At 34.5% G+C, this 119788-nt stretch overlaps 9 protein-coding genes and 1 pseudogene across 16 annotated transcripts in view; 5 read left to right on the forward strand and 5 right to left on the reverse strand.

Annotated features, from left to right (window-relative positions):
* LOC109185907 (inactive leucine-rich repeat receptor-like serine/threonine-protein kinase At1g60630) overlaps positions 1–1483 on the forward strand; it is a 3905-nt gene extending 2422 nt beyond the window's left edge. The window contains exon 2 of the mRNA XM_019335886.1: positions 623–1483. Coding sequence (XP_019191431.1) covers positions 623–1281 — 659 coding nt within the window. The 3' untranslated portion in view covers positions 1282–1483. The remainder of the gene's footprint in view (positions 1–622) is intronic.
* Positions 1484–15750: 14267 nt separating this feature from the next.
* On the reverse strand, positions 15751–21048 carry LOC109185784. The gene is made up of 5 exons (XM_019335732.1): positions 21041–21048; positions 20868–20936; positions 18921–19102; positions 17156–18068; positions 15751–15754 (listed from the first exon to the last, which is right to left on the reverse strand). The coding sequence occupies exons 1-5, from the start codon at positions 21046–21048 to the stop codon at positions 15751–15753; spliced, it is 1176 nt and encodes a 391-aa protein (XP_019191277.1).
* A 6976-nt stretch (positions 21049–28024) lies between these two features.
* Positions 28025–31116, forward strand: LOC109185757 (annotated as a pseudogene).
* Positions 31117–34698: 3582 nt separating this feature from the next.
* LOC109185838 (cell division cycle and apoptosis regulator protein 1) lies at positions 34699–46343 on the forward strand. Of its 4 annotated transcripts, none has more exons than XM_019335785.1 (23): positions 34699–34935; positions 35067–35165; positions 35726–35926; positions 36716–37006; positions 37078–37178; positions 37434–38198; positions 38298–38343; positions 38929–39021; positions 39108–39163; positions 39754–39871; positions 40356–40567; positions 40647–40710; positions 41404–41577; positions 42742–42769; positions 42873–44047; positions 44096–44413; positions 44529–44603; positions 44756–44830; positions 44908–45276; positions 45471–45662; positions 45752–45793; positions 45874–45936; positions 46017–46343. In XM_019335785.1, the coding sequence occupies exons 2-23, from the start codon at positions 35088–35090 to the stop codon at positions 46101–46103; spliced, it is 4623 nt and encodes a 1540-aa protein (XP_019191330.1). In that variant the 5' UTR covers positions 34699–34935; positions 35067–35087; the 3' UTR covers positions 46104–46343. The 4 variants fall into 4 exon arrangements, with proteins under 4 accessions (XP_019191330.1, XP_019191331.1, XP_019191329.1 ...); XM_019335786.1 differs by having other exon boundaries at positions 44240–44413; XM_019335784.1 differs by having other exon boundaries at positions 34700–34935; positions 42873–43483; positions 43532–44413.
* Positions 46344–46954: 611 nt separating this feature from the next.
* Positions 46955–53491, reverse strand: LOC109185840. Its single transcript, XM_019335788.1, has 8 exons — positions 52731–53491; positions 52007–52106; positions 51771–51830; positions 50070–50187; positions 49316–49395; positions 48285–48346; positions 48100–48196; positions 46955–47527 (listed from the first exon to the last, which is right to left on the reverse strand). Exons 1-8 carry the CDS (start codon positions 53075–53077, stop codon positions 47471–47473), a joined length of 921 nt encoding a protein of 306 aa, XP_019191333.1. The 5' UTR covers positions 53078–53491; the 3' UTR covers positions 46955–47470.
* Positions 53492–56997: 3506 nt separating this feature from the next.
* Positions 56998–64442, reverse strand: LOC109185839 (extended synaptotagmin-1-like). The gene is made up of 9 exons (XM_019335787.1): positions 63203–64442; positions 62619–62860; positions 61833–61851; positions 61157–61380; positions 59902–60011; positions 59690–59788; positions 58473–58923; positions 58134–58369; positions 56998–57483 (listed from the first exon to the last, which is right to left on the reverse strand). The coding sequence occupies exons 1-8, from the start codon at positions 63979–63981 to the stop codon at positions 58281–58283; spliced, it is 2013 nt and encodes a 670-aa protein (XP_019191332.1). The 5' UTR covers positions 63982–64442; the 3' UTR covers positions 56998–57483; positions 58134–58280.
* Positions 64443–67877: 3435 nt separating this feature from the next.
* On the reverse strand, positions 67878–82043 carry LOC109185869 (pre-mRNA-processing protein 40C). Of its 2 annotated transcripts, none has more exons than XM_019335830.1 (16): positions 81886–82043; positions 80957–81212; positions 80732–80863; positions 78827–79451; positions 78543–78706; positions 77509–77546; positions 76183–76261; positions 75208–75666; positions 74126–74209; positions 73537–73677; positions 73255–73361; positions 72296–72419; positions 69862–70005; positions 69411–69557; positions 68857–68979; positions 67878–68424 (listed from the first exon to the last, which is right to left on the reverse strand). In XM_019335830.1, exons 2-16 carry the CDS (start codon positions 81203–81205, stop codon positions 68119–68121), a joined length of 2922 nt encoding a protein of 973 aa, XP_019191375.1. In that variant the 5' UTR covers positions 81206–81212; positions 81886–82043; the 3' UTR covers positions 67878–68118. The 2 variants fall into 2 exon arrangements, with proteins under 2 accessions (XP_019191375.1, XP_019191376.1); XM_019335831.1 differs by having other exon boundaries at positions 80963–81212; positions 81886–82042.
* Positions 82044–83128: 1085 nt separating this feature from the next.
* LOC109185868 (AP-5 complex subunit beta-1) lies at positions 83129–88093 on the reverse strand. Of its 2 annotated transcripts, none has more exons than XM_019335829.1 (3): positions 86453–88093; positions 85064–85500; positions 83129–84814 (listed from the first exon to the last, which is right to left on the reverse strand). In XM_019335829.1, exons 1-3 carry the CDS (start codon positions 87956–87958, stop codon positions 83311–83313), a joined length of 3447 nt encoding a protein of 1148 aa, XP_019191374.1. In that variant the 5' UTR covers positions 87959–88093; the 3' UTR covers positions 83129–83310. The 2 variants fall into 2 exon arrangements, with proteins under 2 accessions (XP_019191374.1, XP_019191373.1); XM_019335828.1 differs by having other exon boundaries at positions 85064–85503.
* A 6124-nt stretch (positions 88094–94217) lies between these two features.
* On the forward strand, positions 94218–101913 carry LOC109185901 (transcription initiation factor TFIID subunit 15). 3 transcript variants are annotated; one of them, XM_019335875.1, is made up of 8 exons: positions 94218–94508; positions 95310–95478; positions 95701–96065; positions 96182–96376; positions 98585–98668; positions 99918–99999; positions 100131–100257; positions 101477–101913. In XM_019335875.1, exons 2-8 carry the CDS (start codon positions 95359–95361, stop codon positions 101671–101673), a joined length of 1170 nt encoding a protein of 389 aa, XP_019191420.1. In that variant the 5' UTR covers positions 94218–94508; positions 95310–95358; the 3' UTR covers positions 101674–101913. The 3 variants fall into 3 exon arrangements, with proteins under 3 accessions (XP_019191420.1, XP_019191421.1, XP_019191422.1); XM_019335876.1 differs by having other exon boundaries at positions 94238–94508; positions 95347–95478; XM_019335877.1 differs by lacking the exon at positions 94218–94508 and having other exon boundaries at positions 95371–95495.
* An 8443-nt stretch (positions 101914–110356) lies between these two features.
* On the forward strand, positions 110357–115570 carry LOC109185937 (BTB/POZ domain-containing protein At3g19850-like). Its single transcript, XM_019335932.1, has 3 exons — positions 110357–110627; positions 110796–111947; positions 114883–115570. The coding sequence occupies exons 1-3, from the start codon at positions 110559–110561 to the stop codon at positions 115303–115305; spliced, it is 1644 nt and encodes a 547-aa protein (XP_019191477.1). The 5' UTR covers positions 110357–110558; the 3' UTR covers positions 115306–115570.
* Positions 115571–119788: the final 4218 nt, after the last annotated feature.

The following is a 119788-nucleotide window of genomic DNA, read 5'->3' on the forward strand; positions in this document are numbered from 1 at the left end:
AGTTTGCGTAATTGTGCTTTCTAGCACATTCACTTTAGATGTTCTCTTGGATTTGGTTTCTCGTTTTGCCAAAGATCATAGAATTATGAACTCCCATTCGATATTTCTTCAGCTGAACTTCATAATCTTCTTGACGTGAAATGAGAATTATACACTCCTTTCCTTCATTATTTCTGGGACCAAAAAGTCAAAAACTAATCTTAGAAATTCATTATTTCTGGGCTGATACTAACCTTATTATTTCTGGGCTTCTCTTTCTGAACTTTCATTATTTCTGGGAACTTCAAAAACTAACCTATTGCTCTCTCTACATTTATGCTTCTGCATGATAGAACATTAGAATCTAGCTAAGGTCTTTGGAAGCCACTTAAGTGAAATAAGCAATTATTTTGTGCAATAAATACAAACGCGAATCTAAATGTTGGCTATTAGTCTATTACAGATTAATCATGTATAAGTATCAATTTGGGAAAAGCGAATATGTTTCTTGCTCGTTTATCTGCATATCTTATTTTTCCTGCTCTTCTTGGGGGATGAAACTCGTAAGATAATAATAAACGTTATGTTATAAAACGCAATTCATGGTTGTTCTGAGAAACGAGTATTTTTTATAACTCTGCAGGATCAAGAGCTTCCAGTGGTTCAAAGCCTCTTCACTGGACATCCTGCTTGAAGATTGCCGAAGATGTGGCTACAGGACTGCTTTATATCCACCAAAATCCCGGCCTCACTCACGGGAACCTAAAATCGTCGAATGTGCTCTTGGGCTCCGACTTCGAGTCCTGCCTCACAGACTATGGCCTCACGCCGTTCAGGAACCCAGACGCCCTCGAGGAATCCAGCGCCTCTTCCCTCTTCTACCGAGCTCCAGAATGTCGCGACATCCGCAGGCCTCTAACGCAGCAGGCGGACGTCTACAGCTTCGGCGTCCTCCTCCTGGAACTCCTCACCGGGAAAACCCCGTTCCAAGACCTCGTCCAAGAACACGGATCGGATATCCCGAGATGGGTTCGGTCCGTCAGGGAAGAAGAAACCGAGTCCGGCGACGAACCCGCATCTAGCAACGAGGCGTCCGAGGAGAAGCTCGGCGCCCTCCTTAACATCGCGATGGCGTGCGTGTCGCTCACGCCCGAGAACCGGCCGACGATGAGGGACGTGTTGAAGATGGTGAGAGATGCGAGAGCGGAAGCTCAGGGGTCTTCTAATAGCAGTGATCATTCTCCAGGAAGATGGTCAGACACTGTTCAGAGCTTGCCCAGGGATGAGAATTTGAGCATATGATGAGTGTATGTAAGTTCCCAGAAGCTCAAAATTCATGCATTTTTATTCTTTTTTCTTTCTTTCTTTTCCCCTTAAGGTTATGAAATTGTTATTCTATTAGGCATTATTGTAGAGTTTGCTTCTTGAGGAGTTGTAGATCCAATTGTTGTAAAGACTTAATGAACTTTTTTCCTTTCTCATTTACCTACCTACTTTCTTGTCAGTAGGGAAGTTTACTGTCATAGTTTAAATAATTTTTGTGAAAAATGTAAACTGAATGTGGATTAATTCAAAAACTGCATAATACAATCCGGGGGATTAGCCTCTCAAGTGAGCCGTATAGACTGAGAGACAGCGGCCTTAGGACCTGTTTGGTAAAATAATTAGTTTATAAGTCAATTTAGACTTATTTGATCACTATTAGTTGTTTGACTTGGTTTAAAAATTAATATAAGTGTTTGATTAATTAGCTTTTTGTATTCTAAAATGTTAAAATTTATAAAGCTACTTAAAGTAATTTTTTTAATTAGCTTTTTGAGAAAAAAATTATACCAAACAACTATCAGCTAACAGCTAATTTATCAAATACCTTTCTACAATCAGTTAATATTATCAACTAGTTATATCCTTTCAGAGCGTGGATTTACTGGGTTCGCTAAATGTGGGATAAAATGATGGAAAGAATTTTGAAAAGATTTAAATAGAGAAAGACACTAATCTAAAATGGGGGGAGTATAAAAGAGGTATTGTCTTCGTTTCGGTATGACATCTATGATGTTGTGGCAATTAGACTCTAAGCAAATTCAGTCGTAGTTCAGATTCTTTAATAGTTAAATAATTAATACAAAATTTTAAAGTCAATAATAAACTTAAATAAATCAAAACAATATTGATACAGTTTTAAAATTCAATTCAAAATGATAAATTTTAATTAATTTATATTAATATTAGTGGGTCAATTTGTCACTTGACATGCTTTTAAGTCCTAGCCCTGCCCATCCTCATTAGGTGATCGAGCAGACTGACTTGACGAGTTAAAATCATATTGACAGCATTCTGTAATGGCAATTATATCATGAATTTGGGGTTGAGCCTTTGGAAAAATTATATCATGAATTTGGGTTTATTTTGTATCTTTGAACTTAATTCAAAATAACTTTCAAATTATGTGTCGTTGATGTATTCTGTATATACAATTAACATTTCATGTATTTGTAAACAAATTGAAGACTCATATATAACATGGTAACTACAGATACATAATATGTTGTTTAACATATTATGTGTCTCCAGTTAACCATTTATGTGTTTGTAGTTATTATGTTATGTGTCTTCAATTTATTGATTTTATTCAAAAACACATAAACAGTTAACTACATATACAAAATATATGAATTGTAAATAGTTAATTTTTGGACCAAAGTGCACGATGCAATATGAATTCTAATCTATGGTATAACAATTATTAGGTTTAGTAATGGGACGGACCGACTTGACAGGCTAAAACAATGTTGACAACTTAGTTAGTCACAGAGTAATATCCATCCTCCAGGTTGCATTCACTAAAACCTTGTTTGAGCATCCATAATAGTCAAGATATTTTGTGATTTTGAGAAGTTTTTGTAAGTGTTATTAGGAAAGAGAATATGGAAGGAGAGAGAGAAAAGAAAAAATAAATAAAGCAAAACTGATTAAAAATAATAATATAATAATAACTGTCTGGTGCGACTGTCGGCGTGTGCAGTGCACGCGCCCACTGGGCGCAATGGTGACAGCCACACAATTGAAATAATTTTGTTGTGGGTCCCGCATATATGAAATAACTCCACACCTTGTAGATGAGCTCCGACCTTCTCTCTTACACTTCTCTCCTTTATGTTGACACTCACTTTCTTAAAAAGTATGTATAAACTTTACATTATCCTCTTATGTAGATGCTCTTATTACTTGTTACTGATCTTAGTGAGCCAAAGGGACCGGTAGAAATGATTAAGTAATCTTAAAGAGTTAATTCCAGCAATGGTTCTCCGACTATATTGATTTTCCAAAATTAGTCCTTGACTTTTAATTTGGACACTTTAGGTCCCTTGACTTTCAATTTCTTTCCAATTGAGGTCCTTTTGTCAGAATACGGTTAATTGAATTTTAAATGAAGGGGTAAACTCATCATTTCACCTGCCTATGTATTATTCTTAGTATTTCTCCATTGTATACGCAATATATATGAAGATAATCTTAGTCGAAACCCTAAAATGTTCCTCGTCGTTCCCCATTTGCTGACTACTCGTGTGTGCGTTCCTCTATTATTGAGATGTTTACAAGGCATAACAGCGAAATACGAAGGGAGAAATACGAAGAATAATACATAGGCAGGTGAAAGGACGAGTTTACCCCTTCATTTAAAGTCTAATGAACCGTATTTTAACGAAAGGACCTCAATTGGAAAGAAATTGAAAGTCAAGGGACCTAAAATGTCCAAATTAAAAGTCAATGACTAATTTTGAAAAATCACTATAGTCGGAGGACCATTGCTGGAATTAACTCTAATCTTAAATATAGTGGCGACAATTATTGGGTGTTCTTGGAAGTGATTAAGTAATTCTTGTATCAAATATCTTCCTTTAATTGATTCACTTTCATTCAAATCACTCGTTTTCATACAAGTTAAACTTTATAGAATGAACAAATAATATACAATTAATAATTGTTGAAATATGCTATAAGATTACAATTTTAAAATGTACAAATTATAATTTATAATCTTATTTTTTTTTTATTAATTTAATAAGTTAAGAAGGGGACAAAGTACCTGCTAGGTCCCTGTACTGTAGCGTTTTGTTCAATTTAGTTCATGTACCTTTATTTTGTTTAATTTAAAGACAATACTTAACACTGTTAATTTTTTCTGTTAAGTTTGTCCATGTGACATTCAAATTGCCATGTCAGATTGTGTGATGTGGCATAAAATACTATAATTCCGACAAAAATAATGTAAGGATTTGAACTTGGAACCTCTTATTTAAAAGAATGGCTCACCAGTCACCACTGCCAAACTACACACTACATTTGCTTTATGTTAGTTAAAATTATAGGGATAAAGTGCAAATAAGCCACTGAACTATTTTGGAAACATCAATTAAGCCATCGAACTCAAATAACCCCCAAATAAGTCATTGAACCCTGAAAAAAAGAACAATCAACATTTTTAACAGGTTAACTCTAGGTTTTTGCTGACTGGATTGTCAAATGTTTATTTTATTTATGTTTTTTTTTCATTATAATCCACCACATACTAATATATTTTAAAGTAATTATAATCAAAATAGTTTTGTCTTTTCTAGATCTAATTTATTTATTTATTAATTATTTTTTAAGCAAAAGATCCAGTGAAAAAATAATAATAAATAAATCAATCAAATCTCGACAAGACAAAACTATTTTGATTATAATTACTTTAAAATATAATACTATCCAAGTGGATGATATATTAATATTAATAATAATAAGAAGAAACGTAAATAAAAACAATCCAGTCAGCAAAAATCTGGAGATAACCTGTTAAAAATGTTAATTGTTCTTTTCTCCTGGTCCAATGGCTTATTTGCTCTTTTTTCCCAGGTTCAATGGCTTATTTGAGGGTTATTTGAGTTCGATGGCTTAATTGATGTTTCCCAAATAGTTCAGTGGCTTATTTGTACTTTACCCCAAAATTATATAATAATAGTTATTCTTCTTAAGTACTAAAGTATAAAAAAGGAAAAAATTGATGCGTATTGCTTGACAGCTTAGTGGTGGAGAACTTGGTGCCTACGTGCAGACGATTTACTATTATTACAAATTTTAATGTAATAAGATTAATGTGTAGCTTGGTGGTGTGGTCCTCATCTTTTAAACAAGAGGTTGTAGGTTTGAGTCTTACTCCATTTTTGTGCGAAAATCATATTCTTTTATGCCACATCAAAAAATATGACATGGCAATGCCACATCACACAATCTGACATGGCAATTTAGATGCCACGTGGACAAAATTAACGGTGTTAAGTATTGTCCTTAATTGTTCTAAATCTTAAAGTACAAGGACTAAATGTAACAAAATAAAAGTACATGGGCTAAATTGAACAAAACGCTACAGTACAAGGACTTAACATGTACTTTGTCCGTAAGAAGGTTATTCTTGCTCATACTCTGACAAGGGCTATTGATTCACATGCTAGTGCGTATTGTTGGATTTCTTCTGTTCCTTTGTGTATTCAACACTTATTTCCTATAATATGATTTGGTGTTTTTCTTTAAAAAAAAAAAAAAAAAAAAAAAAAAAAAAAACTGTGCACATTCTCTCGTGTGCTAGTCCAAAACGACTTACTATCGAACTAGGCTCATGTGAGTAGACCTGGCAATTCGTGTATACGGGTCGTTAACGGGTCAACACGATAATGACACGAACACGATAAGGCTAAACACGAATACGACACGATAAGGTTGACGGGTTCAAATTTGTAACACGTACACGAACACGATTTGTTAGCGGGTTAAACGGGTTAACACGATAGATACGTTTTGTTAATAGATTTCGGATCGTGTCGACACGATATGACACGAAACACGTTTAAACTCACTAAACCTATTAATATATTAAAAAAACTAAAATTTAAAGTTAAGTTATATATAAAAGAAATAAAACCTACAATTCAATCCATCAAACTACAAACTAAAAACAATATTCAATTTATAACATTCATAAAATAATAAAATAACATCCAAAAATCATAATTAAAGAAGTCCATGCTAGTTTTAGAATAAAATTGAACACAATAAAAACTCAAACTTCATATTGTTGAACATCAATAATTGGTGTATGTTCATGATATCTTTTTTAATCTCATTCATGACAATGGTTCTTAGCGGGTTCTGAACAGGTTTGTGTAAACGGGTTCGTGTTTACGGGTTAACACGATAATATTAACGGGTTAAACGAGTTCTTAATAGGTTTAACAGGTTGACCCGTTAAGACATGAAACATAACGGGTCCTTAACAGGTCAACCCGTTAACGACCCGGGACATGTTAAGGCTAAACACTAACCCGTTATTTTCGTGTCCGGTTTCGTGTCGTGTTAACGGGTCGTGTCCATAATTGCCAGGTCTACATGTGAGCCTATGTAACTAACATACCTTGATTTACAGAAAAACTACTACTCGAGGTATTCTGTGAATAAAGCTTACCTTGTGATCTTAAATGTCAAATGATTATAAGAATGTAAATCAGGACTAGGTTATCCATAGTTGATCCGTTCAAATAAAAAAAAAAATCAATAGACATTTTTTATAAATAGTCAAATTTAAAATATTGTATGAAGTAATTATCAAATTAACTACTTGGTTTTAGTTGCGCAGGCGACTGGCAAACTTAACATCACGTCATTTCTGAGTGAATCAGAATGAATAACATTATTGGTGTTTTGTAGGTGTGTATGAACCTCCAATAAGGCAATAATTTTGGTCATCCCCTTTGCAACCCATTTTTAAGATAAGCTAAATTTATATGAGCATACTAATATTAATTGAAAAGATGTGATATTTGCCACTATCATTTAATTTGTTTAAATATATGGAAATAATTAATAATAATACTCATATATAGTAAAAAATTAATTAAAATTTTTTTTTTCATTAATCTGATTGTGTATATATTCAAACAATAATTCGATTTCACTTTATTACTAAACTACAAATTAATGTTATTGAAATTTATTGTGATTATTACTAAATATTTGATTAAAATTTTAATTTTGATTATGATTTTTGAAAGAACCATTGCTAAATTACTAAATCTATATGAGCATACTAATATTAATTGAAAAGATGTGATATTTGCCACTCTTATTTTTTTGGTGTAAACCACACATTGTGGTCCGGGTCTTTCTCTCCACTCAGTTCGTTCGGAGAGACACAAAAGCTGGCCCAAAGGAAATCGGGTTATCCCAAAATTCTCCCCCATAAAGAGAACTCATTTACCACTTGAGCTACCCTGTTGGGTTATGATATTTGCCACTCTCATTTAATTTGTTTAAATCTATGGAAAATAAATACTAACAATACTCATATTTTAAAAAAATTATTTTTACAATTTTGTTTCTTATTGTGTATAATCAAACAATAATTCGATTTCACTTTAGTACTAAACTACAAATTATTGTTATTAAAAGTTATTGTGATTACTAAATATTTGAATCAATTTTTAATTTTGATTATGATTTTTTTAAAGAAAAATTAAATTGCTAAATCAAGTTTAACCTAACAAACAATAACTATCATTGCTGATAGGAAAAATAACATTATGGCCTATTTGGTAAAATAGTTAGCCTATCAGTCCATTTTGACTTAGTTATGAGTGTTTGATTAATTAGTGTTTTGTAACAATTTATTGTTCCAAAATGCTAAAATTCAAAAAGTTGTTCAAAGTAACTTTTTTGGATTAGCTTTTTGAGAAAGTCATTTTGCATGTAATCAGCTGACAGCTTTGCCAAATACTTTTCTACAATCAACTAATGTTACCAACTAGTCAAACTTACTAATACAATTTCAATCAGCAAACAACTATTTACCAAACACCCTTATATATATTTTCACTTTTTACTCTATATATATATATATATATATATATATATATATATATATATATATATATATTATATTTCAAACATGAACCAAGTTGCACTCGCCTCTCTATCTATGGTCTTTTCAAACATGAAGGCTTTAACTTTTAATAATAATGATGAAGAAGAATCAAAATCCAGTATTTAATTTAATTTCTTGATTTTTCTTCATTTAGGTTGTTAGTTGTGATAGAAACATCTTGCTGATATGACTGCATTTGCTTAAATTGCTTTTTCTATATACTGACTTTAAAGAAATAATATATTATCCGTTCCAGCATCTTTTGTCTTCTTTTTGAATTAGTGCTCTTTTATTAATCCTTTAATTTAAAACTTATTCTTAAATTTCCATAATTAAAGAATCCAAGTTTCACCCGTTACAAATGTGTTACTTTTTTGCTAAATGAGATTTTTTGGGGTCATCTATACATATTTTAGGGATCAAAATATGCAATTTTCAAGTAACTATTTTTCCTTTTTAAAATTTTTCTTTTAAAGAAACATATTTATTTCAACATGTAAAAAGAGCCACCTTTAGAAAATTTGAGGGTGGGGGAGTACAGTGTGCATTTCCCATTGTGGAAGTACAGAAGGTAGAAAAATAGTAGTGTTATTGCTCGGGACACTAGTCTCAAAAGAGTACGTACAAAATTTATGACCCATGATATTGGTCCAAATAATAAATAAGCAATACAACATATAGCTCAAATACTGGACTAGAAATATTAATGCGCGCTATTTCTATGAATCAAACCCTGGTATATGGGTTAAAGGTTATGACTACAAATTATCAAGCTAGGGAGGTTATTATGATCCAAGGGATGATCCCTTAAAAGGAATTAGGAGTGTCTTATATAGTGTAAAGTGTATTTTGAATCGTTGACAAATATACGACATGTCTTCATTCTTGGTAACACATGTGTCACCTTCACCACTTTGCTTCCAGTACACTTCCCATGTATAACTAGATTTTCCTGCTCTCCAGTACACAAGATAAGTAGTTACTTGGTGGGTTAGGCGTGTGTTGTGCACATCCTTTAATATTTTGCTCCATGCTTCATTCTTCACCCCATAGCAATAGACGCCATTCCACTTGGGTCAAGACTTTTCCAATAAAATGAGATTATGGATAAAGTTATGGGTTTCACATTCCTAAAGGGATTTCTATTCCTAAAAGGAGGTCACATTCCTAAAGGGATTTCTATTCCTAAAGGAGGTTCCCCATTCCTCTTCAAAGAGGGTTTCTCATCACATCTATAAATACCCAGAAAAACTCTAGGGATCTTAACGGTTTCAAATCTCTAAGTTTTCTAGTCTCCGTATCATCGGGAGGTGATTAAGGAATATGGATCAGAGAGGTGAAGCATTATATTCTTGATTCATTCAATTTAGAGATTACATCTTCAATGGAACCAAGTAAGTTCTATCTTTTCTATTTAATTAAAAATCCATGATCATGAACATTATTTAGTTGATTGATTTGATTTACATGCGATCATTGTTAATTGTGCTTCCGCATTCAAGTTATAGCACATAAAGAATTATTTAACATTTGGTGAAATCGTACTCTAAGGGAAATGGTTAAGACTTTCTCAATAAATTAAAATGGACCCCGGGAGTCCCAAGACCCCATCAATAGTCCAATCCCAAAAGGCTAGTTTAATGTGGAAGATCGATCATACCACTATTTGACCTCATTAGAAGTTGGCGTCCACAAATGCCACTCTATATTATTCTCCTAACTCTTTTCATCTCCATCTGAAATTAACTAACACTTTTTTCATTCTACATTGCCGCCCCTTCCATTATAACAATACCAGAAAAGCGATGACTTTCACTCTAGATAGTTTTCACTCTGATTGAACACTCACTTGGTATTCTGTAACCCTTTATTATATTTGCCACCACCAATAATATGTATTCAAACTTAAAGGGAGAAATCATCTCAAAATACTAATTTAATAGGTAAGAAAAATCACCACATTTAAATATAATTCCAAATTTCTTATCACCATGCATTCATCTTTTTTCTTTCAGTTTCCTTTTATGGTGATGAGCCTTGGAGGTAGAACCACAACGATATGATGGACAAGCAAAAGAATAATTGCAAAAAAGGAGACGATATGATAATTAAAGGCAATACCCTCTTACGTGGAATACAATAGGGTAGGGTATATATGTAGGGTTGTTAGTTGTAGAGAAAATTCTCTTACTATTTGTCACATGTCTGATCTCAATCCTTTGGATCGATGAACTTATAATGGAGAAATGATGGATACCACAATCCCAACACTTTTTCCCTACTACCTTGTCTTCTAGGGTTTTTGCAGTGATATATATATATATATATATATATATATATATATATATATATATATATATATATATATATAAGCATTGCTACTATTGGGTACCTGCAATATTTTGTAGCTTTTATTTTTCAAGGAAGGAATCCACAAATTTTTCCTTCTTTGTGATAAGGAAGACCCACAGTTATTATTAAAAAATGTAGACTAGATGAATATACATCATTCTTATGTAATATTTGTAAACTAAGAGGTATAAATTAGACTAATTAAAAAAACTCTTATAAGACAACTCAGTCAAGATAGTGTTAATCGTGATATGAAATAAAGCACATTGTTGATAATAAATAATCAGCGATTGATATTGGATTATTGGGTACGGTTTATAGTTAAGTGCTGCTTAAAAGCTCTTGATGATAAATAAGTAATTATATATGCTCTAGAGAGACCTCTTGTACCCATGAGCATGGTTGCAGTAGGCGCTAGGCGCTAGTCGGGCGGCCGGGCAGCGCCTAGCGCCTAGACGGTCTAGGCGGGCGCCTAGGCGGATTCTAGGCGGGCACCAAAAAAATTAAAAAAAATAGTAACAGACTTGTAGTTCGACAATTTTAATGAGGTTGTTTTCAACGTTCACTCAAATAACACATCTAAATAAATGAAATAATGATAAATTATAAGTCATAATGTCATAATAATATTAAAATCAATAATTAATGAAAGACGACATCGGTCAAAATCGAACAAAATCGGTCAAAAACGATCAAAATCGGACAAAATCGGTCGACTCGGCCGAGTTGGCCGAGTTTGGCCGCCCAGGCCGCCTAGGCGGCCGGCCGAGTTTTGGCCAAAACTCCAAGGCTCGGGGCCGCCTAGCGCCTAGGCGGCCGAGTTTTGCAACCTTGCCCATGAGTACATGGGACTGATCATAGCCTTATAATTTTGAAGATCTAGGGTTGTAATTAAATCCCACATAATATCTGAATCTCAAGACTCCGGCGTGTTATTATTGGCTTAATGTCACTGGCCAGTCACACAACACATACTTAATATATACACACACATCATAATACGTAATATGCAGACACGCGTTTTTAATCACCCAACTAATCTCATCCATAGATATATTTTTTAATGGATGAGATTAGTTCTCGTGAATTCATGGGATCTAATCCATAGATATATTTTTTAATGGATGAAATTAGTTCTCGTGAATTCAGGGGGAGGTTGGTTCTCATAAAAACTCATTAATATATATATATATATATATATATATATATGTATATATATATGTATGTATTTATGTATGTATAGGGTTGCATTCACATGCAAACACTCTTAAAATACAAACATGTGGACATATACTGTGCACACACCTAAATGCGGGTGTGCACACATCCGTGGACGACAATGCACACATCCAATATAGTATGCATGTGTGAATCCACAATATTTGGGCAGGCGTGCACACGTCCATGAACGACAAAATTATAAAAACTAATCACAACCTTAGATACCCAAAATCTAGCGATCCAGAATTGTCCACACGTTTGTATTTTAAACACTGTTTTTACATGAATGTAATTATATATATATATATATATATATATATATATATATATATATATATATATACTAGTATTTTTATGCGCGATGCGCAAAAAATAAGTGACCAATATTAATACATTATATTAAATTTTTTAATTTATTTAGATTTTAGATATTTAAACTATTCTAAATAATAATAATAATAATAATAATAATAATAATAATAATAATAATAATGTAAATCATTTTTATAAATTTGATATTTATATTTATGTAATAATTAACATATAACTCAAATATTTAATGTGTATATATTATAATTAATGAAGAAGAGATATATATATATATATATATATATATATATATATATATATATATATTCTTTAATTAAAATGATAATGACCTCTTCATGACAAAATGTTATATGTAGTACATGCATTCTATATTACTATTATACATATTCCTGGTCAATGATTGATGGAAAAACAGCAATTACTGTGCATGACCTCCCTAGTCCTACCTTCTATTTTCTACTGAATTCAGATATGGATTATATTAAGGATCGACCGACAATATAGTTGTAGAAAATTAAATCTATATAAAAAGAATTGGAGAGTGAGATAGTATCTAAATATATTGGCCCTGTTTGGTAAATGCTGTTAGCTGATAGTTGTTAGATATTAGCTGATTGGTATAATTTTTTATTCTCAAAAAGCTAATTGAAAAAATTGTTTTAAGTATCTTTTTAAATTTTAGCATTTTTGTGTTACAAAAAGCTAATTAACCAAACATATATATTAATTTTTTAACTAAGTCATTTAGTTAATAGTGATCAAATAAGTCAAAATTGATCTATAAACAAACTATGTTATCAAATATGGCCATTAATTGTATGTACGCCAATTGATAAATATGTGTTACAATGTTAATACAATGTTTTACTTCTCTAAAATTATAAACGTAATTATTTGAATTATTCTGATCTTCATGTTCACTTGTGAAATTAATAATAATAATAATAATAATAATAATAATAATAATAATAATAATAATCATTCATAAAAGACTAAGTAAACACTAATACATTTATATGTTCAATTATACCTTGGAATTTAAAAAAAGAAAAAGTTTTATATAAACAGTTGATAAGTATTTGGGAATGTCATTTGGCCTCGTGATCTCATGTTAGTTAGGGCAATTCAATAGGTTGTTGGAGGATAATGAGGATACCTTAACATCAAAGTTCATTACTTCATTGTTGTTGAAGCACTATTTTGGGATCAGAAGTTCCATAATCGTATCAGAGTTGATATTGTATTTGCGATGAAATTGCTAGCAATATTTAGTGCTCCTTCTACGATGAAAATAGTGCTTAACATATCCTTCGGTATCTTCGAGACACAAAGGCTTACATTTATGTGAGAAATCAAGATTTGGTTTTTGATTGGCTACTTAGGTACTTGCTATTTTGTTTGATCCTCGTGATGACAAGTCCCAAACTTGTTTTACTATGAATTACCACTAATGTCCTAAATGAGGACAATAATACTTGTCTTCGTGGTTGCAGTAGGCGCTAGGCGTTAGTCGGGCGCCCGGACAGCGCCTAGCCCCTAGGCGGTCTAGGCGGCGCGCCTAGGCGGAATCTAGGCGGGCGCCAAAAAAACAGTAGTAGACTTGCAGTTTGACAATTTTAATGAGGTTGTTTTCAACATTTAATCAAATAACACATCCAAATAAATGAATTAATGATAATTCATAAGTCATAACATCAAAACAATGGTTTTCAAAAAAAAAAAACATTAAAACAATATTAAAAATTAAAAATACTCAAATATGAAATACTCAAATACTTCAATCATCCAAAGATTCAAAGTATCAAACTAGTCTACGAGTGTATATATGTCATATTATATATATGTATGCGCGCGCGCACACACACACACATATATATAATAAAAAAAAATAGGCCAAGCCGATCGGGTTGACTCGACCGGAATGGACGAGTTAACTCGACTAACTTAGACGCTATGCGGCCAAATCGGCCAAGTTAGGCGCTAGGCGAACGCCTAGGGGGGAAATCGCCACAGTCTAGAGGCGCCTAGCGCCTAGGCGGGCGCCTAGACCAATTTTTACAACCCTGCTTGTCTTGCACAAATGATAAATGAGTACGTTTATGAATATTTGACAAAGTATATGTAGTGTTAAAACTCACAAGATTATTATACAAAATATTTACTCTAGTGACAATCCAGCAGATTTGTTCACAAAGTCCCTTACTACACTTATTTTTGGAAATATGTCTTTATGTGTAGGATTTGAAGATCATTATTTTCAAGGGGAGTGTCATTTACTTGAATTAATCCTAGAGATTTGGTCTTGAAAACCAACAACTGTCCTCTTTTTCTTTTGATTAAGTTTTAATATAATGTTGTTTTCTTGATTAAAGGTTTTTTTTTTTTCTTTTTTTTTAACGAGACAGCTAGTGCAACACATCAATGAATACATGTTTATGTACTATTTTCCTCAACTAGGTTTTTCCATTGAATTTTTCTTGGGAGGTTTTTAATGAGGCATGAGTATAATATAGTAATGTCCCGGGGGGAGTGCTGTGAATAAATATATGTGGGCATTACTATAGGGGTATTATACTATGATAATACCTCTATATCATTAATTTGTAGTATTGTAGTTATACTAAAACTCTGTATATCTTGTATATATTATACTAAATGATGATTAATAAAAGATCAATGATTCTCTCTGTCTCTAGTCTCTCTTTATTTTGCTTTATTCATATTACTTTTCTGCAATTGAGATGATACAACAGTTCACGCGAGGATACATCCAATTTCACAACAATTTAATTGATTTTATATATATATATATATATATATATATATATATATATATATATATATATATATGTTCTAACCTTAATTTTGAGAGCCCTTTACCCCATTTTCTGACATGAGGATTGTAAGAGGAGGTAAATCACAAAAAATGTATCAATAAGGCATGATTTGAGTGCTTGCAACTTGCAAGGGAGGATTTGAAATCAAATATTTACTAAATTATTACACTCACAATTAACCTTTTGATCATTAAATTATGTACAAGACATTAAATTATTATATATATGTATACACATTGATGTGTGCATGATTTTGGTGGCCCCTATTATTGATTGGGTTGACAAGGACATTCCTCTTGCTTCATGTCTCAGCTGGGCGGCATGCCATGTTACGTTCTTCATCTTCTCATTAAAGCCACACAAAATTAAATAAAGTCGGCAGCACATGTATGTAGTTCATCGCGCATAATCTTTCAAGTGTGTATTTTTTTGTATATTTTTCATATTATTACATTCAAAGAAAATATATTTAGTACATATATTTGAGTAATGAGTACGAGTTTTAATTTTATTGTTATCTAAAAAAATTAATGTCCCAACACAGTGCATGTACAATTAGCAAAGCTTGAGATTATGTTGTAATTCACCTCGGCTTGTAGCCTTGTACTAATGTACTGTACTGTGAATCTCTGATTATTATATATAATATTTTATTATAAATATAATAATAATAATTAGATAATTGAAATAATCATATCATTAAATACGCTTTTTCTGTTTTGTATTATTATTATTATTATTTTAGAAGACCACCAGGCATATTACATCATTACATGTGCGGACTGCATTGTGCAGTCAGGTCGGCAGAAACACGCAAATATAACGGAATACAATTCTCCTTATGATTATGTGTATCTAAAGGTGATGTGAGAATAATGAGAATAAATTTAGGCCATTCATGAAATTTATATTTATATAAAAAATGAAGTCACATATTTTTGCAAATATGTAAAAGAGTTAATTTAAAGATTGGTTTTTGACTATTGACTTTATTTCAAATTTAATTCTTTGATTAAATATTCGTCTAATACGCTTTAAATTTATGGGTAAGAAGGTAAAAGTTAGTTAGCAGAATCACCTATTCCCATTTGCATATTTAAGGATTTTGAAACAAATGATATAATTACATAGAGTTATTAGTAACTTGGTTCAAATTGACTTATGCATCAGCTTGTTCTTTATATTCTCACTAATAATACTAATAATGAATATAATGTATGATGTTTATGAACCCAATTTGTCATCTCAGTAACGTGTCAATTTTTACATTCATACCCTTAATGCGGTGTTTGGTGCACATGAATTGCAACTCAATTTCTTTGCAATTCCAAGACTCAATTAATTTTCTCATTCCTCCACCCCACCCCCCTGAATTGGAATTCCAATGCATTTCCGCTACTCATGGAAAAGGAAAAAAGTGTGTATTGACAAATTTACCCATTATTATTATTATTATTACTTGTATTTTCACCCGTGCGTTGCACGGAATAAATTTGTTATAATATTTTAAATATATTTAAATCGATATACAATTGTATAAATTATAACATCGAATCTATATATAATACAATTGAAGGATTGAGTTGGAACAATTATTTTTTCTGATGTTATCATTGATTGAATTCGAACAAATAACTGCCGAATTAATAGCTAATGTCTAGATGTACGCAATTATGTTTTCCAATGTTTTCATTTTGGGGGAAAAAATAATACATAATATCATCGATTGTATTTACACATTACTGAAAATCTCTCTGTAAACAACATTAGTAGTCGCAACACAATCATGTCCATCATTGTCTAAAGCTAACACCTTCAGGCCATCAAGATGGGTGACTCGGGAGAAAGCCACGTACAATTGTCCGTGATTAAAGACCGATTTTTTAAGCAATAACCCAACATGAGTTAGTGTTTGGCCTTGGCTTTTGTTGATAGTCATGGCATATGCAAGCATCAACGGGAATTGTTTACGCTGGAACTTGAAAGGCAATCTTGTATCAGAAGGAGTGAGGTACATTCGAGCGATAAGAACTTTGGTTCATTGATGTGTCCCATTAACTATTCTTGCTTCAACAATGTGATCTGCCAATCTTGTGATGATGAGCCGTGTCCCGTTATAAAGACCAAGAGAGTGGTCTATGTTCCGCAATAACATAACAGGTGCACCGACCTTTAATGTTAATGAATGATTAGGAACACCGACAATCTCAAACTATTTAAGAATTCAGGAGTGTGTACTTCTGATAGATTTTCACCGTATGATTCTGCCTTACACAAAGAGTCACAACTTAAATATGTTCGACCTTCTGCAGTGTTCATGTCGCACATGTACTGATTAATTTGATCAACGACATCTAAAGTCGGTGAGAGGATCGCTCGGCCTTCTAGGTGCGACTCATCAAGTATGTCATATCTCGCGCTTGGGAAGGTGCTTTCCACTGTAGTTGCTATGGGATCGGGTCCACACTTCAATAGAAACCGTGCTGGAATATCGATCTCTGATAAACCGTCGTTTTCAACTCCTGTAATCCCATCCCCGATGTCTGCAATCCATTTTGAAAACCAATCAACCGTCTGTCTATCTTCATCTGAAGCTAAGCTCCGTAATCTCAAGTTCTTCGTGAGCCTCAATATCTTGCAATTTGTCCAGCGGTATGAAGAATTAATTGTTGCTCCGACAACTACTGGTCTTGTTTCTTTCGGAATAACTGGAAGAATTTGTCTAAAATCACCGCCCAAAACTACTGTCTTTCCATCAAATATCTTTTCAGCACTACCTGGTATGGCAAACCTCAATAGATCCCTCATGGTTTTGTCCAAAGCCTCAAAACAGTGTTTGTGCGTCATCGGTGCTTCATCCCATATTATCAATTTGCTCCTTATTATAAGTTCAGCAAGGTCACTGCCTTGCGATATATTGCATGTGGAATCTTCATTCAATGAAAGTGGTATAGCAAATCTGGAATGCGATGTCCTGCCTCCCGGCAAAAGCAAAGATGCTATTCCACTTGAAGCAACGTTGAGAACAATATCTCCACGGCTCCTTATCTTTGAGGATAACGTTCTCCACAAAAATGTCTTGCATGTTCCTCCGTAACCATACACAAAGAACAATCCACCTCCATTAGAATAAATATCATTCATCACAGAGTCATAAACATTCTTTTGCTCGTCCGTCAATTTTGTTACCAACGTTTCATGCTCTGTTTTCAACAATTCATTGTCATACGCCAACTCTTCGGCTATCAACATATTTTCTATCAAACCCATGTTACTTTCATCTGGAATTGGCATTTCTGGAAAGTCTCTAAGGCTCTTCCCCCACGAAGATAACAAATTCTCCAACTCCACCAGAGCGAACTGTTTCTTATCCGAATCCGATAACACCAACTCTTCATAGTCCAAAAAAGAAACAAAATAAAAATCAACAAATGCATTTATTTATAAATAATGATGAGCAAATAACAAAGTTGAATAAATAGATTGGAGGCCAACAATATATATTAGTTACCACACACTAATCTATACTAATATGAATACGAATATTAATTAATTGGTAAAAAAAATGTAATAAAGCTTAATTGTTAACAAAATTTTATATGAAAATTAACTAATTAGAGAATTGGAAAAAGAATTATTTAATTAATGATATGGAAAAAGAATTTTGTTGGGATTTTAATGAATTGGAAAAAAAATTAGTTAATTAATGATATGGAAAATTACAACAAAATTCTAATATATTAGTTAATTTTCATATAAAATTGTAGTCAATATATACTGTAAATAAATTTTGTAATTCAAATGTGATTCTAATATATTATTACTTACCGTACACTAATATATACTAATATGAATATTAATTAATTGGTAAAAAATTAATAAAACTTAATTGGTAACAAATTTTTTTTATGAAAATTAAATAATATCTAATGAATTGGAAAAAGAATTTCGTTGAATTATCATTTTCCCTTTTTAAGTACATATTGACTTAAATTTGTGGTATTAATTCATTAGATATTCATATTAGTATATATTGACTAATATATTACAAAATTTAACCAAAAAAAGAAAAAGGAATAAAAAAGAACAACTTAGTTATTTATAAATAATGAAAAACAAATAACAAAGTCGAATAAATAGATTGGAGCTCGATATACCTGGATTCTGCATGACACGACGTCGCTGAACCTGTGCATCCTCGGCAAGAAATTCTCAAACGGCATTCTAAACTACTTCTGGCTTACTGAGTGAATTTGAAGTGAGAAGTGTAGCAAATAACCTTCGCAAAGCATACGTGGATGCCCAGTAACTCGAATCAGTAATGCCGTCAATGTACTCCTTGTCATCATCTAATAATCCATATTCATAACACGCATCCCTAAACGAATTATGAATGACCCCTGCAACAGTGTGAAAATCCTTATGGCTAAAAGGTCCACGTACCAAATTTAAAAGACATCTAAGATAATATAATTCTCCACACTACGGTCAAATAGATGGAGGACCAAATCGTGTCAAAATTGTAAAGTTAAGGACTTAATTGGTTGAAATTGAAAGTCGAGGACCAATTTGTGAATTTAGCTATAGTCGAGGGACCATTTTAGGTATTTACTCATGAAAAAGATATGGTGGTTTATATATAACGATTCATGGAGAGAATTTGACCCAAAAAATTATGAAATGATTAATATGTCCTTCAACAATTTGGAAATTCAAAATAAATTGTTAATGATAACAAAATTTGAGTAATGGATTAAATTAACTATCACTTTCAACATAATTAAAGGAAAAATTTGTATATGATAATAATTTATGGATTGTGTCTACAATTTATGTATAATTAATAGACTAAAATCGCGATTTTCTCTAAAAAATAACATTGTTTTAGTAAAAACTAATATCATCTTTTTAATTCGGCGAAAATTAAATAAAAGATGCTATGACATTTTTATAAATATGTTGAACTTTTTCTCGTATAGTGAAAAAGAATACTCTTAATTATGAAGTTAATATATATAAAGCACGGATAAGGTTTTTAAAAATCTGTTTCAATTAATGTCCAAGGTGGGCAAAAAAATTAGAAATCCTAAAAAGATCGAAGCTAATTTCCAACCACAGGGAAAAGATAGCTAAACTAGTAGGAAAATTTAGGTATACAATTCAAATTTTGAATTTTTAATCTTTTTTCATATTCATATTTCGTAACTTTGTCAAACTGCTAGATCTCAGTGTTGCATTATGTTTACTTCTCAATGATCTCTCATCCTATGACTGGGCTATCAGCAGGTTGTCATTGGACTTGGCCCTCGACTTTCGCCGAACCATCGATTTGAACTCGTGACTTTGGCTCTGATATCAATTGTTGGATCTCAACGCTGCACAATGTTTGTCAAGCACACTTAATCACAGAGTATTTTGGTTATCTGATTGTCATATCCTATTCAAAATCAATTGGTGATAAGTAAGTGGACATTAACCAAATTACTCGCATCCCTCCATGATAAGCCACAACACGTCAACACCACGTCTCTAATCGAGCAAGAGCTGAACTCGGCCAATCCGTTGACGCCCAACACAAACTAGACCCCATGAATCACTATTAAGCTATGAGGAGGTAAATTAAATCAATATAACTTAACGACTCAATATCAAACTGTATACTTTTACGCACAAGTAATTCAACCCAAACGTAAACTTTGATATTCGTGACAAGAGATAAAGTGACTAAATTTTTTGACCACAAAAAAATGATTTGGCAATACTAACCACTTTGGTAGTTGATAATAATGAGAAATGATTGTGAGAATGGCAAAAGCAACTAGAAACACAACTTTCAAGCAAAAAAGTCTTGATTTATAACCACTTCAAAACAGTCAACAATTTAAAACTGTTTAATGATAAGAAATAACTTTTCAAAAAAACGTTATTAGTTACATATATAAAACTTCAAATTAAACACTCCAAATTAAATCATATTCAAGTTCCATATTTTATATCCAACCAGATGCAATGAACACAATAATATCAAATAATAGAATGCGTCCATATATATATACACAACAACAAGAATTAATCACAAGTGTCGGTTCAAAAAAAAAATGATGATATGATATTATGGAGTTTGGCAAAATTGCAAGTCGGCAAACCCCCAAAAATGGGGTCCCGAAAATGATGAACATATAACGACTTGCCAAATTTGCAAGTCGGCCAACCCGAGTGGTACCCCAACTTTCCAAAACCTTCCTGAGAGAAACACCTTTCTGTCATTTCGACAAAAAGGGAAACTATTCTCTTCAGACACAATTATTACTAGGTTCGATCGTACCTGCGGCCTCTTCTGCTCTGCCTTTTCTTCTTTATCTACCTGTCCATGGTCGTTAGAGTATCCACATTAGTTGATTCTCGTTGTGAATTTTAAGGAGTTTTTATAAATGTGATTGAGAAAGGGAATCTGGGAGGAAGAAAAAAAAAAAAATAGTGTCAGGAACGCAGTCAGCGCGCCTGACACGCCCAGCTGGTGCGTGCGTTGGGCACCATTGTGACAGCCACGCAAGACTGTCACAATGCTTATTTCTTTGGTGGGTTTCACTTCTCTCCTATTCTTCCCAACCCTTGCAGATGAACCCCTTCCCTCTCTCTCCTACATTATCTATCATATTTGGCATCCACTTTTCTGACATTATCCTTCAAATCTCCTTTGATAATGTTACTCTTAGAATATATTCATTAGACATAGTTTTTAAAGAATTTTTATAGAGGTGACTAGGATAAAGAATATTGAAAAGAGAAGGAAAAGAAGAAGAAAAAACTAACAAAGGAAATAACGGGCCCAGTGAGCGCATGGTGTGCACATGCTCAACATGTCGGACTGAACGTTTTAGTTGTGCCTCATGCGAATCAGCACGATCTTTCTCATATTTGATGGATCCACTTTCAAATGAAAACCAGGGTTCTTGTAGGAAAACTTCAAACATTCTCTCTCATATTTCTCTCTCTTCCACTTATGCTTTGTCCCCACAAAAAACTACCTAAAAATTATTTATTGTGGATATCCCTAATTGATAGATAGATAAACATTCATTTACCTAATAAGCAGCATGCATGTGTTAGTTTATATGGTAATTTGTAATTAGCTGCGCCCACTCTCATTATTCATATATGCATCTACCTAGCTTATATTTTTTTTCATAATTTGTTGCGAGCATAATTTTTGGTACCTTAATAATTGATGATCAACTTAATGCATGTAAGCAATTAATCAACGTATATATTATTCCCAAAAAGGTTAAATCTCCAACCCTAAGGGCTCCTCAGGTTTTGGTCGACAGAATATTTGGGAGAATGTAAATAATGATAACTTAGCTTAACACAAAAGCTAAGCTAGATATTTGCTTATTGCGGGCGTACAAGGTACCTCTATCACTTCGAGAGGTTGCTCTCACATTGTCATTGGTGAGACTCTTAATCAATGTATATATGCATATAGATGTGGTAGACGTTAACTCACTACACTTTAGGCGTAATCTCCTTTTGAGGACGTTTAAGTAGCTTAGTTGTTTGTCATTATTCAATCAGAACTCCCTTCGAGTTACGACGTTGTTGTAGAATCAATTGGAGCAGATTGAGAATTGAAATAAAATTCTTGAGTTCAAATCAATAAAATAAAATCGCTACACATTTTTGTAAATAAATATTAATTCTCAGTTATCAACTAAACATATTCATTTTTCAGTCCTTAAAAAAAATTATAGTTCTGCCCATGTTTGTATGAGAACTTTTATGATACTTGTGTAGGCACAGTATTTTATGTTTACATGCAATGTCTCTTACATTATTAGTTGGTAATGATATTTCGGCGTTTATTCTGAACTGCCTTAATAATCGGATCTTCCCCTCTAACCTGAACAATACGGATGTGGTGCTCATCCCGAAGAAGAAAACCCCTGAAGTGGTAGCAGATTTTCGCCCAATAGCTTTGAGTAATGTGATCTACAGGATAATGGCGAAGATGATTACACAGAGAATGAAGCCTTTGATGGAGAGTATAATATCGGGCTCACAGAGTGCTTTTATTCCGGACAGGCTGATTACTGATAATATTCTTGTAGCTGCTGAGGTGGGGCATTTCTTGAATAGAAAGCAGTGTGGGACTGTAGGATGGGGTGCACTCAAACTTGATATGGCCAAAGTCTATGACCGTATGGAATGGCCCTTCCTCCGTGGGATGCTGTTAGCCCTGGGCTTTGATAGTAGGTGGATTGAGTTGATTATGTTATGTGTCACTACTGTGTCATATAACTTTATGATAAATGGCTCCCGTAGCTCCTCCATTACGCCCACGCGTGGTCTCCGCCAGGGGGATCCGTTATCCCCTTACTTGTTTATTATATGTGCAGAAGGGTTGTCAGTTTTATTGCAACGAGCGCAGGAGAGAGGATTAATACATGGTTGCAGGGTTGCTAGAGGGGCACCTCCGATCTCTCACTTATTTTTTGCAGATGATAGCCTACTATTTTTCAGAGCAAATATACAGGAAGCATCTGAGATAAAAAATTGTTTGTTATTATATGAGAGTTTATCTGGCCAGAAAGTAAATTATCATAAATCCAGTATATGTTACAGCAGAAATACAGGACAGAATGATAGGGATGTGGTAGCACAAATACTAGGTGTTACTCAAGCTCCAAATTTTGGGAAATACCTAGGACTACCCTCCTTTGTGGGCAGGAACAAGAAGGCTACATTTGCATATATAGAGGATAAAATCAAGCAAAGGAGGGCCCGAAACGGAGCGGTATGGGATGCCTGTCTACCAAGGCCAACGAAATTATTGTCAATTGCAGCGGCCACAATGAAAGCATGGAAGGATATTCACCATCGTGCCCCGTCACAGCCCTGAACGGCCGGCCGCCTCCTTACTGCCGAACAGCAACAACTGACGCCGCTTGGACCGAACGCCGAAACTGCCGAGAATGGACTGCCCCCGCAGCATGCCACCGCTCCGAAATCCGCAATTGGCGAGATGATGACACCCGTCAAATGCTACATGGACGTGAGTTATCATCGAGGAACCAATGCTGCAGCTGTTGGTGCAGTACTCCTCGATGCCAATGGCCGCTACATATCTGCTTTCAGCGCCCCGTTAACAGGTTGCCACTCACCGCTCATGGCCGAGACATTGGCATGCAAAGAGGTATTATCATGGCTTAAAAGGAGGAATGAACTATCTATACAGATTCATACGGATTGTCAACAGCTACAGTGCTACTTATCTGGGCCACCAGCCACATCACGCTCGTATTTAGGTTATGCTATCGATAGTTGCAGAACCTATATATCTACCTTTACTTATTGTTCAGTAATTTATATTCCTAGATTACAGAATTTATTAGCTCATACATTAGCTACTTCAGCACTTAGTTTCGCTACTGCTATGTACTGGGACAATGTTCCACCAGACTCTATTTTAACTCTTCTATAAATACAACCGCCAGGTTGACTTTCAAAAAAAACAAGGGTTCGTTATTTGGGCATCAAATTCTTTAGAACATTCACATTAGGCATAGATTTTGAGAGATTTTTGTCAAATTACAAGGAAAGATGAGATAACGAACAAAAAAAAAAAAAAAAAAAAACAATCAGAGGAGGAAAAAAAAAATATAAGCTTTTACGCATCATTTGAGCACGCAAATTGTGCTGAACGCGCGAACATTGATCTCTCATTTTCTCCACACAGGCCCCACATATTCAATCCAAAACTGTACCACACCTCTTGCAAGGATCTCTCCCCTACTTCTCTTACTTCCACATAATATACAATGCATCAAAAATTCTAACGGGAATGCTCTTAGTAATTATATATAAAACTCATCATTAGCCTTAGCTTTTCATTCTCTAATTTTGAACAAATGGCTTAATGACCAATCAAAAATGAGAAAGAAAAAAAATGAAAAGGTCATTCATTACCCATGCATTAAACATGGAACATTAATATTAATACTCAGTTTAATCATCGATTATAGTAATTTTTTCGATTTAACTAGTTATAAATAATTTTTTGTGCTTAATTAGGTCATCGACTTTGATGGTTTATACAATTGAGTCCCCTATTAAGATAACTTGGTAATTTCACCTATATTAATACTTAATTTAGTCATTTACTATAACCCAAATTAGTCTTCGACTATAGACGTTTTACCCAATTTAATCCCTAACTCTAGTAATTTTTCTTGATTTAGTCATTAATTCTAACAACTGAGGATTCAATTACAAAATCGTTGAAGTCGAGGACATAATTAAGTACAAAAAGTAATTTAAGACTAAATAAAAAAAAATTACTATAGTCAATAACTAAATTGTATATTAATTCTATATACACATATACGCATATGTGTATATATATGTATTATATATATACTCCGTATTTTTATATCTGTATTTATTTTTATGTTAATTATTTATTTTTCTTGATTTCAATTCTTATTTATAATTACCAAATAAAGAGAAAATATACTTAAATTCATTATCATTATTAAATATTTGATTCTAATTATCATTTTGATTCTAAATTTTTAATGTTTAAACCAAACTCTCCAAGGTGAAGTGTGCAGTGGTACGTGGTGCATGTGCAAGCGTACGTTGGACACGGTGCAATGTAAAAATTTCTAATGTTTAAACCAAACTCTCCAAGGTGAAGTGTGCAGTGGTACGTGGTTCATGTGCAAGCATACGTTGGACACGGTGCAATGTAAATATGTAATTAAGCAGCATGCATGCAGTCTCCTGCAAATACCAACAAGCCACTACCATCCAACGCTGCAACCAACCACCATATTAATTATATTTGCCTCTCTCTCTCTCTCTCTCTCTCTCTCTCTCTATATATATATATATATATATATATATATATGTAGTGGATGGTTCACATGCGAAACTTCTCTCAGGTAAAAAATAAGGTGAGATAACGAGGAAATTTTTTTAAAAAAATACGTTTCATGGCAATTACATGGATGCAAATGATCAAGTGTTTCGAATTGATGCATCTTAAGCTTCAAACTTATATGCACCTTAAGCTGTAACATAATGCACTTTAAGCTTTAAACATATGCACCTTAAGAGTTAAATTATTGCACCTTAAACTAGAAAGTGACACACATTAAACATTAAACATACGCACCTTAAGCTTTAAGGTACACACCTTAAGCTATAAACTTATGCACCTTAAACTTTAAACTTAAGCACCTTAAGCTTTAAACATAGACACCTAAAGTTATTATAAACTTAGGCACTTTAAACTTTAAACTTAAGCACCTTAAACTTTAACCATAGACACCTAATGCACCTTAACCTGAAAAATAATATACCTAATTAAGCTTTAAATATACGCACCTTAAGAGTTAAACCGATGCACCTTAAATTAAAAAGTGACGCACCTTAAACTTTAAACATACGCACCTTAAGCTATAAACTTAAGCACCTTATGCTATAAACTTACGCACCTTAATTAAGTTTTAGACTTAAGCACCTTAAACTTTAAACATACGCACCTTAAGCTATAAATGTATGCACCTTATGCTATAAACTTACACACCAAGTTTTAGACTTAAGCATCTTAAACTTTAAACTTAAGCACCTAACGCACCTAAATTTAAAATTATACACTTTAAACTTTAAACTTACACACCTTAAACTGTGTAATTACCCAAAATAACCATAATGTCATTGCATTTTTTTTTTTATTGTTCTTCATTCTGAATGGTTGATTTTGCTAAGATCAAAGTGATTAATTCAATATATATATATATATATATATATATATATATAAGTCACCGTACGTGTGTTACCTGGCCTTTGACTTGTTCATCCCCAATTCCTCATTTTCCTTCCCTTCACGTACTGCACTGCACTGTCCGCCCACTTTTTTTTTCTCCGCATTCACACATACACTTTGACGGTTTCACTTTATTAATTTTCTGTCTGGACCGACTGACATGTTTGCCGCTACTTAAGCTGCAATTGGGGCAAAAAAATTTGTGATCAAACAATATAACTGTGTCTCTTTCAAATAGGAAATCATAAGTTTAAATTTTAGCGGGACATTGACTCTTTGTGTTTTAATAGGTTAAGAAAGTATGTATGAACAAATACTAACAGAGTCAATAATAATACTCAAAAAAAAAAGTTACACTTTGTGTGAGCCAAATTATATCGTGGACCAAGGTCTGCATTGTAGTGTAAATTATATGCATAAATATTCATTTTATTTGTACACTGAAAGTTTATTATTTGATGATAATATACCAAAATATAATCCTTCAGTATACAAAATATAAACATTCAATATATTAAAAATGAAGTTTATATCCGTAGTTTACCTTGTAAGATGAACTATGGTCCATGGTATAATAATTGTTTGTGTGAAGTCCGCTTTCTGACCTTAGTCAGCACAAAATCAAAAGAAAGTGAATTAGTCTAAACTATATATAATTAACTAGGTCAAATTAAGAAGGTCAATAGATAAATCTTAAATAGACTACCAAACCAATTGTTTATCCAACTCAGTTAGGGACTTAGGGTTGCTTCTAAGTAGCTGGTTTATATTTTATATATATATATATATATATATATATATTCAACATAGCTTTTAATGGCTTTTAACTAAGCGCACCATAATATTAAAAGAAAAAAAAAATTCTTTTTAAAAAATTGCAAAATACGTTTACTTATATATTTAGACAAGATCAATTCTTACAAAATATTATACCGAAATGGGGAGGTATAAAATCACTTTGGTGTATGCACTAGTGTAGAAATATTAGGGTGGAGGGGGGGAAATTATTTTGTGCAACCGTGTGCACTATGCATGGTGCACACTGTTGCAAATGATGTCGTTCCAAATTAAAAAAAAAATATATATATATATATATATATATTTATTTATTTATTGCATCGATCTCATAACTTTTCATATAGGAGATGTCATTACATATCATCTGAGCACAAGGTGCTTGACTTATTATTATAATTTGATTGCATTTATATTGTGCTGGTATATATAGGATAAAACTAATTCAATCGAATCTTAATTAGACCCCATTCAGTAACAACCATTTTAAAAGAGTTGCCAAAATATTATATATGTTAAAATTGGTCCAAAATAATTTTTTGTGACAACAAATTAAAGTCAAATGTTTATTATAAATTTTAATCCTAGATCATACTTAGTTGTCGTGATGCATTCCTTCCTTGTATATACATGTAGAAATTCCTACAACAAAAAATATATAATAATTTGGAATTTGGTCAAAAGGACGATTATATTCCTAGACGACACACTCTCTGTGTGACAATTGTCGCTTGTTAGCTAGATATAGCCTTATTTTACCCCTTGGTTTTCCCCTTCTTGAATTTGTACTTATAAATACATACATTGTACATTCTCTCCTCGCCATCGATCACAACAACGTTAATGCCGTGTTCTATCATGGTTAAGTCATCAAACCCGCCGCTCTCCCACGGCTACGCGGAGCTCCTGCGCGCTGCCTCTCCGTTCAGCGCTCACACGGCGGAGGTGGAGGCGGCGGAGGAGGAGCGGCGGCGGCAGGAGCTTCCATTGATAGACCTCGGGGGTTACGAGGCGGCGGGGAGAGGGAGAGGGCGGAATGCGCGGCGGCGATAGCGAGGGCTTCGTCGGAGTGGGGTTTCTTCCAGGTGGTGAACCACGGCGTGAGGGCGGAGGTGCTGGAGAGGATGAGGGGCGAGCAAGTGAAGGTGTTCGGAGCGGCGTTTGAGAAGAAAGCCGCTTCCGGGTTGCTCAATAACTCGTACAGGTGGGGGAACCCCACCGCCACTTCCCCTACGCATTTCAATTGGAGTGAGGCTTTCCACATCCCTCTCACCAAGATTTCTGAGGAGAATTGTTATGGAGACTTCAAATCTTTAAGGTATTATATATATTGCTTTCCATTCAACTTGGTAGAGGTAAAATTGGGCAAATTATACCATGCATCATTGATAAATGGTCATTTATAGTGTACTGAATATTCATTTGTAGTCTACTGAATGTTCATTTTTACTATATTGAAAGTTCATTCTTAAGTAGTATACTAAAATGAACCTTCAGCCGGTGCAGCTAAAAATGAACCTAAAAAAATGAACATTCAATATACTAAAAATGAATATCTGCTATACTAAAAATGAACTTTATTCAATTATATTTGTCCACCTGGCTTGGCCCATGGTATATAATGGTTGGATAAATTATGAGATATGCTTCAAAATAGCCCAAAAGCTTCAAGATGATTTTATATTAGTGCCCACAACAAAGTTATGGAGTATTTCATATCTCATTTTTTTTGTCATTGATAGGAATCGAATGCAACATTATGTATTTATTAGTAAAGCAAAGTTATCAACATATTTTATTATTTCATTCTTCTAAAAGGTTGAACCCAACCCTAAGGGATATTTTATTATTTCATAAATATTATGGTATATATATTATTATTTGAATATAAGGTAATTCAACAAATAGAGTGCAATATTTTTTTTGTTAAAAAAAAAATATTATTCAACCTTGGTACGTACAAACTAAGTAGTAAGAATTTTGAGATCAAAATTTTTGAACAAATTGCTATTTTGAGATTTTTTTTTTTTTTAATTCACTGTTCATAAGGATATAAAAATTTTCACTTTGAACTGACAAGGGGCAAGCATCATTCAAGTGAATGAATTGGAACATTCAAATTAGTGTAGACTAAAGTGATATATATAGGATATAATAACATGCATTCTGACTATTGATATATTTTACCATTGATACATTTTCTCCCAAATATATATAGGCAGATGGAGTTGGTACTTGGTACCACCCACAAAAATAGCAAATTGTGCCATGTGATAGATCATGACTCATGCCTGATATGATGGCTGAGTTTGGCTATATATGATTCAAAATATATAATTATTTCTTAAGTCAAATATTTATCATTTAATAATTAAATTATTAATTCATGCACAAAATAAAATGTTGCCAAATGTGACATATTCAAAACACATATTATCGTTGACACTAAATCACTGCTGGAAATTATGGAATTTACGATCATCTAAAAATGATTTTAAATCAAGTCAAAAGCAAAAAGTGGTCCCAAATAGCAACAAAGGTTTTTCCGGATACCAAAAGTGGTCGGAACAAGACTTTCGACTTGATTTAAGATCACTTTCATGTGATCGAAAATTCTATCAGCCGTGAATGTGTGGTCATGTTTTGTTTTAAAAAATTGTCAATACCGCTCTGGGATCAAACTCATGACCTTCCAAATAACCACTTCGTCGTGTTACTAAATGGTTTTCTAATTGTTGTTATAGGGAAGTGATGATTGAATATGCGAGTGCAATGCAAGAGCTATCCAAGCTGCTTGGTGGAGTTTTGGTGGAGCATTTGGGGCACCAGAAAAATTTGATCGATCAAATGTGCGATGAAAACACATGTTTTCTACGCCTAAATCACTACCCGCCATGTCAGATATCGAAGGAAGTGTTTGGCTTGATGCCTCACACCGACAGTGATTTCCTCACAATCCTTCACCAAGATGAAGTCGGTGGGCTTCAACTCATGAAGGACTCCCGTTGGGTGCCTGTCAAACCCATCAAGAATGCACTCATTGTCAACATTGGAGATCTCTTTCAGGTAATTTATCTCATTACTTAGATAATAACCAAATTGCCAAGCACCTTGTGCTCAAATGGCACCCGAGTTCGACTCTCATATGGTAAGTTGTGAGTTCGAGCCTCAGTGGAGGAGGTGTTATTGGCTCTTTGTGCTTCAGTAGGTTGAGAAAGTAGCTATGAACAGATACTAGATTCACTACTGGAAATTATGAAATTTCCGACCACCTGAAAGTGACCCACTTTTGGTATCCGGAAAAACCTTTTGTAGCATTATCCTATTTCATAAAAAATTTCGAGTTGTTTTGTAATTTTTTTAAAATGAAAATATTATTTTGAAAAAAAAAAAAAAAAAGCTTAGTAAATAATTAATATTTATACATATTTATTTCTAACTAGCAAAAAAAAAGACAAAAATTTATGAAATTTTTATATTGAAGTGTTAAAGAATGTTTCTTTTGATTGTGGAATTGTTAATGTAATCTATACTTGCAGGCTTGGAGCAACAACATATACAAAAGTGTGGAACACAAAGTGATGCCTAATGGGAAGGTTGACAGATTCTCCATAGCTTACTTTCTTTGCCCTTCATATGATTCTGTGATAGGGAGCTGCCAACAACCTTCCATTTATAGAAGTTTCACATTCAGAGAGTATAGAAATCAGATACAAGAAGATGTCAAATTGATTGGCCATAAAATTGGCCTCTCAAAATTTCTGTATTAGATCTGGTGTTATTTTTCTTAATCCAACCATCTTTAACCTAATTAATTAGCAATGCCATATACAACTGCATCTATAATGTTATAGTACCCACCAACGTTATATATTTCATATAGTTATATTGTCTTCCGTCAATACTATAAATTAAAAGAGATATTAAATATATTAAGTATTTATGAGACTACGTAAAAAAATTTCAATAATTATACATATATATATTTTTTTTTTAAGAATTGACCATACATAAGCAACATATGTATATTTAATGTATAATACTCATCATCCCAACAAAAAAAAAAAAAAAAAAAAAAAAGATCCATATGAAATAAGTATATATTATACAAGAGACTTAATATATACTAGCAATCATCATATATGAGTATTGTGGTTACACCATATTTTGTCCTTAACTTTTAAATTAACCACGATTGATTCATGAGTTAGAGAATTCTAACGAAAAACTAGAAAATGCTACGAATCAAAATTCGAATGATCAAAAGTGATCAATTGAAAAGTAGTGATCAAACGTGATGTGACCACCATATTCAGAGTACCACATTTAGTATTAACTCTATACAAGAGATCGGTCCATATATAAAAATGCATACTAATACCTATGATATAATTACCAAAAGGCAATAGCTCATGTTAGAGGGGCTTGAGCCACTTAAATATGACTTTGAGATCAATCCAATCTCATGAAATGCAGATACTATTACAATATTGGGTAAACAAACATAATTTGTGTATGTATAAGCATAGACTACTATATAGAGCCATTTTGTAATAATTTTTTAAATTAATTTGTTTTATTCATGGTCATTTGATTATAGTGACATTTTCACTTTTAGTTATCGACGTTAATATATTTCACATTTTAAAATGTTGCACTTTTTGTCCATATGTCCATTATACTCTTAAGGAGATGTTTGGTTCATGGAAAATGTTTTCCAAAGGAAAATATATTTCCTTAAAGTGGAGGAAAATGTTGTTTTCTGGTGTTGGTTCATGAATTTCTCAAATTTGAGGAAAACAAAATCTTTGGATGGACCAAGGATTTTGTTTTCCATGGAAGATGGGAAGAAAAAGTGATATGAATTGTCTATTTTACCCTTGTTTTCTTTTTTAATTATATTACTCTTATTAATTTGTAGGGAAATATAAGTCTTTATTCTCGTTATTCCTTACAATTCCAAATCTAACCAAACAACAGAATTAGTATTCCCAGTAATTCTTTTTCCACCAACCAAACAATGAAATTATCTTTCCTAGTAATTGTTTTTCCATGGAATTTCAATTCCACATCCCTTAAAATATTTTTCGCGAACCAAACGAGCCCTAAATGCATTAGGGCTAAGATTTGGCGAAATTTTTCACAAACTAGGAGGTATTTTAGGTATTTTTCACAAACTAGGAGGTAAGATTTATTTGGTGAATTTTTTTCACAAATTAGGAGGTATTTTAGACTAAAAGAAACAAGTGTTTAAAAAGTGAAAATTAAGAGTAGAATAAATCAAAATTGAAGGTTATCTATGGTGGAACTAGGATTCCGATCCCAAGCTATAGGAAACCAAAAAAATTAGTTCCAAAATTAAGGGCTAGAAAGAAATAAAGCAATAATAAGATGTAAATAATAATGCATAATTGCATTTGTAATATGAGATGCAATTTAGGGAGACAATGCGCTGCGTTTGTTCATAGACTTATATACCAAGCATTCCTTATCTTAGTTTTTTTTTTTTTTTTTGAAAATCCTTATCTTAGTTTAATTATGACAAATTTTCTAAAATTTATTGCTTACACTATAACTAGTTACCACACGCGCATTGCGCGAGTTTAATGCCCAATGTGTATTATTAAATTAGTGTTTCATAATTAGTATCATTCGGTATCCTGTCACACATTCACATTGACTGTTATATTGTATTTTTTTAATACACTCTAACATATTCATAATATATGTTTAACAATTATATCAATTTTGATTGGGATGAGGTTCGAATCTAAGACCTTTCTTATGAAAATCAATGAGTAAATTAAGAATATATAATAAATAGTTAACATAATGTTCAGTTACTAAAGTTTACACTGACGAAATGCAAGGGGTATTTAAGAAAAGTAAATAATATATAAAATAGAGGGTAAAGTAGGAAAAATAAAAAAAATACTAAAATCAAAATAATATGAATAATTCATTTCAACAAACAATTATACAAACAATTTTTTAATTCCCGTTATGGACCTAACTTTATTGGTTCTTATTAAGTTTGTAAATGTAGATTAGACATATAAATTATTAACTAGAAATATTTCTGTATTCTCATAGATACACCCTTTCTTGCCATTCTAGGCCTTTTGCCCTACTTAGGTTGCACTTAGCACCGTCAAAATAGGTTTTGCTCGCGGGGCTAGCCCGCCCTGCTCCTATATAGGTAAGAGGTCAGATTTGATTCTAGCGGCCCGCATGTAGGGAAAAACTGAAATGGGAAAGAAATACAATTTGATGACAAAAATGATGAGAAGCTTTTGAAAAGTGGACTGCAATAGGAAAAGAGCATTTGGGACATACACTTTTTGTCAGAAACGAATGTCCCACATGCGTTTGAGTTTTATTTTTTGTTCTCCGAAATTAACCACAAACGCAAGTGGTACTTGCGTTTGTGTATTATACCAGAGATACAAATTCAACTTGTGTCTCTGACCGTGAACCCTAATCAATGGTATACAGATTGATCAAATACTGTCAAAGTATCAAGTGTTAATATATGTTTTTTTTTAAGGGAAAATGGTAAAGTAAGCTCTCAAACATTTGCTAAAGAGTCAATTAGCCCCTTCAACTTTTTAAAGGTGCAATTACACCCATAAACAATGCATTTTGATGCAATGACGCCCAAATACAGGTAAATGACCTGTTATCATAGGTCAATGAAGATCCGGCCATTTTCCAACGTATTTCCGACATATTTTCAGGGAAAAAACTGACCGGCGACCGTTCCGGTGACCACTGTGATCACCTTCTCGCTGGAGAAGGCAACCCAAAACTGGGTTGCCTTCTCCGGCGAGAAGGTGACCACAGTGGTCACTTTTTTGTCTGAAAATACGTCACAGGACCAAAAATGCAATTTATTCTTATTGAACTTTATATTCACAATTACAAAACTCTATGTTCATAATTTTCAATGTTCATATTCCCAATTGTTGAACTCTGTATTCACAAATCACAGAACTATATGTTCATGATAACTATACAGTTTAGAATTTATGAATCTACAGTACAGATTTGCAGTATAGATATTATGAATCTACTGCATAGAAATTATGAATTTACTGTATTTAAATTATGAATATACGATTTAGAAATTCTGAAATTATGAATCTACAGTATATATTTTATGAATCTACATCATAAAAATTATGAATCTATCATATAGAAATTATGAATATAATTCCGTGTGCACCTTGCATAGTGCACACGGTTGCACAACATAACGATCCATAAAAAAACATGTGGACCTATAGTTTTATATTCACTTCACTGATAAGCTGGTGATCCAGTCCAGTTTACATTCAGCCCAATACTAGGCCCAATAGTATGTAAAGATAGAGAGAGAGAGAGAGAGGAGAGAGAGATGAGAAGATTGCAGCAAGTGTGTATATTGAAAAGGGTTTCAGGGCTTCCATACTCACATCTGCCGTTTTGTGCTTAAGAAAAAACATACAAGCTATAGACCAATATACAACCTCAATCTATATCCCCTCGACCATATTATTCTCCTCAATTTTCCTCCTTCACTTCTCTGTGCCGCCGTACGCTGCCATTGACACCGTCGCCGCCGCCGCATCGCCGTCTTCCGCATGAGTAGATAGGTTTGCCCTGCTCAGCCTTGATTTAATGAAAATCCAATATTCTTTAAAAAAAAGAAGGAAATTAATCCATTATTTGTGTTCCCCTTTATCAAATTCAAGATGAATTAATTTACCGATGTCTTTGGATTCAGGGCTTTTCGTCAAATTCGGATATGTATCCTTCTCGTGGGACTAATGCGTATGGCCAACAACAGCAGGGCTACTCCTCCCAATCCGCCTATGCGCAAAACGTATGCTTTTGTTATATTTATTTACTCGGATTGTTTTCTTTCTTCTCATTTCCCTCAGGTTAATAAGAAATTAAAGGTCTTTTAATTAATATCAATGGCTGCTGCTAGAATTTTTGTCGGTAGATGATATTCAATTCAATTGCTAATGATAACAAGATGGTGGGATGAATGCTTTGATGGTTAAAATGCCAATGAAGAGAGCATGCCACATATGCATGTATGAATAGTAAAGGAAATTCTAGGGCTGTAACTGCTATTTTGTCCATATGAATATGAAACTGCATTTTTAGTGGGTAATGATGTATGTGGAACTCTATTAGAAAGAAAAGAAATGTGATAATCTCTGTCACTGATTTAAATAACATGCTTGCAGATATTAAAGGTGTTGCATTTATTCATTTGATTGTGCACAAAATATTTTTGTTCTGTTTTTGACAAAAATGTCTTACTGGCCATTCTGTTTTGCTGTATCTATGTCTAACAATTAGGCTTTGTAGTACTGGAATTTATGCAATTTATATTAAGGAGTCATATTTTTCATTTTATTTATGCTTGTGTAGTTGGTATCTGGCCACTCTGGGAGCTCTGCTGCAGGACCTGATGGTTCCTCTCAACTACTAATTGCTTCGCGCCATTCATCAATTTTAGGGGGTTCTCAAGAAGCAAATACAAGTGCATACAGAACTCATGGTCATCACCCCTCTTCTGGGCCTAGTTATGGTGGACAATACAGTGCTGTGTATGGTTCTACTGCTCAACAGGTCTGCTATATGTTGCAAACTATTTAAGTTTCTTCCATTTTAGGTCTGTGGAGAGAATATATTAGCCTGAAAAATTATACAGGGTAGAGAATTTTGAAGCCCAGAACACCAAAACTCATGGTTCAGCATTACTGCATTTGTTTTCACAGGATTCATCTTGCTTTTTATCATGTTTTTTTTTTTTTTTTTTGGCACTTGAAGCCAATTATGATTATGCCAATAAAATGAAGCAGCTGATATTACCTGTATCGCTGTATAATTTAATTCTTAAGTAGCTGTTTAAACTCTTTAAATAATGGGCCTGCTTTATCACTTCTCTATTAAATTATACCGAAAGGTTTTTTTCTTCTAACACATGCTAATGGTTGGTTGACACCAAAACTGAGATTGGTAATTGTCACAAAATAAAACAGTAAATAATAATAATAATAATAATAATAACAACAACAACGTGCTTGAGTTCTGTCCTTTTGATGTAACTGGTGTTCTAGTGGTGAAAATTTTAATATTTATGGTCAATTGGTGACAACTGATCTGATGACACAAAAGCCTATTTAGAATTTAGAGTTCTTAACTGATCTGATTATTAAACTTACAGGGAAATATCCTGCCTGGTTAAGTTTATTTAGTTCATGAACTCAAAGTATGGCATTGGATGCAGTGAGGCAATTAGTTCTTTGTGGTTTTGTGCTTTCTATGTCTTAATTGGCTATTACATTATTCACCACGCATGCATGCTGCTGTTTGGAAATGTAAATTCATATCTCTCTCTCTTTCTCCCTGTTGTAGACTGCTTCAATCACTGGAAAAGCATCTGTTCCATCCACTATTGAAGGTCGCACTGGTTTCAGTTCATCTATTACAGACTCAGCCAAGTTCGCATTGGGTGACTATGTTTCATCAACCAGCCATATATATGGCCATAAAACTGAACTTTATTCTGATAGGGTTCCTGATTACCCAACATTGGAAAGACGCCAATATGGTGAACGACATAGTGGTGGTTATGTGGGCGGGAGAGATTTGCCCATTGAACCTGCCACTCGTTATCCTGACAGTATTTCTTTTAACAAACATCAGGTATTCTATTACACTACTTATTTAAGTAGATTACAATCAATAGTTCCCACATGGTTCTTTCTTTGGAACAGGCTGAAATATATGATCGCATGGATCAAGCTTCAGTTATCAGAAAAGAACAACTGCTAAAGGCTCAGGGACTGCAATCTGGATCTCATGAAGGGGGGCCAAGGTATCTTTCCTTCACTTTTTGTCTAGGTGCATACTTTATGAATACACAGAAGGATATAGCAATAATAATTTTATGGTTGTCTGTGTAAAAATTTAGTTAGACTTCACAATCTTGAAAATTTGTGGTTGCTATTGCATACAAAGGAATAGTCTTTGTGGGGAAAGCATAGGATTTGAATGCAGCATCCCTGTTTGCAGCTTTCATAGCTGCGCGCTCTATATCGTACTGAACTGAATAGCAACTAATTTCTGGCAGACAGAGTGAGTATCTTGCAGCAAGAAGTGCTGCTGTTCGTCATGCAGCCCAAAATCGCCTTTCAGCTCAAGATCTCATCGCATATAGCACCAGAGCTGACCCCGATCCTCATGCATTATCAACATTAGGCAGTTCGTCATTCGATGCACAGCATGCTCCTTCTATATTAGGGGCAGCACCACAAAGAACATTAGATGACCTCATTTACTCACAAAACTCTTCAAATCCTGGTTATGGTGTGAGCCTACCTCCTGGTAGAGACTACGGAGTAGGTAAAGGACTTCATGCAAATTCCCTCGATTCAGATTTTCCAAGTAATATGATGGCACGCCATTCAAGGATGGACGAATATAAGGATGACAGAATTCCTTATGCTCGTGAATTTGACCGGATGGAAAAGGAGCGTCTATATTTGCGCGAGCATGAGAAAGACAGAGACAGGGAAAAGGAACGAGAGCGAGAACGGGAGCGGGAGCGAGAAAGAGAGCGGGAACGTGATCGTGAAAGGGAAAGAGAAAGAGAAAGAGAAAGGGAGAGAGAAAGGGAGCGGGAACGTGAACGACTAAGGAAACGAGAAAGAGAACGTGAACGAGAGCGCATTCTGGAGCGGAGGGAGAAGGAACGTGATAATGAGCGCAAACGTGGAGCTGAAGCTAGGCATGAACGAACACCTCCCAGAATATCTAGGGAGCCCCGAGGCACATCAGTGACAAAGGACAGTAGATCCTTAAGGCACGATTCTCCACGACATGAAGTTTTGCATAGGTGGAATTTTAAATTTTCGTCCTACCCTGCTTCTGTATGTTTAGCTGCTAGCAAATCTTGCAGCCTTAACGACTAACTTAGTCTTCTATTATGCTGAAGGCGCCATTCACCTGTTAAAGAAAAGAGGAGAGAATATTTGTGCAAGGTAAAACAAGAGTTAGCTGTTGAATCATTACTGGCACTCTTTAAAAGCTTCTCAGTGTTGAGGGTCCGCCGTTGTGCTCAATTTTCTCTAATTATCCACTTCTAAACAAGCTATCTTGATTCACTTGTCTTCTTGAAAATTCTCCATCACATTTGATTTCTTCCACATTGCATTCCATGTATTGTAACAGTGTAACCTGCTCCTCCTTAGTCATAGATCTGGACTCTTTTTCTCTTTCATTCTGCTCTGCTTTGCTCTTCCTGATTATCTTCCCATATATTTCTTTTTATCATCTATTAACTTCTCATTGTTCGGCTCTATTTTACTCCGGGGTTGGTGTATCCTCACTGTAGTCTATTCCATAACTCCAATGATCCTCTATTTGTCCTGTGTTACAATTTCTGTCCTATTGGAGCTTTGCTTGGAGTTCTCTCAGTAGCAGAGGTGTTCTGATATCTGAAACAAGACCGAGTTACCTTAATTCTGTGCTTTACTTTTTGTAAAATCAAAATAACTCAATATGAAGAAGATAAGATGTCGAACATATTTACCCCCTTTGACTTCTAATGTGTTTTTGTTTTCTAGGTTTACTCATCTAGCTTGTTGGAAACTGAGAGAGATTACTTATCATTGGATAAGATATATCCCCGACTTTTCATATCTCCTGAATGCTCAAAGGTCTCTCTCTCTCTCTCTCTCACTTCGTTTGAAGGGAAAACAAATCTCATATTATATTTTTCATATGGTACCATTTTTATGTACAGGTAGTTATAAATTGGCCAAAGGGGAATCTTAAGCTTTCTTTGTACACTCCAGTCAGGTAATTTGTTATTTATCACTGTCTTTCAAGTGAATACACTTCTTAATTCTGATGAAGGAGAGGTGCAGATAAGGATTTATCTGGTGAATGTTTTTCCATATTTTGCCCTTCTCTTTGATTATGCATTGGATATTTAGATGAATGCAAAAATATTTTTCAGACTGCCAAGGAAACATATGATATGATCTGTGTGAAACAAGTAGCATCAAAATCACAATAAGTTACTAATAACATTGGAATAGGATGAGTTTTTTTTTTTTTTTTTTTTTTTTTTTTTAAATTCCTAAATAACATGACTCTTGTGATCTGATAAGTTTTTGTTAATGGGACAACATCAAGTATTTTGCAACAGGCTAAAAGGGACAGTAGCTCAACTAAACTGAGATATAGAGCATCACCTTCTATTGTATCTGTACTGAAGTTGAAAAATCATATCTAAAGATTAGTGCTCTGCTCATGGTTCCCTGCATGGTTCTCTTTATGATGTTTTTTTAGAACTTAAGCTTCCTAGAAGATTGTTTATATTTTCTGTACACTTTAAGTTTTGCAAATGTAGTAGTGGTGTTTATGTGATTCTTCTGATGAAGCAGTTTTGAGCATGACTTTGTTGAAGGGGAGACTGCAAATGAGCAGAAAATGTTATCACCTAGCAAATCTGCTAGTGCATCTGAAAGATTAGATCATGGGGTTACTGTATGGAATGCCAAGGTATTTCTTCTGTTAATCTGCCAAAATTGTGGAGTTTTGTATAATTGTATATCTATGCCAAAGATTTAATGTGACTGCTTCTTTTCAAAATAAATTTTATGGTTATCATTCCTGCACTTCAATTCCCATAGAAATCTCCATTTGGCAAGTGAATGTGGTCAAATGGCTTATCTATAGGTAGTGACTACTTGTAGTTCATGGTAGGAGGATCCTAAGAATTCAAATTAGTATAATTTATGCATGGGTTAAAACCTTTGTTCCTGTTTATAAAGTTTGTGCTAAGTATTAACACACTTTTTTTTTTTTAATATCCGAATCATTTGGGCTTTTATTATTGCTCAAAATTACACTCCTTAAGTTTTGTGGAGTGTGGAGTACAAAATCTTATGAATTGTTGCAATTCTTTTCTACCAACTTGCCCCAATTTTGTTATGTTCATATTGTATGATAATGCATAAGCAAATTTGTCCTTTCTTTCATACAGGTCATTTTGATGAGTGGACTCAGTAAAAATGCTTTGGATGAGCTATCTTCTGAAAGAAGCTACGATGATCGCATACCTCACTTCTGCAATATGCTTAGATTTGCTGTTCTTAAAAAAGATAATTCTTTGATGGCAATTGGAGGTCCATGGAACAGTGTTGATGGGGGAGATCCATCAGTTGATGACTCTGCTTTGATTCAGACAGTGCTTAGGTTTGTTCATGAGATTGTTTCTTTAGCTGTTAGATCTTTTATATGCCTTCCCAACTGTGACCAAATGATTCATTTTTAGATATGCAAAGGAGATAACACATCTTGAGTTGAAGGGCTGCCAACACTGGAATCGTTTCCTTGAGGTAATAATGTCTATTCTGCACTATAATTAAACCAACTTGATGAGAGATACCATGATACATTTTCTTTCTATGGCCTAACATTTTTTGTACATGTGCAACTATATGCATGCTTAACTGTAATTCTGTGAATCAAATGCAATGTCAGATGAGTCAGCTAAAGTATTATGTAAGGCAAAAGCATAATGGATGTATGTAGGGTGAGATCACATTGTATGATTTAATCTTCGGTTAATAATGAAATCCTATTTGCTGATCACATTGTATTATTTTTTATCTTTACTCTTTATTTGCTGATAATGAAATCCTATTTTGATGCAACCATACTTGATTTTGGGGGAGCTCAGCCTCCAAAGTGATTTTTAATTGCCTTTGTAAACAGACCATCCACTTCTTTCATTGGTCTAATTATTTTGTTGAAGGGAGTTTTGAAACAATCCTCGAGACAGGATCACAGCTGTATTTTTATTGTTTTTCATGTATTCCCATGTGCTAGGGGTTGTGATTGCCTTTACCATGTGACTGTAATACTGCTGGCTATTTAAATACTGTGGAACATGATACAATAAGCAATTTGTTTGAATGGCTGACTAAATTTGTTTAACTTAATTTTCAGTCAAGTAATTTGATCATCTGATCTGTGTATTTAAGCTTAGTGTTTTGGTATGGAAGCTAATTCCATGTTGATTTTTACAGATACATTATGATAGATTTGGGAAGGATGGAATGTTCAGTCACAAAGAGGTGACTGTTTATTTTGTTCCAGATTTGTCTGAATGTACACCTTCACTGGAGTTGTGGCGTGAACAATGGTTTACTTACAAGAAGGCAATTGCTGAACGAGAGCGCCAGGATGCTCTGAGGAAAGAGGTCTGGCTCCTTTGTTGTTATATGTGACTCCACTTCTATCTATGGTTAATAATTGCAGCTACTATTAGTGTTGCAATAATCTGCCTAGGTGGCCTCCTAGGCGCCCCTAGTCTGATACGAATTTCGCTTTAGTTGGCTATTTATTTGGGCGACTTTTCTTGGCGTTTTTTTTTTAATTGTTTGTTTCACTCAAAACGACGTAGTTTTGAGTGAAACAAAGCTAAAATGCTAAAATTGCTAGACGACGCTAGGGCAAAGAAACGTGAGCGTCAATGTCAGCTGTGTCGCACACTCACACCGTTAGAGAAGACATTGCCTGTTGTCTGCAATGCCGCCTTTGCCTTTCACGACTTATGCCGGCCATCTGTCACAGCCCATTGCAAGCCAGCAGCTCACAGCTTGCAGCTTGCCTTCGCTGGTGTTCACTGATTCACCATCACCACTCGCAACTTAGCCAGGACGCTAGGTTTTATTTGCTTCTAGGCTTCTAGCAATTTGGGGCTTTAGTGCTTTACTGCTTTAGGAGTTTATCACTTAAGGGTATTTATTATTTAACTAAAATAATTTATAATAGTGATTAATATGTTAATTAATAATTACTTAATTATTCACTTTTTTACTTAACTGAACATTTTTTTTTTGTTTCTTAACTTGTCGCCGCCTAGTCGGCCGATGGGCGCCTAGCGCCTTCTACAACATTGGCTACTATGTAGCATGGTTGTAAGATGGATCTAATTACATTTCTGAATGTGTTCCAAGTGATTTGAAGTGACCCGCACTCCCATTAGAGGGGAGCAAAAATTAACGATTAATTGATAGGGAAGAAAGATGTCACTAAAATAGTAAAATATCATAAGGTGATTTGCATTGTGTCCCATACTCAAGTTATTTATCTATAGGGAGTACATGGATATAGTCATCTTTCTATTCTTCCAAAACCTTAATAAAATCTTATTCATGTGCTCCCTTTCACATTCTCCTTCCTCTTTCATTTATTGTAATGGCTACAAATAAAGAAACCTAATTGATCATTTTAGTCAATCTTCTTCCTATCCATTGGCTATATATGTTATAGGTTTTACTTTCCCTTAATGTTCTTTTACTTCCTTTCTGTCTGACAAATTTTTCTGCCTACTAATTTTGTTTTTATTTTTAATTGAACAGAAATATGAAGAAAAGAAGGATAGCAAAGGTAAAGTATCTTAAAATCTGATTTTTTTAAAAAAAATAAATTATTTACCATATTATTATCACTTAACATATTTGGGGCTGTTATAATCTCTTTTGGAAATTAGACAAGGATCCTGAGAAAGTGAAAGATGCTAAGCGGGATACTAAAGCAGATAAAAAGAAAGAGATTTCAGCATCAAAGAAAGTAGTAGAGGGAATCAGAAAGGAGAATGATGGTAAGCTAAAACAGAGCCTAACTGACAAGGGGGAGAGTGATAAGAAAGTGACACAGAATGAACATGGAGTTGAAACTCGTGATGAAGGTACAACTGTAAATAAAACTGGTGAAGGCGAATCAGGTGTTCAAAATGATTCTGGTGTAAAGTCTGGGAAGAAGAAAATTATAAGGAGGATTGTTAAAAAAACCATAGGTAAGAAAGTCGTGGCTAGTACTTCTAAAGAGAATCAAGAGATTCAAGGAAAAGTTGAAGTGAAAACTGCAAGCACAGACGGTGGTGGTCAGCAGGATGGATCATCTGCTAGTCCTAGTACAGTCAAAACTTTTGTAAGGAAGAAGGTTATTAAGAGGGTCCCAGTTCTGAAAACTGCTCAGAAGGTTAGTGAATCAGGGCCTTCTGAGGTTAATGAACCAGTTCCTTCTGAGGTTAATGAGCCAGTGCCTTCTGTGGTTAATGAGCCAGTGCCTTCTGAGGTTAATGAACCGGTTCCTTCTGAGGTTAATGAACCGGTGCTTTCTGAGGTTAATGAACCAGCGCCTTCTGAGGTTAAAGAACCTCTGCCTTCGGAGGTTAAAACTTTGAAGGAATCTGAACATTCTGAAGATACTGCAAAGACAAATTGTGGTAGCAGCACTCCTGTGGTTCAGAATGCTGGTGTAAAAAGGACTGTGAAGAAAAAAATAATTAAAAGGGTGCGTAAAAGGAAAACACCTATGACCGATGACAGCAATGGTGTAACTGTTGCTGAGGGAAACAAAGAGGGTTTGGAGGAACAGTTAGCAGTGCAAGCAGAAAATGAGGTGCAAATTGCAGCTAATGCAGAGGAGGATATGATTTCCCAAGAAGTAAAGGTTAGTCCTAAAGTGAAGACATCACCAATGGCAACTCAAGAGACAAAAGCTGAAGAAGCAACTACTGTTACTCTGTCCAAAATGGAATCAGTAAACTCTCAAAATGATGATTGCTCAAAACTGGAAATGAAGGAGCAGCCTAAAGAAGAGAAAGAAAGGATGGACAAAAAAGATGAAAGGGATGTGCCTAAGAGCAAATCAATTAAGGAGGTGAAAGAAAAGAAAAGTGAAGAACCTCAGAGCAAATCAGTTAAGGAGGTGAAAGAAAAGAAAAGTGAAGAACCTCAGAGCAAATCAGTTAAGGAGGTGAAAGAAAAGAAAAGTGTTGATCCTCAGAGCAAATCAATTAAAGAGATGAAAGAAAAGAAAAGTGTAGAACCTCAGAGCAAATCAATTAAAGAGGTGAAAGAAAAGAAAAGTGAAGAACCTCAGAGCAAATCAATTAAAGGGGTTAAAGAAAAGAAAAGTGAAGAACCTCAAGGCAAATCAATTAAAGAGTTGAAAGAAAAGAAAAGTGAAGAACCTCCCCGCCACCCTGGGTTTATTCTTCAAACAGAAGGGAGCAAGAATTACAAGGTACAGTGAACCAAAAGCAGGGCATAAGAAATGATAGTTTATAATTACACATTTTTCCATTTAAAAAAACATACCAGCCTTTATATAAAATTGAGTCCTTGATATACTTTTACAGTTGCGATCACTGTCACTTTCACTTGATTCTCTCTTGGACTATACTGACAAGGATGTTGAAGATTCAAGATTTGAGGTATTTGCTATCCTGTGAATATGCATTATTTTAATCTACTAAATTAACATTTTACTTGAGAGAGAGAGAGATAGTTATTCATGCAGTTTAATTGTCCTACTCTTCAAATATTTGTTGGATATTGAATTTTCAAATTTTCATGTTGGCTGTAGCTTTCTGTGTTTGCTGAATCAATATATGAGATGCTTTATTATGAAATGGGTCTCCGACTCTTGACTTTTCTTCAGGTATTTTTTTACCATCCTTGGTGTTTTAATATAATGATTTGTTGGTTTTTATTCTAATGTTCATTCTGTTAATTTAGGCCCTGCGCATTAAAGTTGTTATCAAGAGAAACCAACGGAAAAGGGAGAGGGAGGAAGCATCTAAGAAGGAAAGTGAGGAAAAACCATTGACAAAGCGTGCAAAAACAGAAGAGTGTGTGGATGATACTGAATTAACTGGGGTGGAAAAGCAAAATAAAACTAATCCAGATGAAAAAATGACCCCTGTTAAGGAAGAGCCTAGCTCACCTGTCAAGACTCAAGACACTAAGATGACACCAGATGAAGCTGTGCAAAATGAGTCTGATGAGGATGAAGATCCTGAGGAAGATCCGGAGGAAGATCCTGAGGAAGAAAATGTAGAAGATGTAGAAATGCCTGATGCAGACCCCCAGAATGATGCAGATCAGGTGGGGCAACTCTACTCTGTCATAGTATCTCTTTTTTTAGAGGCAGTTATTCCTGATGTCCTGTCATCTTTCTTGACTGCTGAATTCAACTAGTAGGATTTTCGTGTGGACTGTAACTGTTTTATTTTAACTATATTGGTGATCCAAAAGTAACTAATTATTACCATCATAATTTATCTGCTTGCCCCATACAGGAAAATGTTGAAGGCAGAACTAATACTGATTCCAAGAGTGAAAATGTTGCTGAGGATGAGAAACCGGTAATTGGTGTGGAAGCTTCTAAACTAAATGCAGATCTTGATATTGGCAGCAAAGATAATAAGATAATTAAGGTGGAGACGGAGGCAAAGGGAGCTCAGGGAGAGGTTAACAAGGATTTATTGCAGGCAATTTTCTTGAAAACAGTTTTTTCTTGTGCTTTTATTTTGCCATTTCTACATTTCATTATAGTAATGGTGTTTTTGTTTGGGAACAGGCTTTCAGGTTCTTTGATCGAAACCGAGTAGGGCACATAAGGGTAAGTGAAAGCCTTACATTGCCTCCCATTTTGTTCTTGCTCATACTATTCCAGACATCACCATTTTTTCCCTTTCACAGGTCGCAGATCTTAGGCTAATTATCCATAATTTAGGGAAGTCACTCTCAAACCGGGATGTCAAGGTAGGTTTCCCCACTGTTTTTGTGATTTAAAAGGACAATGTTTGATATGTGAATCTGATTTATTATAAAACATCACACAGGATTTGGTCATGAGTGCTCTTCTGGAGTGCAATACAGGGAGAGACGACCGCATTTTATACAGCAAGTTGGTCAAGATGTCCATTTGAACAGTTCAGAATTGGAACAAAAAACATGAAAATATTTCTCTATTTAGTTTTCTCAGATAGGGAACTCTTAGATGTTGCCGCTGGTTAGCATTTTAATTTTCTGAACCAAGTTGATTGAAAGCCTTCATGGCATGATATATTATCAAACCAATATTGACTCTTTTTCTTGCTAGCTACTAGCCTAGCATGGGTTTGTGTTTTATAAAATAATTTGGGCTAATTAGCACCCCATGTTGCCAATCCCCTCGGATGTAACCAAAAAACATAGATACTTGTTGTCTGATTCAAAAAAATGTGCACCACATATTGTGGACATATCTTTTGAATAAATCCAATGGCTTGAGGCATAGAATGTCCCCCCAAATGTAAACAACCCCAGATCAAATTGGGTATCTCCAAGTTGCCAAAAGATGTGAAAGGACATAAACGGTGCAGGAAAAATCTGGTTTCAAAGCTTTTTATCTTTATTAAGCAGTAGAGTCCACTACCCTTGGTTGTAGAGAAACCTTGGATGGTCCCAAATAAGGACATGAAGGGAAGGTTTCCGGCAATCACATCTACTGGCACAGTTTGCTACTGTGTAGAAACAGAATGAATTGTCTCAAAACATAAGGTGATTAAGAGATCTGGACCGATAAGAGGTGATAAAAATTCTGGGCACAGTGTACAGGTAAAGGAGTGAGAACTTGGGAACTGACATAAGCTAAAAAAAAAAAAATCTAATGTAGCCAAGTTGTCGTTCAAAAAAAGTCTAATGTATTATTAAAAAAAAAAAAAAAAACAAAACAAAAAAACAAAACAGAATGGAATTGTAGCCAGGTTGTCGTTCATCCTTCGTAAAGCATATATGGGATGACACAGCAGAATAAGATCAGTGGGTTTTATTAGTAAAATTCTTACAAGGTGGGGCTCTCATAACCAAGAAATGATGTTATATGTGGCCTTACCACAAAACCAAGAAACTGATCTTCAAATGCTAAAGGCTGCAAATGACAAGGACATAACAACCCTATGGACTGACTCCAGAGTTTTCATTAGTTATATAAAATTTACACACAAAAAGACTACAACTCATAATTTTTTTTTTTTAGCTAGCTTGCTTGCTTTCTAGAATGCAATCTGATTAGAGACTGGCTGACGTTTAACCGACAATGAGGCTGTTATTATCCAGTGCTTGGGCTCAGTATCTGGTACAGCAGATATTTCAGCTTCCGAAATAGGTTATCTAATGTATTCTTTATCCCTCGGGACCCAACTTGTGTTGTGTACAAAAGCCGGAAAGGCCTGCCAGCTTCTTATGCATTTACAGCAAAAAAATGGTCTACTTACACACGCCAGTAATTCAACTCAGCACTGAGAAATCTCTGTCAACATCCAGGTTCCTGTTTCAGCTGGATCCCGCTTGATGAGCCAAACATCATGGACTGGAGAAATCAAGAATTATCATTTATGTAAAAATGAAATATATATATGGATGGAATAAAGTCGTGTTTTAAGAAGCAAACTAATTTTGAGTAGCAACAAATACAGTAGCAACAATTTGTTCATACTGGGAAACTGTATATGTCATGATCAGGGGAAGACCACATATTGATTATGCAATTCAATTAGTTCAGAAGTATTATTTCACCCCAAAGTTTAGTGATGTTTGGGCAAAGTCTTGCATTAAGTGGCCAACATCGATTGCAATCCAGTATAACCTTTTTCATCACTATTAAAGCCTACAATTTCCCTCTGACCTATAATATTTTATGCAATTGTCCCACTATTAGTAATTCAAGATTTGCTTAAGCATTTTGCTAATTTCTTCTTTGATTCAATTTCATAGAATGTCAAAAATGTATTTAGAATGTTCTACTTTCAATAAGGTGTCAAGAAGGCAGAACTTAAGCCATTGCTTTGAGTTTTAAGATGTTTTAGAAATATTAGAGAAAGTAAATTCAGTGATAAATAAATAGAGTTGATCCCATAATATCTTATCAGATGGTGCAATTACCTGAGTTGAATTTGGCAAAATACTACTAGTAAGCTCTTCATCAAGAAACACAGGAAGCGGTGGCATTTGGCTCATGATCCCAGGCATATTGCTCATTCTACACACATAAAGTAGGTTCTGTAAAAAGATTCTGCTGAAGGTAGATTCATAGGAAGTAGCAATTAGAAAAGAAAAAACAGGCATACTCGTTGAGGATTGCAGTTATATTGTTCCTTGTACGAAAGAAGAGGTCAACGTTATCCTGCAACTGCTCATTTGCATGTGGGCATCAGATATCGGCTATAATAAATCCTAGCTATTCAGCAACATAAATGGTGGATAATTTCATTAAAAGGTTACAGATCAAGGTCCATGTCATGGTGCTTCTCTAAACTTTCTCAGAGCAAAATAATTTCAATGAAAAGAAGCAGAGAGCTACAACATTTTCATTCAATTCGAGGAAGAAATACTTAATAATTGAACTGGAATAATACTCAACTTAGAAGTTTTCCAGAAAGAAAGAGAGAAAAAAAAAAAAAAAAATACTTCACTTATGAGAGTATGCTTGTTTTAGTGTATATATATTAGAAGAAGAATTGTGAGGGTGAATTAAAGTGGAAAGGTGGAACAAATGAAGGAGAAGAAGAAATACCTGTGAGAGCAAATTGAAGTGGAAAGGTGGAACACAATGAAGGATGAGAAGTAATATTTGTGAGAGCAAATTAAAGTGGAAAGGTGGAACAAATGAAGGACATTACTAATGAAGAATGATGATAGAATGTGAAAGCAAAAAGCTTCAAATCTAGATTTGACTTGAAAAAGGCTCAATTGTAGGCTCCAATCATCTGTTCATGTTTTATCTAGTTTGAAAATATTTGTCAAATATACACATTGCATCCATGCTATTTTCCTGTGTAGAAATATTATTTGACCTGGGAAATTCTACAATGACGACCATAACAATGCTGGATAGTAAAAATAGTAAAAAATGGGGTACATTTGGTAATTTGAAAAAATTGAATTTATGTTCAATTTTGTTAAATTACAAAAATGTACACCATCTCTCACTATTTTTAGTATTCAGCAATCAGCATTGTTACGGTTTGGCATGGAAACGACTCCCTATAAACTTAATAAGAAACAGGATAAGCTATCACTCTGTTCGGAAAATGATTCATATTCTAACTATCATTTCATGATATTTAGCCCCTAAACAACGATAGGTTCAAAATATTACCTTATATGTTGAAAGGTTTGTTGAAATTTGATCAAGAGCTTGATTATTTTCTTCCAAAAGATTTCTCGTTCCAAGTAATGCTGCATAGTTACCATCAAAACCAAATAAATATAAATCAAGTCATAAGAGTAATTTAATTAAACTACAATGATAATTTAATTCCGTAAATGTTAAGGAAATGTTATAGAAGAAACAATGTAAGAGAGAAAGCAAACTGGAAAGAATAAAATATAATCCAGGCACAACTACATTAGAAATGCCAAGTTGTATTGGACAAAAAAGATGATATTTAAAATTATTTGAGCATCCCAATGAAGTGGCTTCATGAAGACTCAAATGGGATTTTTAGTAAACGAGGATAAGAGTAGGATCAACGAATAAAAGTGAAAATATGCATAACTTTTTTTTCTTTTCTCTTATACAAACAAGAGATGGTGGATTGTTGGGTGAGCAAAGCTGAATAGTATACATCCATTGAAGGCCACAGGTATTGTAAACAGATACAAAAATGGTTCTGGTAAGTAAAAATACATACATGGGCATAATTGAAAGCAGTTAACAAGGATAAAGGGGATCGGCAGTCTAATTGAATGGCAGATTGGTGACACTCAAAATCATGTTTTAACTAAGGGAGTTTAAGAAAGAGAAGGAATTTCCTTTCCAATTTTTCTCATTGTTGATTATTTATTGTTAGCAACTACACTGGCAAAGACATACAGAAAAAGTAATAATTTTTTTTTTTAATTCCCAATACCTCCAGAATTCATGCAGTTACTGCGGTCATGATGATTAACAGCTAGAGAATATGTAGCCAAGTTCAATGGAGAAGCTGAAGTTGTACTATTCTTCAAGGATGATTCAGCTGCTTTATCCTGGAGAAACATGAATTTTAAAAATGCCAGTTCATTAATCCACATCACCCCACTTGTAAAGCAGTAATTGTCAAAATGTAACAAGCAAACTTTATAAATCCCAATTAACAGCTCATGGCACAATAAAATCAAGAAAATAACAAGATTCCTTCATCACAGCACTCTTATCATAGATGGAGAAAAATATCAGGACCACTTTATGGAAAATAAATTTAGAACCATCCTATTTCCTCCACACTGATTGTGTCACAATGCCCATGTCAAAGAAGAAGAAAAGAAATGTCATGCAAAGAGGTCCTTGTGCGCATAGCACTAAGGTCAGAAACAAATGCAGAGCCCTAAGCAAGAATGGTAGTGCCTCATGCTGAAGGAATGTCTTGCAGTAATTAATTAAAACATCAAGGCTACAACACTAGAAACTGGAGAATTAAACAAGACATTCTAGCTTGACAACTGTTTAGCTTATGGAAAAAAGATACGCAACTTGCAATTATAAAGTTGAGCAGAATAGCATCAACTAAGATTTAAAAAAAAAAAAAATTGGAAGGATGGAAAAGAAGTTGGGGTCTAAAAATGACACTGTCATGCTGCACAGGAATCAGATCCTGGAAAACCCCTAGTCAGGAAGATGAAAGGTAATTATGCTATAACTAATACAAAACAAACACCAAACTTTAATACATACATGCAAGCTAAGCACACATGGTGAATGGTGTTATGATGGAAATCAGAGTAAGATTAATGGATCAATGATATGAAGGTATTTAAGGCAAGGATGTTGGAGGTGGGGTGGTAGAATTGGTTCTGTAAACTGGCGATCTTTATGCCAGCTTTGGCATTTCAAATATGTTGCAGTTAGAGTAATTTCCACCAATCATACAACCTGAGAACAAGTGCTTGTTTGGCACACCTTGAACTTCCGATCAAGGCAATTTCCACCTTTTTCCAATTTTAGTATTCCACCCAATTTATGCTTTTTTAGAGTAGACTAGTATGGTATAGGTGTATAGGTGTGTTGCATGTATTTGAAAGATGATCCAAGCCAAGAGTAAAAACTTAAATATGAGGAGAAGAACAATAATACTTTGTAACAACAATAAAAACAATGATAAAGTATGACAATTTTTCTTAGTGATACATTTTCATATCTTTTTGTTTTGCCTTTTGCAACAATGATAGAGCAGCTTCACACACCATGGCATACCTTGTTTTACCTTCTTATTAGAATACTATTTTTCGTAATTGGTTATCCTTTTAGAAATAGAAATCTTATTCATAAACTTAATTGAGGAGTTTTATTAGAACATTATTTATAAATATACTTAAATTTATTAATAAAATCAAAGTGTAAAATTTAATTAAAGGATATATTACTCTTTTTAAAAAAGGAACAAACTTAAAGAACTTTTATATATAGGTATAGATAAACTCCAAAACAAGTTGGGCCAAACAAGCACTAAGAAGTCACCCATGCAAGTAAGGTTACACCCTTGTTTAGATAACCAAGGTTAATTTCATGGCATTACATGAGCAAAAATGGGAGTAAATAAACAATCATCACATTGTAAGCACTAAGAACTTACCTTCCTGTCTTTCACTTTTTTCCCCATATTATTATAGTCCTCCTGTTTCCTTCGCTTTCTCTAATAAATAATCATCACATCGTAAGCAATAGAAATGCAACAAGCAAGAGCAACAATTTGAAAGTATTTTTTACCCCCAAAAAAAAAAAAAAGATTTCTTAAATTAGAATTAAATTCATACATAATCAATGTAGTGCTCAATGGTATTGAAAACATCAAATGACTCAACAACTCACCGTCATCCACCTACACCTCAGCGCAACATCACGAACAGTTTTTTCACGGAGTGTGGCTGCAATTTTAATGTATTTCATGATACTAGGTTCACTGGAAAATCTGTCATGGAAGAGGGTTGTGAGTAAATGCATAAAGAAAAATAATAATAAATAAATAAATAAATAAAGGAAAGAAGAAATGGAGTAAAGGTATCATCTATAGGAATGCGTGCATTGGGTGAAGGTAATGAAACTGGCTCAGTTATAAAGGAATGACCAGTGTCATTTAAGCATGAGCATTAAGTCAAAATCCTCTAAAGCCAGATAGGAAGTTAATCTATAACAATTGAATATGTTAGCTGTATAAGCCTTCTTGGCATACTTAAGCAAGGTTTTCAGGCTCCAAAAGAAAATTTTGCAGGCAAGCAAAAGGGTCACAGCAGATTCCTCATTTTACCACCTACTACATACTATATCTCTGCATCTATCTTATTTAGTCATTCACCTCTCCAACAATATTTCCAAACATCTCACTTAAATCTTTCTAAAATTAAAAAAAAAGAAAGCAGCAATGCACAGAAAATCTGCTGACCAATTAAAAGATCAAGACTTTGTGAATTTCTAGCAGATATCTATAACAAGTAGCAACTGTTCATGCATAACCAAACAAATAGATAAGTTCATACATACAAACATCCAGATATAGAAACTATGCACATCTAAACACCATGAACAGGAGACATACTTGATAAGTCCTTCCTCCAATTTGTACTGTTCTTCGACTGACCACTCCACCGCCAATCCGGTATCATGCTTAAGCCCCGGCACCGTATCAATAAGAAATGAAGGTGATGAGGTCCCGGCCTGACTAATCCCGGGATTATTGTTACTGTTGGTAATTATATTTGGATTCCCAGAAAACATCACCCCTCCTCCTCCTGATAAACCACTAGCACTGTTGCTATTATTTACATTTACATTTACCCCGAGATGACCATAAAAGTTACCAATCGGAATCATCTCCGACGACACCCCCGACTGAAAAGACCAGGCTTGCTGTTGATGAAACCCCATGTTCGATTCTGCCGCCATTTCTATATCCTCAACTACTCCTACTATCCCCAAATTACAACAGCAAACAACTAGAAGCTATAGCATAAGCTCCCAACTTGCAAAAACAAAAAATCAAAATCAAAAACAAAAACTCTAAATTCCTCAGCTCTCAGCTCCCTTAAACCCAAAAAAGGACTCCTATCCAACTCCTAATACCAACGCGTGAAATTAACGAACAAAAACAGAGCATTCTCCGAGTAAAATTTGAGCAAATATCAAGTTGAATCTCCAGGTTCAAATTACACTGAAGTGCAATTTTTCCCCGTCATTGAATCACAGAATAGATATGAAAAAAACCCTAACCTGCAAGAATCGAAAAATAGCAGCAGTAATTAGAAGAGTATTGGGATAGAAAGTGGAGTTACACGGAGCATCAGAGGAAAGAGACACAGAGAAATAACAAAAAATATATATATAAATATATAAATTAAAATAAATAACCAGATACCTTTTCAAGTGCAGAACCTTTTTCTTCTTTTTTTTTTTTTTCTTTTTTATTTGAATATTTTCTTTCTCCCTTGTTTTCACAGCTCAAGCTACCAGCTATAACTAATATGCAAGAACATTATCATGTTTTGACTTATTTTTAGTGACTCACTTTTTACTAAAATTATTATTTAATTTTTTTTAAAAAAATTATTCCATTCATTGATAGTATATCTCTTATTGTACAATAGTCAGTAATTTAGATGACAATTCATTAAATACACATTTTAAAAAAACTTAATAAGTAAGAAAGCTATAATTAGAAGTTCTTGGAGACAAATAAGTTGTTAGAAAGTAAGATACTTCTAGTAATGTAACGTAAGCTGACTCATTATTTGTTTCCTTAGTATATTTGAAGTTCGATGTGTTTAGAAAAGTCTTGATACTTTCTGTTTCTCAAACATGAAAAAGTCTTCAAATGGCTTAGCTTATTTGACGTGGTTTGATACATATGCGTTTTCTAAATATAGAAGTTTAGATAATGAAAGACATTTGAAGTAAAATATACGTGTGTTATTGACTTTACGGTAAATGTAGTTGACAGAGTAATGGGGCTAGCACGCGACCCGGGTTGTCAACATGCACCTGACCCAGCACCACGTGGAAATCCAACGGGTGGAAACATTACTACGAGTCATTTACTGCGCCCATTGAAGAAAGAGAAATAAAGGTTCAGCTCCTCATTATGTCTCGTTATGTTATTACCATTATGGACTTGATATAAGTAGAGCTCTCTTCAGCTAGAAGGGACACGCTAAATATTCTGTACTGAAACACTAAAGCATACAATTCGTTATTCTTATATTATATTTTCGGTAACATATTTACCGTCAGTAGTAAACAGGGCAAAAGTGATAAAATTTAAGGGTATTTTAATATGGGTTAAATTATATGCACAAGTACAAGAATGTCTCACCTAGCAAGTTGAGAAAATTACAACTTGAGTTGATAGGTTTTTATTTATTTTTTAATGAATATTATACATGTTTGTGTGTGTTTGTTGTTGTTGTTGTTGGGTGTGGGGGTGTGGGTGGGTGGGTGGGTGGGTGGGGTTTGGGGTGGGGGGGGTGTGTGTGTGTAAGTATATAATTAATGGAAAGAGTGGGTGGTGTTGTGTGGGGTGGGGATGCCTTTTGGTATTTGGTGTGTTGTGACAGATCTTGGAATTCAGCAGCTGAGTGCGAATCCCAATAAGCGTTTTGAATGCCAATTATTTTGTGCACTTTCTCTCCCTCATTTTATTTGCTTATTACTCCCTGCATTTTCTTCCTTTCTTACTTCTTTCCCCCTACTTTTCTCTCTCCATGTATTCGGTAATATAAGTTTAATTTGACATTCATAACTTACTTTTTCTTTTCTTTCAAGGAAAACCTTAAACTTTACAAACTTTTGACTAATGTACTTTTTTAAAAGGGAATAACTTATACCGTTGCGAGCATTTGACAGATGTAAAATGGACCCAATACATTTGAACTTTGAACAAATTGACTTGGCTTTATATTGCCATTGTTTGAATAATCCTTGTATTAAGGTATGTTAAATTTGGTTCATTTTATATAAATTTAACTTTGCCATTGAATAATCCTTGTATTAAGGTATGTTAAATTTGGTTCATTTTATATAAATTTATAGTAAAATTGATTAGTTTATAGAGAACAACCATGGTACAGAGCGATATCATATTTCAGAGTAGAATACAACGTATAAGTTATTATAATACTGATCAACATGGTAGAATTTTCAATAACAATAATACAAATCAAATCAAATACAAAGTAATATAAAATTGAGTGCAAATAATTTTTTTTTTTTAATATGATATGCAATTTTTTTAAAGTGTCACTTATACTTTTTTTTTTTTTTTTTTTTTGCATATATATATATATATATATATATATATATATATATATATAGGCGGGTTCAGGTGCGGCAGTGTCTTACGGTGCGGTTATTTCTTACGGTGCGGCAACACCAATAGTTTACCAAATATGCACCATCAACGTTAGGAAATACACCACACAAAACAGAGTAAACAGAGCCCTGCATCACCAAACACACACCATTAGGTGTGAGTAAAAACACCATACACTGTTCGGAAATACACCATTGGGGGTGGTGAGTTATATGGTGTGTTTTTTTGAGTCTGTGGTGTATTTTGTGATGTTTTATTACATTCCATTGGGGTGTGTTTTTATTACACTGTTGGTGCATATTGTTAACACTGTTAGTGTATTCTGAAATTTGACCGCACTGCCGCACCGTAAGACCCCGCCGCTTATGAGCGCTCTTCTATATATATATATATATATATATATATATATATATATATATATATATATATATATATATATATATATATATAATCAAATGAGACTATCTCTTCCCGTGAGACACTTCGTAAATGCACACAGACTAGATTGTGTGCAATTCGGTCAGCATGAATGCACACAATCTACTATATTTGCATTCGTGCAATAGCTTGTGTGCATTTTTAAAAAATCTAATGAAAGTTATAGGAACGGGTGGATGCACTTGAACAGTATAAAATAGAGTAAGATCTAAATCATCGATCTAATCTAAATTAAGTATCCAGAATGAATGATTTTTTTTTTTTTAAATGCACTTCCTAAGGAGTTTTCCCTTTTCAAAATTATGCATATTAAGTTCAATGTTATGCCTAAAGTTGAAAATTATACACTTTACAGTGCAAACTTATACACCTTAGTCCCAGGGTTATAAAAATCGGTCTAGGCGCCTCTAGACCGTGACGACTTCCCCCCTAGGCGCCCGCCTAGCGCCTAACTCGGCCGATTTGGCCGCTTAGCGTCTAAGTTAGTCGAGTTAACTCGCCCATTTCGGTTGAGTTAACCCGATCGGCTCGGCCTATTTTTTTATTATATATATATGTGTGTGTGCGCGCGCGCATACATATATATAATATGACATATATACACTCATAGACTAGTTTGATACTTTGAATCTTTGGATAATTGAAGTATTTGAGTATTTCATATAGGAAAGTGATGCACCCAACGAAGGAAATTGATGCACCTAACAAAAGAAAAAACTGAACTATTGTGCACCTTAAGATTTAAACTTATGCACCTAAAATCTAAAAAGTCATTATTCATAATGGGAAAAAAAAATTGTTTACCTTTTATTTATATATATAGAGTTGCCTCTCATGAGAACCATCCTTAAAGTGAAAATGTGAATACTAATCTAGACCATTAAATCAGAATGATGGACGGCTGAGATTAAAAGGAACAAAATCCACGGATAAGAAAACAAATCCCTTTAAAATATATATTCAATAACTACCACGAGTCAATAATTCATGAAACAATCAATAACACCACGAGTCAATCAAACAAAGCCATATCAAATCATAAAATTGTTGATAACATAATTTTTTTTATCGATGTTGTTTGTCATATGCTAATTGGAGGTAAACCATTTAACAAGTAGTTGTGTGATATGAGAGGATTGATGTATAGAATAGTAGGGGGTCTGAAACATTCAAACCTTCAGATGTTGGCATGTTGCTAATAGGTTGTCTGTCTGGGGAGAAGAAGATGAAATGTCATTCACTTGTATAAATACATAAAAAAAAACCTTAAAACCAACCACCTGGGAATTGGGAATTCACTATATAATCAATCATTAGGTGAAAGAAAATCAACAGAGACACCAAAGAATTGACATTTGACATTTAAACTACACTCAGCAAAGGACCAAAACTTTTTTCCTCCAACCCAACATTTCTCAATAACATTACCTTTTTTTTTCTTTTTTTTTTCCTTAATTTTTCTTCACGTCTTTGGAGGAGGATGCTGATATGTATAATATGTTTAAGAATATGTATTATTCTCTATTATATGCACCACGAGTTGCACAGCCTGCAAAACACATGAACCACTCGATTACCAATCAAGTCTAAAAGCACTCAAGAAAGGAGATCAATATAAAGCAAGATTGTTATACAAAATTTAGCACTTCAAGGTTCTTCAAGATAACAATTTAAGAAACTGATATTTGTGCTAAGGTTCATCAAATTTCTAATTCCGGAGCCATCATGGGGTCGGAGGACATGGCATCTAATTTGCATTTAGGATATGAAATTTGGCATTTTGATACGCAGCTTCAAATGAGTAAGCGACATACATTTTATGCCCGAAGAAACCGGTGTTAATGGATATTTGATTGTTATTAATCAAGTATCACATAGCACAACAACGCAACATTCATGTAGCTAACTACTTCATAGTTGCTCAAAACAGTTGAATTCTTTTTGGATAAAACATAGTTTTTTTTTTTTTTTGAATACTATTGACTCTATTACAAGGTAATATCTGTTCTATACTTTCTCTAATTACTGCAGCTCAAAGAGTCAATACCCCACCACCGGGTAAATGAACTAAATAAATATAATGCCCAAAAAAGTCATGCATCCAAGAAAAGTAAGCATAATTGCGTTTCTGGAAAAAGGTTTAGAGCACCAAACATATAAAGCAAAAGGAATTCAGCTTTTAGCGAGGAGAATTCTTACCTCAAATAGAAAAATATGAGAGGAGCAGCAACTTGATATGTATTCATAGTACATGCACCGGAAGGGCTTGTCGAAATTATACTGTGGTTGGTGTTACTTCCAGAGTTCCACAATTCATTCACTGGACTACTGGAGTAATATCGTCAATCATGGATTGAAAAAGCTCGAACCACCAATATTCAAAGAAATGAGGACTGAGATACTCGTAACTATAGCAAGCCAAACCAATGCTGAACCTACAAAAAGAGGTCTGTATTAATGAACAAATAACTTAATTTATACATAAAGATAATCCAAATTTGGACTGCCAAGTAAACCGGCACTCCGAAGCGTGATTACCTCTAAAACTTTCACTGCCACTTTCAGGGCTTTGCGGTGGAGGTCTGGCAGGAGGACTTCGTAACGTGGATGTTGGCACTGCACTTTTAACATCATCTACATATTTGCCATTCGCGGTTTCAGATGATACTATACCTAGAAACTCCTCGCTAACAATTAAAGCGGCAAGAACATCCATAAACGATTCTTTATCCAATTCACTATAAGACTTCACTCCGATCTGCTCAGAGACATTAGTGTCCAATTGCTCAGAGTCAGACAACTCATCATCTGATACATCTCCATCCAAGGATCTTACAACAGTCTTCTCATCATCTTCATCATCAACATATGCCTTATATGTCAATCGCAGTAAGATTTCTCCAGCTGGCCGCGGACTAAATAAGCCCCAACCTCCTAGGCCCACAACCACATCCATAGGTACTGTATCTTTGAATGACCCAAGATTAACCTAGAATAGAATTATCCATAATTATATTATTCATAAGACATTATCTTCCAGTCTAAAAGGTATCCAACATCAAATTCTTAAGGTTCTGTACAGCAAATGATGCATGGTTAAAGTTCTAACCACAGAACTAAGATTATTAGTGAGATCTAATTACATCTTACTCAAAATATCAACTCTCAACTACCCAAAAGGCAACAAGAACAAAATTAGCAAATCCATTGGCCAGTTCACAAGTGTATCGAAATAACCAGGGATGAAGATTCAAATTGGGTGTGGAGTCACATCTGAACTATAATCAGGGCTGAAGATTCAGGAAAAAAGTGGGATATACCAAAAATCTCCTAAAGAAGCTGGAAATCTTCAAAGTCAAGAGAAGAATGGAGATAATTAATCCATTCCTATTTCATATACAAAAATACAAATAATTATCAAATTTCTATTTCACATACATTGCACTTATCTTTTTCTGCCACATATGCAGAGAGTAACTGTTGGAAATCATAATAACAAGTTTAGAATTCATGTTCGTGGTGCTAACATTCAAGACAGACTAATATGTAGCCTAAGGCTTGAAAGTTATAAGACAAGGAAATTGAATTCGCAAAAAATATCGAAACTCGAAAGCATTTCACCTCAAAGTTAAATACCATAATTCCAAATGTATTTTATTTAGCCTCAATGTCTTTGTGACTGACATGAAGTAAATCCATAAAATTATACAGGTTACTAACAAATAGACAAAAAATAGTAAGTATAAGATCCATACCTCCCCTCTACCAACAGTCACATCTGCAAATCCAAGGGAATCCTTCACTTCAACATAAAGCTTTTGTCTACTAGGATCTGTCACTAACATGTGAAAATCCTATCGGGCAAAGATAAATAGAAACACGGAGCAAGATCAGCACTTATGAACATCAAAACACTTATCATGCTCATCAATTCTACAGTGTTCAATAGTATGTCATAAAACCTGACCTGATTCCAAATAGGTTCACCAGGAGGCCCAATAACAGTAGTTTGACTGTTTCTTTTACTGCGTATTACTTGATCTCCAAGTCTCAGAACAACATATGGGTCAGTTTTACCTGGATGACAAGGGAATTTAGTAAAACTAACACAGGCAAAGAAATAAGGAAAATGGAAAATAGAATCTGCTGGTGAGCCCATGCAACTAACAATTCACAATTTGTTTAGGGAAAAAACAAAGTGTAGTGCAATTTGCAGCTGCAACACCCATAAGCACAATGGAAGAAAAGTTACAACTCCAGAAAACTACTGCCTACTGGCACCATAAATGTGATCAGCTAGATTTCATATATTTTAGATACCCATACTAAATAATCACTTTCATATCAAACTACTGCCTACTGCCTACTGGCACCATAAATGTGATCAATATTTCCATTTTTTTATATACTACAATCATGTTTAAGTCAAGATTTCTGTACAATAATAAACATTACATATTCAGAACAATGCGAATCAATAAGTAAACCTTGATACTGAGCATGAAGAAAATAGAGAAAAATAAAAGAGAATAAAAAAGAGAGCAAAACTAATAAGCATGTGCTAGTTATAGTTTCATTTTCCTAGAATTTTGTTCATCCAAATAGAATACTATTTTCCCTTTACAATTTCAAAGTTACAAAACCCATGCCAAATGATTGTTTCAGACTTCCAGTGTTCCTTCATCACATTCAAATAAAATATTGTTTTGTCCTGTTATTTAGCACATTTAAATTTATAAGATTAAACAGTTAAACATGCTTTTTAATTACTTTAACCCAACAGATATTCCAGCAATTATACCACTTAACCTAAAAGAAATGAAACTTAAAATGATTTGATAGCTTAACATATTTTAGATGGAAAAAGGGCCAATACATTCATTTTCACCATTGCATGTATATGACTTAACCATTTCTCATACGCATAGTAGGAAAACCATGTTTCAGGTGAGAAACTTAAACTCCTTTCATCAAATTCTTACTTCTGTACAAAATAAATGTGGGAATGGCAACAGATACAAATATCTTCCCCAATGCATCCCACCCCTAAACCCAAAAGAAACATTGATATATATATATATATATATATATATATATATAGAGAGAGAGAGAGAGAGAGAGAGAGAGAGAGAGAGAGAGAAACCAGGATATAAAAGTACAAACTATCACAGTACAGAAATTCTGTAGCTGGTAGAACAAAAGTTACTTGGAAAAATTCATACCATAGATGATGTAAGATAGCTTCTGTGCATCTACAATAGTTAAAGATAGTTCTCCAACAAAGTCTCTATTCCCTTCTTGTACTTCAGCAGATTTAGATTCATTTGGCTCATTGGAATCATTTGTAACAGGACCAACTGCCTTTCCCTTTTGAAAATCCAAAACAATCTTCTTTGGGCGCACAAAGAGGCGAGGTAAATCCTCAGTTAGAAGTTTTGTCAAAAACCTGCAACCAAACATTCAAGTACCATAGCCTTAAAATAAGGAAGAAAACAAGTAAAGGCTAGAACTAAGCTGCTGAACTCTAAATCACTTCACTAACAAACCCATGAGTTATAAAGCAAAACTAGTTGATATAGTTGAAGTGTGAGTTAGAATAATGCATACGAGTAAACTATGCCTCCACTCTCTGGAGGTAATTCCCTTTTAATTCAAGAAAATGCATAAACGTTTGTGAAAGGCATTAGCTTTGAGTTCAATGATTTTAAACGTTAAACACTAGCATATGCTTAGAAATCAAAACATTAATCACAGTATTATAAATAAAACAAACAAAAAAAACTCTCAAAACTAAAAAATTTAAGAGTTGATAAAAGCTTAGTGAATAGTTGTGTGACCCGTTGTAATTCTACAATGTATCAAAAATAGCAAAAAGTTAAGAAGTTTAGGTCCACTCACATTGAGAGAACAGGAATTGCTGGTGTTGGTATTGATGCATGCATGAAAAGGGAAGCACAAAAACAAAAAGAACATTAGTAGATAACTAGATATATAACAGATTCCTTACAGTAATACAAATAGTAATAGTCAATGCCAAGAAAGCATGTACAACAGACATGCATCACCCTCAATATATATACACTTCCATGCCGATTCGTAACAATACCAGATACTAAAAATAGTAAAGAACGGGATGCATTATGCAATTTGACAAAAATTTTAAGTTTTCTCAAATAAAAAAAATATATACCACATACTAAAAAAACAAATTGTACCAACACTGTTACGATCGCCATGGAAATATATCAAGTTCGATTAGAAAGTCAAAAATTACTGGCAAACAGAAAACAGATACGGATCCAATTTGACTCCCAAATTTATAGACAAAATAAGAAATTTAACCCAAAAACTGTAGAGAATGTGTTGCATTAGTGTCGAGCATGGAGGAATCAGGAGGAAGAAATAAACCTCATGGGTCAGATTAATCTTTTTTATGATAAAGTATAAAATATCAGATTGGTACACAATCCAGGCAGGGTGTTAACAGTCAATACATCATACAAGGATGGATGACACTAAGCAAATGTTTAGGCTTCTTAAAAGAGAGACATCAACAATGAACTATAAAAAAAAAAATTTAACCAGCTCAGGTGGTCTTATTTCTAAGGTACTCCCTTATTTAAGTTTTTCAACCTAAATAGTAGAAGCCAAACTAAAAAGCTATAGAAGATTGAGATTCCATACCCATTAGATTAAACAAGCGAAAAGGAGATAAATCAAGCTTGATCTTTGGAAGAGAAACAAAAGCCCATGAAACAGCTCCTACCCAAGGTTCTGTGGGTATTAACCTCAATTTAACCCAAAGTTCACCATCAATATCAAAGTTCCGTACACCCACTGGCACAACAACAGGAATAATGCCAAACTTTAGAGACAGCATTAAAAGCATGCGTGCACCACCAGTATACCGGAGGCCAATTTGGTACCTAGATAGCATCAAAGAATATAAATAAGCTTTACATTTATTGCAAAACATTCTGAAATTACATTTTAAGATAACATCAAATATTTGTTCATGGGTAAAAAACAACATAATAAGCTCCTTATCAATGCAGAATTTAGCTTATTAATTATTGCAACTGTGTATGGTATGTGTTTGTGCATAAAATTCCACACCATCCTAAGGTGTTAATACTAACTTGGCCATCTACTATAGCAATAACATAAGATGCTCTTTATGAAGTATCAAATGTCTTAATGGGGGATGGGGCATATAATCATAATCATGATAATAATACAGAATCAGAATCATAAGACATGTTACTTACTGCAAGTCATTGGCACGACGAGATGTTCTTCGTTCAACACTCCTAACAGAAAGTGGCTCCTCCCCAAGAGAGAACTGTTTGATTTCAACCTTCTCCACATAATCAGGCTTCTTAAGATCATCTATAACAGGCTGGAGCAAACCAATGATCCAATTCTCAATCCCAGCCCTGTATACCTTCCAGAGCTTCCCTAACACCATGTTCACCCACTCCACTGATTCCTTCCTCTGCAAATCCTTCTCCAGAAAAGACGAGAGGTTTGTGGGTACCTGCGGCCAAGCTACCGTTTTATCCAGTTTGCCGTTGCTATTCTTCTTCCTGGAAGTCCATACCTTATCAAAAACCACTCCCACGAAGAAAAAGAACGCAAAAAGCCCCAAAATACTGCGATTAATAGGAGGAGAAGGCATTGGATGTATAACCCCCAATTGGGTCCTCAACTTATCTACAATTGGGTCCTCTTGAAAGCTAGCAAAATTAGTGCTTCCCCCACTAGCAGTAACACTAGAAGCATCGAATTCATCGGCAAACCTCTTAATCACAATGTTCCTGGCACCATCGCGAGCCGAACCCGAAAGCTCCAAGCTGAAACTGTGGTGGTCGCCGCCGCTATTAACGCAAGCCCGAAGAAACACCCATTTCTTCCCCCGATTCGGATTCCATCTCCGCCCCGGAACCAGCGCCACTTTCCCCCTACATGGGCAAAGAGGCGAAAAAACCAAGAAATTCCTCGAAAAATCGCAGCCGCCTTTCGACGAACACCCCGACTGCAAAATCATTTACCTATGCGCAACTCAACAAAACAACAAGGAAAAAGAGAAGCAACCCAGTAACCAGGTGACGAACAAGTTGCAGTAAACATGAATCCAGAGCTATAGTATAAAGACAACACCATTAATACAGAGTCCAGAAACCTCGGGACACATTAAAACGCAAAAAAATCTAGTACCCACTACACTAGTATATGAATGCAGCCAGCACCAATCACCAATCACCAATCACCAAACTACTTATAGAGAGAGAAGTTAGGCGAGCAGATAGAGATATATAGAGAGAGAAAAGGCGGTGGACGGAGAAGAGAAAATGATGAAGAGGTCAGAATTGGAATCCAAAGAATGAGGAAATTGGATTGTGGTTTTGTGGGAATAGAAAGAGAAAGGATCCAATTGGCTTCCGAGGATATGCAGCAAAGCCCGCATATGAAATGCGTGGATACGAATTTTACAAAAGCAAAGTGCGCAGATAACAAGTACACGAAAAAAAAAAAGCACAAATTTTCACAATTTCACGTGCAGCCTACAGGGACGACTTTTCCCAATAAAATGTGGGTCGTTACTCGTTAGTTTTGACAGTGCACTTCAATAACTACTCTATTTAAAAGCTGATGTCTTTTCATGTATTGATGATATCAATGAAACGTGATTTTTTTTGGTATGATTTGTGAATTATTATTATATAGGAGCAAAATTTATTTAATGCATATCCTCATTTAATGACAATAAGTATTATATTTATATTGAAAAGTATTAGTGTAAATGTAATATTTTTCTGTAAAATGTTTTTTTTTTTTGAGAAAGGGATATTAATTCATTAAATCACGAGAAAGACAGCTTATAAGAAAAGATGACTGAGTGTCAAACCACTCCCCGCAATCTAACTCATAAAAGGCCGCCCTGTCAACAGTGTAGGCGACACAATTCGTAGATCGCTTTACAAAATAAAATTCAACACCACCAAATGTGGATGCTAATTCTTTAATGTCACCGATAATCAGTCCAAACGACGAACTAAAAGAAGAATAAGAACGTAAAGCATTAAAATCAATTTGGGAATCCATTTCTACCTCTATATTTCTCATTCTAGTGTCCTTAAGCCAACTGAGAGCTTCTCGGGTACATAGAGCCTCAGCCTCCTTCATAATATAACACCCCGGCACACACATGTTCCTCGCTGCTAGGAATCTACCATCTTCATCTCTTAAAACCCATCTCATTGGTTTCATGGTGCAAAGCTGCATCAGTATTCAATTTTAGAATTCCACTTCTCGGCTTTGTCCAACTCGACAACTCATACCAGTATTGGGTTCATTTGCAGTACTCGTATTAGCAGTTGATTCATTTGCTAGCTTCCAATTTTCCAGAAACAAAAGTGATCTGCGTAGCATCTCGTTCAAATCAAATGTTATTTACTTGTTAAATCATAAGAAATATTATATTTTGACTAAAAAGTCTTATCTATTTAATGTAAGACACTAACACAAATTTGAAATTTCATTTCTCCTGTTTTCTTCAGCTGCCTCGATCGAGCATGCACCAACTATAAAATGTGATATAATCTACAACTCAAATTTGCCAAGAAACTTTGATCTGGACAGCCAATGAGCACAATTATTCTGTTCATTTTGGATGTGCAGAGTGTCAACAGTGTTATCACTTACCAACCTTTAACAAGCACATAAGGGAAAGCCTAAATGGTAGTGCAAAACCAATAAAAGCTGTTGATTTTGTTTTTAAATCGGTAGCCGCAATTATGGTGGTGAAGATGATGAGGGAGAGAGTAGTGGTTTTCTCTGGGTGTGAATGACTTAACAATGAAACAAGTCATCAAATTATTTTTATTTAAGGGTGCGTTTGAAAACCCGGAAAATAACTTCCGAAAAATGTTTTCCGAGTTTTCAGTGTTTGGCAAGAAGGAAAAAAATGAGGTCAATGAAAAATGATGCATTAATCAAAGGAAAATATGTATGTTTTGGGGGAAAATGACTTTTTTTTTTTTTTTGAGAAGTCATTTTTCAAAGAATGCACATGCAAAATTTTTCGCGCATAATTTTTTGCGAGTTGGCCCACCAAAGGCAAATTATTCTATGGACCATGGTCCACACAATGTTATGTGGACCATAATAAAATGTACATTTTTAATATATTAAATGTACATTATTTTTGTACTGAATGTACATTATATAATATAATGTACACTCAGAACAAAAATAATGTACATCCCCTGAATATAATGTACATTATTTTTATACTGAATGCACATTATTTTTGTACTAAATGTACATTATTTTACAATAGACAAAATATGGTCCACACAACTTGTGTGGACCATGGTCCATACAATAATGATTGCCCACCAAACCCGCAGGCTAGGGTTCATGCAACCAAAGCCCGCCTCATGTGGGTTGGTGGGCCCGTGGACCGGTCCACGTTTTTTTTTTATTATTATTCAAAGGTCAAAAAAAAATCTACAAATCAAATTAATTTTTTGTATTTAAAAGCTAAAAAAAATTACATTTTTTAAAATGTTTATATATATATATATATATATATATATATATATATATATATGTGTGTGTGTGTGCGCGCGCGTGTGTGTTTAAATTGTAATTTTCTTAATAAAATTATTAGTTTGAGCACATTTTTGGTTTCACTCTTTCGAGTCACTATCTATAACAAACATTTTTCTTTGACTTTTCTTCCTTCAACCGACCCATGCTTTAACTTTATCCAATATTGGTCGCAATTCAATTCGTGGTTTACTTTGGGCACCATTCATGGCTAAATATTATTATATTATTATATAATATCCGTATAATATGACACAATGTCTAAATTATGTAAAGCGGATCAAATAACATAATTTTTGTACTAAAGATCACAACTTTAATTATTGTCCTACATAATAATCAAATAAAGACAAGATCAAATAAGAAAATAGTCAAATAAAGATACACTTATCAACACCATATTATTATTTATCATATATAGGGACAAGATCAAATAAGAAAATAGACATCAATAGGTTCGAGTTTTAGTAAAAAAAATACATGGTTAACTAATATCGTACTTTTTCTCCTTATTTTCCTTGCAACCCTTACTGTTAATCTTCTCAAATAACATCACTTTTTACCTGGAGTCTCCTCACTTGAAAATTATATATAAAAAAAAAAGTTTAGAAATTATTATTTTTCTTTTTACGAAAGAGAAAAATGGTCAAATAGGTCACTAAACTTTACTTAAAAGTCAATTAGACTCTTAAACTTTCAAAGGTTGCGATTAAACCCTTAAACATGTTAATTTAGAGTATTGAGGCCTAGAACCGATTGGATGACCTATAATTACAAGTCACTAGGGTTCCGGTGAACCTCCAACCATATTCCGCCTAAAAACATCAATAAAAATAATCGTCGGTGTGGTTTGATCGCCTGATTCAGCGAAGGAGAAGGCATGCCAACTGGTTTGTTCTGCCTTCTCCTTCGCCAAAGAAGACAACTTGTTTAGTTGCCTTTACCTCTGCGGAAGAAGGCGACAGTTTCACTGAAATATGATCGAAAACCCACCAAAGATTTGTCAGAACCCTAGTGACATGTAATAACAAGTCACTAATTGGTTTCTAGGCTTCAATATTGCTCTAAATTAAACATGTTTAAGGACTTAATTTCAACTTTTGAAAGTTTAAGGATTTAATTGACTTCTTGAGTAAAAATTTAAGAACCTATTTGACCATTTTCCAAAAAAAAAAAAAAAAATTGAGAAGAAAATTAATTTTAAAAAAAATTAATTTAACCAATGATCAATAAATAAACTCGATACATAAACATGTTGCTCATCGATGGAGCTGAAGGGGGAAAAAACTGTCATAACGACTAATGATCACTCAATACGTTATGGAATAAAGAGTAAAATAGATAGAAACGGTTTGTATGAAACAAAAAACGATCATTGGTAGATTACATTGTGAAGCTAATAGTTTCATGTATTTTATGTTAGTGACAAAAACAAAGAATATAATTCCACTAAATGAGTTGGCTTCATCCTACCAAATATTCTCCCTCATTCTAACCTCGTCAAGATTAAGCTGGCTACTTCTCAACCACTTAGTTTACAGACTCCAGTTAATTTTCCAGTGCAAAAGAGCTATCTTCTCTCAGCTCTCTTTGATCCAGCTAAAAATTTCGAGGAATCACCGGAGCTTCTATTCCTTGACTTATCGGCTTCTTGTTCGTTTGCCAACTTTTGCCGCCTCTGAATATCCTCGACATGTCGGCGCCAAAGGGATTCCCGGTCTTTTCTTGGCATCTTAGTGTACCTGGGATCAGCTTTGAGAAGCTGTTTTGCGGTTGACCAGGAAGTAAAAACTGTTTTTCCGTCTTCTGTTTCTTGAGCAGCTGCGTCTGCAGTTATAGCAGCAATCAAAAGAGCTCGGAATTCTTGGGCACACCGCTACAAAATAACAAATAGCAATGTGTTTCTAACGTGTCGTACAGCAAAATTGGCAAACATAATGATCTGATTTACCATCCCCTCGTATCAGATAAAATGCTGGTAAAAAATTAAAAAGCAAACAGTACAATATCATATCTAGCTATGGCGCCATTAATGTTTGTATACCAAATTGGCATCGGAGCCTATGAATGTTCAGATTCTGACCTAACTAAATCAGTTGAAAGTCATGCCCGGGATAATTTGTAATTCCAGAACGCATCATAATGCCACATGGATAGGTAAATGAACAAATGCAAACTGAGTATGTAGACATGCTCCATGAAAGCAACTCATTTAAATTCTAAAATTCACTTGTTGAAGAGCAAAAATGAAACAATTGTTATAAATACAACAGAAATTGGTCATATTTGTAACTGATTTTCAACTTACCTCATACAATGTCTTAACGTGTTCTCGAAAGAGTTTTTCTAAGTCAGATTGATCCAAATGAGGATTGGCCACACGTCCTTGGGGATCCTTCTCTAGTTTTGGTTTTGACTCGGTCCAAGATGCCTAGGTTGCAAAGGTGGAACCACAATGTGAGAATATTCCTCAAAGATGCAAATACACATGGAAATTCGGGACATTTATATATGGTATTATATCAAACAGATAAAACCATATCATTTTATAATTCAGTTGAAAATTTATTTCTCCAGATGCAGTAAACAAGTCTACAAGTTTGTGTACACATTTGGACAGAGAGACAGCAAGATGTATAAAGGCAAGGAAAAAGAGAATATCCAATACAACATGCAGTTCAATATCCTTCCAACTATCATCAAGGAAAGATAGAAAATGTTATCGAAAACTGAAATCCATATTATCCTTGTCATTGTGTTTAAATTCTTCAGTGACAATCTTTCTACCCTCAATCTCATAGTGGATTTCCATTCAGAAGTTGAGCATTTAGATATTAATTCAACCCTGTTTTTCGTAAGTACCTGAGGATCTTTGATTGTTTCAACAAGCAAAGCTTGATAAGACTCAACTGCTTCCTTTCTACAAGTTTTCAACCGTACCCTCTCCAGTTCTTGTTCTTCTCTTTCTTTTCGTTTCCGCAATGCTCGCTCTCTTTCCTTCAACTTTTCCTAGAGGAACAACCCAAGAAGCTCACAAGTCACAATAAGTTAAGCAGATTATATACGCATTTAAAAAGTCAATTTGGATATATTTGTATGTACAAGAGAAGCAATGATTAAAGGACCATATGCACAATAAGTTTTGTATGACATTGCCAATTTAAAATTACATTATATACAAGACATGCCATGCTGAAACAAGTATAGTCATGAGATCTTGTAAGTAATATCATCATGACCACATTCACAAGCCAAAGAAGACAAAAAATCTGGAACGTAAAGATGAAAAGGATTCACATCTCTCAAGTTTCACCTCCTCATCATATTTGGCTTTTGCCACTCTTGCAGTCTCTTCTTCAGCAGTCTTTAGTTCAGACAGATACTCATTAAATAGAACTTCCCTGTCCTCATGCTTGACAGCTTTGTACCGGGGGTCATTTCTTAAATTGTCCTTCACCTAATATCAAAAATTTAAAATCCCATGAGAGGATGAAAGTTATGGGTAGATGTAATAATTGCCTATATGGAAGACAAGCCTAAACTAAATTCACTGATACAAAGGAAGTCCCATGAAGAGTTCATCTGAATGTAATGAAACAATACGGAGAGATGTCCTAAGTCCTAACTGTGCATGATTTTTAACATGAATCAAACTCAATTACAGCCAACCAGAAAACAGAAATAGAGTTTTACTCAAATATATACTTGAACGAGTATCTATAGCTATATATTCTGTGTTTTTTTAGAAAAAATGTTTTTAAGTAGTTACAGTTTGTATAGTTAGAAAATATGAAGCAAGTCTTATGTCAGACATGGACACATAAAAAAGTAGGACATGACACATGTTGGGGCACAATTTCATAATCATAACATATCAAGAGCAAATGATACAGAAAAGACAATAATCCACAGATCGACAGAAACAAAGATAATTATGAAATGGGGCACCAAACCTTACATTAAACATATTATTCTGTATCCTGAATATCTTAAGGACCTATGAGTCCAGATTCCAGAAACAAGAGAAAACATCAATTCTGAGTAAATTTTAGGTTTGTTCCTAGAAGTTTTAGCTTAGTTTCATTTTGGTCCTAAAAGTTTCAATAGTTTCCACTTGGTCATTAATGATCAGTTTTTTTTTTTATTCAATTTGGCCCTCATCAAACATCCCAGTCCAAATTGGATAAGATTCCAACCACATGCGACTCACATAAGCACAAGGGCATGTTCTAAGGATAATCTTTTGATGGGGAAAACAGTGCCAAAAATCAATTACAAGAAAATGAGTAAAGAATACTCACCTTTCTAGCCAAAACATGTCCGCCTATACCCGAGTTGTCCCAGAAATGCAGAATCAAAACAACGAAGTATATTACGTTACATTGTTACTAGCACAGAATAAATAGCCAAAGCATACCCAAAAACAATAATTTAAAAATTAAAATTAAATTAAAAAAACCCATAACATATCCTAGGCATGCCCGTGGTTTGGTTCTGGTTCCGAACCGCAGGTTCGCGGTTACAAAATTACCGGAACCAGAACCTTCGTTGGACCGCCGGTTAAAACCAGACGCTTTTTCTTTTCTTTTTAGCGCATCAGCACATGCATGCAGGCATGCAGCAGCGCAAAGCCCGTTGCGCTATGCGCAACTGAAAAAGTGAAAAGGCCACATGTGACCTTTAATATATATATATATATATATATATATATATAATATTTATATTTATACGGTTCTGGTTTGTTAAAATAACCAACCAGAATCGGAACCTTAGAGTTCCGGTTCGGGTTCGGTTGAAACATTATACGTTTCGGTTCAAACCGAACCGCGGTTATGCCTAGTCGCATGTGGTTGGAATCTTATCCAATTGCAATTCTCTTTGGGAAGCAAATCCTTTAATCACAAACGTCTAGTATATTCTTATTAATAAACTTTTTGTCACATGTATCAAAATAGTCTTCATATCCCCAACATAAGCATTACAACTACAGTTCAAAAAGTTGCCACTGTGGTAGACTTTCATCCTTATATGTATATTCTTCTTCCATAAATAATTTAAATGAAAAAAACAATGACAGATCTTCACAATCATGGGACTGCTAATATGATCGATGCACATAAAAGAATTGAAAACACCAATAAAAAGAAATTTGTTAAGAATGATTCGCAAAAACTGAAATGCCAAAAAATAATTAAAACACACCAATAAAAATTGAAATTACAATTTAAAAAAGAAAATAATAAACCATCCACCCAAGGACAACTCTTTGTTATCACTTTTCATTATTTTTTATTTTACTCCTAAAGTTTCCTTTTAAAGTATTATGCCCATAATATCCTTAACTCTGTGCACATGAGTTGAGTCACATGTAACTACAAAAGCAAACTCTGTGCACATGAGTCACACACAACTGACTGCAAAAACTTCATTTTGGAATTTGGATGGAGAAGTTGCTAAATTGAAACCAAACCTAATTGTTAAGTATTAAATTGGAAGCAACTTTCAGGACCAAAATGGAGTTTAACTAAAACTTTTAGGCCAAAAATGAATTTTACTATATCAGATCCCTAAAGTGAGAAAAATTGGTTGAGAGATGGCATGCACAAGAAAAAAATGACATGCAAAGGAATGAAATCATTCTGGCCCAGTTTATTTGTCTTAAATTGTATTGGGTCAAAATATAGGTATTGGTGCCCTCGTTGCTACAGTATACAAGTTATAGTAACAAGTTTCACACCAAAACCAACCTTTGACCAACGAGTATTTGAAGTAATGTCTCCCTTCTCCCGAAGCATGGACTTAAAGTCAGATATAACGGTGGCGCGAGCTGCTTGAGCTTTTTCTTGAGCAACCCTCTTCAAAAAAAGCACCCTGCAGAATATGTGAATACTTGCCTGATCAGTAAAACAAAACTTAGAAAAACAAATACTCCCTCCATCCCAAAATACAATGGGGTAGTTGTATTTGGCAAGGTTTTAAGAAACAAATAGTGTAATTTACTTCCCAAGTTTGCTGCTCTATTTTTGTGTTTGCAAGTCTAAATGGACCCACCTTGTCTAATCATTCTAAAAATTAAATGGCATAAAGGGAAAATTGGGAAAAGTAAAAAGGTAGTGGTGTTACATTAGGTAAGTGGGCATCATTAACTGGTGTTTTGATTTTAAAAATGATAAAAGAGTAATACATGTCTGCCTCTCCACTGTATAAGTTAGATTCATATGATTGTCATTGGAAACAATTGCTATTGTAATCTAAACCTAAGTATATTCTAGGGGAAGCACTAAAAGGTTTGAGTGGGAATTGAGAATTTAAAGAAAATTCAGTAGTAGATGCAATATTTATCTCTAGAAATTTGGTGAAAGAATGAAGCAAAAGCTAAGCTAACTTAGTAACAAATGAAAGGATAAAGCCATTGCAGGAGGATCCACTGATACAGGGTCTAGGGAAGGTTAGATGTGACAAACCTTCAGATGGAAGTTTGCTAACAAACAGAAATAGGTTTACTTTTTGAGCATTTCCGAACATAAGGCTAGAAAGGGGAAAACTGGAAGATGTTACAAATTAGTGCTTACTTTATACCCCAAATGATGTAAAAGTCGATCCTTAAGGTTCAATAGTTTTCCATAACATGCATGCAGTTTGAACAAATAAGAAGCTTAACCAAGGCAGCGATTCTTCTGCAGGTGTCAAAATGAATAATTTATACCTCTCATTGAAGAGAGCATCTCTTTCTTTTCGGTCCAGTGCCTCAAACCGTGGATCATTACCCCATTTCTTTTTGAATGTTTGATAATCAGTGTTATGATTTATATCCTGAATACAGAGGAAATCATCAGAAGGCAATTTACAATGACTACAATTCAGAAACAGCATTAGCTGATAACAAAGTTTCAGCAGCACAGAAGAAAACATTGTTAGGTACTGTATGAAGATACTTCCTAATTATTTGAAGAAAAATAAGAGAGCATTAGCAAGTAGTTGCAAAAACCTCCTTTGCTTCTTCCAGTAATTGCTTGAAGCCCTCTACAGCAGCCTTCTGAGCAGCTCTTTTCTCTTTTCGTTCTTCATCAGCACGTGTCTTGACATAATGCTCAAAAAGAGCTTTTCTTTCACTGTAACTTGGTATAGCCTAGAAAGAAAATCCCACCCAAATTAGAAAACCAAAGCAACAGCATGTTCCCAGCACACCAAATGGAAATAAAGAAATATTAGCAAACATGATGTGCATAGACAATTTCATAAGCATTGGTAACTCAAATCCAGTAAGTGGATTCCAGCAGTAATGCTGACTACTGAGACATTGAAGAAACATGTCAGCCAAACATGATAAATCCCATTACATGTAGATATCCATGTAATTGTACATTACAAATAATGTGTATTCTAACAGATAAGAAAATCATCAGAGACTTAGTACTATAGGTTTAACATTCTAGTCTTACAGTTATAGCCGTATAGCTACTACTACAGTAGAACAACTCACATGTACACCTAAATGTCCATGCACATTGAAGGATATATATGAGGAAGAGTTAGGCGAAGAAAAGGTGTAATCCCTTTTTGTCTCTCCAACAAACCTTAAACCGTGGATCAAAAACTATCTTTGGAAGTTCCTTTTCCCACTTTGAAAAAGGTGCTATTCCACGTTCCTTGAGCATTTCCTGAGAATTCCATGACAACAGAAAATTAGACACCAATATAAACAAATATCTTCACATTTATACAGAGGAATAAATTATAACCACAAACTATAGTCCTAGCATCACCGGCAGATTATTATGTAAGAAGCATACAGAGAAAGCTAAGTATTCAAAAACTGAAGTGCTATACCGTAATGATATCTACTTAGCTTAAGACAGAAAGACAAAAGAATGACAATTACATTACCATGCCCCACATGCAACGCCTTCAAATAACAAGTTTTAGGATTTTCCTAGCAGATGTTAAATAGAAGCATGTATGGTAGATAATATGTTAGATTGTTAGAACTAAGAAGTTATGTATAATTTAGAAAATTGCATCATCTCAATCATTAAACTCCTCTCCAAAAGATATGCAGACAAGAGATTAAAAGTGGATAGATGGAAATAGAAATTAAGAAGAAAACCACCCTAAGATAAAATCAAAACAGAATCTAGCTTGATGCTTCAAGAAAAGAAATACAAACAAGTGGTTTCATGTTCCTCACAACACCAGTTACTATTAAAAAGAGTTGTTTATGAAACATGATAAGGAATCATCCTCAATGAATAAAATATTTTTTTAAAAATAGAATACTGTTTTTCATCCCCTATTTTTCCTTGCAACCTCAAAAATATAAATTTCTTCTATCTGATACTAAGAGAGGGAGGAGAAAGGAATTGCTCAAAGAATTTCAAAAATACCAGAGCTCTTAGATCTAAATTTCAAATCATGGTACAGAAAAGAGAAGAACCTATACTCTTTAGAATGTCAACAAGAAAACCAAAGAACTTAGGAAGATCAAAAAGAACTACCCTGGTAAGAAAACCAAAGCAAAGCATGCATCCAAATGATGGAAAGTGCATGTATTATACACAAAGGCAACCGTACCAAAGGGCAGTCATAGAGTTCGTTCATAAAAATGGGGTACAAAATGCAACCCATGAAAATCGTTTTTAGAGACTAGTATACGGTATACCTTGAATTGAATGACGAGCTCCTCCTTGGTGGGCCCACTGTCTTCAGTTTCAGAATCGGAAGTTGATTCTGACAAATTACCATCATCATTAGCATCTTTTGACTTATCTTTGCTATTTTCTTTTTGTGGACCTCTAACAGTAGAATCCCCTGCTTTAATTCCATCTAGATCTGATGCTCCTGACAAAGCAGGAGTTGTTGGAATAGTAGCAGGTGATCCAGAATCCTGCAACTTCTTCTTTATGAGATCCAGTGCTGAAGATGTTCCCTGCATGCCTGATGGCCTCAAAGTTGTGGCATCACGACCACCAGTGTTAACTGCTGGGGTAAGCAATGGAGCAGATTCTTTTTCAGGTTGCACATTGGTGTTTGCCATGGCCATTGCTTGGGCTTTCAATGCATCAGAATCTAACCTCTGTTTTAGCTCTGCCACCTCAACAGGAATTTGCCAGCTGCTCAACTGATTACGAAACAAGAGGGAGTTAATTAGAAGTCACTGCTAAAATAAGATATTAGGACCATAAGCAAATAAATTTACAACCACTTAAAGAGATTCAATTTCATAGAGTAACCAATGTTATGGAAATCACTTTTCTCCATTTTATAGGAGCATCCAAAATTTTCCAGTTCATATGTAGCTAATGCATGGCAAAATATCAGAAAAGCTTTCAGCATCAATCATTGTTTTTAGCTTCATCACTTTTCTCACTTAGCCTTGATTGCTAATGAAGTTTATATTAGACAGGAAAGTAGAAGTGCCAACATGAAGGTGATTTGGACTTTCTTAAATGTCAATATCACCCCTAAAGGTTCTGGATGCAGATGCAGGAAATGGATTCAGAGTGTGACAAAAGGTGAAGCCAATAATGTGTGCTAATGACTTTCACATGAAAATACAATAAACATGATGTTGCTATGTAGCACACCTCATATATGAAAAACAAACAAGAACAATCACCAAATTGATTAACCATACCTTAGTTTTAGTATTGTAGTAATATCTTTTGCCATCATTAGTAATGACCAATGCCCAATCTGTACCATACAACCTTTCCCTGATTGTAATTATGCAAGAAAAATAATTAGAAGAATGGAATCTAGGGACTTTCAACACAAAAGGAGAAAAACTTATTATTTAGTTCAGAAAAAGAAAAGGAAAAAATGAAAATAATTTTTTTAAAAATAAATCACAATGAGTAGAAGGCTAGAAGCACGTAAACTACTAAAAGAGCAGAAGCATGCCTTGGAACCTCCTACAAAGCAAAGCCACTTGTCTAAAAGCCAACCTCATCCAGTAAGCATTTTTCTAAAAAAATTTACTCTCTTTAAGGTGACTGTGAATTGTAAGTGTCTCTTTCTGGGTACTGTCAGTTAAGATATAATAATTTGACACAGCAGGTGGTGAAGGGCGACCACATACTTAGTAAGGTGGAAGCTTAAGTCCATGACCTTTGAATTTCTAGCATGTGATAAATTACAAAATCTGCAAATCCTCTTAATTTTCTAGCACTTTACTTAGGAAATGGGTGACACATGAACCTTTTGCAAGTCGCTTACGCTGTAAGTACACCCTCTGTACATGGTTGCTTCTCGTTTGGAGAATTTCAATAGTAATTTTAAAATATTATTCAAATTAAAAAAATAAATATATTTGCGGGGACATGAGAATTAAACATCTGGCCTTGAGCCTCCACCTTTTCAATAATGGCATTGCAATGGGATGCCTCGCCTTCATGCAACACATATGGCATTGCAATACTCAAAATGCCAATGACTTGCATTTTGTAACAAATAATATGAAATAGATATAGTTTAATAAAAATAAATAATTTTATAACTATCAATGTAAGATGAACAGAAGGAGATAAAGAAAAATTCAGACTAGATCATTGAACATTCATTAGGAGAGAATGCCAGATGTATGGTATACAATTAATGATAATTCATCATATGATATAAATATCATAGTTGTCAGTGTACCTGTACTGAATGGTTATCATTATCTATCTTATATGCTCAGATGCAATAGTTGAGATATAGAAAACCCCTAGTTGTACAGGCCAATTGTATTACCCATATCACCTTAACTGCTTTCTACATACTCCTATATAATGAAGTACATAGAGTCTAGATTCTCACAACCTTTTCTTCTCAGTATTAGTGTTTTTTCCTATCTATATTATCACTGGCATAAATAATCTTTGTGTGTGCGTGTATATATTTATATTCCCTGAAATAGATATAAAACACAACTCAACATCAGATATACTCCGTAATATTTTTCAAAGGACAAAGTATTTACCATGAAACTGGAGTTGGTTGTGCAATAACTTTCTCAGGCTGCATATAGGAAAGAATACAATTATCAAGAGATGAAGTATGGCAGCAATAAGATCAATGACATGCATGCATTGTCATATTCATGAACTTAAATTCATGGGCAAACTTAGTCAAAAGCATTTGGGTTCATGCTCCAGAAATCAAGCAATTAACAAAGTAACAAAACTTAGAAACTTAACACTCCTTGTATTGCAAAATAAATGGTATCAAACTAACTAGTGTAGATGCACTTTTATTCACAACATCAAAATTCAAATGTTTGTGATTAACAGTAGTTCCAATATACTTTATTACTCCATAATATACATTCAACTTATTTGCATAAGTTCAATTAATTAGTGCCAGAATATAAGGCAGAAATTGGTCAAGTTGATCTTCAAAGACTGGACTAGGTCATTAGTTTTAGAGTAGTTTCTGAGCTTATTTCACTTTTGAATTTCCCTGTCCAAGCCTTCTTGTTGGCAACTGACTTAGAATCATACTAAGATTTATTTTATAACCTGAGGAAATTTCAGTGCTTTATTTCATAAGAATAAAGGATCAGAAGAAAAGGAAGGAAGAAAAAAAAAAAAAAAAAAAAAAAAAAAAAAAAAAAAAAAAACTAAAAAACTAAAAAACTAAACTAAACTTCACACTACATTTTTGGGCAATTTCAATCAGACCAAACATCCAGTGTAAGACATGAGACCAAGATAGTACAACCTAAGGTCTATCCTAGAACCCCACACTCATAGTTCCACAGATAACAAATTATAATGTATATACTCACAAGATAAATTAATCAATAGACCTCCTAAGCAAGCAATACAGCTTTTGAAGCAAAGGGCAAGTATAGAAGAAGTGAGCAACATAATATTATCCTGGTGGAGACAAAATCAAAATAAATCATTAAACAGATTTACCAGGTTCAGGAGATATTACTAGATATACGTTAAGCACCAGAGAAGATTTGACTAAATGCATAATGCTAAGGGCCAACAACTTAGTGATTAATACCTCTCCTTTAAACCCGGCAGGTTTCTCATAAGTAGATACTCCAGTTAAAGCATTGTAATAGTATACAGTTCCTGTTTCTGTCCGATGGGCTGTCCAAGCATCAAGATTCTTACTGTTTACAGCTACATCTCTTGTCACAACATCATTTTCATGTCTACTATCATCTGGCATAAAGAACAATTATTAAAAACAAAAAACAAAAAGTTATCTACTCTGAAATGAAGAAAAAAAATACATGACATAATGAATTGAAAGCAAATTATCAACATGAATTTTGTGCAGACCAACTCCAGGAGGAAACTCTGCCTGCATCCCTGAACCAGGTACTGATTGGGGAGCTGAAGTTGTAGAAGTTGTAGATGCAGACGCTCCAGGTGGTGCTGCCACGGTTGAAACCCCAGGAGGTTGAGTGTCAGGGAATGTAGCAGAAGAGTGCAGCATACTACCAGCCAGCATAGGAAAGGGACCAGTTAGGGAAGCAGGGTACACTGGCAATGGTGATCTTACCAAGCCACTAGCAGGTGCATGCAACCATGGTCCCTGAGGAGGGGTTTGCAAAGCAGAAACAGAGTTATATGGAGTATATGCCTGCTGCTGAATGGGTGGATTAGACAGAAAAGGAGCTTGTGGTATAATGGGCCTCAGAGATGGAGAAGAATCTCCAGAAGAAAATGGAGCATTTGTACTAGAAGACAATTGTATAGTTGAACCTATTCCAGGAGGACCAGGTGTTGCAGGAGCTTTAGGAACTCCAGGAGGCATCTGAAAAGATGGGGCAGGAATCATACTTAAAGTTGGTGTGGTAGCATTAGATGTTGGAAAACTTGGACTAGCTTGCTGGGGAACAGTCTGAGTAGCAAAAGATAGTCCTGTTACTCCTGTTTCTGGTGTAATCCCAGTCCTCATATCCTGCAACCAGAAAAACAAACCCAAATTAGTTGGATTCATGGATAGTTCTGTTTATTCACTGCTTATCCTTAAGCACATAATGTATGGAGTCATTTATTCAAAACAATTCTTTAGATGTATTCAAACTAACCAGGCTTGTTTGCATTTACTTAAAACAGAATGGTCAAATATATTTGGTCATTGCTTTAAGCAATCAAATTATTTACCAACAATATCAATATTTCCCAACTTCAGAGAAATTTGAAGCATTTACCAGTCAATTTATCACATAGATTGTTTAGTACAACATGCATGCAATTTACTTATCTTACCAGAGAATTTCTGTAGTAGCAGAATCTCATGCAGTTGCACATATGGCACAAAGTTGAACGGCACTTTATGCCAGACAGTCTATAATTGATCCACCCAGATAAAGTTGATGCTTCAAAAGGATTAGTGATACTGCATGTAGTCACAGTTGCACTACAAGTCCCAATCTAAGGATCATATGATTCAGCCCATGATAGTACAAAACCCCTATGCTCAGAATGTTTGCCAAAAGAGCAAGTTTGATGACTTCAACAAACAGATATTGGACACAGGGACTACATACCAGAACAGGTGGGTCAAAGCCTGGAAGAATTTCTAGTTAAAAAGTGCCCATACTCTGTTGAACTACTTCCAATTGGGTTATTCTTATTCAAAACCACTAATCTCGTAAAAATAGTGCAAACAGTGGATCTGTTGCAGGCCAAGCCAGGTCAGGTTAGAAAGGTTGGTATTTTCTTGGATAGCCATAAAATTGTACAAAAGATTATGTGTAAGATACTGTCCTGTTATATATGTGTGAGTGCACGTGCGCGCGCCTTCTGTAATGGATATTGCAATATACAAGAACAAATCATTGGGCATACCAACATCACTGGCACAACTAACTCTGATCAAAAGGCATACTACATTTGAATAATATATATTCACACATTTATATGTATGTCATGTGCCATCAAAGTATGTGAGGAAGAAGGACAACCCCTTATCAAAACAACATAATCTAGTTCATGCAGTTTTTAGATGGGAAGAGTTGGCTCATAAGCAATAGAGGTTATCTACTAAAACCTACAGTGCACCAAGACATTGCCATTTTATAGTATCGACAGCTTAAAGAAGACAAATATGCATATGAAGTTACCAAAATCTAGTATTCTAGTTGCAGAATGCAGTTTTAAACAAATTGAAACATTCTTCTCAGATAGAAGCTTCAATTATTGAAAATTTTACTATCAGTAACAAAAGATCCTCACCATGCTAGTTGGAAATTGTGGAGCACCAGTCATGCCAGTAGTTGGATGAGAAATGTTATATGAAAACAAAGAATTTCCAGGGACTGGTGGTTGGAGAGGTCCTGCAGGAATTTGTGAATTTGACTTCATGGCCTACACACACAGAGTAATAGTTTTAAAATCTTCCCCATTTAGCACCTCCTGAATTAAGGATAAACACTGAAAGTTTCCAGAAAGGGCAACAACATTTACATATGAGATAGGAAGTCGAGTGACACCATATCCAGGGGGGCCAGTAGCTTTTTGTTGGGCAATGTCTCTAGATGAATCTATTGATGGACTCATTCCATTATTTGAAGGAGTGCTTGCAATGGAAGGAGGGATGGCAGTCATAGGCAAAGGGTCTGAAGATAGTCCTGCAGTTGATGAACTTGTAACAGAGGTCTGCGGAGTTGAAGATTGCATTTCCTGAGGGAACCAAGCTGGTGATCCCATTAATTCACTGCAAAGTATTGGATTGTAAAGAGAGATTATATTACAATTTTAAAAAGATCTTGTATAATGTATGCATCATTTAATTTCCCTTTAACAATGTTATTAGTACCAACTGAACTAAAAATTGAGCTTAAAACTGGGGGAAAACAAAAAATCCTCTTTTCCTTTTCCCTGTCCTTTTATGGTCAATTAAAGCAACAGACAGACCAGAGAGATAAAATTACATAACAAAAAGTCCCTTGGGGCACTAAAAAAAACCCAATTGGAGAAAAAGAATACTTTTCTTTACTACAAATGTCCCTTCACATAGAGCCCGCGATTCAGTATCACTAAAAACAAAAACCCACGGCAATAAATTCACACGAGTAGTTGAACTAATCAAGTCTCTTCTTGCATCATGATTTAATTACAATGGTGTAAAGCATAAGCCAATAACAGACCAGTAAACACAAAAATCTTGAAAATTCCCCGTGTGCAATCGAAACCAATGGTTCTCTTACAGTAGCTCTATCAACGCAAGGCGCACATTCGTATATACACAAGTGTATGAACGATGCAAGAATTTGGCGCATCAATAATCAACATATAGTGGCGGCGGAAAGTGAAGATACGCAAGCAGCTATTTGCGGGGAGAGAGAGAGAGAGAGAGAGAGAGAGAGAGTAGAGGAGAGAGAATAGACCTGCGCAGTGAAGCTATTCGACGAAATGTTGAGGAAGAAGAAGCAAACAAGCCGGAGCTGCTCTCATCGACAGTGAGGGAAAGATTCTGGAGGAAGTTCCGTTGAGTTCATACTTCATACCCTGCCTGCTATTTACCATCAATTACACTAAAATGCGACCAAAAGACCCATACGATATACTTTCAATACTTCATATCCTTTCCGTGTATAAGTTCATCGCTTAACTATTTAATACTCCCTAATTTTTTTTGTAGTACTACTAAATCTGTTACAAATTTATTGACTTATTATTATTAATGAATGGCCATTTTTGTATTGATTTATTGAAAAATAATCACTTTATCCATCACATTTCGTCCATTAATTATCTACGAAAATAAACTTTTCGTTCCCCTATAATTATGAATTGTTTTTGTTCATTTGAAAATGCTTTTAATCGCCTCCATACTTATAAAAGATACTATCATGTCCATCAAAAATATAAATAAATTGAGTGAATATAACTTTAAAACTCAACATCAAATTATACACTTATGCGCACAATCCAAACCCACCCTCACCCTATCGCAATAAGGCAAGATATGTGCACAAATAGCACAATCCAAACCCACCCTCGCCCTATCGCAATAAGCAAGTCTTAATTGATCTGTGATGCTACTTTTTTTTTTTTTTTTTGTGACTACAATCTAACCTTATCTATAATATCTACCCATCATAATTATGCCAATATCCTTGATTGAGATAGAACTCGAACTTGTGACCTTTCATTTGGAATGATAACAATGATGTCATCCGGTCACAATATACTTGGCAAGTGATGCTACTTGTATGCACAAATAGCACAATCCAAACACACTCTTGGCCTGCTATTGGGAGCAAGTATTAAGGGAGAAGTTTCATTCATTAGACCAATATCATGGAGGTGAAAACACTTTTATAGATGCGCGCACACACATAAGTGCACTACTATCAGTTTATTGACTTTATTCTATTAAGTATTTTCAAAAATACCATCATAATCATAATTATAAAAATAATACTGTATTTCCCATTAACTTTCAACAAAGTAAAGAAAGTTTCATTCTACGCTATTATTCGCACATCACAAGATAAAACTAATAATCTAAATAAATATCAAATATAAAGTAGGTTGAGCAAATTATGTATTGAAGTAAAAGATCCATTGACACTAGTGACAAGTGGTAACTATCATTTCGGTTAAAAAAATGAGTCATCATAACTCTTACAAATAGTAGTAGCAAATAATTTTACATTGTCCAATATTGTTGCCTCTACAGTTTACACAACAGTCATACTGTGAAGTATGAGAAGTACTTGATTAGTTGATGGAAAAAGAAAGATGTCAAGTGTCCATTGCCACAACAACAATGAAGAAAAGAATAAACCCGAGGGTAGAAAGATATGCTATAGACAAAATAAAGCTTCCAAATAGTCATCAATGTAAGCCAAGCATGGCCAGTGATCAGTTCTAATCCGGACAAGAGAAGAGGTATCACAAACTTCCATTTGGAAGAGGAGATGGAATCTTGGTGGCAGGAATATCAGAATCTGAAAGCATCCCATGTTCTTCTTAGTAAATTGAGCATTACCTCCTCTATCGTCTTCATCGTCCAGGTATTTGAGATAAAGAGGCCCTCCAACGACACTTGTTTCTTGTGTCGAGACATCATCAATGGAGGAGTCTGGAGAGGTATCCCCCCAGACAATGTCCCTGATAACTCCCCCGCCTTTCACGATGTTAATAAGAAGCTCACCGGTTACACAGACAACAAAGGGTGCTAAACATCGTTCAACAGATTGGATCAGAGATGCTGCTGGAATTTCCAGAAGTTTCACTGACCGGGTTCCGCTTATTGCAGCAACACCTTTGCCTCCTTTCAACACGAAGGTCTCTCGCCCAGTACTGGTGGATGTCCCACATGCTTCCCACAAAGCATTGAATAATTGAACGTAATAATCAGGTACTGCTTCTCCACTGATGTCATCTGGAGGAATGGCTTTGAGAAACATGTCCTCTATTCCTACACTGATACTACGAAGCTGCCCTTGTATGATTTGACCACTGACTGTATTTGCTTCGATGAAAATGTCAACAAGACTAGGCACCGGTTCCCGTGGTTCCAATTCAATCATAACATGAGTGTTGAAGCCTTCCACTTCTCCTGGAGAATAAGAACTGTTATCCACTGGAACTATCTCTAATGAATTATGTTCGTTGAAAGAATTGAAACTTCTGGGGGGCTGACCAAGAAGGAAGGGTATATGATATGATGGGATTGACCCATACGGGGCAGAAGAAGAAAATCTTAAAACTGCTGCATATATGGCAGGAAGTGCATCAACTCCATCAAATTCATTGGCTGCCATATCGGAACCCCATATGCGATTGAATGGTTCTGATTCAAACCATAAGGAACAGGGTATTTTAATCCTGAGCCCTGGCATGTGTCTAAAGTCAGGAATGGATGAAAAATGCCTCCTCAACATTTCAACGATCTGACAAATCTTGGAATCCATCACAAGTAAGGGCTCTGGCACTCCTGGCAGCAGATCAGTTCTATAGGTTTCAGAGACTGATTGATCATTATTTCTATCTATCTCCCTGTGTTCACTCATTGGTTCAGTGTCCCTGATGGCTTCTAAATAACCAGGTTTCTTGTTGTGAATCCCCAGGGTTGCAAGTGACAAGGACCAAGATTGTTTAACCAACAATGGAATCACACGCTCAATGTGAATATACGATGATATATTCCTTGATTTCTTGAGGTCGTGGGAAAATCTAGGAGACTGAACAGTAAAAAATGGACTAGAGTGGGTAGATGGGGACACTCCAGGCAACTGGTCCCCACTGTTCAGTATGTCTCTAAGTTTCTTCCCTGGAATACAAATGAGCATCCGCAAGTAGATTCTGTGAAAATATCAACAATGAATCAGTAATGAATCAACAATAATAACCTCCTGTCTCAAACTGGTATATGTGTCATCAACTCATCATTTAGTCACCTTTTATCAACTATCTACTATATAACTCTTATAAATAGGTGTCAATGTTGAAAATAAAAAATAAAAAAAAAACAAAAAAAAAAAAACAACAACAACAACAATAAGAAAATGCAGGAGGAAAAGAGGGACCAAAAGAATTTTCTTACAGAAGTACCTTGCATTGTCACGAACTTCCAAATCTGGAAAATAAAGGCAAGTGAATGCTAGAAGACGAGATAGCCCAAGGAATAACTTAGAGCTATGGTGATGCATAAGCATTGTTCGACAAATGCCAAGAACTTTACTCCCATGACACCAAGATCTCAACCCTGTATCTGGACCATGTTTCTCGATAAGAAACAACATGAACTTCACAAGGAGCTCTAACAATCCACTTGGTGAAACTTTACTACTCATAGCCATTTTTTCCAATATTGGGAAGTAAGATCCCAACCTATAGTCTAGCTTTAGTTTAGGAAGTAAATGCTCATCAAAGGTCTTAAGGAGGTGTTCACCCAACAAATGGTGTTTATGGCATGCCAGCAACCGGTCAATGAAGGTGACAGTAACAGGGACCATTCCTTTATATTCAGACATAGAGGCTACAAGTGTCTTCTGCAAAATCAAGTAGCAATGTTACAGCCTAGTACCCAGATACTGAGATATATACCAACAACAAAGGAAAAAGCATAGATAGTATAATGACATTATATTTATTTAAAAAGAAAACAATAATTGCTTTAAGTTAGCAGGATGAAACTGGGATTCCAAAGGTAAATTCCAAGATTCTTTTTTTTCACTTATCAAAAGACTAGAGATTTTGCCACTAGAATTAGTTGAATTTGAATATTCCACACTCAAACAGTATGCTAATGAATGTAAGTTTGTTTGACATCAAAATAATTTCTTAAATAGACCCACTTTCTAAATTTTCTTCCTTTAAAGGGAATTCAATTTTAATTGCTAGGAGAAACTTCTAAAGGTCAACAGAAGGTGAAAGGCAAATTCTATCTAGCTGATTCTAACTGCCACTAAGTAAAATAATTTGCTAGGGTGGACTAAAGCCTTCAATGAGTTAAGGCGCCATGTTCTGTTACTATTTATATGGGTGCATCACATGTATGTTAAGAGAAAAGAGAACTTCACTAGCTTAATGTAAAAGGCACTACCTTGGAGCAAAATAACTGAAGGGAATGCTACAGAGTGGCTCAAATAGTTTAGATAACCGGTCCTATTGAACAAATAAGTGTTTCTGAGCAATTTGAAAAAATTAACTTCATCTGATAAAAGCTTGGCAAAATTATATATGGAGTTCGCCTTATACTTACAAAATACTCTTTTTGTGCATAACATTTTGCTTAAATCCAAAAAAAAAAAAAAAAAACAATACAAAAAAAAACTCCATAATTATAATTGAAAAAACTATATCCACAACCTCTGTAACACCATTACAAAGAAATAATTGTATTGCCCAACTTCCTCTATATGAAGTAATGTCACCTGATGGGATAACAAGGAAATAAAAACAAAACCAATTACTCTCAGCATCAAAGAAGGTTTCTACCTGTACAGTGTGGAAGATGGTGGATTCAGTGAGAATTCTGTTGGAAACAGAATCAGCTTCTGAGTGAGACGATGCACCAATCAGGAATTTGTGGAAGGCACGAAATGCCACTGCCGTTTCTGTGCTCCAAGGAGGCAACCATTTGAAAGCAGATACAGAAACAAGGGCATCTTCAAATAGCTTCTCCACTGACACTTTTGGGCTAGTCTCAGTGCTCACTACTCCATTTCCTTTAATAACCAAAATAGAGCAGTATGCAAGCAAGTCAATTTTTAAGGACTTCAAAGCAAGTGGATCAAAAACAGCTGGATAAAAGCTCAAACTCATTTCAAGAACATTTCCCCTTTTCCCCTCATCTCTATTCAGCACTAGTCCAACGAACCCCAACAACCAGTGGAGTGCCAGCAATCTGAAAACCAAATGATGTTGTGATTCTTTCGACAACAACAACAGTCTACGGGCAATTTCCAACTCCTGCCCTTCAAATGAGTCCAGAAACCTCAAACACATCGCTAAATAAGCATGCCAAAGCAAAGGATCATATGTAGAAAGTAGTCCCGAGAACTGCACCTTCAACAATGAAGCCTGCAAATCCAAGGCTGCAGCAACAGGCAATATCTTATCCATGAACTCCAATAACCCCCATGGAGTCAAGTTATGTGGCCACTCAAGCAAAAATGCAACCACTCTCTTTAGGTCCTTGTTACTCAAATCGGATATCTGCTTCTCAGTAGAATGCTTATCCTCCCCGGTAGCATTATTATCAGCATCATCAATCACACAAGACGGAACATTGAAAGGAACCAAAGGCATAGAAGCATTAGTAAATGAAGCATTGGGTTTTAACTTAACAATGTTCGCAACTACGGTGGCTAGTAACAGCGCATAGCTCTGACCGGCATGAGTTCTCTCGCTTTGTGATAAAGCCCATAGTTGCGATGCAACGTCCGAGAGTAAGCAAGGGAAAGCGATTTCGAGCTCGCGTAAGCAATCGCAGGTCACGGACCGGGTTTGCCGGTCCACGCTGTGATTCGGTCGGTTGATTATCGTCAACAGAAGCTCGATTAGGCCTTCGAAATGCGGCACGAGACCCGAACTGATAGTATTTGATCCGCTATCACCATTGGCGTTCGTCGTAACGAAGATGGAGGTGGTGGAGATGAGGAACTGTTCCTTGAGAGGGAAAGTGATCGAAACGCCGTCATTTGGGGATTGAACAACGGAGCGGAGGGTGTCGATGAGTCGACTGAAGGAGGCGGAGGCGGAGGCTGCGGCGGATGGAATAACAGTGGAGGAGTGCTCCTCGAGGAAGATGAGGAGCTGGAGCTTGAGGTTGAGAGGGAGGTCTTTGCGGACGACGGAGGAGAGAGCGAGCTCAAAGAGGAGCGTGCCGGAGTAATGGGCGGCGGTCCAGCGAAACAGACGCGCGCCGCCGTGGTTATAGTCGTCGATTAGAGATTCCCATTCTTGAGGGCTTAACGGTTTCAGCTGACTGTGAGATGACATCGCCGAGTTGATTCAGTTCCTATACGCAATTCGCCGATCAAGGCCCGGTCACAAGGTGCCTGTCTCTGCTCATTTTCAGCCCCGCCGGAAAACCAAAAAGGGGGAAATTCAACCCTGTTTTCTAACGAAATCATGTTCTTCGTTTTTTGCTTTTAATAAATTCATTATTTCTTTTTAAAATTACAGCTTAAGTATTTTCCATTTTAATTATATTTTAAAATTTGTTTTAAAAAAAATGTTTTAAATTTTAAATTTAGAATATCCATTTCTTTTGAAATGATATCTTAAAATCTTAAAATAAATAAATAAATAATAAGTAATAAATAGTAATGGTATTGTCAAGTATTATGTAGTGCGATGACATCATATGTAATGTGATGCATCTCTATTATCATTTTAAATGGGTGATCACAGTATAAGAATTATGAGTCTTTAAAAAAATGATATTGGAAAGTGATGACTATTGATTTAGATTTATTACACTTTGACTATAATTATTTTGAGGGTAAATTTTGTAGAGTAATATATATTACATGTGTTTTTTTTTTTTAACTTTATAATTTTTGCTTGTATCTATGTGAGATTCTTTAGTATTTGATTACAAGTAAGTGAGTCCTTTAATTTTTTCCTTTAATTTTTTTTTTTTTTTGAATGTTACTAGCTCTATTACATTGTAGTATCTGTTCATATACTTTCTCAACCTACTGAAACACAAAGAGCCAATAACGCCTCCACTGAGGCTTGAACTCACAACCTTCCAAACGGAAGTCCAACCCGGGTACCATTAGACCACATAGTCCTGGTAGTGAGTCCTTTAATTAACACTTAATAAATATAAAATTGTATCATGAGGGGAATAATATGTGAAATTTTATGAGAAGTACATGTTTCAATTTATTTATTTTTAAAAAAAAATTAAATATAAATAAATCATAATAATATAATTGGGTATCTCAATTTAAATTTTTACAATAAACACGGTGACCATAGGGGCTCATGTTTTATAATGGACAATGGTTAACATTTACAGGGAATAACGGTCTCCTAATAACTACGACGACTCTTCTCAATAATAGTGATGCTCTCATCCATAAATGTCCTAGCCCTCCATAATTACTTATTCTTTATTGATGGGTGTTCCAATAAGTGTGTTAGGTTCTACCTTAAGTGTATTGTTCCACTTGCTTTCTGCTTAATCGTTACTGTTTGATTGTCTTCACTACTTTGATGAGTTAGACTAATAGTACTCCGGGTAAGGTTCAATACCTTGTCCAATTATCATGTCACGAGTCTCCTACTCCCAAGATGCGAGTGTAGTAGAGTCAGCTAAGGAGTAATAGAAGTGCTGGACTTAAATCCCTGTCACCAGTCCCCTACTCGCGAGTGTAGAGAAATGACTAGGAATTAATATATTTTTTTATTTTAAAAAATTAAAATAACGAGCCCTTAGCCAACACTGTACTTCCAGTGTTCTTGCGGCTAAGGGACCACTCGTCGGGTGGGTGAGGTATGATCTCACACCTTTAGGGCATGATTTTTTTTTTTTAATGGTCAAGGGGCATCACCCATTTTAACTTGTTAAGACTTGAAACCTGATTGAGGTGTGCCCCACCATGAATTAATAAATTAGCGTAGTTTATTTATAGACAACATGCAAGATTGATCATGGCGGACTATGATCAATAGTTACACTAATCCTATTGCGTATCTTCAATTTCTTAGCGGATGACTTGCTTTTTATGTGGTGCGGGTTCCTCATCTAGATCTTTGTCTCTCTCTGCAATATGGTCATACTCTCTCTTTTTTTCGTGCTAGAAGCATATAGCTCGGGTTTTCGCCCTTTCGCCAAACATTTTTGAGTTGGCCTTGTTGTTGATGTTGTCCTAGGTGTTTCACAAATTGACTAAAGTATCCCCGCTAAATTAGAGCATCTATATGTATCTTCATAACGTGACACTCGTCAGTGTCGTAGCCAACATGTCCGTGGAACACTAGAACCGACAGTATTCGACATGGTCTACCTTCAGAGAGATTTTCATTAATTCCTTTAGAAATTGCCTAGATGTTTTCGCTCCCCGTGAAGACAATAACCTTCCAAGCTGGCTTACGCATTTGAATTTTATGGACATATTTTTCGAACGTGGATGTAGGCACGGACTTTGTCAAGAAATATGCCAAATTGTCATTTGAGCGAATCTTCCCAACAAGGATTTTATCACTCTTTTGGAGTTTATGCAAGTATATAAAGAACTTAGGCGCAATGTGCTTCGTAAGGTTGTCCTCAACATACCCACTACCCATTTGTGCAACACATGCAACATTGTCCTCGTACAGGAGAGTGTGGGGCTCAACTTCGCTCGTTATTGTGAGCATATAGCCATTAATGTGCAATCCAACTACCAGCTTAAGCTTTTAGTTGAGATGGAACACATGCTTCAATTTTGTATCAGAGTCAGACCAAAGGTCATGGGTTTGCTACTGTTTAATGACATAAAGCTGTATCAATTATGGTCTGGCTAGCATTTGAGTAACTGATGAATGAGGTGTCCCAGTCACTTTTAAAATAAAGGTCAAGGTCTTTTGTACACCGAAGATATTAGTCAACAAACTTACTGTAAAAACAATATATGGTATAGTGCAATTAGCTTGAAATTCCTATATGCAAAAAGTTTTTATAAAAGTGCCAAAATGTTTTGAATTAATTATTTTGAAATAATTTTGTATGTCATTGTTTCAAAATTACGTTTGAATCATGTCTCCCCTCTTGAACAATTTCAAATAGTTTTCATGCATAAACCTTTGGCAAGACTTCAAATCAAGGTTTGTGGTCAACAGGTTAATATAAAATTATCAAACTTATTTTAAAAAGTTAATTAGTTTTAATTACGGTCCGAAATTGAATTTAAATTTTATGAAAAAAGAAAGTACTTAAATATTAATTTCATTATTATTATTATTTTTTTAAAACTTAGGTAATCATAATTTTGTTGAACTAATCCTAAACTCACTATATCATGCCCTTAAAGGCTAGAGTCACTACGGAGGTAAATCGTGAATCGTGCAATCAGCCTACCGAGATCCTAGTCTTAATGTACCGACAAGGGATCCACCATCTTTGGACAATGAACCAATTATGCTAAGTCCCATGGAGACTAATTTCATTAGTTTGTTAGTGTTAAATAAGTTGTTGGGGACAATTAATATAAAGATCCAAATGTACATAATAAAGATATATAAGGATAATATATGAATTAATATTGTAAATTTACTAAATCCAACAGTCCTCGAAGCAGTTGCCGTTAAAAAGTGCCTAGTGAGCTACGAATGTATGTCTGGCCAGACCATAAACTTTGCTAAATCGTGCATGGTCATCAGCTGAAACACTAGTGAAGCAGCAAGGAACGCGCGGTTGCAGCGATTTTTAACGTCCAACAGGCTGTAGGTCTATTATAACTGGGCAAAATGTGTTAGGCGGATTGGAAATGGTGATTATTCAACCTTCATCTGGAAATAGCCTTGGCTCCTGGATGAGGTGGATCCTTACGTCCAAACACCCATGAGTGCTAATGATGGAAATTTGAAGCTAAGGTTAGTACGCTGCTTAACTCTAATTCTAATGGGTGGGGTATTAATAGGTTGAATGAGTTATTTATTCCACGAGACGTGGCCCTCATTATGAAAATCCCGGTTGCTAGCCAGTTTAATGACAAATGGTGTTGGAGGGATGATGTTAGAGGTTGTTATTCTGTTATGCACGGGTATTAACTGTAGAATATATACTTCGCATGTTCAGAGCCTGCCGAATTCTAATATCTGGAGGGCTATTTGGAAACTTAAAATACTGTTAACTTCCAAAACTTCTGATGGCGCTGCTTTCATGGTGTGCTGCCTACCATGGTTTCCATCTCAAATAAAATGGTAGAGGTAGATGTCTCTTGACCCTTGTGTAGACAAAGCCCGGAAACCCTGATGCATTTGATGTGTATGATCCCATCCCAGCTGTTGGTAATGTGTTTTCGGATTGGTTATCGAGCAAGCTATGCTGAGGCAGTATGATTGATACAGTGAGATATATTGCTGTCTGCTGGTGCATTTGGCATGGGCGAAATGATGTCGTCTGAAATCATAAACCTTGGCTTGTTCAACAGATTCAAGTGGAAGTGGCACATTTGGTTAATGAATTGAATGGCTAGACAGTATGAATATGGTGATTCAAGGTGGTGGAAACCCTCCCTCTATAGGTACTATTCCTGAAGCTCCTGAAGGTGTGTACGTACCGATTGTACGTTGATGCGACTGTATTTACTGACGTTGAACATGCTTTCTTTGGTGTTGTTGTAGCAGATAATAATGGTACCTTTGTTGCAGCCAAGAATGGCTCTATCAATTGCTTGAATAATGATCATTTGGGAAAGAAGCTTTATCATGGGCAAAGAATATGAATTTTGCGAGAATAATGGTCATTTATGTTTGTTAGTTAGTTTGCAACCTTATTAATGGTTCCTCAACAAATTTATCCGATACATGCTGTGTGATTAGTGAGTCTAAGGATTATCTAAGACACTTTGAAGCAGTGTCTTTCAAGTTCATTTTTAGATCAGTGAACAAGTCAACTCATGTGTTAGCTAGGCTCTAGGTCGTTGTTGTTGTTGTTGTTTTTTTTTTTTTTTTGTTTTTTTTTTTTGTTTTTTGTTTTTTTTTTTGTTTTTTGTTTTTTTTTTTGTTTTGTTTTTTGTTTTTTGTTTTTTTGTTTTGTTTTTTTGTTTTGTTTTGTTTTTTTGTTTTTTTTTTGTTTTTTTTTTTGTTTTGTTTTTTTTTTTGTTTTTTTTTTTTTTTTTTTTTTGTATTGAGAATTTGATTTAATGAAAGTATTGCTTTTGTTTTGTTTTTTTTAAAATAATAATAAAATTATCATCCAAATTAGGTAAAATATAAATTTCATAAGATTATTTGGGCTCAAAATATATGAGAAAGTATAAAACATAATCATATGAGTATCTAAAACAAAATGAATAAGGGTCAAATATGTCACTCAACTGCACACAAAATTGCAATGAGCCATCAACTTTTAAAAAAGTGTAATTGGATCCATGAACTACACAAACTTATGCAATTCAGCCCAAGATAACCTGTTTTACTTGAAAACATGATGACATGGCAGTTACCAAATTTAAAAATAATTTTAATTAAAATAATTATTAAAAAAAACCCCTTCGCCCAATGGGGCGGTCTATTGATATCTGTCATGGAAACGGCTGGAAACGAAGGGATCGGCTTCGTCTCGGGCTGTCTCCCTGGCCATGGAGACGAAACCACCTTCGTTTCTTGGCCATGAAGATGAAGGGGTTAGCTTCGTCTCCGGCCGTCTCCATGGCCAGGGAGATGGCCGGAGACGAAGTCGATCTCTTCGTCTCCATGGTCAAGAGACGAAGGTGGCTTCGTCTCTGGCCTTCTCCAAGGCTTGGGAGAGACGAATCGGAGGCCCCTTTGTCTCCGGCGTCTCTGTCGGAGAGGGGGAGTGTTTTTTAAATTTAATTTTAAATAATTATTTTAATTAATATTATATATAAAAAAATTAATTTTAAATTTGATAAGCGTCTCGTCAGCATATTTTTGGATAAAACATGTTATTTTGGGTTGAATTACATGAGTTTGCGTAGTTCATGAATTCAATTGCATTTTTTTTGTTCGATAGCTTAATTGCAACTTGGTATGCACTTGAATGACCTTATTTCTAAAAAAAAAATGCAAATATGCGATTAGTTTGTATGTTCGGTTTTCAACAAAAAAAAAAGATAAAATTGTAAAAAATGCCCCTCTATAATATGCCAATTATCAATGTCAACCCTGAATTATGAGTGGTGTAAATGTTGCCCCTCAATTATCAAAACGGTGCACATATAGCCCCTCTCGTAACGAAAATGTGGTTCCCTGTTACTGTAGGACACCGTTAAGTCGGAGTAAATATGTAATTTAGTTGTTTTTTCCCTCCCTTGATTCGAAGTACCAGCGATGGACAGCGGCGGGGAACCACAGGTCCGTTACGGGAGGGGCTATATGTGCACCATTTTGATAATTGAGGGGCAACATTTATACCACTCATAATTCAGGAGTGACATTGATAATTGACATATTATAGAGGGGCATTTTTTACAATTTTCCCAAAAAAAAAAGTTTGTATGTTCCGTGTTGGGCCAAAAACGGTATAAGCCCAACGGGTCGGCTCTAAATAAACGGGTTAGCTTTAAGATAGTTAGATGGATAAGTCTTAAGTCCGTAACCTAACCTTAAAATTTCTTCTCCGTTCTCCGAAATGCTGGATTGTTGAAGCTTAAGCGAAATCCCTTCCGGCGAAAACTCCTCTTTCCGTCGAATCGAAAACCTGATCAGTTTCTGAATCCAGGGATTTGCATGTCGATTTGTTTTTTTCTAATTCTTCATTTTGGCACTTCAAAATTTGCAACTTTTTAGTCGCAGAAAACGAGATGCACAAGCATTTACCCGCTGCACAAAACATTGATTGTTTCAATTCTGCTGAATTTTGCTAAAGGTATCCACTTCTTGTTTCTTTGCTCTTATTATTTTGTTTTGTGAATATAAGGAAAATGTTAGAGTAGATCTTGGTTTTTGGGGTTTCGCAGGTTTTATATGAAATTTGGGATGTCAAATTGTTAACAGAGTTTTCGTTTTATTGAGTGTCCAGAGAGTTTCTTTTTTGGCCAGTGTTCATTCATTCTCTTTGGCTTTTAGGTAACTGAGATCTAATGTTTGCTTACCGTTTACCTTTCTCTCTGTTTATTGTAAGCGTTTGAAGCTAGCTTAGTGCGAAGTACTTTATATCAAGGATTTATAAGGAGTTACTATTTGAAAGTAACCAACCAAGAGCAAATCACTATCTGCCCATTTTGACTCACAGTGATTTTGGGAACCATTTTAATATGCTAAAACTCAGCTTACCCATTTTCTACCCCTCTATGGTGGCCTGAGGAGTAAAGCTGGAGTCTCTTTCTACAATTTCATTTCCAAGCCACATTAGATGGTGCACTAATGGTGTACTAGATGGCTAGTTCTATGATTTGATGAATGCTCTATGTGCTGTTCAAATATGTTGACCCTGGGGATGAAAGGGAACTGTTTTCTTGTGTTTTATGATTAATGCAACTTCTGCTGGAGTTATTTTCTGTTTTCGCCATCTGCTGTGTTGTTGCTTACTCATCTGTTTATTAGTTGCTCAAATCTTTATTCTGCTACTTCCAGTAACAACAGCTATTTGCTTTTTTGCATTAAGCTTTCTTTAAAGCTGTTGGATTAGTTAGTCTACAATTAATAGTCAAATGGCTGCATTTTGCAGTACCTGAAATTGCTTCTGATTGCTGCATTCTCATTAGAGTTGGGCTCAAATGGCAAGCTATTCAGCAACGGGAGTTCCAACAAATGGGTCTGTATATGTTTGTAATTTACCACATGGAACAAATGAAGATATGTTAGCTGAATTTTTTGGCACAATTGGGGTGCTAAAGGTATGAGTTGCAATCAGGTATTGCTTGAAGTTACTCCTGTAGACCTTTCTTCTTTTTAAAAATCATGATTATTTCTTCTCCTATACTTCTTCCTCCAAGTTTCTCTCCTCCTTTTGTTGTGCACTTTAAATTACCAAGTAATTTTGTTTTGTATGCATGTTTGTGTGTGCGATTTTTTTGGTTGTGGTTTCTAAATGATTTTTATGATTATGTACACTATAGAAGGACAAACGAACTGGCCGCCCCAAGATATGGTTATACCATGACAAAGTAACAAATGAGCCCAAGGGGGATGCAACGGTCACATATGAGGACCCACATGCAGCATTAGCTGCTGTTGATTGGTTCAACAACAAGGATTTTCATGGGTCAATTATTGGAGTCTTTATTGCAGAGTCAAAGAGCAAAGATGAGCCCTCATATAACTCAGGTAGTCATGCTGGAGACACCAATCTGGATAGTGGATTTGCTGACCTGGAAGAAGGTTCTAGGGATATAAATGGAGGGGGTGGACGTGGTAGAGGCAGGGGAGATTCTTCTGGGAAGGGATGGCAACAAGACGGGGACTGGTTGTGTCCAAATACAAGGTCTGTGATGCAGTTATTGGTGAGAAACTCTTTCTTGCTTTTTAATGCGGTTTTTGTTTTGGCACCTCAGATATATTTTTGTGCAACTGAATTTGTTATAATTTACATTGGTGCAGCTGCTCTAATGTGAACTTTGCATTCCGTGGTGTTTGCAACCGCTGTGGAACAGCTCGACCTGTTGGTGTTTCTGGAGGTAGTGCTGGGGCTGGTGGGCGTGGTAGGGGCCGTGGTAACAATGACCCTGGTGCCCCTGGTCGTGCAGTTGGTGGTCCTCCAGGTCTCTTTGGTCCAAATGATTGGCCTTGTCCCATGTAAGAAAGTTTTTCTCTTTCAAATCTCAGAAACACTACTGAAAATTGTTTTCCACTATCTGCCAAGGGGCCCTTGTTTTGGGATGCTATCACAATCTTCAAGTATATGAAAAGTCTATTCCATGATAATTTTTGCCCAATTTTCCATGTTCTGTGTGCCTTGTGTTTGACACTCTTCTCTCCTTTCCCTGATAAACTAATTTTAGAGATTTAATTTATAATAAAGCCATTTTTTATGGTTTATGGGAGAGATGGAAAATCAATATTGATGGACTGATGGTTAATTTTTTCACCTGTCTATTTTTGAACTTGATACATTATATGCTCCCATTTTTAAAGGGCTGGCTAGTGAGTGTTTTGTATTTTGCACATTGTTCTTATTCATAATTTTGACTTAGTGATGTATTGTTATTGAGAATGTGATAGTTTTCACTTAATCCTTCATTATTTTGGGTTTATGCGGTTTTATGTTACATTTGGTAAAAATCTGCATTGAAGCATGTGCATCAAGTGACTATGTTCCCACATGGTTATAGGCTATTCTATGTCGAGACTCAGATATAACCCTAATTACATGGTTGGCCCAATTTATTTGGAGTCTATCTACTCAAAGACACTATAAGCTGGGCCAAACATGAATTATTGAGAAAAGCTTCTTGGAATGTATATAAGGAAAAACCTCTTGTAGGCCAAAATCCTAAAATTCTAAAAAACTCTTTCTTTAAATATAATCACATAGCATATAATACACCTGGACAATTTAGTGACACATTAATGACACTTCTAAAATTCCGAATATTTCCTATATATAAACAATTTTAACTTCTAAGCTAACTTAATAAATGTTAGCACTTAATTGTAACTTTGACCATCATTGATAGAAAAAATTATAATAGTTAAGTATCCAAACAACTTATCTATGCCAAAAAGAACTGTAAATATGTATTAAGCCAAACATTTTGATTTTTTTTTTTCAACATGCTCCTTTTTAAAGCTCTTATCAAAATAGATCATTTTGGAGAAGTTTCAGATGGTCCTGATGCTGCATCTTCTCCCCAATTGTAGCATAAGAACCAGTGTTGTAAAACTCGGCCTAGGTGGCTAACTGCCTATGCGCCCCTAGGCCGAGTTGATTTTAGCTTTCATTGTCATTTTATTCGAATGTTTAACTACTTGGCAGACTAGTTGAACAAATCACCAACTTTGCCACTTATTATTATTTTAAATAGGGTTTTTTCTCTAAAAATGACGTAGTTCTGAGCGAAACAACCCTTAAAAAAGGGGAAAGTGAAAAATAAAGACTAGAAGGAAAGAAGAATAAATGAAGATGGAGCAAAAAATGAAGATATGAACTCCAAAGCAAAAAGGAGTAAATCAGAGATGCCATTTTCTTCGACCATTGCTTGTCGACACTCACTGAATTGCACTGTCTTGAAGGTGGGACTCACTATTGGCTTTGCTGCTCCTTGCTCCGATTGCTAGACTGAGGTCGCTGGCCGAGATGAGTCTGGCTTTTCCTTTTCCATTCGGTTGAGAAGAGCATAAAAAATATAAAAAAATGTTTTTACTAGGTTTTTTTTTTTTTTTTTTTTGGGTAGCCTTGAAAAAAATGACCAAAGCATATCGAAGAGAGGAAATGGGAAGTGTCAATGGCAAAAATGTGAATCAGTGAAGAATTAGTCTTTATAGGATTTAATTTCATTTTCTAAATATTGAAATTGACCCATGATTTTTTTAAATTTAGGCTGGAAGATTTTTTTTTAATTTTTTTTTTTAAAAAAATTTGGGCTGGAAACTTTTTTTTCAACCAAGGAAATGAGTTTTTGAATTTTTATTAATCAGGGAATGGCTGGAAACATTTGTTTAGGAAACGACATGGAAACATTTCCGAATGAGTTTCGGAGATGAAACGTTTCTGAAATGGTGAAATTCTACTTTCTCAAAGTTCCCATGCAACATAGATATGGCATATAGAAAGCCCTGAGATGTTTCTGATGGTTGCCTTTATTGACCATTTGTTTATTCCTGTTATGAATATTTGTGTTGTAATGCATTCTAATGATTGATTGCTGAAAGCAAAAACTTCTCTGTTATTGCTCTTTTTATTGTTTTTACAACTTATGTTGGTAATGTGATTTGATTCTTATGTTCATGACTTTTATAGAAATCTCTTTAGCTTTTTAACTATGTTTTAAATATGATTTATAGGTGTGGCAACATCAATTGGGCTAAGCGCTTGAAATGTAACATCTGCAACACCAACAAGCCTGGTCACAATGAGGGTGGTGTGAGGTATCTAATGGTTAATCATTAATGCATTGAACTTTGTAGTAATATGAGATTCTGAGTATAATATATATATAGGCTAATGTTCAAGTCCATCTACCTATTCCCGTGATTCCCTTCGAAAATGCACACAAGTTACTACACGAATGCACACAGGGTAGATTGTGTGCATTCATGCTGGGCGAATTGCAAACAATCTAGTATGTGTGCATTCATGTAGTAGCTTTGTGCATTTCTGAAGGGTCTCACGTGACTCACGGGAAGATGTGGTCTCATTTGATTATTACTCTCTCTCTCTCTATATATATATATATATAGTGTGTGTGTGTGTGTGTGTGTTCTGTTTTTGATACCTGAAGGATTGGAAAGTTTTTCTAAAATTGGCTCCTGGATTGATGAGTTGGTTGAATATCTGATACTCTGATTTTTATTTTTTATATTTTAAACTTTTATGCCCTTTGGCTATCATAAAAATTAGTACACAATCTCTTTTAATTTATGGAAGATATTAAAGTTGAACACTGGATTCTGCAAAAGGAGTTTAAGCAAGAGAAGAGTTTGAGTTAAAGATAAATTGAATTCAAATATTTGAGCTTGATTGGTAATGATAACTTACTATTCATTAATAGTTAATTATAATGGTGATCTTGGAGCCTTGAGAGTTATGGTATATTCATGATCTACTGATGTCATAGGTTGTCTGTGGGGTTTGTATAAAATATTACTGCATTTTTCAGCATTGGATTCTTATGTCCTGGATCTGAATGAAGACCCATCCATCTCCTATAAAGTTACTGATTTTAGATCCAAAACTAAATTGCTTTTAATTACACTTATTTCCATTTTCATATTCCAAGACCTTCTGAAGGCAGCAGGAGGCGTACAAGGGGTCTAAATACTTGGAAGGTCCTTGTACTATAGTATTTACTCCCTGTAACTGATTTTGGTTAATGTTTTCCACTTTTCCTTGTACTTTTGGAATTGATAAAATTTAGGACAATTACTATTTATTAACCCCATCAGAAATGTTGATGTGTCAGCGATGTAACATTGACATGGTAGTATCTGTTGTGGCATTGCATGTCAGCATTTATAACTTCAAAAATAAATTATACAAGAAAATAAATTCTGAATTGGCCACTTTTCAATATTTAATTTTTTAAAATATTTAAAATTATAATTTTTGACATGGCAATGCCATAATAAATTGGAGTTCATATGTACTGAGTGTAGTTTTTTTGGTTTATATGTACAGAGGGGGTCGTGGTGGAGGCTATAAAGAACTTGATGAGGAAGAGTTAGAAGAAACTAAGCGACGTCGACGAGAGGCTGAAGAAGTAAGTAAACTTGTGCATGTCAATAAGTGTGCAGGGTTTATATTCTATTCTAGATATTAATACAGATCACACTTGCATTTTGCATATACCTTTTGCTTCTAATATGACATTTATTGTTATCTTAATCTCAGGATGATGGTGAAATGTATGATGAGTTTGGAAATCTTAAGAAGAAATTTCGTGCCAAAGCACAACAAGCTGAAGCTGCTCAGAGTCTCCCAGGTGTTGGGCGCGCAGGATGGGAGGTGGAGGAATTAGGTGTGTTACTTTATTTTCATATTTTGATAAGTTTCCTGTATGGATGGAGCAATTCTTTTCCCCTTGTTATGGATGCGGAGATATTTTGTGGTCTGTTACTGTGTTCTCTATGGGGCACTGTTACATTTCCTTGATTTGGTAAGTTGCTAGCTCCAAGTGGAATATGGTTAGGTTGAATCCACCTAGGCAATAGGAGCTGAAAATAGGTTTAGAATTGATACTTTGTATAATATGCTCATTGTTTTGAAATTCTTCTTTTTCTTAAAGTATGCACGGGATGGATGGTGAAATATGTCTTGGAAAGTGCTTGATCAATTCTTACCCTCCAATTTTTTAGACAGAATAAAATACAAATCAGTTAAAAATCATCAAATGTATTTCCACTTTGAGTTTGTTTTGGCTTAATCACGCTGTTGTGGGTGATCCTTGAATGAAAGTTAGAGAACTACTGGAGTGGGTGTTGATTATAGCTTGCATATGCTGATCAATTCATTAACCTGCTGCCTTAGACCATGTGCTACTGATTCGGTCCACTCCAAGGGATTCGTTTTTAATTTGAAAGAGAGTTTGAATGCATGTTAGTGTATTTTTTTGGTGTTACATTAGATTAAGCATGGCCAAGTAGGCATGATCTCCACTTCCGGCATCTACCCCCATTTGCCTCTGGGATGTTAGATTTGTTATGTTCTTAGTAAAAGCTTGTTGGGGTAGATCTAGCTGGTGAAATTAGTTAGCCCAAAGAAGAGGGTAGTTCCAAGAGAAAGTGGAGGAGGCAATTGGTGGGTTGGGGTATCACGGGGCGTGTTTTAATGATTATCTTTTCATTTTATTTTGAATGGATGTTTGATTTTCCCCTTTAGTGGTATCACGGGAGTGTTTTAGTGATTATCTTTTTCATTTTATTTTATTTTGAATGGATGTCTGATTTTTCCCTTTAGTGGTATCACGGGGAGTGTTTTAGTGATTATCTTTTTCATTTAATTTTGAATGGATGTCTGATTTTTCCCTTAGTGGTATCATGGGGAGTGTTTTAGTGATTATCTTTTTCATTTTACTTTTAATGGATGTTTGATTTTTTTCCCTTTAGTATTTTACAAGTATATATTTTTAACTTTCCAACTTGTAGGCATTGGACATCACACTTTTTTTATTTTATTTTTCATGACCTGTGTTTCTTAGTTAACAATCTTTGGCTATAAATTGATGAAATTGTTGGCAGGCATGTCTGATCGAGATAGAAAGGAAAGAAGTAGAGACAGAGGAAGGGATCGAGATGAGAGGGAGAGGGAGAGGCATAGGAGCAGAAGCCGAGAGCGAGATAGGGGAAGAGACAGAGACAGGTCCTATGACTATGATCGTGACAGAGATTATGGACGAGAACGTGACCGTGACAGGGACCGCAATAGGTATCGTTAGTGGAGCCGGCAAATAATGCACCTATCCTATAACAGCGCTTCATTTGACGTTTGGGATTGTTTAGGTAGTTCATTTGGGAACACAAATTGAACTTGAGCTCTTGTTTTTGTAGGTTTCTAATTCTGTCTTTTTCCTTCTGTGCTGAACTTTGTTCTCTTGTGGATGTGCTAGTCATACTTTTCAACACTTTTTTGTATTGGTTGTCTCTTCTATATGAAATTTTTGTAGTACTGTTTTCCTCGAAGTTTTAAGATTGCACCATGTTATCAAGAAATGACTTGGAAGGCTAAATTGTGATACAAAATGAACTACTTTAGTAGCTTACCAATACTTTTCTTTTGGGTTTGAGCTAATCATTTATGGACAACTTTTGTTGGTTTATGAGTGCGTTTATCTCATTGCGGTTCTTTACTGGATTACAAGGCGGACTTTACTTTGTGTTTTACAATGCATATGCCATTTAGTGGCAAATTATTATGTGAACTTGGGTCCACCTCACAAGTGGATAAAGATGCACAGTTTACAGATAAATTCACAATTTGTGATGATCATATATTGTATTTATAAATTCTCAAAACTTAGAAACACAACTTATATTTCAGATGTTCACAATTCCAATACTAAAAATACACAATTTAGGATCAGGATTTACCTTGCAAGGTGGACCTTGATCCATGGTATAACAACTGCCATTTAGTAATTAGTACCATAGAAATTCCCATATAATAAACTTGTAATCAATGATGTGCACTAGATAAACTCTTTATGATCCAGAATTACAAATAGTCTTCCCGCTTTGTGACCTTATTCGGTAAAGTACTACAAATATTATCTTCACCTTCTCCTAATCTTTCTTTCTCGTCGGATGTTGTAAGGTTGAGTTTGCTTTTGTACTAAAAGGAACCCACACATTGGCCCAACACTTGTTTTATATCACACAATTATGGTTATGGACCACTACAACACTAGATTATCTGTATTAAGGGTGCTATAACTTTGTCATACATGAAGACTAGTTGCTTTCAATGCCGGACTTCCCACCATTATTGTTCCTCTAACTTTACAGAGTTCGGCTTGGCATTTTTGTGCACTTCAGTTTTTCACCCAAATTTTGAAAACTAAAGGTTATTTATTAGTTTGTCACTGTCAACACTATAGTTTATATTTAAGAATACAAGAGACATGCATTTATGTGTTCGTACATATGTATATACAATGTTTCAAATTTTAACTGTGTTGAACTCTTTTTTAAAAAGGTATTTTGAAGTGAGAAAATTGTATTTGTACTCTCGTGAACATGTATTCTCACCAGTCACCACACTAGGAGCTCAATGAAGTGTGGGTACGTGATATTCTTGGATTGGGCTTTTGCCCATTGTCTAAGATTCCACTGTTTCCCATGTAGTCGCAATCATCATGGCCCAGACAGGCCACACAGCTGTGTGAATCATATTATCAAATAATGTACATTCAGTAAGCAAATAATGTATTTTTAATATATTAAAAATGTACATTATATTAAGAGAAAATACATTATTTGAGTACTAAAAATACATTATTTTGTATAATGTATAATCAATACACGGATAATGTACTTTTAGTGTATATATATATATATATATATATATATATATATATATATATATATAATGTATTATTTGTATATTAAAAATGTACTATTTGTTATGGTCCACACAGCACTCTGTGGACCATGATTCGCACAATAATTTGCCATTATATCGTGCACCCGTAGTCTACCTTGTAAGTGAATTTTGATACAAGTTTATTTTTAGTATAATGCATGTTCATATTTAGCGTATTACAATCTTAATTTTAGTATATTCATTATATTTTAATACATGTTCGTCTTTAATTGACTGCTAATTCAGTTTTACGGTATGATAAGTCAAAATGAATCTATAGTATATTAAAAATGATCTTACAGTATACTAAAAATAAATTTGTATGAGGAATTCATAAACCCTGATCCACGGTTTAAGCATTGACCATATGGGGAAAAATTATATCTTACACATTGAGCTCCACTTTGCTCGATACAAATTCATTTTTAGTATATTGCAGGTTTGTTTTTAATGTATTATATGTTCATTTTTAGTATATTTATTATATTTTGATACAAGTTTATTTTTAGTATACTATAAATTAATTTTTAATGTATTATAAGTTAAAAAGAATATTCCTTTCAAAAAAAAAGTTAAAAAGAAGATGTAATATACTACGGAGTAAAATTAAATATGTATAAAAAGGGTCATTTTACTAGGTGAACACTGATCTACAATATAAACTTGCCATGTCTTAGTCTCTATGTGACCAAAAAGATCAATCATTTCAAAAGACTAGCTAAGTATCAATTGTGAAATTAAATACACACCATCATTGATGATAGAATGCTAAATTTGACTTTTGTTCAACAAGTATATCATGTACCAAGGTTCACACTCCATTATGGACCCTGATTTATGAGTTTGTGTTTTGTATTATGATTTTGTGTGTCTTGCGTTATGAAATTATGTACATTATAAGTATGAATTATGTATCTAGAACAAATTAGTAATTGTATCTTATGTTATGAATTTTTGTGTTTGTGTTGTAAAATTTTGTGTCTATGAACACAAATTATTTACCTAAATCATATTTAAAAAAAATAAGTAAATATATAACATGAGTATGTGTCTTGTGTTATGATTTTTTTGTATCTTGAGTTATGAAATTCTGTATCTTACAAGTATGAATTTTGTACCTCGTCTTTTCAATTCAGCTGGATTCATAATATTATTCTATGTGTCTTGTGTTGTGACTTTTTGTATTTTGTGTTATAAAATTCTGTACCTTATAAGTATTAATTCTGTACCTAATTGTGTCAATCTATGATCCATAATGCTATGCAAACGGTCCATCATATAAATTGCCGTAAAAGAACAAATACAATGAAAAATGGGAACTTTGATTGGATAATTTTGATATCAAGAAACATTATATAAATTCATTAAAAAAAGTTCTTTTTTATGGAGGTGGGCCCCAAGTTTCACATGCATATACAATATATACAAAGCAACAAAGGATTACGTAAGAAATTCCAAACATATATTGATATATCTCTATAGGCTTCTTGACTTCACAGACTCTGTCCCCTAAAACAGCCAAATTCTTCTTTTTATTATTTTTGTTCAATTGCTGTACCAAGTTTTGTGGTTTTATATATACCCTATAGTCTGTGTCATATTGCTGTAATTGTGTGTATATATGTATATATAATTATCCTTTTAATCAATATATATATATATATATATATATATATATGTATATATATTTTGTTGCCATTTGATTCTTTAATCAATTATTAGCCATTTAGAATATTGTTTCAACAAAATTACCTATTTAATATACTCGATGAATCTCATTTTATGTGTTTGATTTAATCAACAACGGTTGATTGAAACTATTTACAAATTCTCAAAAAAAAAAAAAAAACTATTTACAAATAGTGCTTATCTCTACCATTTTTGGATCCAACACTATAGTCCATTGGTTGCTTTCTCAGCAATTAAATTTCTGAAAAAATAATTGCCAGAGATTATGTTTGCTGAAAATAATTTTGTTGTGAAATTAATTAAAATGTTTAGTATTATCATGAAAACATAAAAAGAATTCATAACATTTTTGTAAATAATTATCATTCAGTTTACAAAAATTCCACGGTCTCTTATTTATAACAATATATATGATACCATTTCGACATTATATGTATATATAATTTATTTTCACATATAATGCGCTCTAATACAAACAATATTATATTTAAATTGCATGATAATGCAACATTAGATTACTGAATGAATGAAAAGTCAATCTAGTTTGAATTATTTTATGCATAAGAGATAATGATTAAATATTTTTTTTTCTGGTCATGAATGATAGGATGTTGAAATGTTGTGGGATTTTTTTGAGGGAAAAATTCGTAACTACTATCCGTTTATGTTCTAGAAGAGTTTTACACTGGATAAACTCTGTTCTGATCTTGTGCAATAATTTACAGATTACACAAGAAATGTAAGTGTAAAGGACTCGACTGAAAAAGTGTTAGTAAAAATTAAACTCGTGACTTTTTTAATACAATAATTATGCTGCTCTATCCACTTGATCATGGAAAATTATATTAAATTTACTATAGGATAACCTATCCTATACAAGTATACAATAGCTATACGTGATCATTATTATAAATGGAATTTCTTTTAATATGAAAGCAATGCCTAATGGAAAGACAGAGGGATGGAGTCTTTTAATGAACTTGCATTGTTTGATTTTTTAAAATTTTTTTAAAAATGAAATTGTAGATTAGTTCAAATAATTGAATAAATTTTATTTGGACCCAAGTTGAAAAATTATCATTGCACCAATATTTAAGTCTCAATATATTAAATTATTGCCCCAAAAGGAATGGTTGAGTGAGTGAAACATGATTCTTGTAATTGATGTGCAATACACTAACTTGAACATTGAAATTAAACATGTTATAATCTATATATTGTTAATATGATCGATTCTCATATATTGTACACACAAAAAAACTTGTGCAATTGGATCTATGCAATACAACTTTTACTATTTATTATATATAGTTGTTACAATTAGGACTATAGCAATAATGTTTAATATTCTTTTATATGAAATTATATAATGTGTGACAATAATTAAGTTTGTAGATAGATATATAACAATTTACAATAACTAAAGTACAATAATAAATTAATATCAACTAAATACTGCATTTATCTCCGATAAATCACATGACATTGTTTCAATTTTCAAACTATTGTGCCCAAAAAGTTGAATCCCTAACCTTAAAGCCCGACAAATTAAAGCATCTGCTTACTGCGCGCATAAGGAGCAATCGCTGGTGAGACTTGATTCCGGGTCATTGTTCACAAACTTCATCTCTGTGACCAACAAAGCTGCCTATACCGATAATTTTCAAACTATAACGTTACACTATATGGTGTCTTCAAAAAAAAAAAAAGAACATTACACTATATGGTTTTTATTTTATTTTTATTTTTTTTAGGGACAAGGGAAACTTATTATCATTATTCAAGGTGTGCACACTAGATAAACTTCGATCCACTATTATGTAATAACATTACAAATCACATAAAAAAAGATAAATTACACTAAGAAAAGTTGTACCATAAGCATTACCTTATATGGTATTGTAGTAGTTGTTTCGAATGACCTTATTATGGCCATATATATAATTAAATTGAATTATCACAATAAAGTTTTCATTTAACATTGTAGGGGAGCCATTAGCCTAGCTAGACCTAAACCTTGGAAATGCAATACCTAATCCATTGAATTCTGAATTCTGCTAATGGCCAAGTAAATGAGACAAAACATTCATGAACATATTGAAAAGCTAGACATTTTTCTACTTTTTACAATTTAATTATTCTTCACTTCTTGAAAAAAAAAAAAAATGTAATCCATTTCACGCAGAAGTGATACGTTTAGAAAATCAAAGGAGGAAAATAATAATTATTACAATCCATTTTACTTTATCATTGTGTCTGATTCAATTAACGGGAATTAATTTATCGTATATATACTTTATATTAATTTATTTATTTTGTGTTAAACAATAAAATTTATATGTTTTAAAGATTAGTTTGGCCCTTTCAAAAAAAAAAAAGAAGAAGAAGAAGAAGATTAGTTTGGCTATCTTCTCTCGGCCGAGTTCGTGGATAAGAATTTGTGTAGTTTATGGAATATTACACCATATCGAAATTTATTCAGTGCACACTACTAAAAGAATTACTCCATAGTTTAAAAGTGTTATTTTTCTAAATGAAAAAAAGTTAATTTATTTTAAAGTTGTAGAGTTTTTTTTTTTTTTAATTACATTTTTGATCCCTCTGAATATTGTACATCTCTTACATTTACATTTGTCATTAACTATCAATTTTTCTACTTTCAGTGCATGACCATTAAATTCTTTCCACATTTGATCATTTTGATCAAATTTGCAACCAACCTTAGCCGAATGAAATCTCCTGCATAACATACAATCATGTTAGTTATTTGAATTTAAATTGCATGTGGACAACATATCGGTATATAGTAATATTGTAGTTATTAGCGTTAATGAAAATTAGATAAGATCAGATTGGACAGAAAATTGATTGAGGGACCAAATGTAATAGAAATTTGATAGTCATATGATCATCATGCTTTAAATATGAAAAAAGAAAATTGATAGTCAATAACCAAATTAAATACGAAGAGATACAATAAGTAAGGAACAAAAAGTGGAAACCTCAAAGTTATATATAAAATTGTTAAGAAACTATAAATGAATTAAATTGACTTTCAAATAGTAAAGATAAAATGAAACAAATTAAAAGGTATTATTATTATTATTATTATTATTATTATTATTAAAACTCAAAGTTATTATTAAAACTCAAAGTTATATATAATATTGTTTGTATATGTGTGTGTGTGTGTGTTTTTTTTTTTTTTTTTTTTTTTTTTTAATTTTTTCATTGTTATATATTTAATTTTTAAAACACAATTGCTAATTTTCTATTTGTTATTAACTGTCAAGTAACCCTAATATCGTTCATCCTAAGAGCATCCTCATTATATGATTTTTGGCATGAATTTTTTGTGAGTTAATTAGGTTAGAAATTAAAGGGGGGAAAAGGAAAAAAAGAAGGAAAAAAACGCCAAAAATACTTTCATTGTTCCTTGACGTGCCCAACGGGTGAACCGGCGCAAGAGTTACCCTCAATATACTCTTCTTCTTCTTCTTCTTCCTTTTTTTTTTTTTTATTTTTTTTTTTATTTTTTTTGTTTTTTGGGTTTCAAAACCGTACCATCCACCCAAATAGTAGAAAGTCCATTCCCCCCCCCCCCCTCCCCCCTCTTACCTCCCTCCTAGGCCATATCACTCTATAAGTCTATAACTCATCTATACTACAAGCAAAAAGAAAAATACTTGGTGTACTCTCATTTTATACTCCCAACTTGTACTCCCTCTCACATGTTCTTGATGTAGACATTTTTCTGTGGACCTACATGTTGAAAATAACCAATCTAGGCTTGCCACATCAGGGAGTACAAATGAAGGAGTAGAATTTGAGAGTTCATCTAATAGAACTCAAGCAAAAAACTCATAAAGAAGAAAGAAAAGAAAAAACTCACAACTGGTATTGCTCTAATAGCTTTTATTAGAGTGATGCATATGTTTATGTAAATGTGTAATAAGTTCGTGACACTATGTAAAATAATTACCAGTTTAATATTTATTTTTTGTTGAATGAAATAGAGAAGAAAAATAAAAAGTGTAAACTATATATAGTTTGTTTTATGCACACAAATTGATAATTTATAAATTATGATTCTGTGATTTTCAAAAAAAAAAAAAAAGTAAAAAAATTATGTTTCTGTGCATGTTGGTATAAATAATTAATGTGGTAGAACCGCTGTTAGGTCTTTAATTGGTTCAATTAATATATACTATACTGCATGTCCTCCTCCCATTCCTTATACAAAAATAAATAAATAAAAATAATGAAGAAAGTACAGACAAAAACACTCAACTCGTGAATGCCCCTTAGAATCAAAACACGTATCGTAGCCCCCATACTATACATACACAAGTAGCTAAATGTATAATGTATATATGGCTATATGCGGCGGCGAATATATATATATATGCGAAGAGTCTCTCATGTGAAAGATGAAATAAGATATGAGTCGTTGATTTAATCTAGGTCAACGGTACAAATCAAGAAAATTTTTTTAAAAAAAACGCGTTTCTTGAAATTTGATGCATTCTCCGCCTATTATTGTTGAACTGATACACATTAAGGTTCAAAACTATGCACCTTAAGTTTCAAACTGATGCACAAGTTTCGTATTAACGCACCATAAGTATCGCCAGGCCCGGACGCACTTAAGTGTAAAATTGACACACCTTAAGGTTCAAACTGACGCACTATAAACTTTAAACATACGCATCTTAAGGTTCAAACTGACGTACCTTAAGCTTTAAACATACGCACATTGAGTGTTGAATTGACGCACCTTAAGTGTTAAAATGATGCACTTAAATGTAGAACTGACGCACCTTAATCTTTGAAAATATGCACCATAAGCTTTTAACGATACACAAAATTATCATAATGCCATCACATTTTTAAATTTATCTTCGTTCTGGGCTGTTGATTTTGTCAAGATCAATGACTATTATTAATCTGCATGTTTCACCTAGGAGACGTTTTGCACTTGATCCCTTGTCTATATATATATATATATATATATATATATATATATTGTAAATATGTATGTATGTGCATGCATATATACATATTTTAATATATTGGAGGAAAATGATGGTTAGGTTGGACAAAAACATCCTTCACATGATATAATGTCTCAATTTTGGTATGATTAATTTGTTAACACATTATTTTATGTTATATTAATTATTTCTTGGTCTCATAACCACCCATAATAAATGTTAAAATAAGCATATGATTAATCAATAATCATACCAAAATTAAGGCAATATATTATATCAGCATGATGGTAAAGATTTGTGATTCACACATGCATATATGATATATAGCCATATATAGGTATAGCTTGTAGGCTGGATATCCTCTCTCAATCTATCCATATATACATACAGACACAAACAGTAACTTGTTTCACATGAACTCCCTGTGCCATAATATAGAGAGAGAGAGAGACAGAGAGAGAGAGAGAGAGAGAGAGGGAGATCATCAGATTCATTTATTTCTGTGTTGATTTGTAAGGTTTTTATTCTTTTCTTAGGTTGCATTCAATGATAAGTAGCCATGACAGTGGCAGAGGTTTGTGATCTCCAAATCCATATCAATGGTCAACAAAGGTTCTTTCTGCATGAGGTAAGATATATATATATATAGCACAAAAGAAGTATATATATATATATATATATATAATATGCATTTCTTCATTCATTCATTCATTCAATCAATCGTGCAGGAATGGGTCGAGGGTTTTAGTAAAAAAGATCAAAACTTTTTGCCCTTTTCTTGTTTTTTTTTTTGCAGAAAGTCCTGTCAAGATTTTCTGGGAAGTTGAGGAAGATAATCAAGCAAGAAAGGAGGAGAACCCAGGGGAAGAATTCAAGGATAGATATTGATGATTTCCCAGGAGGGGCAGAAGGGTTTGAATTGGTTTCAAGGTTCTGTTATAGCAGTGGGGAGGCCACAAGAATCACAGTCTCAAATGTCTCAATCCTCCATTGTTGTGCAGTGTTTCTTGGGATGACAGAAAAGGTGTCCCCTTGCAATCTCTTGCATCAAACCCAGGTTTTTCTTGAAGGGATGTTCTATTGGTCTTGGCTTGACATTCTCACATCTCTCAAGACCTGTGAGCCCTTCTTCCTCTATGCAGATTCCTGTGGGCTTATCCCAAATCTCATGAATGCCCTTCTAGCCAAGATTGCCCAGAATTCAGATATTAATGCCCTTTTCGGTTCCTCGTCTTCCTCGTCTTCCTCCCCGGATACCGGGAAACTCGGTGTCCCTATCCGGGCCTCTCCTAACTCCAAGAACACCCCAGAGCTTGTGAAGCCAAGCAAGGCGTGGTGGTTTGATGACATGACTGTTTTATCCCCGGTTACTATCGAGCAGTTTGTGAAGACCTTAGGGGCTTTTGGGAGTGAAAACAACAGCCTAGTCCTCACCAAATTCCTCCTTCATTACCTTAAAACTGTTGCCCAGTGCAAAGAGGGAAAGGGTGTGAATTCAAGATCCTCTTTAGAGTACAGTGGCCTAGCAGACACTGCAGTTTATGGGGTGATTTTGATGGGCACAACTTGCAGAAATCTTTTCTGGGTTTTGAGGATTTTGTCTGGTTTTGGGGTGAGCAAAGATTGCAGGGCAGGACTGGAGAGCCTGATTGGTGGGATGCTTGAACAGGCCACCCTGGATGATCTGCTGGTGTGTGGGCACAATGGGAGTGTCTATGATGTGAGCCTTGTACTCAGATTGATCAGGCTGTTTGTTCATCATCATAACACCAAAAGTTCAGCACAGAAGATGATGAAAGTTGGAAGATTGATTGATAGGTACTTGGGGGAGATTGCCCCTGACCAGAGCCTTAAAATCTCAAGGTTTCTTGCCATTGCAGAGAGCCTCCCAGATGAAGCAAGGGATTGCTTTGATGGAGTCTACAGAGCAATAGACATCTATCTTGAGGTATTTTGCACTTCAAAATTTAATTTTCTCTTGCTAATTGTTAAAAAAATCGGCGGGTTAGGATTAGTCTAGCATAAACTGGGAAAAAAATGGTGGGTTTTGGACAAAAGAAAAATTTACAAGACAAGACAAAAGTATATTTTCCCAATAAAACAACACATTTTCATCTTAACTTTTGTTATGGGAATTACTTTTAGAAGGTGTCAATGGGACCATAGTTTGGTATTAGGTCAGTCAGACTCTAGAATTTGCTGCATTTTTTTTAAACCATGTTTTGAAAGCTCAACAAGAGAGAAAGCAATTTAAAGGTTTAACTTTCTGGTAGAGCCGTCAAAACGGGTCCAACTTACTAGTTTGAGACGTTAAACCCGAGTTCTTTACGAGTTAAGCAGGCATTTTTCTCAACTCGACTCGTTTTGGGTCCGGCCCGTCTAACTCAGGGGAAAAGTGGGTTAGCCGGGTTAGGTCAAAAATCCCAACCTTAATTTGAAAGGGGTCGACTCGAGACCGACTCGTTTCTTCTCCAATCCGTGACGGACTGACCCGTTTTGACAACTCTATTTTTTGGGGCTTCATTAAATTCTCCACTGGTTTCAGGACATGAACCATTTTAGACTTCTTGTAGAAGACAAAAGGCAGCTTGACAGTAAAGACACTAGGGGTGTAAACGAATCGAATCGAGTCAAATATCTCAGTATTCGATTCGAATTCGATTATATATTCGAATATTCGTATTCGTATTCGTTTAATATTCGAATATCAAATTTTATTCGTATTCGATTCGACCAGTTTATTCGAATATATTCGATTCGACTCGAATATTCGAATTCGAAATGCCTAACTTAATTTTTTACAAAAATTCTTTAATAAATTAAGATAAAATGTAATAAAAATTTATATTTATATAGCATAAAATATTCGAATACTATTCGAATATATTCGAATCGAATACACTCTAATTCGTATTCGTATTCGAGAAATATTCGAATCGAAAAAAGTATTCGGATTCGGATTCGTATTCGAAATATTCGAATTCGAATCAACATATTCGAATTCGAATCACGAATCGAATTTTTTTTATTTGATTTGTTTACACCCCTAAAAGACACCAGAAAGTGAAATGCACATATAAAAAACTTTGAGTTTTGGGTAAAGAAAGTAGATACTTCACAGTGAGTAAAAATTTGGCAATCCTCTCAAGTCTTGTTTGTCCTTTGTGGCTAGTGGTATATTGTTGCCTGTGAACACTAGATATATTCATTCACAATGCTAGTTGTCAGGGGAAAAATACACACACACACATATATATATATACTCTTTCTCTCTCTGTCTGTGTGATGTTACTGAATTGTCACATCTAAACCAAATAATAAAGATATGAAAGGAACAGTACTTTTTAACATATTCTATATTAGAAATGGTCTTGTTGTTGCATATTTTAAGAGAGGCATCTTTGGCAAGGCCATGACCTGGCATGAAAAGACTCATATGGACATATGCAATGAAACAGGACTATAGAAAAGTAGCTTGTAGAGTCAGCTCAGTTGGTTCTTAAGTAGTATATTGTGGGTAATGATACATTATCGAGTCATGACAATCGCAGTGTATGAGTTACATCTAGTGTTGTGGGTTCTTTGTGGGCACCATATATCGGTCGTTTTACCTAATAGAAAGTCATTGAATCACTGTAATTTATTCTCCATTTTTCTGTTGTAGCTGGGATGGGAGAATTTTGCCTTTTGTGGGTCGAGGTCGCACAGGATTCAACCCTGATAGTCGCAGTGTGAGAGTTACACCTAGTGTGATAGGTTCCTTGTAGGCACTAATCATCGGTGCATATTGAGTCATCGTGATTTATCCCTCCACAATCCTATTTGGCCGGTCAGGGAATTTCGCCTTTGTATGGGAAATTGGGACTATAGAAAAGTGGAATTGTTATAACTATAAGCTCTATGATTTAGGATGCAACAAAAACATAGAAAAAGGCAGTAGAACTATTACCAGTGTGATTTATTATGTATGTGAACACAAATTAGTAGGGTCATTACATTATATATGTAGCAGACACAATTAGTAGGGTCATCAAACTGTATATATGGCAGAAATTCATGATTCAAAATGTTAGTTAGCAACCTAGCCAACCAACCTGTTTGCACTGAAATATTGTAGAAGCGCTTACCCCTATCCACTAACTGCATATGCTGTAGTTATCCCCCTCACATTTCTTGGGCTGAGATTTCCAACAATTCCTCTCAAACCTGTGACCTGGCTCTAGGGATGACAATTTGTCCCGTCTTTAATGAGAATCCTGATCTTCGCCCCAATAGAGACGGGGATGAAATTCTTTTTGAAAAACGGGAAACATGCATATCCCTCCTTGTCCCGCTCCATCCCCGAATAATTATTATAATTAAATAAAAAAATTATATATATATATATATATATATATATATATATATTAAATTTTCAAATTTAGACTTAGGTTCTCAGTTTTTAAATTTAAAAATTATATTAATTTAAGATTTTGACTATGAGTTGATTGGAGATTTCCGTCCCTTGCCGGGACGGAGATGTGGACTATTTTCAATTCTTCCCGTGGATGGGGACAAGGACTGGTCGGGGTCGGGATGGGGAGTATACTCTCAACCTTCGCCCCGCCCCGTTGCCTTCCCTACCTGGCTCTGATAGGGCTTGTTAGGACCCTTATCGCTATGTGAAAAGCTATAGCCCGAAGGAGCAATTTTATTTTTTATAACGTCACATCATTTTTGAGAGGCAGGTGTTGGACTTGACCCTTCACCAGTCTCCGTCCAGCAATCCTCCTAATCACCCATTGCTGGACATACTGGCCACCCAACAGTAATGATCATGAATGGCTATAATGTTTCTTCCTCTAATAATAACATACAATTATATTGTTGTTTCTTGAGTGCAGTCCCATCCTACACTCACATTTGAAGAAAGGTCAAAACTATGCAGATGTCTCAACTATGAGAAACTAAGCCTGGAGGCCTGCAAAGACCTAGCAAAGAACCCCAGAATCCCTCCAAGAATCGCCGTTCAGGCGCTCGCTTCCCAGTGCCCAAATCTGCCCCCTGCAATGGACTTTGTAAATGAAACTTCATCAACCCAAATGGTGTTGTACAACAAGTGTGACACCCCCACTAGTGGGACTACTTTATCATCAGAGGATCATCAGAAGAGTGAAGAGCTGAGGCTAAACCTTCAGAGAATGCAGTGGAGGGTGGTGGAGTTAGAGAAAGTCTGCAAGGAGATGAAAGGCCAAATGTCAAGAATGGTGAAAACTGGTGTCATTATTCCTCCTGCACATGCTAGACCCTTGCCTAGACTTTGCTGAGAACCAATGAGAAGAAGAAGAAGAAGAAAAGGTATTTTTAATTCATATATATGAGGAATGAAGTTTTTTGCTTTTCTTCTGTCACATGCTGTGCCATTCTTATGAGTGTGCTGTTCAAGATTATAGTAATGGGAGTGCAGTATTTCTTTATTGAGGCATCATTAATGTTTTTTTTTTTTTTTTGGTTTATGGGTAAGGTTATAGTATGGTTGTAAATATGGACAAAAGGTGGTTAATAAGTAAGATGAGGTTAATTTTGGCTCGATTTTCTTATTCTTTCTGATTTTATACATGTTAAGGTTCATTTGGGATGGATGGAAATCTCCTGGTGAACACTAGGTATTGGTTCTCTTGTATAAGAGATTGTTGAGTCATCGTAATTTATCTCTTCATAATTGAGGCGAGGTGTGTGGGTCTTGGAGCAAGGGAATTCGCCTTTTGAGGGTGTGGGGATTGAGATCGAATAGAATAGCTTTACAAAAAGTATCAAAGATTTGAGAGCAATAACTCATATGACCTTCCCAGCTTATGTAGTTTAGGGCAGATTATAGAGGGAACGAGAGAGGGTGTGGTTGAGTGGAAGAGATTCATTCATCTTAACCAAAGGTCAATGATTCGATTTTTGGTTTTGGGTATAGAACAACCTTAAATCTCTAGGTCAGTTGTCTCATTCAAAAGAGTCCGACGATGAAAACCCTAGGTACAGTCGAAAAAAATAAAGGGAAGGAGGGGGTAGAGGTGCATCATACATGATTCATTGGAATCAGGATAAAATTCTCAAACTCTCTTGTATTAGCGCTTTCTGATCTCCATTAGATTAAGAGAACCGCTCATAAAAAATGTAACTAAAAGAGAAAACAAATCGTCCTGAAAAACACAAAACAACTCCATTATTGCATCTTTCACAAACAACATTACACAAAAATGTGTACTGTGCCCAATATAATGCAGCACAAATACTTAGCTTGAAGGAGAAAAAATGAAAGTTGATTGCCAAATGATATTAGAAAGCGTTGCCAATGAGAGCATGGTTAATGATTGATGAGTTCGATCACGTACTATACTGTTCCCAATGTGAAGTGTGAAGAACAGAACATCCAATAAAACACTGTTTCCCAGGTAAGCAGATGTGATGTACCAGAATTGAATTCAGAGGCTTCCTGAAAAAATAATGACAAAACACAAGATGACCTCTACTGCAGACACCCAGACAAATAACATTAACCCCTGTCACACCTACAACACCACAAGGCAATTAAAAAAAAAAAAAAAAAAAAAAAAAAAAAAAAAAAAAAAAAACTAACATGGGATGGATTAAAGGTAAACAACAATCACAAAGTCAAGTTTAAGAAAGAAGCAGTTTCAAAACAATCATGCAACGACATTACCACCATAACACACATAGAGTAAGAGACATAAGGAGAACGTCTCAATTACGTTTCAAATTGTGAATTAGTTAGTATCTTATAAGACTCAGGACCGTCTTTTAGATTTTTGTGGCTCCGTTCTTGTAAATAAATGAGATCATACCCGAAAAATATAAGCCCATCCCATTTTTAAAATTAAATCATAAGAATCCTACTAACTTACTATCTCTAAAGTCCAAACAAACAGAATTTAAAAAAAAAAAAAAAAAACATCTTGAAACTACCTGGTTAGTGGCAACCTGCTGGGCTGCAACTATCGTTTGGAATGCAAGTAGAATGATCTATTAGGGGGGGAGAATCAATTTCTCGTGGTATTGGTGGTGAACTAGTGAATATGGTAAATGTTTCAAGCTAAGTTATTCAGGGCTTGACATCATCTGTGCCGTTGGGAAACATAACGGTTTTGACATGCGGCATACTTGATTAATTAGGTCCTAATTATTAGGAGAGAGAAGTGATTTAGAGAAAAAATTGATGAGTTTCAGGATTAATTACAACTTTTTTTAAAAAAATTTCTTAAGTAGTTAGATCAAAAATAAATATTGTGCCCTCTAAAAATTGAGGTCATCATGTACTCTTGGACATTGTGCGCACCCTAAAATCCAGCTCTGATATGGCTACTAGTAAGTCATGATATTAATTTTAAAAAAGAAAGAAAAAAAAAAGAGTAAATACCCAAAATGGTCCCTCGACTATAGCTAAATTCACAAATTGGTCCTCAACTTTCAATTTCACCCAATTAAGTCCTTAACTTTGCAATTTTGACACGATTTGGTCCTCCATCTAATTGACCGTTTGTTGACCGTGATCGACGATCTCCAGAAGAACCTTCAGCTCTCGTCGGAGCACGTGGAGGCCTCCAGGATGACGTTGCACCGGTTCGGAAACACGTCGTCTTCTTCGCTCTGGTACGAATTCAACTACATTGAATCCAAAGGGAGGATGAAGAAAGGTGACCGGGTTTGGTAGATTGCTTTCGACAGTGGATTCAAATGTAATAGTGCAGTCTGGAAATGCAACCGGAACCTTAAAAATCCTACGATGGACTATGAAATTACATATATATCCTCAAAAATCACAGTCAACAAACGATCAAATATACAGAGGACCAAATTGTGTTAAAATTACAAAGTTAAGGACTTAATTGGGTGAAATTGAAAGTTTGAGGACCAATTTGTGAATTTAGCTATAGTCGAGGGACCATTTTGAGTATTTACTCAAAAAAGAAAGAAGTGAGACTACGATTTATAAGTAGCTCAACAATGAATTAGTTAGCATCTAAATTCTAATATGACTACCGGCAAGAGAGTACCACCATGATACTAAAATAAAACCTCGATAAAGTAAAATTAAATTATTATTTTTTTTCTACAAAATAAATATAAATACTAAATGGTATGCAAATTACTATAAATAACTACGTAACGTAATTAATCACAAATATCCTAATCTTATATTACTTTTCAAAAGGTAATCGTATTATCTAGATAAATCTCGTGAACCAAATACACAATAAAGGTAAATATCATCCATAAAGTAAGTTTAAGAAAGAAACAATTCCAAAACAATCATGCAAAAAGCATAAGTGCCATAATATGAATTAGAGTAATAGACATCAAGGGAAGTAGCTTAACTATGAGTTGATAAGCATCCAATAATACAACTACTAATTAACAAGAGGGCATATCATGGTACTCAAAAAACAATGGAACAACGGTCCAAAATTAAAGTAGCTCAATTATGAATTACTCAGCATCCAATATAAATAGATACGAATATAATACAGTGGGCGATGGACTAGACTGAGCATGATTCATGTACTTAAAAGTCACGAGTTTGATTTTTGTGATCATTCTTCCGATCCGATCGAGCCCGTCACATATAATGACGGAGAGTTTTCTATATAATAACCTTAATATAATGACGGAGAGTTTTCTAGCTAGTAAAAAAACAAGAAAAGGCAAATTATTACTGTTACAGAATTGAAGGTGGCCGGAGGCATAGATCTGGCCCTGCAACCATCTGAGAGAAGGCACATGTATGCATGCAAAAATACATACACGATTCTGCACCAAACAACTAAAACGACAGTGATAGTACAACTTATAATCAATGCATGCAGATACTGATATGCAATTAATTAAGCGAGTTACTGAAAGCAAAGCTGCAGAGGAGTACGTGATCTGATCTATTACAGGTTGGAGAGTTGAAAGAAGAGAGAATGAACGGTGACCGTAAGATTATCACCGTATGGTATGATGGGCCATACTCCCTGGTACCATCTACGGATCGGAGCTTGAAATCTTAGTCGATCTGTTACTCTGTTCTCCTTGCATGCATGCATAAATGCATTGTCGGTTTACTTGCCAAGTTGACATCCATTTATACGGAAGATGTTACGTCGTAGCTAGTACTTTTGACAAGTCTACTCGCTGGCTATCTGCCCCTTTTTACTAAACTTTCAAACTTGAGAATTTAATAAGCCTTCATGCTCCAATGGCTTTGGTTTAATAGGTGACAACTCTCATGGAGGTTTAATTTGGATTTTGGTTAAACTATTTGTGCGCACAAGTGTATAGTTTAGTATTGAGTCTTAAATCTTAGCTTAATTTCGTTAATTCCATATGAATCCTGACCGGGGTGAGTTCATGGAGGGTCCATCCAATCATCCAGAATATAGTCCGAAATCTGGGAACAAAAACAATAGGCCTTCATTGAAATGTTGAATATTGAAAAACGTACCGATATAAAAATGCTTGAATTGATCAGTGAGCTATTACTCGGTCTTTCATTGGCCAACCTTGAGTCTTGTAATTCTACTGTCATATTTAGACATTTAGTTATATATAGTATGTTTGCCTCAATTTGGTACTACCTTAGTGGCCAAACTGGGAATGCTATAATTTTATTTTATTTTATTTTTGTATTAGCGCATCCCCAATAGGGGTTTATATGTAGTTTTTCAAACAATAAAATCTTGAAGGTTGAGTTTTTAAAAGGAAGCTTTTTTTAAGTGTTGGTTCCTCCTACAAAAATAGAGATTTTGTCATTTAAAA

This window comes from Ipomoea nil, unplaced genomic scaffold (genome assembly GCF_001879475.1).
Source record: "Ipomoea nil cultivar Tokyo-kokei standard unplaced genomic scaffold, Asagao_1.1 scaffold1361, whole genome shotgun sequence".
Taxonomy (NCBI): domain Eukaryota; kingdom Viridiplantae; phylum Streptophyta; class Magnoliopsida; order Solanales; family Convolvulaceae; genus Ipomoea; species Ipomoea nil.

Coding starts and splice junctions, on each gene's coding strand:
- LOC109185840 (XM_019335788.1), bottom strand. CDS start 53,077: ATGGCGGCAGAATCGAACATGGGGTTTCATCAACAGCAAGCCTGGTCT. Junction 48,347..49,315: donor CAAACCTTTCAACATATAAG/GTAATATTTTGA, acceptor GCAAATGAGCAG/TTGCAGGATAACGTTGACCT. Junction 48,197..48,284: donor ATAACTGCAATCCTCAACGA/GTATGCCTGTTT, acceptor TTATGTGTGTAG/AATGAGCAATATGCCTGGGA.
- LOC109185869 (XM_019335830.1), bottom strand. CDS start 81,205: ATGGGATCACCAGCTTGGTTCCCTCAGGAAATGCAATCTTCAACTCCG. Junction 74,210..75,207: donor AGCTCGTCATTCAATTCAAG/GTATACCGTATA, acceptor TGGAATTCTCAG/GAAATGCTCAAGGAACGTGG. Junction 68,980..69,410: donor AAACAATCAAAGATCCTCAG/GTACTTACGAAA, acceptor TTTGCAACCTAG/GCATCTTGGACCGAGTCAAA.
- LOC109185784 (XM_019335732.1), bottom strand. Junction 19,103..20,867: donor TTGGCCGACTTGCAAATTTG/GCAAGTCGTTAT, acceptor TGGACCTTTTAG/CCATAAGGATTTTCACACTG. Junction 18,069..18,920: donor TCTCACTTCAAATTCACTCA/GTAAGCCAGAAG, acceptor TGGACTATGAAG/AGTTGGTGTTATCGGATTCG.
- LOC109185839 (XM_019335787.1), bottom strand. CDS start 63,981: ATGATTTTGCAGTCGGGGTGTTCGTCGAAAGGCGGCTGCGATTTTTCG. Junction 60,012..61,156: donor GCTATCTTACATCATCTATG/GTATGAATTTTT, acceptor CTTGTCATCCAG/GTAAAACTGACCCATATGTT. Junction 59,789..59,901: donor GTGAACCTATTTGGAATCAG/GTCAGGTTTTAT, acceptor TTTGCCCGATAG/GATTTTCACATGTTAGTGAC.
- LOC109185838 (XM_019335783.1), top strand. CDS start 35,088: ATGTATCCTTCTCGTGGGACTAATGCGTATGGCCAACAACAGCAGGGC. Junction 39,022..39,107: donor TATCTCCTGAATGCTCAAAG/GTCTCTCTCTCT, acceptor TTTTATGTACAG/GTAGTTATAAATTGGCCAAA. Junction 39,872..40,355: donor TTACTGTATGGAATGCCAAG/GTATTTCTTCTG, acceptor TCTTTCATACAG/GTCATTTTGATGAGTGGACT.
- LOC109185868 (XM_019335828.1), bottom strand. CDS start 87,958: ATGTCATCTCACAGTCAGCTGAAACCGTTAAGCCCTCAAGAATGGGAA. Junction 85,504..86,452: donor CCATCTTCCACACTGTACAG/GTAGAAACCTTC, acceptor TTGATTTTGCAG/AAGACACTTGTAGCCTCTAT. Junction 84,815..85,063: donor GAAGTTCGTGACAATGCAAG/GTACTTCTGTAA, acceptor ATATTTTCACAG/AATCTACTTGCGGATGCTCA.
- LOC109185901 (XM_019335875.1), top strand. CDS start 95,359: ATGGCAAGCTATTCAGCAACGGGAGTTCCAACAAATGGGTCTGTATAT. Junction 96,377..98,584: donor AATGATTGGCCTTGTCCCAT/GTAAGAAAGTTT, acceptor TATGATTTATAG/GTGTGGCAACATCAATTGGG. Junction 100,258..101,476: donor ATGGGAGGTGGAGGAATTAG/GTGTGTTACTTT, acceptor AATTGTTGGCAG/GCATGTCTGATCGAGATAGA.
- LOC109185937 (XM_019335932.1), top strand. CDS start 110,559: ATGACAGTGGCAGAGGTTTGTGATCTCCAAATCCATATCAATGGTCAA. Junction 110,628..110,795: donor AAAGGTTCTTTCTGCATGAG/GTAAGATATATA, acceptor TTTTTTTTGCAG/AAAGTCCTGTCAAGATTTTC. Junction 111,948..114,882: donor CAATAGACATCTATCTTGAG/GTATTTTGCACT, acceptor TCTTGAGTGCAG/TCCCATCCTACACTCACATT.